The following is a 142,905-nucleotide window of genomic DNA, read 5'->3' on the forward strand; positions in this document are numbered from 1 at the left end:
TCTCTCTCTCTCTCTTCTGTCTCTCTCTATCTCTCTTTCTTTCTCTCTGTTTGATCCCTCCCTCTCTCTTCTCTCTCTCTGTTTGATCCCTCCTTTCTCTTTCTCTTGCCTGTCCCTCTCTATCTTCTATTTCTCTAATCTCTCTCTCTCTCTCTCTGTCTCTCTATCTCTCTTTCTGTTTAATCCCTCCCTCTTTCTCTTGCCTCTCCCTCTCTATCTTCTCTCTCTGTTTGATCCCTCTCTCTCTCTTCTGTCCCTCTCTGTTTGATCCTTTTAATCTCTCTCTCTCTCTCTTGCCTGTCCCTCTCTATCTTCTCTTTCCTTTTAATCTCTCTCTCTCTCTCTCTGTTTGATCCCTTTTAATCTTTCCCAATCTCAAGTTCAAAGATGTCATTTTTGACTTCTCAATTCCTCTGAGTTCTCCATTGAAAAATCTCCATGTGAAGCTCATTAATGATATCACTCTGGAATCTGTCTCTCTCTATCTCTCTGTTTGATCCCTCCCTTCTAAACTTACTCTCTCTCTCTGTTTGATCATTAAACAGGTTCTCCTCTCTAGATCTCTCTCTCTGTTTGATCCCTCCTTCTCTTTCTCTCTCTCTCTGTTTGATCCCTCGGCATTCTCTCTCTCTCTCTCTCTCTCTGTTTGATCCCTCCTCTCTCTCTCTCTCTCTCTCTCTGTTTGATCCCTCTCCTCTCTCTCTCTTTCTCTGTTTGATCCTCTTACTCTCTCTCTCTCTCTCTCTCTCTCTCTCTCTCTCTCTCTCTCTCTCTCTCTCTGTTTGATCCCTCCTCTCTCTCCCTCTCTCTCTGTTCTCTCTCTGTTTCTCCCTCCCTCTCTCTCTCTCTCTCTCCTCTCTCTCTCTCTCTCTGTTCTCTCTCTCTCTCTCTGTTTGATCCCTCCCTCTCTCTCTCTCTCTCTGTTCTCTGTTTGATCCCTCTCCTCTGTTTGATCCCTCTCTCTCTCTCTCTCTGTTTCTCCCTCTCTCTCTCTCTCTCTGTTTGATCCCTCCCTCTCTCTCTCTCTCTCTCTCTGTTTGATCCCTCCCTCTCTCTCTCTCTCTCTCTCTCTGTTTGATCCCTCCCACTCTCTCTCCCTCACTGTGTTTCTCAATCCCCTCTTTCTTTGGACCTCTGTTTAATTTGGCTCATGTATCGATTAGAATCCTGCTGTGAATTATTTTATTACATGAGGCTGCGTGTTTCTTGCTGCTCTCCTCTGCCTTATCCCAGGTGATTGGGCCTATATTTACAGGCAGGTTTATTTGGGTTTAATCTCCCCATTAAGGACTGTCTGTCTCAGCCTCTTACTGAGTGCTTCCGTCATCTTAACTCTGTCTTTATATAAACACTCACAGCTCCTCTATCCACAGACAGACACATACTGCAGACACATTTCTGAGCTCTTTTAACACACTCTCTTCTCCAACCCCCTGCTCTCAACATCCCCTATAGAGTCCTCTCCTCCTCTGCTATTCTCCCGGGATCATCATACGTGTCTCCTCTCACTCTCTCTCTCTCTTTCGTTCTCTTTTATTGTATGACTTGGCTGTCCTCTGTCCCTTCTCCTCCATGACATCTAAAATACATCCAAAGTACACTTAGACATACTCTCTCTACGCTTACACACACACTTGCACACACTTACACACACACACACACACACACACACACACACACACACTTACACACACACACACACACACACACACACACACACACACACACACACACACACACACACACACACACACACACACACACACACACACACACACACACACACACACACACACACACACACACACACACACACACACACACACACACACACACACACACACACACACAAGGTCCGTCCAGTTGAAGAAAAGGTCAGTGTAATCACCAGTCCATTAGGGAACAATGCAGGGAGTTTTCCTGTGGAGGGAGAGCACTGGGACTGTACTCTACTGTAAAGCTTTTCATTCTGTGGGTGTGTGTGTGTGCATTTGTGTGTGTATGTATGTGTTTCTATATGTATCCCACTGGGCACACTGGTTGAATCAACGTCATTTCAATGAACGTGGAATAGACGTTGAATTGACATCTGTGCCCAGTGGGACGTGTGTGTGGGGTGGAGCATGTGGGGACGGGCATAGTAGTTCGAACGGTGGTTTGATGTGCACGAGCATTTTGCGTGCGCGTCGAGGCTGAGGTTTTTGTTTACTCCTTTTCAGTGTCACTGCCTTGCAGACAGCAGTAACCTTTTCAAATGGCACAGTCTGTCTGCCTTTTTTTTGGCAAGCAGGGGGAAAAGGAACGACTCTGACGCCAATACGTTTCTTGGATAAGGGCTCTATTCAATCCGTATCGTGGAAGTTCAGCGTTACAGAGTAATTGACATTTAAAGGCAACGTTCCCGCGTTAGCAGAGACTGCATTCGTGGTAAACGCTGCACATGTCTGCTCATTTGAAAATGACCTTTACATTTCTACCCGGTAATCTGTAACGCTTCATCGAAACAGATTGAATAGAGGCCTTAGTTTGTTTTGTTTTGGTCTATCTCTCTATCCTTTTTTACTTGAGTGCTCAATTTGCTGTGATTGATTCTGCAGCAAGACCAGACCGAGACCAGACTCAATTCAAGACGAGCTTTTGGAGATTGTCAACCATCGATTCTCGATTACTCTTCCAGTAACTAGATTGATAAAGCATCCTGTCTCTCTCTTTATGAGGATGGTGAATGAATGTTTGAATGTTCACACACACACACACACACACACACACACACACACACACACACACACACATACACAGTCATCACACACACACATACGCAGGCAGGCGTCCTATTTAAAATGAGTAGTCCAGATGTGAACTCTTCTGTGTCATTCTAAGGAGAAGACGATGATGAAGCTAGCATAAGGCTCCTTAAAGTTTTCAGACCTTGAACCAAGATCATTCCCAGAGATTATAGAAGTTCTCCAACAGTTTTTTTTCCGTGGTTTAAGTAATTTGTTTGTTTTAATTTGGACATGTAGAAAGTGCCGGCCGTAATTTGCAAACCGAGTGCAAACCGAGTAGATGCGTGTGAAAATGTCGGCGGGCAGACGCCTACCAGCGGGTGGCCCCTTAAAAGAACCGCGAGCGAACGGCAGACCATCATTCGGTGCGATGTGTTTTTTCTTGAACTCTCCTGCCTGCTGCTATGTGACACTCCTTGAGGATGCCTCTCCGCACTCTACTCTATGACAGATGGGTGCTGGAGTGTCTCTGCAACTTCCACAGTTAATATTCCCGCTTTAAAAAGGAGTGCATGCTTCTCTCCACTCCGTGAACATACAGGTAATGGTTCAAATAAAGGGAACACAAGTAAATGAGGGCTAATTAAGGAATCCCATCATGTTTAAGGTCGACTAGGCTAGAAGAAGAGATCTCAGACTGAAAGAGGGGTCTCAAAGGAGCACAGGGGTTTAGAGTGTGTGTGTGTGTGTGTGTGTGTGTGTGTGTGTGTGTGTGTGTGTGTGTGTGTGTGTGTGTCTGTGTGTGTGTGTGTGTGTGCGTGTGTGTGTGTGTGTGTGTGTGTGTGTGTGTGTGTGTGTGTGTGTGTGTGTGTGTGTGTGTTTCAGTCAGCAGATCTCAACTCAATTGGACACTTATGAGAGATTCTGGAGTGGAGCCTGAGACAGCGTTTTCCACCGCCATCAACAAAACCCCAAATGATGGAATATCTTGTGGAAGAATGGCATCTCATCTCTCCAATAGAGTTCCAGACACTTGTAGAGTCTATGCCAAGGCGCATTGAAGCTGTTTTGACGGCTCGTGGTGGCATTTCTAGATGCCATGTTGCCATAAAAAATTCAGTGTATCAGAGAGTATCCACAGTTTAGGATTTTCTTAAAAGCACGCATACAGTGGCAGCTCAATCTGTCTCTCCCTTGTCTCCCTGTCATCTACCTCTCTCTCTTTCTCTCTCTCTCTCTCACACTGTCTTATTCCCCCGTCTTTTTCTCCCTCTATCCTATCCCCTCTCGCTCCCTCTTTTCTCTGTCCCTCTCTCATCCCCATCTGTCTCTCTGTCTGTCTCTCCCTCTCTGTCTGGCCATGGTCCCGATCCTCAATTGGCTTAGTGGAAGTCATTCGCTGACGCCTCTGCTGTCGTCCTCTCCCTGTGGTGATCCTAATCCTGTGATCACTAAATACCCTCCTTTGGCTCACGCTGCTGGTACTCTGCACTGTACTGCACTCACTACCCATTATAGCACTCCACAGCTATAGCTATCAGCTACAGCTCCTCACCCCCAGGGCACAGACAGGGGAGAAGGATACTACATGTCAATCATCGCCTGGCAACCACAGCCAGTAACTCCAACTCTCAGTCCCATGGAGTAGGTTGAAATTGTCCCTTACTGCTGATTTAGGGTCACATTTTTGTTGAATCTTCTTAATGGTTATGGTTAGGTGAAGGAATAGGTTCATCTGATCCTACATCTGTCGTTAAATGCAACTCCTACCTGTAGCGCCCCAGATCTGGGGTGTGGATGTTTCCCCCGCAGCTCTATGATTTAGGATCAGTTTTGGCTCCCCAAATCTCTTCGGGAATGAATGTTAAACTGTCCTTGGATTCGTTTCTAGAGGGCAGCGTCTGTCTGCTCCCACTACTCTCACTCATCACTGAAAGTATTGTGCTGCAGATAATATCCGCCACAACTAAGCTGTCAAAGGCAGACCGCTGTTTTGTCTGTCTGTGTGTGTACGTATGTGTGTGTGTACGTGTGTGTGTACGTGTGTGTGTGTGTGTGTGTGTGTGTGTGTGTGTGTGTGTGTGTGTGTGTGTGTGTGTGTGTGTGTGCATGCTTGCTTCTATGACTGTATGTGTGTGCCCCATAGTGGTCTACGTGTGTGCGTCCGTGCGTGTCTAGGTCTAAATTAGAAGTACATTAGCTGAAGTGTATCTTTCATTTGCCACACAAGGGTTGAGTATAGCTGGAGCACTATGGAGCCTGTGGATGTCTCATAGGTTTAGAGGCATTAATCACCCAGTCTCAGATCTCACTACGTGGCAGTTTCAGCTTAGCAATCTCTTGGTTATTGACTGGATCTCAACCCCCTCCCCTTTAAGTCAATGATGAACAGATACATACACTGAGCATCTTATTTTCTGGCCTGAACGACGTTTAAGGTGGCAGTGGATGAGTGGGCCGACCACCCGGCCCACACAATGTAAAGCGCATTGAGCTGGGTGAATCATTAATCATTACATCCTGTGTCCCAAATGGCATCCTATTCCGTATGCAGTGCAGTACTTTTGACCGGAGGCCCACGGGCCCCTGTCAAAAGTAGCGCGCTATATCTGAAATAGAGTGCCATTTGGGACTCGGGGACAATTTAATGACCACATTATGTGCTGGCTGAGGGCAAACTCTCCTCAAGCCCAGGTCGCTGGGTGGTGTCACCTTCAGATGTGGATAGCCTCCTCAGTGTGTCATCCACTGTGGATCACACCCACAACATCATGTCATGTTGTGACTGTGTTGACTTTGGGACCCAGGGACAGAAATAGGTCCCCCTGTTCATATAATGTTAGGCATCGTGATCTAAAAGGCATCAACTACTCAGAGACTATTTGTGAATAACAGCCCTGAACGTTCTCGTCTGTCATTGTGGCTCCAAACCTTGGGCCAGTTAGTTTAATGGTATTCACCAAGGTCTCAGTACATAGCCATTGGTACATGTCGTGCTGACATGAGTAGGTACACATCGTAATGGGTATGAATATTAACATATGCAGTGCATTGGAAAGTATTCAGACCCCTTGACGTAACATTTTGTTACGTTACAGCCTTATTCTAAAATGGATTAAATGTTATATTTTCCTCACCAATCTACACACAATAACCCAAAATGACAAAGCAAAACCGTTTTTTTAGTTGTTGTTTTTTACAAATTGATTAAAAAAATGAAAAAAATTAAACATGACATTTTCATAAGTATTCAGACACTTTACTCAGAATTTTGATAAAGCACCTTTGGCTGCGACTACAGCCTCAAGTCTTCTTGGGTATGACACTACAAGCTTGGCACACCTGTATTTGGGGAGTTTCTCCCATTCTTCTCTGCAGATCCTCTCAAGCGCTGTCAGGTTGGATGGGGAGCTTCACTACACAGCTATTTTCAGGTCACTTCAGAGATGTTCGATCGGGTTCAAGTCTGGGCTCTGGATGGGCCACTCAAGGACATTCAGAGACTTGTCCCGAAGCTACTCCTGCTTTGTCTTGGCTGTGTGCTTAGGGTCGTAGTCCTGTTGGAAGGTAAACCTTCACCCCAGTCTGAGGTCCTGAGCGCTCTGGCGCAGGTTTTCATCAAGGATCTCTATTTACTTTGCTTCGTTCATCTTTCCCTTGATCCTGATTAGTCTCCCTGTCCCTGCTGCTGAAAAACGTCCTGAGCGCTCTGGCGCAGGTTTTCATCAAGGATCTCTATTTACTTTGTTTCGTTCATCTTTCCCTTGATCCTGATTAGTCTCCCTGTCCCTGCTGCTGAAAAACATCCCCGAAGCATGATCCTGCCACCATCGTGCTCCACGCTATGGATTGTGCCAGGTTTCCTCTAGACATGACGCTTGGCATTAAGGCCAAAGAGTTCAATCTTGGTTTCTTCAGACCTCTTTTATTTTATGACTTGGCTGTCCTCTGTCCCTTCTCCTCCATGACATCTAAAAGACATCCTCTCTACACTCACACACACACACTCCCATGGTCAGAGCTCTTTAGGTGCCTCTTGGCAAACTCTAAGCGGGCTGTCATGTGCCTTTTACTGAGGAATGGCTTCCGTCTGGCCACTCTACCACAAAGGCCTGATTGGTGGAGTACTGCAGAGATGGTTGTCCTTCCGGAAGGTTCCCCCATCTCCACAGAGGAACTCTGGAGCTCTGTCAGAGCGACCATCGGGTTCTTCCTGACCAAGGCCCTTCTCGATTGCTCAGTTTGGCCGGCCTTGCCAGCTCTAGGAAAAGTCTTAGTGGTTCCAAACTTCTTCCACTTAAGAATGATGGAGGCCACTGTGTTCTTGGGACCTTCAATGCTGCAGACATGTTTTGGTACCGTTCCCCAGATCTGTGCTTCGACACAATCCCTGTCTCGAAGCTTTACGAAGAATTCCTTCGAGCTCATGGTTTGGATTTTGCTTTGACATGCACTGTCAACTGTGGGACCTTATATAGACAGGTGTGTGTCTTTCCAAATCAATTGAATTTACCACAGGTGAACTCCAATCAAGTTCTGGAAACATCTCAATGATGACCAATGGAAACAGGATGCACCTAAGCTCAATTTCGAGTCTCTTAGCAAAGGGTCTGAAAACTTACAGTACCATTCAAAAGTTTGGACACACCTACTCATTCCAGGGTTTTTCTTTATTTGTACTATTTTCTACATTGTAGAATAATAGTGATGACGTCAAAACTATGAAATAACACATGGACTCATGTAGTAAGCAAAAAAGTGTTAAACAAATCCAAATACATTTTATATTTGAGATGCTTCAAAGTAGCCACCCTTTGCCTTGATGACAGCTTTGTACACTCTTAGCATTCTCTCAACCAGCTTCACCTGAAATGCTTTTCCATCAGTCTTGAAGGAGTTCCTACATATGCTGAGCACTGCTTTTCCTTCACTCGGCGGTCCAACTCATCCCAAACCATCTCAATTTGGTTGAGGTCGGGTGATTGTAGTGGCCAGGTTATCTGATGCATCACTCTCCTTCTTGGTCAAATAGCCCTTACATAGCCTGGAGGTGTGTTTGGGTCATTGTCCTGTTGAAAAACAAATGATGGTCCCACTAAGCGCAGACAACATGGGATGACGTATTGCTGCTTAGTGCTGTGGTAGCCATGCTTGTTAAGTGTGCCTTGAATTAGAAATAAATCACAGACAGTGTCACCAGCAAAGCTCCCCCACACCTCCTTCTCCATGCTTCATGGTGGGAAACGCACATGCAGAGATCATCCGTTCACCTACTCTCATCCGTTCACCTACTCTCACAAAGACACGGCGATTGGAACCAAAAATCTCAAATATGGACTCATCACACCAAAGGACAGATTTCCACCGGTATAATGTCCATTGCACATTTCTTGGCCTAAGCCAGTCTCTTCTTCTTTTTGGTGTACTTTAATAGTGGTTTCATTGCAGAAATTCAACCATGAAGACCTGATTCACGCAGTCTCCTCTGAAAGGTTGATGTTGAGTTGTCTGTTACTTTAACTCTGGAAAGCATTTACTTGGGCTGCAATTTCTGAGGCTGGTAACTCTGATTATCTTATCCTCTGCAGTAGAGGTAACTCTGGTTCTTCATTTCCTGTGGCGGTCCTCATGAGACCAGTTTCACCATAGCACTCAATGGTTTTTGAGACTGCACTTGAAGATACTTTCAAAGTTCTTTACATTTTCTGGATTGACTGATCTTTATGTCTTGAAGTAATGTAACTGATTGGCTCAAACGCATTAAGAAGGAAAGAAGTTCCACAAGTTAACTTTTAACAAGGCACACCTGTTAATTGAAATGCATTCCATGTAAATACCTCATGAAGCTGGTTGAGAGAATGCTAAGAGTGTGCAAAGCTGTCATCAAGGCAAAGGCTGGCTACTTTGAAGAATCTCAAATATAAAATACATTTTGATTTGTTTAACACTTTTTTGGTTACTACATGATTCCATATGTGTTATTTAATGGTTGATGTCAATGTAGAAAATAGTCAAACAAAATAAAAACCTTGAATGAGTAGGTGTGTCCAAAGTTTTGACAGTACTGTTTGTAAATAAGTTATTTCTTTTTTAAATTTTTCATAAATAAAATAATACAAAATAAAAAAAAAACTGTTTTCACTTTGTCATTATAAAGTATTGTTCGTAGATAGATTAGGATTTTTTTGTATATAATCCATTTTAAAATAAGGCTGTAACGTAACAAAATGTGGAAAAAGTCATGGGGTCTGAATACTTTCCGAAGGCACTGTATGAAAACATTATAAGTAAGGTCACTGATTAAATATGACCATTTTCTGTCATGTCTCCCCGCCCACTGTCATGAACATGTACCTTTCATCCTCTACCGGTAAGACTGTATCAAAGTCTGACCTTGTCTTTACCTCCTAGTTAATGGGTTTAATGGCTAAAGGCTATGAGCTTCCAGTTTAAAGTGGGCATGAACTGGCTACACACACGTGCTCACGTGCACAACACAGACACACACACACACATACACACAAACACACCAAACACACGGCTCTCTAAAATCAGGTCCCGGGGCTATTATTCACTTAGATCTGTGTATCCTCCTCACTGACTGTATCTACTGCTGCAAGAGGGAGTCTGCCTCGCTCTCCGTTACTGTACAGTATGTCTCCGTCTCTCTATCCCCTTCATCCCTCTCTTCTCTACCTCCCATGCTCTCTCCTTCCTGCCACTGCCTCCATCTGTTTGCGCTCCTCTGTTTCTCTTTCCTCTTCCATCTGAGTGTCTTTCCTGTCTCTATTTAAGTCCTCTATTTTTCTCCCTCCTCCTCTCCGCTCCCTCCTCCTCTCCTCTCCCTCCTCCTCTCCTCTCTTGAGCTCTTTCTCAAGGGTCCTGTTCTAATTCGGTCCTCTTCCTCCAACCTAGTTTTCTATTTTCTAATCCCGTTTTACACTTTAACTGCTTGTAGGACATAAGATAGCAGGGACCCTCTCCCCTCCTCTGCCTAGCCGGTTCAAAGGCATTACTGGCTGGAGGGCGGTAAAGGCTTTTGCCAAAACTTTTATAAAAGCAACACATTTTCAGAGAGGAATTATAGAGACAGACGTTTATCCCTCCACCCCCGACACCTTCCAGTCCCTTCCTTCTGCGTCTGCTGGCAAACAACCCCACTCAGTCTGTCTGCCTGTCTGTCGCTATCTGTCAGTGCCCACTCTGATACAGAGACAGGGCTCCGTCTCTCTCGGACACACACTCAGACAAACACACTCAGACATGCTCAAACACAAACACATTCAGACACACACACACACAGTCAGACACACACACACTCCAACCACTTAAACACTCAGTCATGTGTCTGATGGCCTAGCAGGTTCTGTCACTCTTCATCGACAGCCCCCGTCCCCTGACGGTGCCAACCAGCCATGGAGTGTGTGTGAGAGGCAGTTCAGGCATGCATTGTATCCAGCTGAACACACACACACACACACAGAGATATGCGAACAAACACAGCCCACAGAAAATGAATCGGCACATCATGTACCCAGCTACCTACCTACAGGCACTCACTGAAAAACAGACACAAACGCACGCACGCACACTCACTCACGCACACGCACACACACACACTCTTTGTGCCAGGGACGCAGGTGGCCTGACCCTTTGGGTCTCACACACACAGCTTAAATACAGTCTTCCATGGATACGGCACACTGCTCTACAGCGCAACCACAAACCAATGTTCTGAGAATAGACACATCCTACATGCTACATTGGGTAGTGAGCCATGCATAGGATAGCATTCTAGTCAGACAGAGCAGAATCACTAAGTGTTGTCAGTAGAGATAGTCACTGTTTCACTCATGCTCAATAATGTTCAATGAAGAGCCACTATATGCTACAGTAGTGTAGCTGGTTTGTAAACCAGCAATGACATTCTTGACAGAGCAGTATTATTAAGTGTTGTCAGTAGTAATGCATCCTGTTTTACTCCTGTTCAAGTGTCACTGCTCTGTCTTTGTATAGCAACGCCCTGTGGCTCTATCATGTACCCCCATCCCAACAGGTCCATGTTAAGTAGAATGTGACATGATGTCCTCCGTCTCATCTCCCCATGTCTGACTGATCTGAGACAGAGCCAGGCGCAACCTGGCCCCAGCAGAGCGCAGCTTAAGAGCAAGCCTGCCAGGTCCAGTGTGGTTTTAAAGCAGCAAGCTGGAGAGGAGTGAAGAGGGGAGGATCCAGTGATTAAAGAAGTGCCATTGTAATGAGAAGGTTGCCCTTCCAAATCCCTATGGTTGTGGTGGTGGAGGGAAGCCATAATGTGAATGGCCTCAGTGATTACCCAGCCTGCCTCTGCCTGTCAGACAAATGGATGGAGAGCATAGCTATATAACATAACGGGGCTGCCAGAATACATTCTTTTTTTAAAGAAGTTACAGAGGATACAGCCAAGGATATCTGCAAGGCGATATTGTTAGAAGTAACTTGTACTCATTAATTTCTCTGTGTTCATTTGATTTGCCGCAGGCTAGGCTAGACTGGGCTAGCCTGGTCCTAGATCTGACTGTGCTGTTTTGCCAACTCCTATGGTCATTGTTACAGCGTCACAAACCGATCTGAACACTAAAGGAATGCTCCAGACGGTGACTAGGGGATGTGGGAGGGGAATATACTGCTGGACAGCAGCCTGTCCAGATCCAGATCAGACCAGAAGAGAACAGAGTCCCATTCAAGCCTCTTAATCACGGAAAGACAACATCATGGACACAGGAAGTCATTCGATTTTGCATTGAGATTGGTTTGACCTCTCCTGCACTCCCCTCCTCTGCTCTGTCTGTCCAACTGGGCGGACGCTGGACATTGTGAGTGGACACAGCAGATGTTTCTGGAGGCGGAGTTAGGAGTGGGGAGAGGGGGGAAGAAGGGGAGAGGATAAGAGGGTTTTAGCATTTAGTATCCCACAGGGGGCATAGAAGACAGCTGTGCATTGTCTATCCACGCCAACCATTGTCTGGGTCAAAACACAAAGAGGGAGCGGGATGGAGAGAGGCTGAGAGAGAGAGAAAAAGAGAGAGAGGGAGAGAAAAAGAGCGGAGAAAGACAAGGACAGATGGGGCTAGACAGCTCAGAAAAGAGGGCAACTCCGGGATGATATGAGGGATGAGGAGTGGTGGCTGGTGGGATTGTGTCGGTGAGGACAATGGTGCAACTGGTGCCGTGTTTCACCCTCTGGAAACCTGACCCCCCCCTCTTCTATCCTGTAGTCCCCCTTCCCCCCAGACTCCCCTCCCCGGAGCCCTCCGTGGCAAATGTAAAAACAGGAGGACGGCTGGTCATATCGATGCAGTAGAAGTCAGGTTCAGCGGAGCACCAGAGCGCATATGAAAACCCATACACACACACCCAAATGTACAGTGAGAAAGATTCACTCTGCATGCTCCTCTCCTCTATCATGTCTTCCTGTGCCGGTCTGCCGGGCGGTGTCAAGCGCCAAGTCATAATAGCAGGTGTTTATTACTGCTCAGGTCTGATTGAGGAGGGAGCTGATACCACATAAAAATATGCCATTGTTACTAGGACATGCAGTCTCCTCTTTAAATCTTCATATTTCTCCAAAGCTCAGTTGTCCTGAGTCTGCACAACTCTGCCAGGACCTAGGATCAAGAGAGACTCTCAAGTGTTTTAGTGCTATATCTCTTGACACAATGATGAGAATGATCATGGCCTCTAAACCTTCAAGCTGCACACTGGACCCTATTCCAACGAAACTACTTGTCATGCCCTGACCTGAGATATCTCTGTTTTCTTTATATTTTGGTTAGGTCAGGGTGTGACTAGAGTGGGTACACTAGTTTTTGTATTGTCTAGGGTTTTTGTATTGTCTAGGGTTTTGAAGGTCTAGGGGTTTTTGTATATCTTTGTTGGCCTGATATGGTTCCTAATCAGAGACAGCTGTTTATCGTTGTCTCTGATTGGGGATCATATTTAGGTAGCCATTTCCATTTGGTGTTTGTGGGATCTGTTCTATGTTTAGCTGCCTGTCTGCACTAGTCGTATAGCGTTTCGTTCGTTGTTCTTTATTGTTTTTGTTTAAGGGAGTTTCTCTTTATTAAAATGTGGAACTCTATGCACACTGCGCCTTTGTCTCATCTTTATGACGATCGTGACACTACTGAAAGAGCTGCTTCCTGTGCTTGGCCCTCCTATGTTGAACATAATAAACGGCTCTCTATCCACCGGATGTGTACCAAACTCACTAAAAGTGGCAGTAATAAAGCCTCTCTTGAAAAAGCAAAACCTTGACCCAGAAAATATAAAAAACAATCGGCCTGTATCGAATCTTCCATTCCTCTCAAAATGTTTTGTAAAAGCTGTTGCGCAGCAACTCACTGCCTTCCTGAAGACAAACAATGTATACGAAATGCTTCAGTCTGGTTTTAGACCCCATCATAGCACTGAGACTGCACTTGTGAAGGTGGTAAATTACCTTTTAATGGCGTCAGACCGAGGCTCTGCATCTGTCCTCGTGCTCCTAGACCTTAGTGCTGCTTTTGATACCATCGATCACCACATTCTTTTGGAGAGATTGGAAACCCAAATTGGTCTACATGGACATGTTCTGGCCTGGTTTAGATCTTATCTGTCGGAAAGATATCAGTTTGTCTCTGTGAATGGTTTGTCCTCTGACAAATCAACTGTAAATTTCAATGTTACCTCAATGTTCCGTTTTAGGACCACTATTGTTTTCACTATATATTTTACCTCTTGGGGATGTCATTCGAAAACATAATGTTAACTTTCACTGCTATGCGGATGACACACAGCTGTACATTTCAATGAAACATGGTGAAGCCCCAAAACTGCCCTTGCTAGAAGCCTGTTTCAGACATAAGGAAGTGGATGGCTGCAAACTTTCTACTTTTAAACTCAGACAAAACAGAGATGCTTGTTCTAGGTCCCAAGAAACAAAGAGATCTTCTGTTGAATCTGACAATTAATCTTAATGGTTGTACAGTCGTCTCAAATAAAACTGTGAAGGACCTCGGCGTTACTCTGGACCCTGATCTCTCTTTTGACGAACATATCAAGACTGTTTCAAGGACAGCTTTTTCCATCTACATAACATTGCAAAAATCAGAAACTTTCTCTCCAAAAATTTGGCAGAAAAATTAATCCATGCTTTTGTTACTTCTAGGTTAGACTACTGCAATGCTCTACTTTCCGGCTACCCGGATAAAGCACTAAATAAACCTCAGTTAGTGCTAAATACGGCTGCTAGAATCCTGACTAGAACCAAAACCTTTAATCTTATTACTCCAGTGCTAGCCTCCCTACACTGGTTTCCTGTTAAGGCAAGGGCTGATTTCAAGGTTTTACTGCTAACCTACAAAGCATTACATGGGCTTGCTCCTACCTATCTTTCCGATTTGGTCCTGCCGTACATACCTACACGTACGCTATGGTCACAAGACGCAGACCTCCTAATTGTCCCTAGAATTTTTAAGCAAACAGCTGGAGGCAATGCTTTCTCCTATAGAGCTCCATTTTTATGGAATGGTCTGCCTACCCATGTGAGAGACACAGACTCGGTCTCAACCTTTAAGTATTTACTGAAGACTCATCTCTTCAGTAGGTCATATTATTGAGTGTAGTCTGGCCCAGGAGTGTGAAGGTGAATGGAATGGCTCTGGAGCAACGAACCGCCCTTGCTGTTTATGCCTGGCCAGTTCCCATCTCTCCACTGGGATTCTCTGCCTCTAACCCTATTACGGAGGCTGAGTCACTGGCTTACTGGTGCTCTTCCATGCCGTCCCTAGGAGGGGTGTGTCACTTGAGTGGGTTGAGTCACTGACGTGATCTTCCTGTCTGGGTTGGCGCCCCCCCTTTGGTTGTGCCGTGGTGGAGATCTTTGTGGGCTATACTCGGCCTTGTCTCAGGATGGTAAGTTGGTGGTTGAAGATATCACTCTAGTGGTGTGGGGGCTGTGCTTTGGCAAAGTGGGTGGGGTTATATCCTGCCTGTTTGGCCCTGTCCGGGGGTATCATCGGATGGGGCCACTGTGTCTCCTGACCCCTCCTGTCTCAGCCTCCAGTATTTATGCTGTAGTAGTTTATGTGTCGGGAGGCTAGGGTCAGTCTGTCATATCTGGAGTAATTCAACGGTCTTATCCGGTGTCCTGTGTGAATTTAAGTATGCTCCCTCTAATTTTCTCTCTCTCTCTCTCTCTCTCTCTCTCTCTCTCAGGACCTGAGCCCTAGGACCATGCCTCAGGACTACCTGGCATGATGACTCCTTGCTGTCCCCAGTCCACCTGGCCTTGACCTGTTCACCAGACGTGCTACCTGTCCCAGACCTGCCTTTTTCAACTCTCTAGAGACAGCAAGAGCGGTAGAGATACTCTTAATGACTGGCTATGAAAAGCCAGCTGACATTTGCTCCTGAGGTGCTGACTTGTTGCACCCTCAACAACTACTGTGATTATTATTATTTGACCATGCTGGTCATTTATGAACATTTGAACATCTTGGCCATGTTCTGTTATAATCTCCACCCGGCACAGCCAGAAGAGGACTGGCCACCCCTCATAGCCTGGTTCCTCTCTAGGTTTCATCCTAGGTTTTGGCCTTTCTAGAGAGTTTTTCCTAGCCACCGTGCTTCTACACCTGCATTGCTTGCTGATTGGGGTTTTAGGCTGGGTTTCTGTACAGAACTTTGAGATATCAGCTGATGTACGAAGGGCTATATAAATACATTTGATTTGATTTGATTTGAACTCTAAACCCACTTTTTATCCCACATCTACAGTGTCATTGAGAGAGGGAACTCAAGCAGGTAATTTACTGACAATACATAAAAATAGAGGTAATTATTTTCAAGCAGTCACTTGAAATTAAATGGTGGTGAAACATGTGTCAGTGTGTCCACCATTAGTTCCTACCACCACTCCACTACAGTGAGGTAGAGGTTAACGTTTGCTCCAATCAAAATGTGCTGCTGCTGCATGTTGCTTCAGACTGAGTTGGTTGGAGTAGTTAGATAGGCACACATACACACATGCAGGCAACACGCATACGGACACACGCAAACACACACAGGCACACGCATATCCACACACAACCAACACACATGCAGGCACAACCTGATCCTCTTTGAGACATGCATGTCCTCTCATATCACTCTATATGACATACAGTGCCTTCTGAAAGTAATCGTACCCCTTGACTTATTCCACATTTTGTTGTTTTACAGCCTGAACTCAAAATTGTATTGCATTTATATTTTTTCTCACCCATCTACACACATTACACCGTAATGACAAAGTGAAAACATGTTTTTAGAAATTGTGGCAAGTTTATTTATGAATCTAAATATAGAAATATCTCATTCATAAACACTACAGTTCAAAAAGTTTTGGGTCACTTAGAAATGTCGTTGTTTTTTGTCCATTAAATTAACATCAAATTGGTCATAAATACAGCGTAGGCATTGTGAATGTTGTAAATGACTGTTGTAGCTGAAAACGGCTGATTTGTAATGGAACATCTATAGAGGCAGAGTTGCAAAGAAAAATCCATATCTCAGACTGGCCAATAAAAATAAAAGATTAAGATGGGAAAAAGAGCACAGACACTGGACAGAGAAACTCTGCCTAGAAGGCCAGCATCCCAGAGTCGCCTCTTCACTGTTGATGTTGAGACTGGTGTTTTGCAGGCACTATTTAATGAAGCTGCCAGTTGAGGACTTGTGAGGCATCTGTTTCTCAAACTAGACACTCTAATGTACTTGTCTTCTTGTCTTTTGTGCACCGGGGCCTCCCACTCCTCTTTCTATTCTGGTTAGTGCCAGTTTGCACTGTTCTGTGAAGGAAGTAGTACACAGCGTTGTACGAGATCTTCAGTTTCTTGGCAATTTCTCGCATGGAATAGCCTTCATTTCTCAGAACCAGAATAGACTAACGAGTTTCAGAAGAAAGTGCTTTGTTTCTGGGCATTTTGAGCCTGTAATCGAATCCACAAATGCTGATGCTCCAGATACTCAACTAGTCTAAAGAAAGCCAGTTTTATTGCTTCTTTAATCAGCTCAACAGTTTTCAGCTGTGCTAACATGATTGCCAAAGGGTTTTCTAATGATCACTTAGCCTTTTAAAATGATTAACTTGGATTAGGTAACACAGCGTGCCACTGGAACACAGGAATGATGGTTGCTGATAATGGGCCTCTGTACACCTATGTAGATATTCCATAAAAAAATCATCCGTTACCAGTTACAATAGTCATGTACAACATTTGTTGTTATTTGATGTTATTTTAATGGACCAAAAATGTGCCTTTCTTTCAAAAACAAGAACATTTCTAAGTGACCCCAAACTTTTCAACGGTAGTGTTAGTATTCACACCCCAACCTCAATACTTTGTAGAAGCACCTTTGGCAGCGATTGCAGCTGTGAGTTTTTCTCGGTAAGTCTCTAAGAGCTTTCCACACCTGGATTGTGCAAAATGTACCCATTATTCTTTTCAAAATTCTTCAAGTCTGTCAAATTGGCTGTTGATCATTGCTAGACAACCATTTTAGGTTTCAAGTAGATTTAAGTCAAAATTGTAATTCGGCCACTCAGGAACATTCACTGTCTTCTTGGTAAGCAACGCCAGCATAGATTTTTGCCTTGTGTTTGAGGTTATTGTCCTGCTGAAAGGTGAATTCATCTCTCAGTGTCTATCAGGGATCAAGGTAAGACCCAGATGCAGACTGTCGAAGTAACAATGTTTATTGTGGCAACAGGGGCAGGCAAAGACAGGCAAAGACAGTCAAGGCAGGCAGGGGTAGAAAACCCAGGGTAAGGCAAAGGTACAGGATGGCAGGCAGACTCAGGGTCAGGGACAGGTAGAGTACAGTAATCCAGAGGTGGAGCAAAGGTACAGAATGTCAGGCAGGCTCAGGGTCAGGCAGAGAGGTCAGGCAGGCGGGTACAGGGTCAGGACAGGCAAAGGTCAAAACCAGGAGGAAGAGGAAAGAGAGGCTGGGAAACGATAGGAGCTGACAGGAAAAACGCTGGTTAGCTTGAACGAACAAGACGAACTGGCAACAAACAGACAGAGAACACAGGTATAGATACACAGGGGATAATTGGGAAGAGGGGCGACACCTGAAAAGGGGTGGAGCACAAGGACAGGTGAAACAGATCAGGGCGTGACAGTGTGCGGCTGTCCTTTATTTTTTAAGTGTTCCATTCCGCTAGCCAGCACCTCGCCTTAATAGGTGTGCGTTTCTTTCGCCTCTAGATCACAGAGTTCAAGTAACATCAACTGTTCAGAGGATACTGAGGGAATCAGGCCTTCATGGTCTAATTGCTGCAAAGAAATCACTACTAAAGGACACCAATATGAATAAGAGACTTGTTTGGGCCAAGGAACCCGAGCGATGGACATTAGACCGGTGGAAATCTGTCCTTTGGTCTGATGAGTCCAAATTTGAGATTTTTGGTTGAAACCGCCATGTCTTTGTGAGACGCAGAGTTGGTGAACGGATCATCTCTGCATGTGTGGGTCCTACCGTTAAGCATGGAGGAGGAGGTGTGAATGTGTGGGGGGGGGGATCTGCTGGTGACACTGTCTGTGATGTATTTCTAATTCAAGGCACGCTTAACCAGCATGGCTACCACAGCATTCAGCAGCGATATGCCATCCCATCTGGTTTGCGCTTAGTGGGACTATCATTTGTTTTTCAACAGGACAATGACCCAAAACACACCTCCAGGCTGTGTAAGGTCTATTTGACCAAGAAGGAGAATGATTGAGTGCTGCATCAGATGACCTGGCCTCCACAATCATCTGACCTCAATCCAATTGAGATGGTTTGGGATGAGTTGGACCGCAGAGTGAAAGAAAAGCAGCCAACAAGTGCTCAGAATATGTGGGAACTCCTTCAAGACTGTTGGAAAATCATTCCCTATGAAGCTGGTTGAGAGAATGCCAAGAGTGTACAAAGCTGTCATCATGTCAAAGGGTGGCTAATTTGAAGAACATAAAATGTATCTTTTGATTTATTTTTTGTCACGCCCTGGCATTAGTTATCTTTGTTTTCTTTATTATTTTGGTTAGGCCAGGGTGTGACATGGGGGATTTATGTGTTTTCACTTGTCTAGGGGTTTTGTACGTTTATGGGGCTGTTTCCGTTCTAGGTAAATTGTATGTCTATGGTTGCCTAGATTGGTTCTCAATTAGAGGCAGCTGTCTATCGTTGTCTCTGATTGGGAACCATATTTAGGCAGCCATATTCTTTGGGTATTTTGTGGGTGATTGTTTCCTGTGTCAGTGTTTGTGCCACACGGGACTGTTTCGGTTAGTTCACGTTTATTGTTTTTTGTATTCTGTGTTCATGTTTAGTTTTTCTTATTAAAAACCATGGACACCTACCACGCTGCGTATTGGTCCGATCCTTGTTTCACTTCTTCAGAGGAAGAGGAGGAAATCTGCGTGACAGAATCACCCACCAAAACAGGACCAAGCAGCGTGTTGACAGGCAGCGGCAGGAGGAGCAGCGATGTCAGGATTATTGGACTTGGGAGCAGTATCTGGACTATACAACTTGGGAAGAGATAGACAGGTGGGCGGTCGACCCAGGGAGAGCGCCGGAGCCCGCCTGGGATTCTCTGGAGCAGTACGAGGAGGGTTACAGGAGAATGGAGTTGGAGAAACGAGCACGGCGGCGCGGTAGGAAGCCCGAGAGTCAGCCCCTAAAAAGGGCACACAGGGAGTATGGCGAAGCCAGGTAGGAGACCTGCGCCAACTTCCTGTGCTTACCGGAGAGCGAGAGAGACCAGTCAGGCACCGTGTTATGCTGTGGAGCGCACGGTGTCTCCAGTGCGGGTGCATAGCCCGTTGCGGTACATTCCAGCTCCTCGGATCGGCCGGGCTAGAGTGGGCATCGAGCCAGGTAAGGTTGGGCAGGCTCAGAGCTCCAGTGCCACCTACATGCACCAGCCCTCCGGTGGCAGCCCCCCGCACCAGGCTTCCTGTGCGTGTCCAGAGCCCAGTACTCCCTGTTTCTCCTCCCCGCACTCACCCTGAGGTGCGTGTCTTCGGCCCAGTACCACCAGTGCCGGCACCACGCACCAGGCCTACAGTGCGCCTCGTCTGTCCAGAGCTGCTAGAGTCTCCCGTATGTCCAGAGCTGCTAGAGTCTCCCACCTGTCCAGAGCTGCTAGAGTCTCCCGCCTGTCCAGAGCTGCTAGAGTCTCCCACCTGTCCAGAGCTGCTAGAGTCTCCCGCCTGTCCAGAGCTGCTAGAGTCTCCCGCCTGTCCAGAGCTGCTAGAGTCTCCCGCCTGTCCAGAGCTGCTAGAGTCTCCCGCCTGTCCAGAGCTGCTAGAGTCTCCCGCCTGTCCAGAGCTGCTAGAGTCTCCCGCCTGTCCAGAGCTGCTAGAGTCTCCCGCCTGTCCAGAGCTGCTAGAGTCTCCCGCCTGTCCAGAGCTGCTAGAGTCTCCCGCCTGTCCAGAGCTGCTAGAGTCTCCCGCCTGTCCAGAGCTGCCAGTCTGCCTGTCCAGAGCTGCCAGAGCTGCCAGAGCTGCTAGAGTCAGGATCCGCCAGAGCCGCCAGTCAGCCAGGATCCGCCAGAGCCGCCAGTCAGCCAGGATCCGCCAGAGCCGCCAGTCAGCCAGGATCTGCCAGAGCCGCCAGTCATCCAGGATCTGCCAGAGCCGCCAGTCATCCAGGATCTGCCAGAGCTGCCAGTCAGCCAGGATCTGCCAGAGCAGTCAACTAGCCTGAGCTACCTCTCAGTCCTGAGCTACCTCTCAGTCCTAAGCTACCCCTCAGGCCTGAGCTACCCCTCAGTCCAGGGCTACCTCAGTCCCGAGCTGCCCCTCAGTCCAGTGGGGCCCTTTGTTAGAGTTCCTAGGCCAAGGTCGGCGGCGAAGGTCGCCACTCAAGGGACGCTAAGGAGGTGGACAAAAACAATGATGGAGTGGGGTCCACGTCCAGCGCCAGAGCCGCCACCGCGGACAGATGCCCACCCAGACCCTCCCCTATAGGTTTAGGTTGTGCGGTCGGAGTCCGCACCTTGGGGGAAGGGGGGTACTGTCACGTTCTGACCATAGTTATTGTGTGTTTTCCTTGTTTTAATGTTGGTCGGGACGTGAGCTGGCTGGGCATTCTATGTTGTGTGTCTAGTTTGTCTATTTCTATGTTTGGCCTGATATGGTTCTCAATCAAAAAGAGGCAGGTGTTAGTCATTGTCTCTGATTGGGAACCATATTTTGGTAGCCTGTTTTTGTGTTGGGATTTGTGGGTGGTTGTTTCCTGTCTTTGTGTTTTCTGCACTAGTTAGGACTGTTTCGGTTTTGCCACGTTTATTGTTTTGTATTCTGTTCCTGTTTAGTTTCTCTTATTAAAGAACCATGAACTTTAACCACGCTGCATTTTGGTCCTCCTCTCCTTCCCAGGAAGAAAGCCGTTACAATTTTTTACTTTTTTTGTTACCACACGATTCATAGTTTTGATGTCTTCACTATTATTCTACAATATAGAAAATAGTGAAAATAAAGAATGTTTGACTGGTACTCTATGTACATATTGTCACTCCCTGACCTTAGTATTCTTTGTTTTCTTTATTGTTTTGGTTAGGTCAGGGTGTGACATGGGTGATGTATGTGTTTTTGTACTGTCTAGGGGTTTTGTAGGTTTATGGGGTCGTTTACTATCTAGGTGTTTCTGTATGTCTATGGTTGCCTAGCTTGGTTCTCAATTAGAGGCAGCTGTTTATCGTTGTCTCTAATTGGGAACAATATTTAGGCAGCCATCTTCTTTGGGTATTTCGTGGGTTATTGTCTACGTCTAGTTGCCTGTACTAGTATTATATAGCGTAACGGTCGGTTTGTTGTGTTATATAGTTTAAGTGTTCTTCGTCATTCATTAAAAAGTATGTATTCTAATCACGCTGCGTTTTGGTCTCCTCTTTACGACGAGCGTGACAGAATAACCCACCATAAAAGGACCAGGCAGTGTGATAAGGAGGAACAGCGCTTTGTGGAATCAAGGACTCGGGACAAAATACTGGACGGTAAAACCTCCTGGACCTGGGAGGAGGTAATGGCAGGGGACAAGACCCTGCTATGGAAGCAGGTGGAGAGAGCACAGGAGAAACGGCGAAGGTATGAGGAGGCAGCACAGCAGCGCGGCTGGAAGCCCGAGTGGCAGCCCCAAAAATGTATTGGGGGAGGGCACACAGGGAGTGTGGCGAAGTCAGGTAGGAGACCTGCGCCAGCTCCCCGTGCTTACCGTGGAGAGAGAGGGCGTTGTACCGGGCAGGCACCGTGTTATGCGGTGGAGTGCACTGCGTGTGCATAGCCCGGTGCGGTACATTCCATCTCCTCGTATCGGCTGGGCTAGAGTGGGCATCGAGCCAGGTGCCATGAAGTCGGCTCTATGCATCTGGTCTCCAGTGCGTCTCCTCGGGCCGGCATACATGGCACCAGCCTTACCATGGTTTCCCCGGTTCGCCAGCACAGCCCAGTGCGGGCTATTCCACCTCGCCGCACTGGCCTGGCTACGAGGAGCAATCAACCAGGTAAGGTTGGGCAGGCTCGGTGCTCCAGATCTCCAATGCGCCTTCTCGGTCCGGTCTATCCGGTGCCATCTCCATGCACCAGCTCTCCGGTGGCAGCCCCCCCGCATCAGGCTTCCTGTGCGTCTCCAGAGCCCAGTACTCCCTGTTCCTGCTCCTCGCACTCGCCCTGAGGTGCGTGTCTCCAGCCCGGTACCACCAGTGCCGGCACCACGCACCAGCCCACCAGTGCGCTTCCAGGGTCCAGTACTTCCTGCTCCTCGCACTCGCCCTGAGGTGCATGTCCCCAGCCCGGTACCACCAGTGCCGGCACCACGCACCAGGCCTATAGTGCACCTCACCAGTCCAGAGCGTCCGGCTACAGTACCCAGCCCAGAGCGTCCGGCTACAGTACCCAGTCCAGAGCGTCCGGCAACAGTACCCAGTCCAGAGCGTCCAGCAACAGTCCACAGCCCGGAACCTCCTATGACGGGTCGCAGTCCGGAACCTACCACGACGGGTCGCAGTCCGGAACCTACCACGACGGGTCGCAGTCCCAAACCTACCAGTCCAGATCCGCCAGAGTCTCCCTCCAGTCCGGATCCGCCAGAGTCTCCCTCCAATCCAGAGGCGCCACTCACTCCAGACTCGACCATCAGTCCAGTGGCGTCCTCTAGTCCGTGGTCGGCGGTGAGGGTTCCCGCTCCAGAGACATTAAGTAAGGGTGAAGTGGAGCGGGGTCCACGTCCTGAGACAGAACCGTCACCTCGGAGTCATGTCCACCCACACACTCCCATATAGGCTTAGGTGTGCGGCCAGGAGTCCACATCTTTGGGGGGGGTACTGTCACGTCCTGACCTTAGTATTCTTTGTTTTCTTTATTGTTTTGGTTAGGTCAGGGTGTGACATGGGTGATGTGTGTGTTTTTGTACTGTCTAGGGGTTTTGTAGGTTTATGGGGTCGTTTACTATCTAGGTGTTTATGTATGTCTATGGTTGCCTAGATTGGTTCTCAATTAGAGGCAGCTGTTTATCGTTGTCTCTAATTGGGAACCTTATTTAGGCAGCCATCTCCTTTGGGTATTTTGTGGGTTATTGTGTGTCTATGTCTAGTTGCCTGTGTCTGCACTAGTATTATATAGCTTCACGTTCGGTTTGTTGTTTTATATAGTTTGTTAAGTGTTCTTCGTCATTCATTAAAAAGCATGCATTCTAATCCCGCTGCGCTTTGGTCTCCTCTTTACGACGAGCGTGACACATATTTTTACCCATCTACCAATAGGTGCCATTCTTTATGAGGCATTGGAAAAGATCCCTCTTTGCTGTGGTTGAATCTGTGCTTGAAATTCACTGCTCGACTGAGAGACCTTACAGATAATTGTATGTGTGGGGTATAGAGATGAGGTAGTCATTCAAAAATCCTGTTAAACACTTTTATGGCACACAGAGTGAGTCCCTGCAATTTATTATGTGACTTGTTAAGCACATTTTTACTCCTGAACTTATTAAGGCCATAACAAAAGGGTTGAATGCTTATTGACTCAAGACATTTCAGCTTTACATTTTTAATTCATTTGTAAAAATGATGAAAAAAATAATTCCACTTTGACATGAGCAGAAATGTGTTGTTGGCCATTGACAGAAAATGTCAATTTAATCCATTTTAAATTCAGGCTGTAACACAACAAAATGGGGAAATAGTCAAGGGGTGTGAATACTTTCTGAAGGTACTGTAGCTATACTGTACAGTGTAATATATCAGAGATGGGACCAAGTTACGATTATTAGAGTCACAAGCAAGTCTCAAGTCGAGTTCCAAGTGGAACGGGTCGAGTCAAGACCAAGTCACGCATTCTAAGAGCAAGTCACGTCAAGTCACAAGTTTGTCCAAGACTAGTCTCAAGTCAAGTAAAAACAAATCTATACATGCAATGACTCGTTCTACAAATCGAGACCTTGGGACTATAAGGTTCTAGTTGACATTTTTGTAAAAAAATCACATAATAGATCTTTAGATGGTTCTTCATCTGTCTGTAAAGTTTTTTTTTTTTTAAGTACATTTTAATTGAAAAAAATTCTCAACTAGAAGGTTTTATTTGCATAAACCCAGTTGAACTTGGCGCTATAATGTTCGATCTGCATTCCAATCACAAGCCTGAAGAAATACAGACAGACCAATCAGAACACGTCTTTGCCGTCTCCCTCTATGGTCTAGTCTAACCAGCAATAATGGCACACAAGCAACAACAAAAAACAACGCTGTCAGAAATGTTAAGGTAAATGATGTCACATCGTTGTTCAGTGACGACAGTAATTTGTCTATTGATCATAATACATTTCTTAATTTTGGTAAAATAGTGTTATTTTATCCTTATGTATTCATATAGCTAGTATTCTTAAAAACTGAACATGTCTAATTCACAAGTGTCAGACTGGTCTCAGATTGACATTCAAGAGCCATAAGGTTCTATCTAAAAAAACAAAATTATAAATGTGTCAGCACTTCGATACTCTGTACTTAAGGTACCTTTAAGGTGAAGACCTTAATGGATTATGAAAAAATAATTCACTACAAAACAGTTCTGAGATCTGGGATGTGAAAACGGATGCTAAATATCTCAGAACTATGCTTATTGGAGATATAACCTTATTGTCCCAAGGTCACGAAATCTGTGTCTATTTATTGAGGCTACCAGACAGCCCTTTCCATTATGTTATCTACAACCCATTTTGATGTAAAGCTTCAAAACTCAAATATACATTTCAAGCAATTTTGACTTACCAAAAGACCAGTAGGTCTATCCTAGTAATTGTTGCTTGATACCCCATTGGTGGTGAGCATGCAAAATAAATCATAGATCATATACAGTTGGGCAAAAAAGTATTTAGTCAGCCACCAATTGTGCAAGTTCTCCCACTTAAAAAGATAAAGAGGCCTGTAATTTTCATCATACGTACACTTCAACTATGACAGACAAAATGAGAAAAAAAAATCCAGAAATTCACATTGTAGAATTTTTAATGAATTTATTTGCAAATTATGGTGGAAAATAAGTATTTGGTCAATAACAAAAGTCAATACTTTGTTATATACCCTTTGTTGGCAATGACAGAAGTCAAACGTTTTCTGTAAGTCTTCACAAGGTTTTCACACACTGTTGCTGGTATTTTGGCCCATTCCTCCATACAGATCTCCTCTAGAGCAGTGATGTTTTGGGGCTGTTGCTGGGCAACACAGACTTTCAACTCCCTCCAAAGATGTTCTATGGGGTTGAGATCTGGAGACTGGCTAGGCCACTCCAGGACCTTGAAATGCTTCTTACGAAGCCACTCCTTCGTTGCCCGGGCAGTATGTTTGGGATCATTTTCATGCTGAAAGACCCAGCCACATTTCATCTTCAATGCCCTTGCTGATGGAAGGAGGTTTTCACTCAAAATCTCACAATACATGGCCCCATTCATTCATTCTTTCCTTTACACGGATCAGTCGTCCTGGTCCCTTTGCAGAAAAACAGCCCCAAAGCATGATGTTTCCACCCCCATGCTTCACAGTAGGTATGGTGTTCTTTGGATGCAACTCAGCATTCTTTGTCCTCCAAACATGACGAGTTGAGTATTTACCAAAAAGTTATATTTTGGTTTCATTTGATGATATGACATTCTCCCAATCTTCTTCTGGATCATCCAAATGCATTCTAGCAAACTTCAGACGGGCCTGGACATGTACTGGCTTAAGCAGGGGGACACGTCTGGCACTGCAGGATTTGAGTCCCTGGCGGCGTAGTGTGTTACTGATGGTAGGCTTTGTTACTTTGGTCCCAGCTCTCTGCAGGTCATTCACTAGGTCCCCCCGTGTGGTTCTGGGATTTTTGCTCACCGTTCTTGTGATCATTTTGACCCCACGGGATGAGATCTTGCGTGGAGCCCCAGATCGAGGGAGATTATCAGTGGTCTTGTGTGTCTTCCATTTCCTAATAATTGCTCCCACAGTTGATTTCTTCAAACCAAGCTGCTTACCTATTGCAGATTCAGTCTTCCCAGCCTGGTGCAGGTCTACAATTTTGTTTCTGGTGTCCTTTGACAGCTCTTTGGTCTTGGCCATAGTGTAGTGTGACTGTTTGAGGTTGTGGACAGGTGTCTTTTATACTGATAACAAGTTCAAACAGGTGCCAGTAATACAGGTAACGAGTGGAGGAAAGAGGAGCCTCTTAAAGAAGAAGTTACAGGTCTGTGAGAGCCAGAAATCTTGCTTGTTTGTAGGTGACCAAATACTTATTTTCCACCATAATTTGCAAATAAATTCATTAAAAATCCTACAATGTGATTTTCTGGATATTTTTTTCTCATTTTGTCTGTCATGGTTGAAGTGTACCTATGATGAAAATTACAGGCCTCTCTCATCTTTTTAAGTGGGAGAACTTGCACAATTGGTGGCTGACTAAATACTTTTTTGCCCCACTGTACTTGAGCACCCACATTTTTTGGGAGCTGTATATTGATACAAAAATAAACTGCATTTTATTTATTTTCAGCTGAAAGTGATTAATGTTCGAAGTCAATATCAACTACGAATATCATGTCACATTTGAACTTCTCTGGACAGAGCAAGGAGGGGCACACAGCCTACCTGTACGCAGAGGACGTTGCAGGATCGGATAGAAAGCATGATCTGTTTGTAACCTTTTTCTTCCTCATAAATATCAGAATTCATTCGCCGGAATATGTTACATTGTCATCCCATAAGTGTAGAAGGTAGTGAGATGTCACAGCTATCTTTGGACATATAGCCTAAGGTGCCATTAATTGGGGAGGACAGGCTCTTGGTAATGACTGGAGCGGAATCAGAGGAAGGGTATCAAATACATGAAACACAAGGTTTCCTCCCTTCCATTTGCTCCATTCCAGACATTTTTCGAAGCCGTCCTCCCCTCAGCAGCCTCCACTGCCACTGAGGTATATAATTATAACCCACCCAAACTAGGCCTATCCGAAACAGTGAAATGATCAATGAAATCACCCGCTTATTGTTCTGGCCAAGATGAGTCCGTAGCAGATTGCTGAACTGAATTTTAATTGGATAATATTAACCTAGGTAGGCTACTCTGTTTTTGCCAGGGAAAACCGGAGAAATTAAACAATTGCTTTCTGGTCACTAATCTGGATATGTGTGCCCGCCTTTGCGAGTCAATGCTGATGACTGGTTATTGGTCGACAGTCACGAAGCGCAGTTCTTTTTGTTCTGAAGCACAGATTACAAGAATTTGGTGCAATGCCGTAGGCCTATGTTAGTAACCAAATCGAATAAACAAAGGTATGAATATAAAATACAAATGGTAGGCTATATTTGACAGTTTGCTGGTCAGATGGCACAGTGTACGTTTCACTAGACAATTTGTAGTTTTTTTTGCAAGTGTGATGCTGTCTCTGGCTGCGTGGGATGTAGCCTAATCCACGGAGACTCTGTGCCACAAAATGAGTGACGAAACATTACAAAATCTGGCCAGATACTTTCAAGTCGTCAGTCTCAAGTCTAAATTGAGTCCTGAGTCTTGAGTCCTCATGTCGAAGTCAGGTCTCAAGTTGTTTTATTTTCTATCCAGTCAAGTCATCACCTCCGTCATGTATGGTTTTGCTGCCAGGGGGAAATCATTAGAACTGTTGCTACAATGCAATAGCTTTTCTGTTCACATCATTAAAGCAGCAATTTCAACCGATTTCTCTCAATTACCCTCATCGCCATCATAATTGATAAATGTATAGTACATCGCTTTTTTTCGCTCTCTCTCTCACTCCCTCTGTTTTACACACACACACACACACACACACACACACACACACACACACACACACACACGTTCGTTCCCTCTCTCGCATTGTTGAGCAAGATTGGAGTCAGATAGTTGAACATATTAGTGCCTCCCTATGTTCTTGGTGACTCGAGGAACCCTGAAGATTCTCAAGGAATCCCTGGAGTTCCTCAAGGAGCTATTTGTAGTTTTAGTTAGTTGAGGGGTTCTTTGAGGAACCTTCAATGTTTCAATGTAGCAAAGGGTTCCCGGACAAACTCTGGACTGGAGGCGTGGCTTTCAGATAGATATTTCTAGGCCTCCCAGGGGTGTAAATGTCATTCCTGTTCATCTGTTCTGTTGTATTGTCATGCCATGTTAAGGTTGAAAACTGACAGTTTGAAGCTTTAATGAGGCTTACAGAGGTGTATGAGTTCCTCTACAGCACAGCCTACGCAAATTCCAAAGTTGGAATTGTTACTGCTTTATTACTATATGTAATCAGCAATATTAATGCCATTCAGTTTAGATGATGTAATATGCATTAAAAAATAAAGTATTTGCTGTGTACAAACAGGAATTACATTTACTCTAACGGGTGGCCAAAAGGAACTATCTGAAAGCCACGCCTCCATTAAGCCACGCCTCCAATCTTCTGATAGGCTGCCACCTCTACAATATATTATGAAAAAGGTTCACAAAAAGGTTATGGTTTGAACCTTTGCACAAGGATTTCTCAAAGAACGTTTTCAAAGGGGTTCCTCGAAGGTACCTTTTTGAACTGGAAAGGTTCCCCCTGTGTGCCAATTTTTTGAATTCCAAAATGTTCTTCCAGGCTCCTTTACTTCTAAGAGTGTAGGGAATTCAATACCTAGCAGATGAGTGGAATTCTAGTAGCTGGCATGCATTACACAGATATATGCAGCAGAGAAGGTCTCAGTGGACCAGTGGTCCTTCTATTCCACACCAGGGAAGCAGGCAAGGATGTGCTCAAACTACTTAAACAGCACAGGCCTGGCTCCATGCACCACGTTACTGTTACAAGTCACGCTGTTACTCACCACGTTACCGCTACAAGTCACATTGCAGCGTATCACCTCACACTCGTCAGCAGTGACTACACATGATCCTCGGTCCTCAGCTCAACAAAACACCTCTATGGAGAAGAGGAGAGAGAGGCTGCATCCCAAATAGCAGCCTATACCCTAGATAGTTCACTACTTTTTTACCGGGGCCCTATATATGGGATAGGGCGCCATTTAGGAGGCACCCAGAGAGAAGTCAGGACACCTCTAAGAACATAACATCCGAAATAGGCTGACAAACAACAGGGCCTGGTGTTCTCTGTGTGTTCTTGGTTTATTCAGTAGAAAGCAGCAGCACACAGGGGTGGTGATTCAGAAAGGCCTCATGTTTCAGAGGGAACGTTTTCTCCGAAGGGGAGCGGTATAAATAAAAACCCAGGAGTGCCTCTGGTTAGGAGTTAGTTTGGGACTCTGCATGAGCTTTGGTTCACAATGGGCCCAGTGTGTGTGTGTGTGTGTGTGTGTGTGTGTGTGTGTGTGTGTGTGTGTGTGTGTGTGTGTGTGTGTGTGTGTGTGTGTGTGTGTGTGTGTGTGTGTGTGTGTGTGTGTGTGTGTGTGTGTGTGTGTGTGTGTGTGTGTGTGTGTGTGAGTGTTCAAAACATTAGGAACAAAATCCTAATATTGAGTTGCACCCTTTTTTGCCCTCAGAACAGCCTCAATTCATCGAGCAAGGGACACAACAAGGTGTCGAAAGCGTTCCACAGGGGTGCTGGCCCAACTGTTTCCACAGTTGTGCCAAGTTAGCTGGATGTCCTTTGGGTGATGGACCATTTTTGATACACAAGGGGCACTGTTGAACATGAAAAACCAGCAGCTTTGTAGTTCTTTACACACTCAAACCCGTGTGCCTGGTACCTACTACCATACCCCGTTCAAAGGCACTTAAATATTTTGTCTTGCCCATTCACCCTCTGAATGGCACACACACACACAATCCGTGTCGGAATTGTCTCAAGGCTTAAATCCACTTCATTCAGAAGGATTTTTAACAGGTGACATCAGTAAGGGATCATAGCTTTCAACTGCATTCACCTAGTCAGTCTGTCATGGAAAGAGCAGGTGTTCCTAATGTTTTGTTCACTCAGAGTATATGTATGTGTGTGTGTGTGTGTCTGTATGTGTGAGAGAGTGAAATAGTCACATGGGCCTGTTATGTTACATGTCCACACACATGATCCATCCCATATGTGCTGCGTTGAGCCATGTTCACTCTGCTCTGCACTCTGTGGGGACCAGGACCAGGGCCAGTGCTAACTCAAGCATTTCACTTTTAAAAACACAATGCATGTGTCACGTGGGACCCTCTGCATGGGTCGTCACTAGTTACCACAGCCACAAAGTCATCATTATGGCTAAACTCTGCCTATTTCTAAAATTGATCTTCTTAAAATCGGATTTAAACCTATATTTTACCAACATTAACTGTACTGCTAACCTTATGCCTGGGCCAGAGTGGGAGATACTACCCCTGGGAGTGGGGGTGTATAGAATATATCAAATAGGAAGTGGTTAATTTACAGAGTAGGCTAAAAAGTATCCTTCTCAACCCCTCCCTTTAAGGTAATATGCTAGCTTAATAACATCTGTGTGAGGCTGAATCTGAACCTGAATCTCTTTAGCGCAGCACAGCTGGAGGGACTAAAGCCTAGCAGCCTGCCTGGCCACCGTGCCTCAGCCTGCTTCGCAAATGGAAACCTATGTGCTATAGGGCTTTGGTCACAAGTAGTGTGCTATGTATTGGATAGGGTGCTATTTGGTATGCAGCCTAGCTTCCAGCCCGTAGCTCCCCAGCCCACCCCATCCCGGCCTGTTAATGGTACAGGTCGGGCTTAGTGAGGGTAATTACCACAGTGGTACTGTGCTCTGCCCCCTCCCCATGGCCATACTGAAACTGTTTGAGCAGTTGTGTTTTCTTTGTGCGGCCAGGCCTGCTATCACATTACTGCACACATGCTGATGCAGCATCAATCCACCAAATCCCCTCCCCTACCCAGCCCCAGCCCCAGCCCTTGCTGCAGCCCCTGCTCCAGCCCCATCCCCAGCACCAGCACCAGCGCAAGCACCAGCACCAGCGCCATCACCAGCACCAGCACCAACCCCTCCCCCGGCTCTGATCTGCTCCCTCAAGACCGCTATTTTTCACCAGGCAATGAACCAGGCCCTCCCCACATCTACATCTACATCCACCCCAGTGCCGGCCCTCTCTCTATTTCTTTCTGTCTCTCTCTCTCTCTCTCTCTCTCTCTCTCTCTCATCTCTGCTGATCTACAGTGGAGGATTATTCACAGAGCTATCACTACGAACAGATATGTGTCACACCTTGATCCATCAGTGGGGGGTGGTGTCTTTTCTGTGGGGAGGAGGAGACTTAGAGCATGTTTATCGGGGGATGGTGAACCGTCTGTGGGACTTTGTAGTGGTGTGGGGCGTCAGGGGGTTCTATGTGCGGTGGACGGTGGACAGTGTGTGTGGGGGGTTTAACTATCTAGTCTGTTAAAATGAAGTAAAGTTAGTTTGGGCCAAAAACATTTTTTTAAATCAACAGAAATCGCTCGCTCTCTCTCTTTCTCTTTTTGCCTCTCTCTTTCTCTCTCTATTTCTCTCTTTCTCTCCCTTTCCCTTTCTGTTCTCCATCTGCCCTCACTGGCTGAATTGGCGTGGTTACAAACCTCAGCTGCCAGCATGGCTAAAATCACATCAACTTGAGTTTGTGATGGTGGCTCCAAACGTCCAGGACCTGGGATGTAGAGTATATTGCACTAGGAAAGGTCTGGGAAGAAACAGACCTGAAGATGACCTCCACATGAACAAGGAAAGACTCACACAACACAAAGAAAAGAGCCTCAGTGGAGGTAGTATAGTGGGGGCAGGGCTAGCTAGCTGACTCGGAGACAGAAAGACTGTTGCAGAGAAAAAGGGATTGGTCAGTGTGTTTATTTTTCCCTGCCTGCAGAAAGGGGTTAATTGATGGTTTTGGATATGCTTACCTAGAAGGAGGAACAGGGGCTTTGACCCTCTCTCTCTCTCTCTCTCTCTCTCTCTCTCTCTCTCTCTCTCTCTCTCTCCTCTCTCTCTCTCTCTCTCTCTCTCTCTGAGCTCCAGTGAGCTTGTAAAGTCAGCAGCCATACATTATGGTATAATAATAATCCTGGTTTTATTGGGATTGCAGAGGGGGGTGGGGGGTTTAAGTGGTTGTGAAGCACAATTCATGCCCTGTACAAAAGAGGACTGTACTGCTATATACATATACTGTACCGGCTGTTCCTCCACATACTCACAGACAGAGACCTTATTGGAAGTGTGGTTTTCATTGGTACGTAGATAGAGCACAATGCTCCGTGTGTTTGTGAGTGAGTGCGTGCGTGTGTGTATGTGTGTGACCACTATGTGTGAATCAGTGTTGGAGGTATTAACGACATGCTGGTATTTAAACAACTCCTATAACAATGGGGCTTAAGTCTATCATTGTGCCCACACTCTGCATGTTACAGAGACAATGGTACCAGTCTGCTTACTAAACCAGCATGATGCAGTCACTCCATTGACATGACAAGTGTACAGGAAATATGTGATTACCACATACGACCTTATATCAATACATTTCCCCATCAACATTCCTATGACAGTTCAAAAGCGTCCAATAGAGATGTCTTACCTCAGGATTAAATGAAATATTGTCTGGTCAAAAGTGTCCAATATTAGATTTCTAGAACATGACAAGGCCTTTGCATAAGGAGCTAGATGTGTCAGGATAAGCTCGGAAAACCATTCCGTCTGGGTAGGTTTAGGTAAAGGTCAGTGAATAAATGTCAGAGGGAGTTCAAACATCATCCAAGGCTCCTGCCAGAGATCGAACTTCAGCAAGCAGCTCCTCAAAGAGACCTGAAGCACTCTAAAGGCCTTTAAAGGACATAAAATTGACATATTATCTAGAAGGCCAGGCCAAGTCATTTATCTTGCTTTTCCCTATATATCACAAAGCCCTCTACACAGGTGTTTGTAACCAGGTAGTCCGGGTTACAACTGGGACCACGTTTTAGAAGCATGAAGGATTGCTGGTTGTAATGATGGGCATTTATAGGAAGTGGTGTTTAGTATTTACTGTGTTTTTCACAGATGACTGATTTGCCCTTTAGGAGTCTGAAGATGGCTGTGTTCTGCTGTAGCATTCATTCTTATGGCCAAACTGTGGGGAATGTTGACACTGTGCCAGCCTGGAAGCCAGCCTTCATGGCCTTGGCACAGAGAGAGAAGACCTACTGTCTCCCTCAATACATAGAGGGGCTGGGGGGGGACCGGGGGTCATGCCAGCGGAAAATGCCCCTGGTAGGATGGGCACGGGGTGTGGGGCAACGGCTGTCTCCCGAAATCAACTCCTGGCAGGCCTTGATATCTCTTGAGACCTAACAAGATGGACTGGTAAAATTAGCCCTCTTAAATTGGATACTTGTTACATGGAGTGAGGGAGTGGTGTGTCTCAGGTAAATGGATTGAATTTAATCACAGAGAATGCATCTCAGTAACTCCTAACAACCGGAATTAGATGACTTATAATGGAGTGTTCATGGTGGAGTCAGGGGTGATGGGTAAAATGAGACGAGGGCAGATGTGGGCAGAATATGTTGATGTGAGATGGCACACATGTTCAAAACGTGTGTGTGGTAGTTGCACGCTCACACCCCTGGCACAAGGTTGGTTGACGAGGGCATTACCTCCCCACCCCAACATTCCGTTTTTATGCTCACATCAACTGGTTCAGCTGGTTGAGGCTTTCAACGTCAAATTCAACAGCCAGTCACAAAAACAACATTCCTCTCTAGGCAGAGGCAGAGGCTGAGTCCCAAACGGCAACCTATTCCCTATATAGTCCCCTACTTTTGACCAGGGCCCCAGGTCAAACATAGCGCACTATATATGGGAATAGGGTGCCATTTGGGACACATGAAGCCCTTGTACACAAGATCAGCTGGTGGAGGCAAGGAGCCGTGCTCAGGATTCTTGGCAGCTCTTTCAGTGGACAGGACCGTTTACTGGGTTGCTATATCACCACATAGCCCCCGGCAGAAGACTGCTTTTACAGTGAAGTTAATACGGCTACGTCAAACCAAAACATTTCACTTGAAACTTCTAGTCTTATCTGAAAAAGACAGGTCTTCTTGGAAAAGCTCGTTACTGTAAGTTAATGGCAACACGTGAACATAACTCATTGTACAACCCTCCCACCTTCCCTCATGTACAGTACATCCAATCAAACGTATTTATAAAGCCCTTCTTACATCAGCTGACGTCTCAACGTGCTGTACAGAAACCCAGCCTAATGCCCCAAACAGCAAGCAATGCAGGTGTAGAAGCAGTAGATGTCTGTTTCAACCGAACAATTATATATGGTCTCTCATCTACTTGCACATCATCATCTGCTCATCGATCATTCCAGTGTTCATTTGCTAAATTGTAATTACTCCGCTACTATGGCCTATTGTGGTTGTTGTGGTTTGTGTCGCACTGCTTTGCTTTATCTAGGCCAGGTCGCAGTTGTAAATGAGAACTTGTTCTCAACTAGCCTACCTGGTTAAATAAAGGTGAAATAAAAAGAAATACATTTTTAAAACATCTAGTCGTATACTGTACCTGTAGGCTATATATAAATTCCCATGTATGCGCTGTTCGCTTATGTATTATAAAGTGAGGTCTCAAGCAGGCAGGCAGTAAGGCAGGCAGTGTAGCATGCGTACCATAGGGAGAAGAGGGTAGAGGGAGGAGAGGGAGCTGTGGGTTGGGAGGCTGGTGGTGCTGCTCATTATGGTGACTCAATGGCCAGGGGGGGACAGAGTGACTGAGAGGTGTGGGGTCCCCTGGGTCCCAGCTCTGCCTTCCTCAGCAACTTTACCACAGCTCACAGACTGACTGAACACGCACAGGAACAACGCAGCCAGCCGCCTGGGGACCCAAGCCGCAGCAGCCGCGGAGCCCACATTCACTTTTAACAGTTTCCAACAGAATTAAACAGACCCCAAACTTTTCTCTTTACATAAGACAAGAACATTTGCATATTGATATGCCATAAGAGACAAAGCGTGGCAAAGAGGGGTATTGTGTGCCAGACTTTAAAAAGCACTTAAGAAGATTTATAGAATTAGGAACTTACTGAAATTAAGTGGAGGAGAGTTTATGCTTAGAGAATGTTTATTTCTCAATCTCTGATGGGTTTAAAAAAAAAGAGATTTAGCTAAGGGAGTATTTAAAGAGTGAGACGGGGGGGACGTTCGTTACAGATGGATCTGTTCTGCTTTGATGAAGAAATTGCTCCATTTGAGACTTCTAATAACTCAATGTGTTTCGAGGTGATTCTAAAAAGCGTATTCCTCTTCGTAGGTTAGATGAAAAAGATCTATGATTCTTGTGAGTTACGTTAATGAAGGGCATTCGTAAAAATGTTCATTTTCAGTCTAGGAAGTGCTAGGATTAAAAAACGTTTGTGTCAAATCCAATCGTCCTTTAATGAATATGCTACTCAAATAAAATCATGTGGTGCTGTGCTGTAATTTCCTGGCTCGGCCAGAATAGAACGGTGCAACTTATCATATCGGACATGTTTTAACTCTCATCTCAATATAAATGGTTTTCTGCAGTCGATGCCACAGCAGTGAAATATTGGAGAGAAAGAAAATCGAACACGAATTGTTGCCATTTCTCTGTTTCTCTCCTCAAATGTTTACTCGTGAAATTGCAATGTAATGAAATGTGACAGGTCAGCATTTGAGGAGAATGGTGGCTGTCAAGAAGCTAATGTTGCAAAAATGCCTACGAAGCAATTTATGACAGATCCCTTAATCAGTGTTCAGGATCAAAACGTCAATACTGTATGTTACTTTCTTAGGTCGTACCTCAGTAATTCCTATTTGTCATGATTTAAAAATCTGCATTATTAGCTATTCATTACAAATCATTGTGATCTACAGGTTGATTTTAGGCCACAATTACCTGGTAGAATACAACAAATACATAATACTGCAAATATGTATTATGTAAGCTTTGATGAACTGGTACAGTAGCTAAAAGGCCTAACATGCTAAGAAATAGGGTACTGTGTTAAATAAAGCAGAATAGTTACCTTGTTATTTTAAACGCCATAAACCTTCCCTCATAAACCGTAGCCTCTATAAACCAGAGCCTAGCTTGTCGTAATGGAAATTTCAAATGGAGCAAAAACCAGGTAGAGTGAGGATGCGTCTCAAATGGCACCTTTTCCACTTTTAAGTGCACTACTTTTGACCTGAGCCCTTTTCGCCCTGGTCAGAACGGTCAAAAGTAGTGCACCACTTAGGAAATACGGTGTCATTTGAGACACAGCCTGAGTGATTGCAGCCACCACAGCAAAGGCTCATGGGAGTTGACCCCTGACCTTTGTCATAATGAACCTGTACCCTACTTCTCACTCCGTTCTGGCCTGTTTTCTACAGCTGTTTTTCTCACCATGTGCTCAATCATGTTCTAATACTGTTTCTACTGCAGCTCATGATTCATTCAAACTGGGTTGTAATTCACAGCCTTGTCACACGTGATACAAGTCAGTAGTCCACGTCCATCCCTGTCTGAGGGCGTTGGGAGATGACGTTGAAACCGGCAACTACGGGCAACAGTGAGCGCTGTTAACTTCAAGTAGGTTTTGGTTTTGCTGGGGCAATGAGGGTGGGGAAGGCAGAAGGATGTAAGCATCTGCCTTTAGTGCCGAAGGTTGCATGTTTGAATCCAGCGATAGTTGTTTCGGAGATTTTTGTTTTGAAGCCTATCCCAAAACTTAACCCTTACCTTAATCATTCAGAGTTAATGCCCACACTTAACCCTAACCTTAAACATTTGGAGTTAATGCCTAAACGTAACCTTAAACACTTAGAAATGTGACTTTTGGAGCAACTTTGAAATTTGACGTTTGAGGAACATGGATGAATGGCTAATTCTGATGTGAGACTGTGAGAGCTTGTTGCAGCATTCAACCTTGGCAAGACAGGCTTGCTCTACTCTGGGACCAAAATAAGCAGAATTGAACAAAAAAATGATTTAGCATTTCAAGTGTGCTGCTATCTCGCTTATAATACGTCTGGGATATTTTCTCCCCTTGAAGCTGGAGCTCCACAGGGTTTAACTCCCATCAATATAACAGCCCAAGTCTCTCTCTTGTTACCGGGAGCATTGACCTGATTTGTGAATCACCCCTTTGGTAATCTCTGCTACGTTTATGATGTGCAACCCAAGCCCTACATTGGCTTGCCTCGCACGGATCATCCTTCAATCTTTTCACATTGGATTTATTTAGCGACAGTTAGAGGTTTCATGTGTCTGTTTATTATTTGATTGACCTGCCTGGCACAATGTTTTTACATACTGCCACATTACACACTGCCACATTACGGATTCAGCTCAGATCAGCTTGTGTCATGCCTTGGAGATCCTTTTTATGTCTCTATTTTGGTTTGGTCAGGGTGTGAGTTGGGGTGGGCATTTCTATGTGTTGTGTTTCTATGATTTTCCATCTCTATGTCTTGGCCGGGTATGGTTCTCAATCAGGGACAGCTGTCTATCGTTGTCTCTGATTGGGAACCATACTTAGGTACCCTTTTTCCCACCTGTGTTTGTGGGAAGTTAACTTTGTTTGATGGCACATAGCCTTAAGCTTCACGGTTTGTTTGGTATTGTTTATTGTTTTGTCTGCGTCATTTTTCTTAATTAAAGAAAATGTACGCTCACCACGCTGCACCTTGGTCCTCTCCTTTCATCAGCCGTGACAGTTTGCATCATATGTGTTTCCGTTTGAGACCAATTCACCACCACATGAAATCTCTCTCTCTCGCTCTCGTTTATCTATGGTATCTCAGGCCTTGAATCTCTTTCCAGCAGACAACATAACCCTGCTAGCTTATAGATTCCCATTAATTTCATTTACAGCATGAACATGCCAAGGCATTTAGGTCTATGATGGCTTATCAAACCAGTGATTACAAAAAAAAAAGATATTGTAAGTCAGAGGATCTATCCAAGCAAATCTGCATATTTTATCCCTTTAAATTAACCTTTGGAAAAAACAAAACTGTCTGTAGCCTAATTTCTGTAAGCATTTAACTTGACTTGTTATTGTTTTTCCTGACTGTTCCATCACTCTAACAACATATTGGGTAAGTATTACACAACATGCTGAGTGGTGTATTTGGGCTATCTACAGAGCATTGGGAAACTATTCAGGCCCCTTCACTTTTTCCACATTTTGTTACGTTACAGACTTATTATAAAATATATTAAATTGTTTTTCCCCGTCATCAATCTACACACAATACCCCATAATGACAAAGCAAAAACAGGTTTTTAGACATTTTTGCAAAAAAAAACAAAAAACGGTAATACTTTTACATAAGTATTCAGACTCAGTACTTTCTTGAAGCACCTTTGGCAGCGATTACAGCCTTGAGTCTTCTTGGGTATGACTCTACAAGCTTGGCACACATGTATTTGGTTGTATCAGGATAAAGGTAAGACCCAGATGCAGATTATGTCGACGTAACAATGAGAGAGAGAGTTGTCTCCAGGTCCTGGTTGGCTCGCTCCGACTGGCCATTGGACTGGAACTCAGAGGATAGGCTGGCCGACAACCCAATGAGGGTGCAGACCGCCTTCCAGAACTGGGACGAGAACTGAGGACCCCAGTCGGAGACCATGTCCACGGGCAGTCCATGGATCCGGACGACGTGCTGCACCATGAGCTGGGCCGTCTCCTTTGCCGAGGGTAGTTTGGGGAGAGGAATGAAGTTGGCGGCCTTGGAAAACCGGTCAACCACAGTCAGGATGGCAGTGTTGCCCTCAGACTGGGGGAGAACCTTGACGAAATCCAACCACGTCAGGCACGATCATCCGGGGTTTAGGCTGGGAACGCTGTGCCTCCCGGACCTGTTTCCCTATACCCCAACTGAGTACCGTTGCCAGACACGAGGTGGGAAGGATGGTCTTGGACTCTGGGGTAATAGCCATGGGGCTATAACGGTGAGACAGTGCCTCCGGCTTGACATTCTTGGATCCCGGCCGATATGAGAGGGAGAAGTTGAACCATGTGAACAGCAGGGCCCATCTAGCTTGCCTGGAGTTGAGGCGTTTGGTGGTGCAGAGATGCTGCAGGATTTTGTGGTCGGTCCAATGGTTTGAATGGATGATCATCCCCTTCCAGCCTGTGCCTCCATTCCTCCAATGCCATATTCACTGCGAGAAGCTCACGATTTCCCACATCGTAGTTTTTCTCTGTGGAGTTGAGGCAATGGGAGAAGAAGGCGCAGGGATGTAGCTTCAGGTCCAGGGCAGAACGCTAGGATAGGACCGCACCCACTCCTACATCCGACGCATCAGCCTCCACCACGAACTGAAGGGAAGGGTCAGAATAAACCAGGATGGGAGCAGTGGTGAAGCGGTGTTTGAGTTCCAGGGAACGCCCTGTCAGCAGCAGGGGACCACGTGAAGGGAACCTTGGGAGAAGTGAGTGCTGACAGGGGGGAAGCCAGGGTGCTGTAACCCCAGATAAAGCGGCGATAGAAGTTGGCGAATCCAGGAAGCGTTGCAGCTGCACTCTGGAAGAAGGCTGGGGCCAATCCACCACCACTATCACCTTCCCGGGATCCATCTGGACACTCCCAGCAGAGATGATGTACCCCAGAAAGGGGATGGTGGAGCGATGGAACTCACACTTCTCTGCCTTGACAAACAGCTGGTTCTCCAGGAGGCGTTGAAGGACCTGTCGGACGTGGAGCACATGTTCTTGGGGGGAGTGAGAGAAGATGAGAATGTCATCAATGTAGACGAAGATGAACCGGTTCAACATGTCACGGAGAACATAATTTACCAGAACCTGGAAAACGGCAGGGTTGTTGGTGAGGCCAAATGGCATGACCAAATACTCATAGTGGCCACTGGCCGTGTTGAATGCGGTCTTCCACTCCACCCCTCCCATAGCCGCACCAGGCGGTAGGCGTTTCGTATATCCAGCTTAGAAAACACAGTGACTTCCTGGAGCAGCTCGAAGGCCGAGGAGATGAGTGGTAGCGGGTAGCATTTCTTCACCGTTATCTCATTGAGTCCCCGGGGGTCGATGCACGGGCACAGGGTCTTGTCCTTCTTCTCCACAAAGAAGAACCCTGCGCCAGCAGGAGACTATGAAGGATGTATAAATCCTGCAGCTATGAAGTCCCCAATGTAGGTGAGAATGGCGGAGAGGTCCCGGGCACCATCTGAGCAAGCAGGAAGATGTCCCGGGGAAGGTTGTGCTGACTTCAGATACTAGGCGTGGCAGAATGGACTCCAGCCCGTGATGGAACCAGTAGACCAGTTGATGAGGGGATTGTGTTGCTGGAGCCAGGAGAATCCCAATACCATGGGAATCTGAGGAGACTTGATGAGTAGGAATGAAATAGTCTCACTGTGATTCCCTGACACCCGTAGGTTGATGGGAGTGGTAATATGAGTGACACAGGCCTGTAGCGCACACGTCCAGAGCTCTACTATCCATGGAAGTGGAGAGGGGCTGAGTGGGCATATTCAGCTCGGAAGCCAGGGTAGTGTCCAAAAAACCTCTCATCTGCCCCAGAGTCAATGAGGACCTGGAGAGATTTAGACTGGCTAAACAGCAGAATAGCATGAACAGGGGTGCGAGTAAGGGAGGCAGGAAAGTTCTCCATATGACCCAGCAGAGAACTCGCTCCTACCAGTGAGCCTGATCTCTTTAGAGGACAAGAGGACACAAAATGACCAAGAGTCCCGCAATACAGACAACTCTTCGTGTTGATCCTGTATTGCCGTTCCGCTGGCGTTAGCCCAGCTCTAGATAGTTGCATAGGCTCGGGAAGCGGTTACTCAGCAGTCTCTGGCGACTCTCGTGAAGGGTCGGGAGTCCTCGGGTTCTCACAGCAACGGGATCATTGGGGACTTCCATGATGACTCGGAGTCAAGCTGGAATCCCTGGACGTGCGAGTGAAGTCAAATTTCCTCTCCCTCTTTCGTTCCCGTAGTCACCCATCGATTCGGATGGTCAAAGCAATGAGGGAATCGAGATCCGTAGGTAACTCCCGAGCAGCAAGCTTGTCCTTGACCTCCTCCGGGATGCCGTGCCGGAACATATTGAACAGTGCTTCCTGGTTCCAAGCACTCTCCTATGCCAACGTGCCGGAATTCCACTGCATAGTCAGCCACACTACAGGAGTCCTGCCGAAGCTGGATTATCTCCCAGGCAGCTTCTCTCCCGGAGAATGGGGAGTAAAAAACCTTATTCACCTCTCCCACGAACCCCTCCAGACTAACGCATATGGCCGGCTGCTGTTCCCATACAACAGTAGCCAGGTGAGAGCCCTCCCGGACATCAGCGTGATAAGATAGGAGCGATCTTGGAGCGATCCGAGGGGAAGGAGGAGGGCTGTACCCCAAAATTAGGGCACACTGAGCTAGAAACCCCCGACAGGTGCTTGACTCTCCATTGAAGCGTTCCGGGGGGGGGGTTGGTAATCCAGAGACGGGACAAAGGTACAGGACAGCAGGCAGGCTCATTGTCAGGGGCAGGAAGAGTGGTCAGGCGGACGGGGTCAGGACAGGCAAGGTTAAAACCAGGAGGACGAGAAAAGAGAGACTGGAGAAAAGCAGGAGCTGATACAAAAAAACGCTGGTTGACTTAACAAACAAGACAAACTGGCAACCGACAAACAGAGAACACCGTTATAAATACACAGGGGATAATGGGGAAAATGGGCAACACCTGGAGGGGGGTGGAAACAATCACAAAGACAAGTGAAACAGATAAGGGTGTGACAGGTTGAGTTTCTCCCATTTTTCTCTGCAGATCCTCTCAAGCTCTGTCAGGTTGGATGGGGAGCATAGGTACACAGCTATTTTCAGGTCTCTACAGAGATGTTCGATTGGGTTCAAGTCCGAGCTCTGGCTGGGCCACTCAAGGACATTCAGAGACTTCTCCCGAAGCCTCTCCTCTGTTGTCTTGGCTGTGTACTTAAAGTCGTTGTCCTGTTGGAAGGTGAACCTTCGCCCCAGTCTGAGGTCCTGAGCACTCTGGAGCAGGTTTTCATCAAGGATCTCGCTGTACTTTGCTCCGTTCATCTTTCCCTCGATCCTGACTAGTCCCCCAGTCCCTCCAGATGTGACGCTTGGCATTCAGACCAAAGAATCTTGGTTTCATCAGACCAGAGTATCTTGTTTCTCATGGTCTGACTCATTTATGTGTCTTTTGGCAAACTCCAAGCTGGCTGTCATGTGCCTTTTACTGAGGAGTGGCTTCCGTCTGGCCACTCTACCTTAAAGACCTAATTGTTGGAGTGCTGCAGAGATGGTTGTCCTTCTGGAAGGTTCTCCCATCTCCTAGAGGAACTCTGGAGCTTTGTCAGAGTGACCATCAGTTTCTTGTTCACCTCCCTGACCAAGGCCCTTCTCCCCCGATTGCTCAGTTTGGCCGGGCGGCCAGCTCTAGGAAGAGTTGGTGGTTCCAAACTTCTTCCGTTTATGAATGATGGAGGCCACTGTGTTCTTGGGGACCTTCAATAATGCAGACATTTTTTGGTACCCTTCCTCAGATCTGTGCCTCGACACAATCCTGTCTCCAAGCTGTACAGACAATTCCTTTGACCTCATGGATTGTTTTTTTGCTCTGTCATGCACTGTCAACTGTGGGACCTTATATAGGCAGGTGTGTTCCTTTCCAAATCATGTCCAATCATTTGAATTTACCACAGGTGGACTCCATTCAATTTATAGAAACAGCTCAAGGACGGTCAATAGAAACAGGATGCACCTGAGCTCAATTTCGAGTCTCATAGCAAAAGGGCCTGAATACTTATGTACATTTCTAAAAACTTGTTTTTGCTTTGTCATTATGGGGTATTGTGTGTAGATTGATTTAAGGAAAATCATTTCTTTCATCAATTTTAGAATAAGGGTGTAACGTAACAGAATGTGGAAAGGAGGAAGGGGTCAGAATACTTTCCGAAGGCACTGTGTCTTGCACTCTTTGTCAGCAGCTCTAATTTATGCTTTTAGGGTTGTTTCAAGGCTTCATGTGCAAACTGCAAAGGCCTCTACATTAAATCTGACAGGAATGAATGATGCCACTTGAACTAAAACAAATGTAGCTCCACCCTCTAGCTCACAGATGTTTGATTTCAGCAAAAACACGCAATGGATTGGAGTGCTTATACCTGTTTACCGTTCCTATTGGTAGGCATAGTACATCAACATTACACAACTAAAGTAACAGAAGTAACACAATTGACTTAGTGATTGAAGTTGAATGGGCCTCTTCACTATTTCACCTTTACATACCTTCTATCTATGCCATACACGCTTGGAGCTACACATCTCCACTGTCTGGAGATTTATGTCTGAGACTTAGTCAATTCACTTTGACATTTCTGTAACTGCTATGGGCCAATTTTCAAACACGAGCCAACTATTTCCTCTGAGCCTGTCAGAAACGCAACACTTTATTACAATATCTAACCCACTGTGATAACATAGGCTACTGGATTTATAGTCTTAATGCAAATCACTTCTTCAGAGTCTATTAGAATAACAACCCATAATATTGACATATTATAATGCCTATAGCTCACTGTGGTAACAGTTTACTGTACATATAATACACATGCATTCACACAGGACTTTTAATCATCCATTCCCATACCAAGAGACAAAGAAGATCAAACTTCTGTCTGAATCTATTAGTATGAAATCTCTTGGGTATTTGAGATGATCGGATTCTTTACTATACTATACCTCCTAATCCCGCCACCTAATCTGCCAATCATAATCCCATGTTTTGTATGTTTCCTCTTTCAGATCTGTTGTTCTCTTCCCCTCCATCATACCATTGTAGTATCTTCATTTAATCACCCTGTTGCAGGAAGTTTCCTGCACCGTTTCAAAATAATTCAAAAATGTGTCATTTAAAAAAAATGTCCGTCTTGATTGCCCCTAACTAAATATATATCAAACCCTACAAAAATGTCCATCCATTATAATCCACACAATAATTCACATTCCCTTTTGCTGAAGGATTATTTTCCTGCTTTGAGAAACTGGTCAAATTAAGATCCGACACCTGTACAATATCATCATACAATATTTTACTTTCTCGTCATCACTAGACAGACAGATAGACATATATTTTATTCCTCACAGAAGTCCACTTCCTAAAACAAATCACAAAAATGGTCTAGAAATCTGATATTCATTTACCTAATCAAACTCATATTCATATCTATACAGTGTGTTATATATGCCTAAATTACCATAACTCATTAAAAGGGCTATTCCTCTGTAACCTGACTTTTGGGACTATCAAATAGCCCAGTCTGGGAATTGCACAGGGGGAATGGGCGGGGACCTGTTTGTGCCTTTGTGTCATCCTTGGTCCCCACTGTGATACGTAATACAGAAGTATGGCACACGCTGCAGCGTAACGGTATAGGCACACTTAACCGGTATTCCACCGGAATATCTGTTCATTAATGCGACGACCAACCGATGTCCCTCTCTCTCTATCTACTGACTGTTTTTATTTCTGCAGAAACTTCTTCATATCGAGAGTTGTGCAGTTCTGCGTCGGAGAGCGCCGAGGAGAGGTTTTATATGCTTTGGAAGTGGATCTTATTTGCGTATTGTTTCTTTCTTGGTTTCCTATTACAGAGCCTGGCGATTGAGGGAGTGAGCGGAGCAGAGAGCGAGTTCCGCTATGTAAACTGACAGCATCATATGTCTTGATTTCCAGATGCTTCGCAAGAAATGTAAAGGAAAAACGCAAACAAATACCAAGTGACATTAGTTGGGAATGTGGAATAATTTATGACTAACTGAATCGTCCAAAAACAAAGCCGAGATAACGGAAAGGAAAAGGATACGGAATCTGTCGTCAGTTTACGCGACTGCGGAGAGAACTGACAAGAGAGAGTAGGCCTATTGCATTATTATCATCACAACTGCTGAACAGAGAAGCTTACAGAAGCGAACGAATACTACGGTAAGTTTTTTTTGCAATCATTGCAACATTATTCAAATCCTTTGAGCGTTATCCTGTAGGTTGGATACATCGTGAGACTGCCTAATGTTGAATATTTAAAGTAGCCAAAAATAAGAGGGGAAAAAATGAGAAAAACATCTGATCCGTTCGTTGGCTTAGTCAGCAGGGCTCCAACTGTTGCCACAAGCTTTAAAAGTGGGCTACACTGTTCTTACCGGGTTTTATGTATACTGGACACTGTTTTTTACCTAACGTAATTGTATTCTTGCTGCAACTTTATCTCTACTAGTCCACTGTAAACAGCGCACTGCGGTTGGGAAGCAGTTGGAAGCGAATCAAATGTTTTTTTTCTTAGCCTACAAAACCACATTTAAATCCTGATTCAGACCATATTTATTCGATGCTGTTCGAAATCATCTGGGTAGACAGTTTCCTTATTTTCTCGACATACATGTTCTATGTATGTGTGCCACGTTTGTAGTGAGTGAAATAGAGTATGTATGCTGTCTAAAATCGGGCACAGCGTAGCTTAACTGTTAAAGCCATTTGGATACATTGGATTGCGAAACAGCCACTGTAATTAGATCAGATTCGAAAGAAAATCACGTGTCTGATATGTGTACATTGTTATCACACTATAGATCTTTTGGAGAGGACTATTTTACCGTTATTAAACATTATACAATTATCCAGTTCACAGTGGCTTAACGCATTAATTCGACCAGTTCTTTTTTGTTGCTTTCTTTTTAACGGTAATGAAGTAAATGTTAGCTTCAGCTGACTGATTATAGTAATTGGCTAGAGCGTGTGAGCAGAACAGTTGAACTGCTTTGCTGGGTGACTGACTGACTGACTGGACAACAGGGTTTGCGCACGTTGGATTGTGTGGTGCTGACTTTATTCCTAAGGACTGGTCCACGATCAGTTTTTAAAGTGTGTGTGTGCGTGCGAGCGAGTGTGCGCGCACGCGCACAACGAATAATACTGCCACAGTGAAATTACAATGCCAATGGTGTCGGTGGTGTGTTGACATTTCCAGGGTGTGTGCCCATGTGTGTCTAGGGATATTCACCACACTTCTCCAGGGCCTGTGTGTGTCCATTTGGCAGGCAGGGGAAATGGTGGTGGAAGCATGCACACTCAGCGCCCTCCCTCCCCCCAGATGCTAAAGCGTCTATTGAGAGTCCGATTTGGCTCCTGCCGGGTTGATCTCTTCATTGTTGCCACACAATGGGCCCCACATCCTGCTGCCTGCCCCTCCTCCTAGTCCCCAGAATCCCCACTGCTCCTCAGCCCCCTTGCAGGCAGCCTCATGGTTGGCCTATAAAGAGCTTTTAATACTGTGATGCCGTCGTTCTTTAGGTTAAGTGGCGAAAGATGGATTTGTAACCACTTGGCTCTCTTTATCTCCATTATCCTGTGTGTGTGTGTGTGTGTGTGTGTGTGTGCGTGTGTGTGTGCGTGCGTGAAGCTGAAGCTTGCTGTCCTGTGTGCAGTGTGGTGGTTGCATCATGCCTGGGACATGGAGCACCAACACATGTCCTGCGTCTGGCTGCTACAGTGCATTCGGTCATAACTGTGCCTCTTGTGAAATGTAAACGCAGCAGATATTGGAGTGAGTGACCACGCGTGGCAGACAGCCATCCAAACATGTGAATTACACGGTTACATCAATCTCTTTTCTCTTTGCTGGTGATTCCGTAACGCCTGCATATATATTCACAACTGATTTCAACCTGTTTTGTTCGCAAGCAATAATCTCTTTGAATGCATGCGGTTCACTGCACAGCTCAGTGAGCAACAGTTTGATTTTACCCTTGTGTTGCTGCAGCAATCTGGGGACGAGATTAAAAAAGAGCCCCTCTTTTCACGATTCATTGCTCTCCTTTGGAATTTGGATCCTTCTCCATCTTCAAATGTTAATTCCTCTCCGATCCTTCTCTCTCTCTCAGCCTCCATTTCTCCTCAATTTGACCCTGTCTCTCTCCTCCACCCTCCTTTCATCCTCTCTCTATCCTCTCACTATTCTCCCACCCTCTCTCTATTCTCCCATCCTCTCTCTATTCTCCCACCCTCTCTCTATCCTGGTGTGTAATGAGGGTGATAGTCTTGTATCAGCACTATAGCAGGCCTGTCGGTCGGCAGCAGTGGAGAGTAAAGAAGTGCAGAGTCCGTGCCAGTGGCTGGGGCTGTGATGGTGTGATGCAGGCAGGCCAGCTGAGAGGGCTTCGGAACAGGAGCAGATGGGTCATCTGGCTTTGTGTCTGTCTGTCTGTGCGTGTGCATGTGCGCGTGTGTGTGTGTGTGTGTTAGGCCTGAAGGGAAACGGTGGGGGGTTGGGCTGGACACAGCATGATGTTTAGAGAAGCGGGGTGCAGGGGGGGTATAGTGTTTTAAGTGCATCATGGGGAGGATGAGGGGATCAGGGATAGGGGTGGGGGTAGTTTGGGTTGTTATAGGCCTGTGTTTTGATGGTGCTCCCAAAGCCCTCTGTGTGCTGGAGAGAGGCTGCTGTGTGTGCAGCTGTGGGCCAGAGAGAGAAACACTCATCGACGCAGGACTGTGAAGTGTAGCTGCCTGGGTTCCCTCTGCAGCACACACTCTGCAGCACACACACACACACGAACACACACGGTTACTTTTTAAAACACACCATTTTGTATGCAGTCGAAAACACACACACACAGTTTTGTATTGCTATCCTTGTGGGGACCAAATCATTGATTCCCATCTAAAATCCTATTTTCCCTAACCCTAAATCTAACCCAACCTTAACCTAACCATAACCATAACTCTAACCTTAACCCCAAACCTCTAACCCTAAAACTATACCTAACCCAAATTCCTAACCTGAATTTTCCTTGTTTGACTTCTCTTTGTGAGGACTTATGGTACCCACAAGGAGGGTTAAACAAACTCACAAACACACACATAGGAGCGGTCCTGTGAATAGATCACACTGGTGATTTCTGTCCCCGGTTCTGGTTCTACAGTAACATTCTAGCTCTACATAAGATGAGACACTTTGGCCTGTCTTCTGGGTCAAAATCCCTAGAGGACGTGCACTGTAGTTTGAGATATTGAGCTTCAGAGAAACCTCTCCTTCTCTCTCTGCACGGTTCATAAGAAGTCCAGTGTTCCGACCAAAGCGTTGCGTTATGTATGAGAGAGAGAGTGGCGCTGGATAGAGCAAAGAGCTGCTTGTGTTTCTTTTCACTAGCTGACCAGTATTGACCAGTATTTCACTGTCCTCCCTCAAGGCTCCCATGCTGATTTTCAAAAACTCGCTCTGTTGGGAGAGGGGGGTGGCATCTACTTGCATATGTTTCTGTCATTTTATGTGTGTGTTGCCTGGCATAATGATATTTGTTCAATGTAGATTCTGTGTTATTCCATCTCATAACAGCTTCTTAGAACAGCCTGAAGTGGGGTCATCTTTTCTTTCCTCCATTTGTCTCATCTCAGCATTTGGTTGTGGGCTCCCCTGAAGCAGGTGGAAGCTGGATTGTATTAGAGACAGTTGGACAGTGATTTCCTTTGTGCCAAAGGCTTGCCAACAAGCTCGGGCTGTATAAGGCCTACGTACTGTATGAGTCCGTCCCAAATGACACCCAACTCCCTATATAGTGCACTACTTCTAACCAGGGACCTACGGGCCTTGGTCAAAAAGTAGTGCACTTGTATTAATAGTGCCATTTGGGACGGCACCTACAAGAGGTTATTTACGGAAATGTCGCTCAGAGAGGAGATTGATGTGTGTTAGTTGGTTGGAAGTTGGAACTCATGTTGTTTTCGCTCTCCTTGAACAGATGTTTTCAGCAGCCTTTCTCTTTCTACTGTCCATTCTGTTTCCTTAGCATCAATGTCACTGTTATCCTTTGTGCTCTAGTTAATGAGCCAGGGCTGTTTGGGTCCATTGTGTCTGTAGTTGTGTGTTCGGTGTGTATTATGCAGTGTGTGCGTGTGCGTGCGTGCTTGTGTGTAATAAACATGGTGGTCCATGGGGTAGGAGTGTGTGTGAGTGTATTGTGTGTAGTAGCAGAATGAGAATAAAGCTTTTCCCGGTGTTACCTAGCCTTCCCTGACTGTGGGCCTGTGGGCACTGCATTGTGTTTGCAGACTGTGGTCCATCCATGCAGATGAACAGCAGGAGACGAGCCTATTTCCCCCAGTTGAGCATTGCAGTTTGTTTTTATTAGAGCTTTTTTTGGCATTGTTCTGTTCCGATACAGCTCGCCTTGTGTTCCCGTGTGACTGCGCCACCGAACCGTTAGTGGCAGGAAGTGCCCGGAGCGCAGGCCTGTTACACACACGCACGCACACTAAAACACACACACACACACACACACACACACAAACACATAAACTGTGGCTGGACAAAAATAACAATAAAAAGTAGCCCTGCAGCTGGTATGGAGCAGGAGCTTAGCCAGGAAGGAGTGAGGCTGAGCTGAGTTGATGGCCTTTTCAGACAGGAGAGAGCAGGGGCAGAGGCACAGAGCCACGGCTTATCACTGGGTCTCGCCCTTTAGAGACCCAGCCAAGCTCCCGCCAGACCCCAGCTGAGCTCAGCCCCCGTGGTTGGACTGAGACAGCTTTTCTCCCAGGGTGTGGTGAGTTGGCGAGTGGGGTTAGCCTAGCCTAGCGCCTCCTGTTGGCAGCTCAATGCCAGTCCAGTCCAATGTCAATGCCTCCTTTCCCAGCTGCGTAAACTGCAGACAGAGCCAGAGCTAGGTCCAATAATGGGGCTGTTGTGAGGGGTGTTGGGGCGGCTTGTGGCTGTGGCGAGGGGGCCCCACAGGGGTGTGGTGTGTGCATGTGAGGGGTGTCTGTGTTTCCCCCCTTGTCCTCCCAGCCTGCAGTAGTCAGACCTCTGACCCCGAGCTTGCTGCACTTTGCAGACCCCCTGCTGATCTCTTCCAGCCCGCTACACCCTCTCTGGCTCACTGAGATGGAGGGAGGGAGGGAGGGGGGGGTATAGAAAAAGGAAAGAGAGAGAGAGATATGGTGAGATGGGGAGATATGGTGAGAAGGAGGGAAAGCAAGAGAGATAGGGATAGAGAGAGGAAGAGAGGTAGGGAGGGGGAAGATGGACTCAGAGACCCCGAAGAGGGTGAGGCGGCAACACAAGGAAGTCGGAAGAGAGAAATGGAGCGAGAGAGAAAAGAGGAGTTGGAGGATTTGAGGGAGATAGAGGAGAGGGTGACCCAGACCTAGAGAGGAGAGGAGAGGGTGACACAGACCTGGAGAAGAGAAGAGAGGGTGACACAGACCTGGAGAAGAGAGGAGAGGGTGACAAAGACCTAGAGAGGAGAGGAGAGGGTGACACAGACCTAGAGAAGAGAGGAGAGGGTGACACAGACCTGGAGAAGAGAGGGTGACACAGACCTGGAGAAGAGAGGAGAGGGTGACACAAACCTAGAGAGGAGAGGAGAGGGTGACACAGACCTAGAGAAGAGAGGAGAGGGTGACACAGACCTAAGAAAGAAAGGAGAGGGTGACACAGACCTAGAGAGGAGAGGGTGACACAGACCTAGAGAAGAGAGGAGAGGGTGACACAGACCTAGAGAAGAGAGGAGAGGGTGACACAGACCTAGAGAAGAGAGGGGATGGTGACACAGACCTGGAGAAGAGAGGAGATGGTGACACAGACCTAGAGAGGAGAGGGTGACACAAACCTAGAGAGGAGAGGAGAGGGTGACACAGACCTAGAGAAGAGAGGAGAGGGTGACACAGACCTGGAGAAGAGAGGAGAGGGTGACACAGACCTAGAAGGAGAGGGTGACACAGACTTACGAAAGAGAGGAGGAGGTGACACAGAACTGGAGAAGAGAGGGTGACACAGACCTGGAGAAGAGAGGAGAGGGTGACACAGACCTGGAGAAGAGAGGAGAGGGTGACACAGACCTAGAGAGGAGAGGGTGACACAGACCTAGAGAAGAGAGGAGAGGGTGACACAGACCTAGAGAGAGAGGAGAGGGTGACACAGACCTGAGAAGAGAGGAGAGGGTGACACAGACCTAGAGAGGAGAGTGTGACACAGACCTAGAGAAGAGAGGAGAGGGTGACACAGACCTAGAGAAGAGAGGAGAGGGTGACACAGACCTAGAGAAGAGAGGAGAGGGTGACACAGACCTAGAGAAGAGAGGAGAGGGTGACACAGACCTAGAGAAGAGAGGAGAGTGTGACACAGACCTGGAGAAGAGAGGAGATGGTGACACAGACCTAGAGAGGAGAGGGTGACACAAACCTAGAGAGGAGAGAGGGTGACACAGACCTAGAGAAGAGAGGAGAGGGTGACACAGACCTGGAGAAGAGAGGAGAGGGTGACACAGACCTAGAGAGGAGAGGAGAGGGTGACACAGACCTACGAAAGAGAGGAGGAGGTGACACAGAACTGGAGAAGAGAGGGTGACACAGACCTGGAGAAGAGAGGAGAGGGTGACACAGACCTGGAGAAGAGAGGAGAGGGTGACACAGACCTGGAGAAGAGAGGAGAGGGTGACACAGACCTAGAGAGGAGAGGAGAGGGTGACACAGACCTGGAGAAGAGAGGAGAGGGTGACACAGACCTAGAGAGGAGAGGGTGACACAGACCTAGAGAAGAGAGGAGAGGGTGACACAGACCTAGAGAGGAGAGGGTGACACAGACCTGGAGAAGAGAGGAGAGGGAGACACAGACCTAGAGAGGAGAGGAGAGGGTGACACAGACCTAGAGAGGAGAGGGTGACACAGACCTAGAGAAGAGAGGAGAAGGTGCCACAGAACTGGAGAAGAGAGGGTGACACAGACCTGGAGAAGAGAGGAGAGGGTGACACAGACCTAGAGAGGAGAGGGTGACACAGACCTGGAGAAGAGAGGAGAGGGTGACACAGACCTAGAGAGGAGAGGAGAGGGTGACACAGACCTAGAGAAGAGAGGAGAGGGTGATACAGACCTAGAGAGGAGAGGAGAGGGTGACACAGACCTAGAGAGGAGAGGAGAGGGTGACACAGACCTGGAGAAGAGAGGAGAGGGTGACACAGACCTAGAGAGAGAGGAGAGGGTGACACAGACCTAGAGAGGAGAGGAGAGGGTGACACAGACCTAGAGAAGAGAGGAGAGGGTGACACAGACCTAGAGAGAGAGAGGAGAGGGTGACACAGACCTAGAGAGGAGAGGAGAGGGTGACACAGACCTGGAGAAGAGAGGAGAGGGTGACACAGACCTAGAGAGGAGAGGAGAGGGTGACACAGACCTGGAGAAGAGAGGAGAGGGTGACACAGACCTAGAGAGGAGAGGAGAGGGTGACACAGACCTAGAGAGGAGAGGGTGACACAGACCTAGAGAGGAGAGGGTGACACAGACCTAGAGAGGAGAGGAGAGGGTGACACAGACCTAGAGAAGAGAGGAGAAGGTGCCACAGAACTGGAGAAAGAGAGGGTGACACAGACCTGGAGAAGAGAGGAGAAGGTGCCACAGAACTGGAGAAGAGAGGGTGACACAGACCTAGAGAAGAGAGAGAAGGTGCCACAGAACTGGAGAAGAGAGGGTGACACAGACCTAGAGAGGAGAGGAGAGGGTGACACAGACCTAGAGAGGAGAGGAGAGGGTGACACAGACCTAGAGAGGAGAGGAGAGGGTGACACAGACCTGGAGAAGAGAGGAGAGGGTGACACAGACCTAGAGAGGAGAGGGTGACACAGACCTAGAGAGAGAGGAGAGGGTGACACAGACCTAGAGAGGAGAGGGTGACACAGACCTGGAGAAGAGAGGAGAGGACACAGACCTAGAGAGGAGAGGAGAGGGTGACACAGACCTAGAGAGAGGAGAGAGGGTGACACAGACCTAGAGAAGAGAGGAGAGGTGCCACAGAACTGGAGAAGAGAGGGTGACACAGACCTGGAGAAGAGAGGAGAGGGTGACACAGACCTAGAGAGGAGAGGGTGACACAGACCTGGAGAAGAGAGGAGAGGGTGACACAGACCTAGAGAGGAGAGGAGAGGGTGACACAGACCTAGAGAAGAGAGGAGAGGGTGACACAGACCTAGAGAGGAGAGGAGAGGGTGACACAGACCTAGAGAGGAGAGGAGAGGGTGACACAGACCTGGAGAAGAGAGGAGAGGGTGACACAGACCTAGAGAGGAGAGGAGAGGGTGACACAGACCTAGAGAGGAGAGGAGAGGGTGACACAGACCTAGAGAAGAGAGGAGAGGGTGACACAGACCTAGAGAGGAGAGGAGAGGGTGACACAGACCTAGAGAGGAGAGGAGAGGGTGACACAGACCTGGAGAAGAGAGGAGAGGGTGACACAGACCTAGAGAGGAGAGGAGAGGGTGACACAGACCTGGAGAAGAGAGGGAGGGTGACACAGACCTAGAGAGGAGAGGAGAGGGTGACACAGACCTAGAGAGGAGAGGGTGACACAGAGAGAGAGGAGAGGGTGACACAGACCTAGAGAGGAGAGGAGAGGGTGACACAGACCTAGAGAAGAGAGGAGAAGGTGCCACAGAACTGGAGAAGAGAGGGTGACACAGACCTGGAGAAGAGAGGAGAAGGTGCCACAGAACTGGAGAAGAGAGGGTGACACAGACCTAGAGAAGAGAGGAGAAGGTGCCACAGAACTGGAGAAGAGAGGGTGACACAGACCTAGAGAGGAGAGGAGAGGGTGACACAGACCTAGAGAGGAGAGGAGAGGGTGACACAGACCTAGAGAGGAGAGGAGAGGGTGACACAGACCTAGCTCTCTCATTCTGCTTTCCTCTCTTGTTTCTCTCTCTCTCCCACAATCCCCTAGCTGTGTGCCCTGTGTATTTGTATAGACGGTCTCCATGTGCCGCTTTCTTTTTCTCTCGCTCTCTCTTCCCCCCTCTCTCCCTCACCTTTCTCTTCCCCCTTCCTCTCTCCCTCACCTTTCTCTTCCCCCTCTCTCCCTCACCTCTCTCTTCCCTCTCCCCCATCTCTCCTCCCTCTCTCCCTCACCTTTCTCTTCCCCCTTCCTCTCTCCCTCACCTTTCTCTTCCCCCTCTCTCCCTCACCTCTCTCTTCCCTCTCCCCCATCTCTCCTCCCTCACCTTTCTCTTCCCCCTCTCTCCCTCACCTCTCTCTTCCCTCTCCCCCATCTCTCCTCCCTCTCTCCCTCACCTTTCTCTTCCCCCTCTCTCCCTCACCTCTCTCTTCCCTCTCCCCCATCTCTCCTCCCTCTCTCCCTCACCTTTCTCTTCCCCCTTCCTCTCTCCCTCACCACTCTCCTCCCTCTCCCCCATCTCTCCTCCCTCTCTCCCTCACCTTTCTCTTCCCCCTTCCTCTCTCCCTCACCACTCTCCTCCCTCTCTCCCTCACCTCTCTCTCTAACACACTGACTCGTGGCATATGGAACAGTTTATCAAGGAGCTGATTTTTTTTGCCTATTAAGCACCGTTTATTTTTCCTGAAAAAGGGGAGAGAAAGGCAAACTCTGTTTTATTCTGATATTTAACCAGTGTTGAACCCAGCCCCATAGTGGCAGCAGACATAGCCCAGTGGTAGCTGGGTGCAGCGAGTTCTTTTGTGTGCGCCCTCTCTCTCTCTCTTAAACTCGCTGCTTCTACGCATCAAAAAATCTTTAAAGCGTCCCTTTAAAAGCGGCCTGAGAAATAATGGAATGAGACGCGCTGGAGAGAGGCAGAGATGCAGATGGATACCTCCAATCGCCTACCTTTCCACCTCTGTTTTACTACCGCTTTTTATCTCTCTCTCTCTCTTTCCTCCTCCACCTCTCCTCCTTCCTTCTCTACTCCTCCCTCCCTCTCTATTTCCTCCTCCCCCTCTCCCTCCCTCCTCGTCTTCCCCCCTCCTTTCCTCCCTCTGTCTCTCTCTGGCTGATAAGGGAGCCAACCTGTAAAGTAAATGAATTCCGTTTTTTCCCCGCTCTTAAAATTCACAGTGTTCCGGCCTCCCCTGTGCTGAGGCCTATCGACTGATGTACCGTGAATTGTGTGCCAGGATTAAATTTCTTAAATTTGTCTTTCGCTCCCTGTGGGAGAGGGACCCCTTTTTAAATAAATGTTGCAGTGTGTGTGTGGCAGTCGCCCACACAGCGGGGCACCACGGGTGCGTCCTGTGTGTGTGTGCACGCGTTGTCTGTGTGCGTGAGATGCTGTGCGGACGTTTACTTTGTTCTGCTGTGTGTGTGTGTGTGTGTGTGTGTGTGTGTGTGTGTGTGTGTGTGTGTGTGTGTGGCTTGTTGACTGCTGCTCCTCCTGGATTCTACACTACTATTGTCTGACGCACAAAGTAGCAAGTCATCAGGAAGAGAGAGAGAGCTGCGTACAGCCATATGACCATGCCACACATAGTGTGTAACGGTTTTCTTCTGGTGAAAGAGAGGAGGACCAACATGCGGCGTGGTTATCTTTATACATATTTAATGAAAGATGAAAATAGAACAATATACAAAACAAGAAACGTGAAAAACCGAAACAGCCCTATCTGGTGCAACAAACACAAAGACAGGAACAATCACCCACAAAACCCAACACAAAACAGGCTACCAAAATATGGTTCCCAATCAGAGACAATGACTAACACCTGCCTCTGATTGAGAACCATATCAGGCCCAAACACAGAAACAGACAAACTAGACACACAACATAGAATGCCCACTCAGATCACACCCTGACCAAACAAAACATAGAAACATACAAAGCAAACTATGGTCAGGGTGTGACATAGTGTCTGTTGCCCATCACTCTCTGGCTTGGTGCTCCGTCAGCTGATGGGGAACCGCTGCATGTTGTCAGAAACCAGTCCGCTAGTATTTCCCCTGCAACCTCCTATGGTGTTGCATACTGAGCGTGTGACTCGCTCTGTGGTTCATCTACGTTGAGATTTCTTTGTGTGTATGTGACACGCGGGAGCAACCAATGTCTTAGACCATCAGACCAAGAGGAAATTACCTTTTGGGCTGTGGGCAGACACTGATTTGGAAGTTCGCAGGCGGGGCTACCTCACCGCGTGACCATGACCGACTCATGTCCGCTACGTGTGCGTGCGTGTGAGTGTGTGTGTGTGTGCATGTGTGTGTGTGTGTGCGTGTGTGTGTGAAGTTCGCAGGCGGGGCTACCTCACCGCGTGACCATGACCGACTCATGTCCGCTACGTGTGTGTGCGTGTGAGTGTGTGTGTGTGTGCATGTGTGTGTGTGTGTGCGTGTGTGTGCGTGTGTGTGTGCGTGTGTGTGTGTGCGTGCGTGTGTGTGTGCGTGTGTGTGTGTTTCGTGACTGCAGCAGGGAGTCCACAGTGCCTTACTAACCGGTTTATGAGTCTGTGTCTGTGTGCTTTTTTCAGGAGGCGAATTAAGATGCAGTCACTGACTGACTGAGTCATGGCGACAGCAGCAGGGCGGGAGGGTGCTGACCGACCGTACACTCACACACACCCCTATATCTAACGCTCTTTACATCGTCGCCTTCGCTAATTCTCTCTCTTTCTCTCTCCTATCTCACTCTCTGTGAGTCGCGTACACACACACACTTACACCACATTGGCATGCTGTCCTCTAGGTCACCTGGCCCATGCACAGTGAGACCATGATCAGAGGAGAGTGGTCGTGGTGATGGTTTTCAGTGTATTGGCCCAGCCCAGCAGCTGTATATAGTAGCAGCAGTAACAGCAGCAGTAGCAGATGCAGTAATTGGAAGTGGTCTATTGATTTATTGGCAAGCAGGAGAATGTGGCGTTAGTGCTCTGTCTCATCGCTCATTCAATCAATGGACCGCACAGGTGGACAGTACTTAGCTTCCTACAGGACGCTAGCTCTGAACTCTCTCTCTCTCTCTCCCTCCATCTAGCTCTTCATCTCTGTCGCTATCTCATTCTCCTCACCATGGCCACTACAGGTACATTACTAGTACCTTTGTGTTTTTGTGTCTGAAGTCCTGGCGCTGCCTATAACTGACTTTAGGCCGGATTAGGACTTTTTTTCCATTGTCTGTCTGTTTATTCGATTTCTTTATGTCTGTTTCATTTCCCCCCTGTTTGCCTCTAGTAAGCCACCCTACAGTTTTTGTTTTTCCGTTGCGGCAATAACAAAATGTCCTCCGTTTTTTTCTTCACTTAAAGGGCCAGCCAATGTTTTCTTTCTTCTCGTTTGATCCATGCCACAAAGTCCTCCTCCTCCTGTCTCCTATATCCTAGGCTGCAGACTTTTGAAAGAGGAGATCATTCCCCTACCATTATTGAGGGTATTACATGGCATCTTTCGATCTCTTCGCAACTTAAACACCATTTAATAGCTGCCGTTACACTTTAACATCATTTCACATGGTGCATTATCAGGGCCCTGGTTCTCTAAGCCCTCCACCAATATAAATGGATGAGAGAGGGAGGGGGAGAGGGAGAGAGAGAGAGAGGGACAGAGAGAGAGAGAGAGAGGGAGAGAGAGAGACAGAGAGACTAAGAGAAAGAGAGAGGGAGAAGAGACAGAGGGAGAGAGACAGAGAGAGAGAGAGAGAAGGAGAGAGACAGAGAGAGAGGGAGAGAGAGAGAGAGAGACAGAGAGAGGAGAGAGAGAGAGAGAGAGAGAGAGAGACAGAGAGAGAGGGAGAGAGAGAGAGAGAGACAGAGAGAGAGAGAGAGAGAGAGAGAGAGAGAGAGAGAGAGACAGAGAGAGAGAGGAGAGAGAGCTAAGAGAGAGAGACAGAATTGAAGAGAGAGAGAGAGAGAGAGGGAGAGAGAGAGACAGAGAGAGAGAGACAGAGAGAGAGAGACTAAGAGAGAGAGACTTGAGAGAGAGAGAGATTGAATTGAGAGAGAGAGAGAGAGAGAGAGGGAGAGAGACAGAGAGAGAGAGAGAGAGAGAGAGAGAGACAGAGAGAGGGAGAGAGAGAGCAGAGAGAGAGACAGAGAGAGAGAGAGGAGAGAGAGAGAGAGAGAGAGAGAGACAGAGAGACAGAGAGAGGGAGAGAGCTAGAGAGAGAGGAGAGAGAGAGAGAGAGAGAGAGAGAGAGAGAGACAGAGAGACAGAGAGAGAGAGACTAAGAGAGAGAGACTAAGAGAGAGAGACAGAATTGAATTGAGAGAGAGAGAGAGAGAGAGGGAGAGAGACAGAGAGAGAGAGAGAGAGACAGAGAGAGAGAGACAGAGAGAGACAGGAGAGAGAGAGCGAGAGAGAGACAGAGAGAGAGAGAGACAGAGAGAGAGAGAGACGAGAGAGAGACAGAGAGAGAGAGAGAGACAGAGAGAGGGAGACAGAGAGAGACTAAGAGAGAGAGAGAGACAGAGAGAGAGAGAGAGAGAGAGAGAGAGAGAGACAGAGAGAGAGAGACAGAGAGAGAGAGAGACTAAGAGAGAGAGAGAGAGAGGGAGAGAGACAGAATTGAATTGAGAGAGAGACAGAGAGAGAGAGGGAGAGGGAGAGAGACAGAGAGAGAGGGAGAGGGAGAGGGAGAGGGAGAGAGAGATCCATTTTCAGGAATTGCAAAAAAACAAACATTGTATCCAAAGGCTGAAAGTGCATACAATTTATTTTCCTTTTGGACATTTAAGCAACTTTTGAAATATTTTTTTGTTTCTTAAGATAAATCAAGGGAATCTTTTTTTAGTTTGATTATATAAACTTTAGGGGAGGATTTAAGGAATAATAAGGGCATGGAAAGTCTGTTGCGATTAATTTGCCAGTCAAGGATGGATTGATTCTTATTGTGGAAGTGACACAGCCTGCTGTTTTCAGCCTCATTATTTTTGCAGCTAGTAGTCTATTATTGTTCTCTGTCGCTGGATCTTGGCTCTCTACTTTTCATGAGCTTGTTCAGAAAGTTTCCTCTTTTGGCCAACAGGAACAGATATCACAGGCTTCAAACAGTCAAAGGGATCCATAACCAAAAAGCTCCATAACACTCAAAAGCTCAAATCGTAACGCTAGTTAGCCAGCATGTGAACAGCTGAAGGAGACAGATGCCTATCACTGTATCTGGCTGAGCCAGGGGGTAGCCTAAATTAATAAGATAAGATTCTGATTGCGTTCCTAAGTGTGGAGAAAAAAATATTTAGAAAAATCTAACTTATGACTGAAGAGACAAATATAATGGAAATGATTCGCTAAATGACTCCCTTTTGGGCCAGCTGCAAAAACCTTCTGGGACGTTCCAGCTACCTGGACTACGCATAATAGCGCATCTTGGAAAACAATAAGTGTGTTGGATACCTCGTTTAAAAAAATGTTTCAAAAGTGAATAACAGTCATACACATTGAAAGAAACCCATGAGCATTCATTTCAGACGAAAAATTGCAAATGTGAAAAATTGTAAATAAACTCTTGAGAATAGTGGTGCCATTTGGGACTCAGCCATTGAAATCCACTCACGATGTAGGTGCACTTGGGCTGGAAGGCGTAGGTTCCACAGGTGTAGAGGTGGGTGTAGCTCTGCAGGAAGCGGATGTAGTTGAAGCACTCCGTCCAGGGGAGAAGAGGAGAATGAAGCCATCCGAAGACAAGGGAACAGGGTTCCATTTGGGACACGACCCTGAACTAAGAGGTTTGATCCGTGATATAAATCAAGGCCTCAAGGTGCACAGTGTTACTGATTTTTTCTCGTCCCCCTGATTAATGAATTCATTTAATGAATCTAATTGAATTGATTCATTCATTTCATTGATTGGCCAGAGAAACCACTCTGTTGCCCCAGGTCTGAATCAATCCCCGATTAGAGGAGCAAGGATGAAAATATCATTGCTGCTGACCTCTAGACACTTATTGTAAATTGCACCAGACAGATTTGAGGCCCCTGTTTAGATGGACGTTTGTCCCAAATGGCACCCTATAAAGGGAATGTGGTGCCATATGGACATGTTAGATGGTGGCTGCTTGTTTCTATTGGCTGGGGGCCCATAAGAGAGAGAGTGAGACAGAGAGCGCCAGAGGCCTGGTTGTTAGGCTTTATCATGCTGTGTTCTAGGCTGTTTGTCAGACTCTTAACTGTTCATCATCAGGCAGGAGATGTGACCTAGACGTGCATGGAGGACAACACACACACTATACACACACTATACACACACACTATACACACACACACACTATACACACATACACACACACTATACACACTATACACACACACTATACACACACACACACACGACTACCTGTTCGCCTCCTCCCTGCAGCGAGGCTAGAAGGGAACCATCCTTCCCCTCTCCTGTCAGAAGGAACAAATCTGTCCGTGTGTCTGCAGCCCCCGCCTTGTCTGTCCTCATGCTCTACCACCATACCCCCCACCGCTCCGCACCGTTACCCTCTGACAGATCACCTCCACACAGCTCCCGGCTGGGCTGGCTGCTCGCTCTGCAGCACTCTCTGCCCGTGTTTTTGTCTGTGTGCGTGTGTGTGTATGTGTGTGTGTGTGTGTGTGTGTTTGCCCGCAGCCCTGTACTCAACCAGGCCTCCCATTGCGTCAGAGAAGGCCTCACCATCTCTCAAGGGGCTCAAGGAGCAGCCGGAGAGGGGAGGATGAGGGAGGGAGGGAGAGAGAGAGAGAGTAAGAGAGAGAGGGATGGATGGAGAGTTGGGATGTTTGTTGTTATTGGGGATATTAATAAAGATGACCTCATCCAGGGCCCTTTGAGTGTGTGCAGCCCTGCCTCTCCATCTCCCGTCCCTTCTCCTCTCCTCCGTTCTCTCGCTCCTTTCATTTCCCTGTGTGCCTTTCTCCTTTGTTCCCGCTGGCTTTTTTCTCTCTCAAGTGTGCCCTCCTCTCAGCCTCTCCCTGCCTGGCAAACTCTCTCAGCTTCTGTCATATTTTATCCCCTTTTTTAGTCATAGATGTGTACTCGAGGAGGTGTGAGATTGTGTGTGCGTGCGTACCCGCATACACACGTGTGCAGCAATGCCTAGGTGACGGCTCTGTGTGTGTTGTCATCCCCTCACTACTTCCCCCATCAATGCGATAAAGTGATATTCCAGCTGAGGAGAGCCGAGACCGAGACATAGGTAGCTGTGAGACTGGCCCTGTAGCCGTGTGAGCAGTATTCAGTCATTAGCCTGCTGTGCTGCTGCAGCCAGTTGTCCTGAACTCTCTATAGTATTCTCTGTCACTTTACCAGCTGTCCAGGGGGACGCACTGGGAGGCAGAAAACACATGACATCAACACAACACCCTGCCCTGCCCCGGAGTCCCCCCTGCTGAGGTGTACACACACACACACACAAGCACACACACACAATATGCCTGTTTGTTAGATCAAATGTCTCACAAAACAATTCAAGTCTATGTGCAGTGTGCGCTCGAGCTGACTGTATTCTTTGTCTCCACGGCGAGAGGAGAGAGGGACTCAAAGGAAACAGGATCTCCCTGTATCTCTGTCCGTCTGTGTGAGGCAGGAAGGGAACACAAGCTATCTCTGTCCGTCTGTGTGAGGCAGGAAGGAACACGAACTATCTCTGTCCCTCTGTGTGAGGCAGGAAGGGAACACAAGCTATCTCTATCCCTCTGTGTGAGGCAGGAAGGGAACACAAGCTATCTCTGACCCTCTGTGTGAGGCAGGAAGGAACACGAGCTATCTCTGACCCTCTGTGTGAGGCAGGAAGGAACACAAGCTATCTCTGACCCTCTGTGTGAGGCAGGAAGGGAACACGAGCTATCTCTGACCCTCTGTGTGAGGCAGGAAGGGAACACGAGCTATCTCTGACCCTCTGTGTGAGGCAGGAAGGGGATCTCTGACCCTCTGTGTGAGGCAGGAAGGAACACGAGCTATCTCTGACCCTCTGTGTGAGGCAGGAAGGAACACAAGCTATCTCTGACCCTCTGTGTGAGGCAGGAAGGGAACACGAGCTATCTCTGTCCCTCTGAGTGAGGCAGGAAGGGAACACAAGCTATCTCTGACCTTCGAGGAGTCCTGATTACTGCTCCCTAGACACTTAACAGCAGCATGGCTGTGTCCCTGGTCAAAAGTAGTGCACTATTAAGGAACCTTTGGACCGCAGGTGTCCTCGCCAGTACAAATCCTCTACTCGGACACCTGTTTACTCTGGATAAAGTCTGGAGGGAGACGTGTTGTTTTGTGTTTCTCGTTCATTGTTCATCGCCTTGTAGCGTGTACCATCCTAAACCTCTATCATCTGTATTTCACTGTTCTCTCCCTTATTATTTAGTCATATATCCTTTTTTATTGATTTTTTATCTCAGCAGGTTATTCCTCTAAATATAAAAGGCTGAGGAGAGGGGCTGAGGAGCGAGATGGAGAGCGAGAGCAATAGAACGCCAGGGACACAGAAATGGAGAGGACAGGGGGGGCTTAGAGGTAGTGAGAGGGAGCTAGAACGACGGAGCGAGAGACGGGGGAATGGGGGGACAAAATAGGGACGGAGAGAGTCATTAAGAGATGCAATGGAGGGACTGATAGAACGGAGAGTGAGAGAGAACGGCAGAGGGATGGAGCGAGTGTATGACCTGAGTTGACTGGGTCCAGTGTAGTGTTCAGTAACTAAACCAGGAGAAAGGAGCTGTTTATCAGTGGGCGTCTCTCCACCGGGGATTTGTTAAGCTCGACTTTTGTTTTTAATGCGGGAAATATTCAGATAAATCTCCCACAGCCTTGGGCTTGTTGTGAATAGACTAGCTCCCAAGCCAAGGCATTAGCATGAGATCCTCCCACTTATGTCAACATTCTCTCTCACACACAAATGTCTCTGATACACACACTCACGCACACTTGAGTGCATATACTTAGAAACATAGATATCACATATGCACCGATTAACCCATTCACACATAGGCACTGCCCCAGATGTACATGGTTCACTTACATTCACATTGATTCTCTCTTTCTCATTCTCAAATCCATCACACACACACTCACACACACACACACACACACACACACACACACACACACACACACACACTCACACACTCACTCACTCACTCACTCACACACACACTCACACTCACACACTCACTCACTCACTCACTCACTCACTCACTCACTCACACACTCACTCACTCACTCACTCACTCACTCACCACTCACTCACCACTCACTCACTCACTCACCACCACTCACTCACTCACTCACACACACACACACACACTCACTCACTCACTCACTCACTCACACCACTCACCACTCACTCACTCACTCACTCACTCACTCACTCACTCACTCACTCACACACACACAATCTCAGACCTGCTCAGTGCTGAGTGTGTGTGTGCATGCGTTGATATGTGTGTGTGTGTCTGTCCTAGACTTGGCCCATTTGCTACTTGCTGAGCCCGTGCCAACAGTGACACCAGGTGCTGGTTATTTCATGCCTATGTCTTCTGAGCACGTTGGCATAGTTAGAGGAGTAATGAGCAGCGCCGCTAGCGAGCCGCGTCACCCCGCGCATCTCGCTTCACTAGCCAAGCTAATATCAATTCATGAAACGCTGTCGCTAACTAGGCCGCCAGTGCAGCCGACTTCCCAAATGAATGGACGCTAGTTGCAATGAAAGGAGCCACTTGTGCGCAAACTGCACATTCATAGAAGGAGCCGTGTAATCACTAAGACTCTTTCCCCTCGATCCTTTATCTGAGCCAGAGCAGCCAGAGGGTCAGCGGTGGTCATTTCTGGGGCAGAGAGGCAGAGGGTGCGTCGCAAATGGCACCCTATTCCCCGGGGGCCCTGGTCAAAGGTAGTGCACTAGATAGGGAACAGGGTATCATTTGAGGCACAGCCCCAGAGTGCTAATCTTAGCACATAAATCACGACCCTGTGAATAATTGAGGCCCTCCGAGAGGTGAGAGGTCAGCGCTGAAGGATACTTTAGTACAAAGGAGGTACACATCGTTGTCTTCCGGGCTCGTTTAACAGCTCTTTTCTGGGCCCATTTATAGTCTAGGGGTTTTGACCTTGTCCAGATGGGCCCAGTTCGGACCCCTTCCGTTGTCACTGACCCTTTTAGGAGGAGATGAGGAGAACGCCGAGCGACTGGCTGGAAGACATCTTGGATGGTTTATTGCCACATGTCGCTTTCAATACAGGCCCTCACACTCACAACCACAGCACTGATTACAGCTCTCATTACTGTTACATTACACCCACCCACACACACACACACACACACACACACACACACACACACACACACATGTCCATAGTGCTTTTGATTTGCATCTGATTTCTTCATACTCCGGACTCTTTCTCCAGTGATAAAAGAGGCACAGCTGTTCTGCATTATACGGTTGTCTACGTTCATTTGGGGATGTGACGGATGTCATTATTTCACTATTCACTCAGCCTGTCTGTATGGCCTCGGCAGGTGAGGGAGGGTGTCAAATTGGTGCAAATTGATTCGCGGCCCGGTTCCTCAGATTGGGCTCGATAGAAAAATTCCTTTATCACAGTTCCATGGGCAATTTCCTATAAAACTACAGGTTTAAACAGCATTGTGTGTGTGTGTGTGTGTGTGTGTGTGTGTGCGTGTGTGTGTGTGTATTACACATAGCTAATTCATACGAGTCTGGCTCAGTTTCATGTTGCTGCTCAGTCAGCCTGTCAGAATAAGCAGGGCAACAGCTGGAGGCAGAGAGAGTAGGGTTTTGTGTACAGGTGTTTTATAAATTCTCCTCTTAAACTACCATCTCCCTCACGCTCTCCTATTTAATCCTACTGAAACCCCTCTCTCGCTCTCTCCTACTTAAATCGAAAGAGGTGTGTGTGTGTGTGTGTTCGTGCGTGCGTGTGTGTGGATGTGTTTTGGTCTTCTGGTCCCAACAAGAATAGTAAACTAACAAACATTTGACCAACTGGGGATATTTTGTTGGTCCCCATGAGGTCAAATGCTAATTCTCGAGGGTTTAGGGTTAGGGTTAGAATTAGTGTTAGGGTTAGAATTAGGTTTAGGGTTAGGAGCTAGGGTTAGGTTTTAGGGTTAAGGTCAGGTTTTTGGGTTAGGGTTAAGGTTAGGGTTAAGGTAAGAATGGGGGGGGCACATTTTACTATCTTGTGAGTACCAAAAGTTCTCACAATAATAGTAAATCAACAAAAAATCTCAGTTTGCCAGTCCTCACTTGCACAATGCTATTTTAGGCTTAGGGGATAGGTTTAGAGTTAGGGTTAGGGGTTAGTGGTTAGGTTTAGGCTTAGGAGTAAGGGTTAGGATTAGGTTTAGGGTTAAGATTAGGGTTAACGGAAAATAGGATTTTGAATGGTCCTCACAAGTATAGAAAGACATGTGTGTGTGTGTGTGTGTGTGTGTGTGTGTGTGTGTGTGTGTGTGTGTGTGTGTGTGTGTGTGTGTGTGTGTGTGTGTGTGTGTGTGTGTGTGTGTGTGTGTGTGTGTGTGTGTGTGTGTGTGTGTGTGTAATTATGCAGTGTGCAGTGCAGCATAGTTGGAGTTGCCTCTCCTTACTTCTAAAGAGAGGGGGAATGGAATGGTTTTGATGACCTGCTTATTTAGGAAAATCCACTAGCCAATGTACTGTGTGTGTGTGCGTGTGCGTGAGTGCGCGTGCGTGCCTCCCTCTAACTGTGTTTTGTAAATGCTCCAGTAGGTAGGACAGACAGTAGCGTTACACCTTCGTACCATGAGAAAATGTCTATTTGTTCACATACGCAGCAGAGATTTTCCCAGCAGATCGTAAAGCCATTGCACTGGTTTTAGTTAGCGGCAGCGCCCCAGCTTCGGGTGGGTTAAATGCTTTAGCAGAAACACCATGCGTACGGTTCCCAGAAGGAGAACAGCACAGATTCAGTCATTGAATTGAGTTTACAGGTCATTTGATTAAAGTAACTCGATCAGCAACAGCCTACCTTTTCCATAATGTCTATTTGCGGGTGTATTTTTCGTGCGTTTGCCTGTTTTTGTGATGTAGAATCGAGATTGATATTTATTTCAGTGGCTCCCTGGGCTCCCATTTTCCATTCCCATTAGCCATTGTTCTGCAGTTATTGAGGATTGCAGTGTCAAAGGTTTAGTACTCTTTCGTAGCACACTTCACTGTAATTGTAGACGGACTGTGCAATATTGAACCGTCACCCAGCCGTATAGAGTTCTCAAAATGATTATGAAGCCATTGATGTTGACATGTGAATCCCGCCTGTAGCACTGGGCTCAGTGGCGGTTGGGAGCTACATGACATGCGGTGTGAGTCTGAGCTAAGCTCTTGAAGCCGGAGCCATGCGAGACCTAGCAGTGCTCTGCTTTCATCCGGAATCCCTTTTGTGTGTGTGTGTGTGTGTGTGTGTGTGTGTGTGTGTGTGTGTGTGTGTGTGTGTGTGTGTGTGTGTGTGTGTGTGTGTGTGTGTGTGTGTGTGTGTGTGTGTGTGTGTGTGTGTGTGTGTGTGTGTGTGTGTGTGGTGTCTACGGGGGTAAAAAGGTGGGTGAGCGTGTCTGTGTGCCTACCTGTGACTGATTTTTACCATGTGAAAATGTGTGCACTTCGAGTGTGTTTGTTGCGTGTGTGCCTATGCATATGTGCCTGTGTATGTGTGTGTGTGCACGCATGAGTGTGTTTGTGTCTGCTGCTCTCTGCTCTGGCTCCTCTGAGAGGGACATTAACCTGATTGAAAGCAGAACCCCCCACCCACCCACCCACCCACCCCTCTGCCAGCCCAAAGTGACCTTCAGTGAGCAGAGCTGGCTCTAACTGACACTCCCACAGGAAGTCTTAAAGCACAGAGAAGAAGGAAAATACTGAGCCTGAGTCTTTTCCAGCCATGGCCACTGCTGGTCTGCTGCTTTCTCTACAGAAACAACCTTTACAGACACACGTCCGAGATGGAGAGGGAGAATCAGAGATGGAGAGGGAGAATCAGAGATGGAGAGGGAGAATCAGAGATGGAGAGGGAGAATCAGAGATGGAGAGGGAGAATCAGAGATGGAGAGGGAGAATCAGAGATGGAGAGGGAGAATCAGAGATGGAGAGGGAGAATCAGAGACGGAGAGGGAGAATCAGAGATGGAGAGGGAGAATCAGAGATGAAGAGGGAGAATCAGAGACGGAGAGGGAGAATCAGAGATGGAGAGGGAGAATCAGAGATGAGAGGGAGAATCAGAGATGTAGAGGGAGAATCAGAGATGTAGAGGGAGAATCAGAGATGTAGAGGGAGAATCAGAGATGTAGAGGGAGAATCAGAGATGGAGAGGGAGAATCAGAGATGGAGAGGGAGAATCAGAGATGGAGAGGGAGAATCAGAGATGGAGATGGAGAATCAGAGATGGAGAATCAGAGATGGAGATGGAGAATCAGAGATGGAGATGGAGAATCAGAGATGGAGAATCAGAGATGGAGATGGAGAATCAGAGATGGAGAATCAGAGATGGAGAATCAGAGATGGAGATGGAGAATCAGAGATGGAGAATCAGAGATGGAGAATCAGAGATGGAGAATCAGAGATGGAGAATCAGAGATGGAGATGGAGAATCAGAGATGGAGATGGAGAATCAGAGATGGAGAATCAGAGATGGAGATGGAGAATCAGAGATGGAGATGGAGAATCAGAGATGGAGAATCAGAGATGGAGAGGGAGAATGAAAGGAGGAGAACAGAATGGTGAGCAGACAGAAAGAGAGAAACAGAGAAGCAGACAAAGAAGAGGAAAACAGAGATGGAAGCAGACAGAGAGGGAGAATCAGAGAGGAAGAGTCAGAGAGGGAGAATCAGAGAGGGAGAATCAGAGAGAAAGAGTCAGAGAGGGAGAGTCAGAGAGGAAGAGTCAGAGAGGAAGAGTCAGAGAGAAAGAGTCAGAGAGAAAGAGTCAGAGAGGAAGAGTCAGAGAGGAAGAGGGAGAATCAGAGAGGGAGAATCAGAGAGGAAGAGGGAGAATCAGAGAGGAAGAGTCAGAGAGGGAGAATCAGAGAGGGAGAGTCAGAGAGGGAGAATCAGAGAGGGAGAGTCAGAGAGGAAGAGTCAGAGAGAAAGAGTCAGAGAGAAAGAGTCAGAGAGAAAGAGTCAGAGAGGAAGAGGGAGAATCAGAGAGGGAGAATCAGAGAGGAAGAGGGAGAATCAGAGAGGGAGAGTCAGAGAGAAAGAGTCAGAGAGGAAGAGTCAGAGAGGAAGAGGGAGAATCAGAGAGGAAGAGGGAGAATCAGAGAGGAAGAGAGAGAATCAGAGAGGAAGAGGGAGAATCAGAGAGGGAGAATCAGAGAGGAAGAGGGAGAATCAGAGAGGGAGAGTCAGAGAGAAAGAGTCAGAGAGGAAGAGGAGAATCAGAGAGGAAGAGGGAGAATCAGAGAGGAAGAGGGAGAATCAGAGAGGAAGAGAGAGAATCAGAGAGGGGGAATCAGAGAGGAAGAGGGAGAATCAGAGAGGGAGAATCAGAGAGGAAGAGGGAGAATCAGAGATGGAGAATCGGAGAGGAAGAGGGAGAATCAGAGAGGAAGAGGGAGAATCAGAGAGGAAGAGGGAGAATCAGAGAGGGAGAATCAGAGAGGAAGAGGGAGAATCAGAGAGGGAGAATCAGAGAGGAAGAGGGAGAATCAGAGATGGAGAATCAGAGAGGAAGAGGGAGAATCAGAGAGGAAGAGGGAGAATCAGAGAGAGAGGAAGAGGGAGAATCAGAGAGGAAGAGGGAGAATCAGAGAGGCAGCATCAGATAGGGAGAATCAGAGAGGGAGCATCAGGAGAGGGAGAATCAGAGAGGGAGAATCAGAGAGGGAGAATCAGAGAGGGAGAATCAGAGAGGGAGAATCAGAGAGGAAGAGGGAGAATCAGAGAGGAAGAGAGAGAATCAGAGAGGGAGAATCAGAGAGGGAGAATCAGAGAGGAAGAGGGAGAATCAGAGAAGGAGAATCAGAGAGGAAGAGGGAGAATCAGAGAGGGAGAATCAGAGAGGGAGAATCAGAGAGGAAGAGGGAGAATCAGAGAGGAAGAGGGAGAATCAGAGAGGGAGAATCAGAGAGGGAGAATCAGAGAGGAAGAGGGAGAATCAGAGAGGAAGAGGGAGAATCAGAGAAGGAGAATCAGAGAGGAAGAGGGAGAATCAGAGAGGAAAGAGGGAGAATCAGAGAAGGAGAATCAGAGAGGAAGAGGGAGAATCAGGAAGAGGGAGAATCAGAGAGGGAGAATCAGAGAGGAAGAGGGAGAATCAGAGAGAAAGGAGAATCAGAGAGGAAGAGGGAGAATCAGAGAGGGAGAATCAGAGAGGGAGAATCAGAGAGGAAGAGGGAGAATCAGAGAGGGAGAATCAGAGAGGAAGAGGGAGAATCAGAGAGGAAGAGGGAGAATCAGAGAGGGAGAATCAGAGAGGAAGAGGGAGAATCAGAGAGGGAGAATCAGAGAGGAAGAGGGAGAATCAGAGAGGGAGAATCAGAGAGGGAGAATCAGAGAGGGAGCAGGGGAAGAAAGAAAAGAAGAACAGAAGCAGGGAGCGGGCGTGGAAAATAAGAGAAATTAAAAGAAAGAAAGGGGAGAGGAGAAGGGAAATAAAATAGAGTGGGGGAGGGGGTTGTCAAAATTGGACATGGAAATTACATTTTAGGGACTGCTGGAAAGAAATGATCTTTCAACAAGATAGCCTTCAGTAGCCAGACTATGAGGAGGGAGAGGGGGGAGAAAGAAAGAAATTGAGAGCGAGAGGGAGAGCCTGGGGAGAACATTCGTGTGTTTGATGAGACCGCTGTGTGGAGCTACGTGTTTGGAGTTCGGGTCTGAGTGTGAGACAGTGTGGATGGAAGCCCACTCAATTACTTCCTTGTGCAGCGTCTCATTGTCGCTTTGAAAGAACACACAAGTGCTCAGATAGATTCTACAGCCCAGGCTTTTGCAAATTGCTGGGGATAAGAGTGTCAGGCAAACAAGCCAAGTCATTTGTATCCAGCACCACCTACAGAATACAGAGACACCAAAGGAGAAGTGGCAGCGCTCATACTCATACACAACATAAGCTGGGGAAAAATAGCCTTGGGCAACGTCTCTCTCTTTTATTCCCTTTCTTTCTCTCTCTCTCTCTCTCTCTCTCTCTCTCTCCCTCTCTCTCCCTCTCTCTCTGTCTCTCTCTGTCTCAGTTGGGGGATATTGGTTGCTGATCATAAATAGCTATTCGCTGACAGGATGCCTTTTGCATGCCGAGAGGGCTGGGGGAGGGAAGGAAGAGGAGGAGATGACAGGAGAGAGGTAAAGCGCAGAGATAAGGAGCAGAGGCATAGGGGTAGGAGGAGAGGAACAGGGAAAGATGAGGGGTGTATGGATGCATAGGGGCTTCGAGAGAGAGAGAGGAATACATTAGGGAGAGAGGCAGCAGCCTTTGATCACTGACACACACACACACACACACTCTGCCCATCATCCTGGTAATAAGAGTAACCCGGAACTGTATTCCTCCCTACTCCATGGTGGGTCTGAGCCAGCAGCAGAAACCCTTATCGATCACTCTTATCTTCCTGTAAGGCCGCTTCGCCTCACCTCCCCCTGTCTCCTCATCACCCCTCCTCCCCCTCTCAGCTCATTGATCGGGGGAACGTGTTAGACAGAGCAGGCCAGGTTCACTTAATGTAAAGCAAAGTAATGGCAGAGTGAAACCGAGCACTGATGCAGCCGCACGGCCCAGAGCACCATTTCCCCTTAATAGATCCAATAAGGAGCTACAATTTTAGGATAGCATCACTCAGTCTCCACACTCTCTACCTTCTCTGTTCTCTTTATTTCATGTTTTCCTTTTTCTCTCTCTCCTTTTCCATTATCACTCCCTCTCTCTTTTATAATTATCTCTTCTCTCACACTCTCTTTCTCCTCCTCCTCCTCCTCCTCCTCCTCTGTGTACCCTTACATCCTTGCCCTCCTCTTCTCTCTTCTCTCTCTGTCTCTCTCTCACTCTCTCTCTCTCTCTCTCTATATATATATATATATATCTGTATATATATATATATCACTCTATATATATATATATGTATATATATATATATATATATATATCTGTATATATATATATATATATATATATATATATATATATATATACAGTGGGGCAAAAAGTATTTAGGCAGCCACCAATTGTGCAAGTTCTCCCACTTAAAAAGATGAGAGAGGCCTGTAATTTTCATCATACGTACACTTCAACTATGACAGACAAAATGAGGGGAAAAAATCCTGAAAATCACATTGTAGGATTTTTTATGAATTTATTTGCAAATTATGGTAGAAAATTAGTATTTGGTCACCTACAAACAAGCAAGATTTCTGGCTCTCACAGACCTGTAACTTCTTCTTTAAGAGGCTCCTCTGTCCTCCACTCGTTACCTGCATTAATGGCACCTGTTTGAACTTGTTATCAGTATAAAATACACCTGTCCACAACCTCGAACAGTCACACTCCAAACTCCACTATGGCCAAGACCAAAGAGCTGTCAAAGGACACCAGAAACAAAATTGTAGACCTGCACCAGGCTGGGAAGACTGAATCCTCAATAGGTAAGCAGCTTGGTTTGAAGAAATCACCTATGGGAGCAATTATTAGGAAATGGAAGACATACAAGACCACTGATAATCTCCCTCGATCTGGGGCTCCACGCAAGACCTCACCCCGTGGGGTCAAAATGATCACAAGAACGGTGAGCAAAAATCCCAGAACCACACAGGGGGACCTAGTGAATGACCTGCAGAGAGCTGGGACCAAAGTAACAAAGCCTACCATCAGTAACACACTACGCCACCAGGGACTCAAATCCTGCAGTGCCAGACGTGTCCCCCTGCTTAAGCCAGTACATGTCCAGGCTAGAGAGCATTTGGATGATCCAGAAGAAGATTGGGAGAATGTCATATGGTCAGATAAAACCAAAATATAACTTTGTTTGGAGGACAAAGAATGCTGAGTTGCATCCAAAGAACACCATACCTACTGTGAAGCATGGGGGTGGAAACATCATGCTTTGGGGCTGTTTTTCTGCAAAGGGACCAGGACGACTGATCCGTGTAAAGGAAAGAATGAATGGGGCCATGTATCGTGAGATTTTGAGTGAAAACCTCCTTCCATCAGCAAGGGCATTGAAGATGAAACGTGGCTGGGTCTTTCAGCATGACAATGATCCCAAACACACTGCCCGGGCAACGAAGGAGTGGCTTCGTAAGAAACATTTCAAGGTCCTGGAGTGGCTTAGCCAGTCTCCAGATCTCAAACCCATAGAAAATATTTGGAGGGAGTTGAAAGTCCATGTTGCCCAGCAACAGCCCCAAAACATCACTGCTCTAGAGGAGATCTGCATGGAGGAATGGGCCAAAATACCAGCAACAGTGTGTGAAAACCTTGTGAAGACCTACAGAAAACGTTTGACCTCTGTCATTGCCAACAAAGGGTATATAACAAAGTATTGAGATAAACCTTTGTTATTGACCAAATACTTATTTTCCACCATAATTTGCAAATAAATTCATTAAAAATCCTACAATGTGATTTTCTGGATTTCTTTTCTCATTTTGTCTGTCATAGTTGAAGTGTACCTATGATGGAAATTACAGGCCTCTCTCATCTTTTTAAGTGGGAGAACTTGCACAATTGGTGGCTGACTAAATACTTTTTTGCCCCACTGTATATATATCTCTGTATGTATATATATATATAATATATATATATATATATCTTTCTTAGTGTAAAGAAAGAAAGAAAGAGCTGAAGTCAGCTTGTCTTGACCTTTTCCCAGGGCCCTGGCTGTGAAAGAGAGGGCTCTGCTCAGGGCTCTGTACAAGCTGACCTGGGCCTAGCGGTCAGGAGGAGGGAAGGATACGAAGGGAGGGAAGGATATGAAGGGGGGGAGGATGAGTAGGGGACTAAAGGACAATTAGACCCCTATAGGAGCTAGGTAGGCGGTCTCTCTCCTATTGAGCCAAAGAACAGAGCAGAGCACATCAACAGTTTCATCTAGTCTCCACTCCCTCCACTCTCTCCATTAAATGACGCGATGTTCAAATGCCTCCTGGCGTGGAGACAGTCATTTATATTAGGTAGGACATGTGTATTCTGTTTTGGTGCGGCCCTGAAATGCAAAATGGGAAAACAACTTTTATTGAACTGAAAAGACTGGGTGGGAAGAATTGTGTTGCTTTGAGTGTAATTTGCTAAAAAAAAAATGTTCCCGAGTCCTACGAGTCAGATGTCGGTGCGTACATATACTGTATTGGTTTGTCTCATAATGAGGGGTTAGTGATTGTGAGGGTTGCTAACACGTGAGAAATCCAGACAGTATTGTGTGCGTGTGTATGTGTAGCTTAGTCTCACATGCGGCTGTACTGGCTTGTGTTAATGATGCCTGCAGCAAAGACGATCGAGCGGCAAAATCACACATGAACACACACACACACACACAGAGCGCATAAACGACAGGTCAGGGAGCTATCCCAGCAGCCCCTGGGCAGGGCAGGGTGCAAAGTGAACATTGAGCCTCCGCAGGTTTCTCCACGCTTGTGCGTGCTCATCACCAACAACATGTGTCAGGAAAGGGCTGAGAGCACAAGGTCAGAGAGAGAGGGTGAGGGGAGAGAGAGAGAGAGAGAGAGATAGATATGAGGAGAGAGAGAGAGAGAGAGTTCAACCTGTACTGTACATATACCCCAGAGGCAGCAAGCATACAGATGTAGGATCTTAATTGGACCATTCTTTCTGAGAATTTTCCAGAGTGTATTATATGTTAATGTATTATAATCCACATAATAATTCACATTTGCTGTTGCTGCGTGATTCTTTTTGTGCTGTAGCAGCCTGGCTTAAATGAAGATCCTACATCTGTAGGTGGAGAGAAACAGAGACAGACGGAGTCCTACAGAGAAACAGTGTGTGTGCGTGGGAGAAGCCAAATACAGCCATAGAAATAGTGTGTGAGGGATAGAAAGATGTCCTGACACAGACTCAGATAGAGTCAAAACGTTTAGAGCATTTACCAGAGTGCAACCTTGTTTTGTTCTCTGTGGGAGACGGAAAGATCCCGTGTGTGAAAGACAGGCAGAGGCATAAGGATAATGTGTGTGAAAGACAGGCAGAGGCATAAGGATAATGTGTGTGAAAGACAGGCAGATGCATAAGGATAATGTGTGTGAAAGACAGGCAGAGGCATAAGGATAATGTGTGTGAAAGACAGGCAGAGGCATAAGGATAATGTGTGTGAAAGACAGGCAGAGGCATAAGGATAATGTGTGTGAAAGACAGGCATAGGCATAAGCATAATGTGTGTGAAAGACAGGCAGAGGCATAAGGATCATGTGTGTGAAAGACAGGCAGAGGCATAAGGATAATGTGTGTGAAAGACAGGCAGAGGCATAAGGATAATGTGTGTGAAAGACAGGCAGAGGCATAAGGATCATGTGTGTGAAAGACAGGCAGAGGCATAAGGATAATGTGTGTGAAAGACAGGCAGAGGCATAAGGATAATGTGTGTGAAAGACAGGCAGATGCATAAGGATAATGTGTGTGAAAGACTGGCAGAGGCATAAGGATAATGTGTGTGAAAGACAGGCAGAGGCATAAGGATAATGTGTGTGAAAGACAGGCAGATGCATAAGGATAATGTGTGTGAAAGACAGGCAGAGGCATAAGGATAATGTGTGTGAAAGACAGGCAGAGGCATAAGGATAATATGTGTGAAAGACAGGCAGAGGCATAAGGATCATGTGTGTGAAAGACAGGCAGAGGCATAAGGATAATGTGTGTGAAAGACAGGCAGAGGCATAAGGATCATGAAAGACAGGCAGAGGCATAAGGTGTGTGAAAGACAGGCAGAGGCATAAGGATAATGTGTGTGAAAGACAGGCAGAGGCATAAGGATCATGTGTGTGAAAGACAGGCAGAGGCATAAGGATAATGTGTGTGAAAGACAGGCATAGGCATAAGCATAATGTGTGTGAAAGACAGGCAGAGGCATAAGCATAATGTGTGTGAAAGACAGGCAGAGGCATAAGGATAATGTGTGTGTGAAAGACAGGCAGAGGCATAAGGATAATGTGCGTGAAAGACAGGCAGAGGCATACGGATAATGTGTGTGAAAGACAGGCATAGGAATAATGCGTGTGTGAAAGACGGGCAGAGGCAGAGGGATAATGTGTGTGCGAAAGACAGGCAGAGGCATAAGGATAATGTGTGTGAAAGACAGGCAGAGGCATAAGCATAATGTGTGTGAAAGACAGGCAGAGGGATAATGTGTGTGTGAAAGACAGGCAGAGGCATAATGTGTGTGTAAAAGACAGGCAGAGGGATAATGTGTGTGAAAGACAGGCAGAGGCAGAGAGATAATGTGTGTGAAAGACTGGCAGAGGCAGAGAGATAATGTGTGTGAAAGACAGGCAGAGGCATAATGTGTGTGTGAAAGACAGGCAGAGGTAGAGGGATAATGTGTATGAAAGAGGCAGAGGCAGAGGGATAATGTGTGTGAAAGACATCCAGAGGCATAAGGATAATGTGTGTGAAAGACAGGCGGAGGCAGAGGGATAATGTGTGTGAAAGACAGGCGGAGGCAGAGGGATAATGTGTGTGAAAGACAGGCGGAGGCAGAGGGATAATGTGTGTGAAAGACAGGCAGAGGAAGAGGGATAATTTGTGTGAAAGACAGGCAGCCAGAGAAATGGTGCGTGAGTTAGACAGACAAAGACAGAGATTGTGTGTGTGTTTGTGTATCAGAGAGCGAGTGACTCCGAGCCAGATGGATTTCCAGTAGTCTGGTTGACTCCTGTGTGATTGAAATGAGTTGAGCTCTGCTGTGCTGTGGTGTGGTGTGGTCACAGGGCAGTTTGATCAATTTCAGCTCTAACTACAGCCAGCCGCTGGCCTGATGGAACTGATAAGGCCTTGATGAAGGCAGTATTATCATGGCTGAGTACTGAGGCATGGAGGGGCTGGAGGCCTGAGTAATGGTGGTTCTCTCAGGGGACTGTCTGCTGCAGTAAAGGACCCCCCCCCCCCACCACCACCATCCCTAGGGGAGGGAGATGATGGGGGGAGAGGATTCAAAGGATGAGGGCCTGGGGACACTGATCTGAAATACAGTGGCTTTCTATCTGTAGTGAGGTACTTTATGTCTGGCTGGAGACAGGATTGTGCTTTCATATATGGTTTTCTCAGATTGTTGACTGATCGGTAGGGTTGGGTTCCTTTGAAGTCAATCAATTCTAAAAGTGAATTAAGATTTATTTAATGAATAAAACATCTGCATTGATAATAATAGAGGGAAATTATGGGCAATGTTCAGGTAATAGATTGCATTTCAATTCATCCCCTGAACTGACTGTCTGAATAAGAAATAGTCTTGTCCCCAGCCCTGGTCAGTTAACTACGTATATACTATACATGATGTAGTAGTGTACAGGTACTATAGAGAGATAGACTGAGACCGCTTGTTGGCAGGCCAGTGGATTGGCAGGAAGTGTGTGTGTATCTGTCTCTGGTAGGGATGGATGCTGTAGAGCTCCCTCACTGCCTCCCATGAGACAGACACACGCACACACGCACGCACGCACACACACTGCAGCTGATCAAACCCACTTTGATTATCACTCTTTCATCTAGGCCTGCTCTTACACAAACACTACACAATCTGCCAGTATGTCACGCACACACACATCCGCATCCACACACACGCACCCAGTATTTTGGGCTCTCTGGTAGATCTAGCTCTTGAACACCCACCCTCACTATATCTTGAACACTCACGCACAAGTACACTCAGCCGTCAGCTGCTGCTTTGTGCAGGACAACAGGACAAACAGTGTCAGAACTGGGTCAAGGAGGCCTGTCCATATGGCAGCCTAGCAGGTCAAACCAGTGTCAGAACTGGGTCAAGGAGGCCTGTCCATATGGCAGCCTAGCAGGTCAAACCAGTGTCAGAACTGGGTCAAGGAGGCATGTCCATATGGCAGCCTAGCAGGTCAAACCAGTGTCAGAACTGGGTCAAGGAGGCCTGTCCATATGGCAGCCTAGCAGGTCAAACAAGTGTCAGAACTGGGTCAAGGAGGCCTGTCCATATGGCAGCCTAGCAGGTCAAACAAGTGTCAGAACTGGGTCAAGGAGGCATGTCCATATGGCAGCCTAGCAGGTCAAACCAGTGTCAGAACTGGGTCAAGGAGGCATGTCCATATGGCAGCCTAGCAGGTCAAACCAGTGTCAGAACTGGGTCAAGGAGGCATGTCCATATGGCAGCCTAGCAGGTCAAACCAGTGTCAGAACTGGGTCAAGGAGGCCTGTCCATATGGCAGCCTAGCAGGTCAAACCAGTGTCAGAACTGGGTCAAGGAGGCCTGTCCATATGGCAGCCTAGCAGGTCAAACCAGTGTCAGAACTGGGTCAAGGAGGCCTGTCCATATGGCAGCCTAGCAGGTCAAACCAGTGTCAGAACTGGGTCAAGGAGGCATGTCCATAGCAGCCTGTCAAACCAGTGTCAGAACTGGGTCAAGGAGGCCTGTCCATATGGCAGCCTAGCAGGTCAAACCAGTGTCAGAACTGGGTCAAGGAGGCCTGTCCAAATGGCAGCCTAGCAGGTCAAACCAGTGTCAGAACTGGGTCAAGGAGGCCTGTCCATATGGCAGCCTAGCAGGTCAAACCAGTGTCAGAACTGGGTCAAGGAGGCCTGTCCATATGGCAGCCTAGCAGGTCAAACCAGTGTCAGAACTGGGTCAAGGAGGCATGTCCATATGGCAGCCTAGCAGGTCAAACCAGTGTCACTGGGAACTGGGTCAAGGAGGTCAAACCAGTGTCCATATGGCAGCCTATGGCAGCCTAGCAGGTCAAACCAGTGTCAGAACTGGGTCAAGGAGGCCTGTCCATATGGCAGCCTAGCAGGTCAAACCAGTGTCAGAACTGGGTCAAGGAGGCCTGTCCATATGGCAGCCTAGCAGGTCAAACCAGTGTCAGAACTGGGTCAAGGAGGCCTGTCCTTATGGCAGCCTAGCAGGTCAAACCAGTGTCAGAACTGGGTCAAGGAGGCCTGTCCATATGGCAGCCTAGCAGGTCAAACCAGTGTCAGAACTGGGTCAAGGAGGCCTGTCCATATGGCAGCCTAGCAGGTCAAACCAGTGTCAGAACTGGGTCAAGGAGGCCTGTCCTTATGGCAGCCTAGCAGGTCCGAATGGAGCAGTTGTATTGTCCCATACACCGGATAGATGCAGTAAAATGAGTTGTTTTACAGGGTCAGCCATAGTAGTACGGCGCCCCAGCAGCAAATTAGGGTTAAGAGCTTATCCCTCTGAGTGTGTGTGTGTGTGTGTGTGTGTGTGTGTGTGTGTGTGTGTGTGTGTGTGTGTTAGTAGATTGTAGTTGTGCTCAGTTAGATACACCACTGCTTCCACTAGACAGTCTTTTCACTTACTTTTAAAGTGAGTGGAAATGTTCCATAAAAAATGTCTCCAGCTGTTTTGTACATAGCATAGAGGGTGTGAGTGAGGGGGTTTGATCCTGCCCTCTCAGCGCTGAGGTGAAATAGGTTATGTTCAAATACAGCCGCTGCAATAAAGGGGGCGGGGGGGGGATGTGAGAAGGGCAGGGAGGGAAGGAGCGAGAGGAAGGAAGGAAGAGCCTTGTATAAATGTATTTGTTTCGGGGTAGGAGAGGAGAGGTAGTTGTGGTGTGGTTCTGGCCTCCTCCACTCTAGTGTAGTGGTACGACACTGTCAGTGAACTCTCTCTGCCTGGACACCTGTGACCTCTGGAAAGATCATGGGTTCAAAGGTCACAAGGGCTCGTTATCAGTTGATGAGAAGGGAGGAAAGAGGAAGCGATGGACAGGAAGCGAGGGAAGGAAACAGGAGGGCATGAGGAGGGCAGAGGTTGAACAGAGAGATGGACAACACTCGAGAACGGATATTCCGCTTAACTCACTTCCTATCCTAGGCCCCCCTCTTTCCTAATCCTAACCTGCTTTCCCGACATCCATCCCCATCGGAAGAAACATCCGTGTGTTTTCTCCCCTGGGGGACTTAGCTGGATCCAAACACACAAACGAAGCAGCATAATCGGAACACGTGCTTTATTTCTCTCTCAACGTCAGGCTAATTAGCTTGTGTTTGTGGGGAACACTGACTGATATTATTAGTCTGCCACGTCGTTTCTAATTTGTTGAACGTCATTAGCGGCCCAGTGAAAACAAGTCCCCTCCACCAATCATTATAAGGTGATTCAATATAGCCGGGAGGGATACTTGATTGGCTGTCTGCCTGCCTAACCGCCTGTTAGACCTGCTGAATCTCCCCCCCCACCCCCACACACACACACACACAAGCCCCCCGCCTCCTCCCCCCACCCCCCACCCCCCCCCCCACACACACAAGCCCCCCGCCTCCTCCCCCACCCCCACCCCACACACACACACACACACACACAAGCCCCCCCGCCTCCTCCTCCTCTCTTCACCTCACCTTCCCCTGCTACAGTATGTTTACACAGGCTAGTCCTCTTAATCCTACCTCCAGGACGCTGACTCACTCCATTTCTTAACTGTAGGCAGAAAGAGAATAAGAAGATAGAATGCCGTTATTGAGGACTGGAGGATTCTCAGCAGCTTGGAAGATAACGTGAAGCCTGTCGCTACTGGTTTCAGACGCCCTCCATGTTTCTAAACACACCTTTCTGTCCATGTCCCTCCTTCTCTCTCTCTATCTCTCCTTCACTCTCCCCCCTCTCTACACTCAAGGCGATAGCCAAAGGCCTCCTCATTGATCCAATAAAACCTGGAGTCAGAGCTGTGAGCTGTGAGCCATCAGATATTCTTATCCCGGCCCTCCATTTAAGCCTACTCATTTAGAGCACATTTCGATGATCTTGGACTTTTTCAGTCAGTGCGGCTGCTCTTACTTTCCAAAAAGAGAAATCAATAGGAGTCAGATTGGGTTCAGAACGTGCAGTACAGGCTCCGCATCTCAATTCACACCCCCGTCTCCTAAATGCCAAACAGGACAGAAAGTCTGCCTGTTGAAACGGACATTTCAAATTCACATGACATTGAGCAATAAACATGCAACAGCTCAGACGGATATTTTTCATTTCATCTCCGAGAGTAAACACAATTTGACATTTAATGCATGTTTAGAAGTCAACAGCTTTCTTCTCAAATAGGTAAACAGCATCAAAGTGTTGATTTGGCTTCCCGATAGACGCCAGCAGGTGTGGAATGATGATTCCACAGGAGGGAAAGCAGAATGTCTTTGATAGTCTATTCCTGTAGCATTTATTTGTGTATTTTTAAGCCGTGTCTACGGTGATGTTTGTACCATTTACCTCCATTAGTTGAACAGGCTACCGGTAGCTTCACCTGTCAAAGACAAAACAAGTCTGACGTTTGACATATTCATTTAGGAGAATTATCATAAACCAGATTGTGTGTTGAATTGTCCTTGCTTCGACATTAATTTCCAGAGTCTGGTTGATGTGCTGCCAACATACATTAACTTTGATAGCGCTGCATTTCAATTGAATAGCTTGTCATTGGATTGGCTTGACAGAGCTCTGATAAGTTGTTTGCGGATGTTGCACGGCTGTTACGCTAACGAGGTATTGTGGTAGTCGGTTCTGATGCTTTAACTGATTCTGCTTTATCCTTCTCTGTCAGGCTGCCAGAGGCTGGGCCCACACTGTCTATCTCCCCTGTCACTCATCCGTCCACCAGCGAATCAACGGCCTTGCTGAGACTGGGCAGGTCCCATCGGAGCCATGGGTGAGGCTAAGGTCCTGCTGTTGGTTCTTCTGATTGGTTGGGAGAAGTCGTTATGTCTCAACTGGAACCCAGTCCCACGCAAGACGGTCAGATACCGCGGTGAGTAGATACCGGCCGTACCATGTCTGCGCCTGAAATGGCACCCTGTTGACCAGGGCCAATCAGGACGAGGGGTGCTATTTCAGATGTAGCCTATATTAACTGTTCCCAGTCACTCTGTTTCCTGTTCTTCTGTTCTTCTGTTGTCCAGCGGTCAGTGAAAAACCAGTTTATCATTTCAATAGAGGAAGCAACGTACTTCCGCCTCTGTGTCACACATATACCACATAACCACCTCACACCTTTATTCTGTCCTTACTTTCCCTCCACGTCCTTCTCTTCCTTCTCCTTTTTATCCCACACGTCCCTCCTTTCTTTGCTCTCAGCCCCGCTAAGAACCAAACAGCCTGTACTATTTTCACAAAGAGATCACGTTTCGGCTACACTTAGCAAGACTGCTATTACGTAAAAGCAGCCCCTTTTCTGTCTTCTTTTCTGATTCCCATCTTCCCCACGCTCCTTTTCCTGTCCCCGACTCGCACTCAACCGCCATTGTTGGTGGTGAGGGGTGTGGCTGGGGGATACAATGAAAAAAAAACAGTGGACAAGCAGTCAATAGCAGCCTGAGGGACACGGCTAGCGGTGACACACAACTCCTGCTCACTCAACTCTAGTCAATCCACAGGCTCATCCCAGACCAATAAACAGACTCGGTAAACATTCAGCAGGCAATGCAAACAGCCATGCAGCTCGCTCACACAATCACTATCTCAACGAGACAGAGAGACAGAGAGACAGAGAGACAGAGAGACAGAGAGACAGAGAGACAGAGAGAAATGGAGTTGAAGAAAGCGGGACAGAGCAGAGAGAGAGAGAAAGAGAGAGCAGAAGGAGAGGAGCAGGGAGCAGACTGCCTTAAAAGGACAGGAAATATTTTCACAGTAGCGAGAGGAGCAACGGAGTGGGGAAGAGATGGAAAAGACAAATACACACACAGCGCGGAACGTCTACAAAGTCTTTTATGCCGCGTGGAGCTGTCTCTCTGCACACGCAGATCACATAAACAGGAACTCTGTGTGTGGCGTGTTGTTTTACCATCCTAAAAACAAACATTTTTGTTTGAGGGTGAAGGTTAAGTTTAGGTTTAGGGTTAGGGGTTATGGAAAATAGGATTTTGAATGGGAATCAAGTGTTTGGTCCCCACAAGGATAATAAAACAAATGTGTTTTTGTATGCAGTTAGGTGTCAGCAAACGTGAGACAATAAAAAAAGAGAGAGAGAGAGGGAGAGGCTCAGAGTGTGTGTATGAATAATGCTTAGCCTGGCTGTCTGAGGGATTTAGTACTCCCGGGCAGTTTGGGGGGGGGTCGGAGCAGAGATAATGTTTACTCCCTCTCTCTGCCCACCCAGGCCCCGCCTCTATAATTATGTGTGGCTTAAAGTCATTTAGGTTATGAAGGGGGAAAAACACAAACACTTTTAACTGCTTCTTCTCTCTCTACTTCTACTTCTCTCACTCTCTCTCTCTCCTTCTCCATCTTTCCATCATCTTTCCATCTCTCTTCTTCTCTGTCATTTGCTCTCTCTTTCCACTCTCCTCTCTTTCTCATTTCTCACACACCCTCGTTGCGCCCTGATTTGGGCACGCCTGATTGGAGTATCCATTGGCAGGTTATTTTCAAACACTTGGCGGACACAGTCGGGAGCAGATAAAATGCAGTTTGGGGGGTGGTTGTCTCCCCTCACCCCGGCACACCCCTCTCCCCTTTCCCAGCCCAACCCCAATGACAGAGCCCTGTAAACCATCTCCACACAAAGCACAGCAGCTGTGGTCAGAGAGAGAAAGAGGGACGGGAGACGGGCAGTTTGTTTGAAATGCCAGCAGGATGCTTTGATGCAGAGAAGGAGACTAGAACTTAAAAGGAAAAACCAAAGCAAATGAGTGGTGCTGATTGAACGAGAGAGATAGAATGAGGATGTGAAGTGAGATCCACCCAGAACAGAGATGGGGGATGGACTTTTTCATTTTCTCTCTCTCTCTCTCTCTCTCTCTCTCTCTCTCTCTCTCTCTCTCTCTCTCTCTCTCTCTCTGCCCACCAATTACAGTAATGAGTGGTTGGGAGGGATTGAGGGATAGATAGACAAAGTTGTGGTGGGTGTGTTTGTGTGATTGGGGGAGGACAGACAGAGAGAGATAAATCATCCATCCATCCACACACTATCTGACATGTCACTCACCCACCAGCTTCCATCTCTCCATCCTCCATCTTCCACTATGTCTCTGATTGAATGGGATTAATAGCATGGCACAGATGTGACCTAGAGTGGAGTAGAGGGGCTTTAAGTCATATTGTTCAGTAAACAGCTGGGGGTCTGTCACAGAACGGCTATGATTGTCATAAATGCATCCCCGCTCCATTCTCTCTCTCTAGCCAGGTTGAAGTAGTGCAGTCTTAACTGTGGCACCCTTCTTCAGAAAGGTCATTTGTGGAATAAATCAACAACTCCTCCACTTGTCCTGTTGTTGTGTTAATCCACTTTTAACATTTCCTTTCCATGTTTGCCCTCCCACTCCTCCGCCCCCGTCTCTCCCAGTTCCCTTCATTCCTCTCTCACCACTCCCTTTGCTAATCTACAGCAATTACACAGTGCTTCCCATCTCTCTCTCTCTCTGCTCTCATTCTGTCTCATGCCTTGACATTCAATACAATCCACTCTGAAGTTTCCCTAGTCTCCTGATACAACAACTGGCTGTGTGTGTGTTTGTGTGTGTGTGTGTGTGTGTGTGTGTGTGTGTGTGTGTGTGTGTGTGTGTGTGTGTGTGTGTGTGTGTGTGTGTGTGTGTGTGTGTGTGTGTGTGTGTGTGATGCTAATGTTTGTGTGTGCCTTTATCCCCATGTGGGTACCTGACTTGAGTGATTGAGTGTGTGTGTGTGTGTCTTTTTGTAGTGGGCGGTGGGCTACACAGTGTATATGTCTCCTTGTTTCTTAGTCTGTGTTGCTGCTTCAAAGGTCCTAAAATAGCCCTTTAATTATAGTGCAGTGTGTGAGCTCCTCCATGGTTAGCAGCGTAACGCAGACCGTGGCAGTATTTATAGTGAAGCACTCAACGAAAAGAAGGAGCGTTAGCTTGCTGGAGAAGAGAGGGGAGGCGCGAGGGGCAGCGTACACGGAGGCACATCAGAGGAGATCTAAACTAGCCTTGAATCAGTCTTGACTGAGCCCTACTCTCTGCTCCCTGGACCGCCTCGCCTGGCCAGCCGCTCTGGTCTCCCTCCCTCCTTCCACTAGACTGACCCTGAGCTCTCCCAAAACGGACGCACACACCGAAACACACACACAGCTAGAGTGGGGAATCACAGAGATGGAAGTATAGAACTCCTTCAGTGTAGTGGCTAGTTTAACATCACAGAGATGGAAGTATAGAACTCCTTCAGTGTAGTGGCTAGTTTAACATCACAGAGATGGAAGTATAGGACTCCTTCAGTTTAGTGGCTAGTTTAACATCACAGAGATGGAAGTATAGAACTCCTTCAGTTTAGTGGCTAGTTTAACATCACAGAGATGGGAGTATAGAACTCCTTCAGTGTAGTGGCTAGTTTAACATCACAGAGATGGGAGTATAGAACTCCTTCAGTGTAGTGGCTAGTTTAACATCACAGAGATGGAAGTATAGGACTCCTTCAGTGTAGTGGCTAGTTTAACATCACAGAGATGGGAGTATAGAACTCCTTCAGTTTAGTGGCTAGTTTAACATCACAGAGATGGAAGTATAGAACTCCTTCAGTGTAGTGGCTAGTTTAACATCACAGAGATGGGAGTATAGAACTCCTTCAGTGTAGTGGCTAGTTTAACATCACAGAGATGGGAGTATAGAACTCCTTCAGTTTAGTGGCTAGTTTAACATCACAGAGATGGAAGTATAGAACTCCTTCAGTGTAGTGGCTAGTTTAACATCACAGAGATGGGAGTATAGAACTCCTTCAGTGTAGTGGCTAGTTTAACATCACAGAGATGGGAGTATAGAACTCCTTCAGTTTAGTGGCTAGTTTAACATCACAGAGATGGAAGTATAGAACTCCTTCAGTGTAGTGGCTAGTTTAACATCACAGAGATGGGAGTATAGAACTCCTTCAGTGTAGTGGCTAGTTTAACATCACAGAGATGGGAGTATAGAACTCCTTCAGTGTAGTGGCTAGTTTAACATCACAGAGATGGGAGTATAGAACTCCTTCAGTTTAGTGGCTAGTTTAACATCACAGAGATGGGAGTATAGAACTCCTTCAGTGTAGTGGCTAGTTTAACATCACAGAGATGGGAGTATAGAACTCCTTCAGTGTAGTGGCTAGTTTAACATCACAGAGATGGAAGTATAGAACTCCTTCAGTGTAGTGGCTAGTTTAACATCACAGAGATGGGAGTATAGAACTCCTTCAGTTTAGTGGCTAGTTTAACATCACAGAGATGGGAGTATAGAACTCCTTCAGTTTAGTGGCTAGTTTAACATCACAGAGATGGGAGTATAGAACTCCTTCAGTGTAGTGGCTAGTTTAACATCACAGAGATGGGAGTATAGAACTCCTTCAGTGTAGTGGCTAGTTTAACATCACAGAGATGGAAGTATAGAACTCCTTCAGTGTAGTGGCTAGTTTAACATCACAGAGATGGGAGTATAGAACTCCTTCAGTGTAGTGGCTAGTTTAACATCACAGAGATGGGAGTATAGAACTCCTTCAGTGTAGTGGCTAGTTTAACATCACAGAGATGGGAGTATAGAACTCCTTCAGTGTAGTGGCTAGTTTAACATCACAGAGATGGGAGTATAGAACTCCTTCAGTGTAGTGGCTAGTTTAACATCACAGAGATGGGAGTATAGAACTCCTTCAGTGTAGTGGCTAGTTTAACATCACAGAGATGGAAGTATAGAACTCCTTCAGTTTAGTGGCTAGTTTAACATCACAGAGATGGAAGTATAGAACTCCTTCAGTTTAGTGGCTAGTTTAACATCACAGAGATGGAAGTATAGAACTCCTTCAGTTTAGTGGCTAGTTTAACATCACAGAGATGGGAGTATAGAACTCCTTCAGTTTAGTGGCTAGTTTAACATCACAGAGATGGGAGTATAGAACTCCTTCAGTTTAGTGGCTAGTTTAACATCACAGAGATGGGAGTATAGAACTCCTTCAGTTTAGTGGCTAGTTTAACATCACAGAGATGGGAGTATAGAACTCCTTCAGTTTAGTGGCTAGTTTAACATCACAGAGATGGAGTATAGAACTCCTTCAGTTTAGTGGCTAGTTTAACATCACAGAGATGGGAGTATAGAACTCCTTCAGTTTAGTGGCTAGTTTAACATCACAGAGATGGGAGTATAGAACTCCTTCAGTGTAGTGGCTAGTTTAACATCACAGAGATGGGAGTATAGAACTCCTTCAGTGTAGTGGCTAGTTTAACATCACAGAGATGGAAGTATAGAACTCCTTCAGTGTAGTGGCTAGTTTAACATCACAGAGATGGGAGTATAGAACTCCTTCAGTTTAGTGGCTATCTTAACATCACAGGGTGACAGCTCTTGTTACCATAGAACCCATCAAACTGACCTTGGCACATCTCAAGAGTTCAGCTGTGGAGAGACACAGACCTCTGCTGCCTCACCAACAACCAACATTTTATGGGCTTGCAGTTTTCCCTTTGGTCTGTGTGTGTGTGTGGGTGGGTGGGTGGGGGTGGGTGGTGTGTGTGTGTGGTGGGTGGGTGTGTGTGTGTGTGTGTGTGTGTGTGTGTGTGTGTGTGTGTGTGTGTGTGTGTGTGTGTGTGTGTGTGTGTGTGTGTGTGTATGTGTGCGCGTGTGTCTCATCTGTTGGAGTCATTAGATCTTCTCTTTGCTCTCATTTCTGTGGCATGTTCCTCTTTCCCCTTTCATTATATTTTCCCTTACTAGTAAAGTCTGTCCTCTTATGTTGTTACTTTAATGTCTGGTGTCTGTTCATAACAACTGCTAGATCAGACAAAGACCCCTCCGTCCACTGTATTAACACCAAAAGATTTTTGAGTGGATTTTTCCTTTAAGGCACCCTACCACGCAGACAGGCCTCAGGGCTGCCCCTGTGTGGTGACAGGTGGGAAGTGCAGCCTCCCATAACAACTAGCAATGACACTGCCACTAATAATTGTACACAACCCCCTTCAAGCTCTGCGAAACTTTCTGTGATTGTGGACAAACATTATTGTCACTATGCAGGTACCCAGGAGGGTTGTTTGCCAGTATGTGTGGCGGGAGGAAGGTTCGCGTGTGTGTATGTGAGCGAGTGTGTTGGAGTACACAACCGTTTATGTCAGCACACGTGTCTATGTGTGTTTACATGTGTGCAAGTGTGTGTGTTTATGTGCGTGGGTATGTGTGCGTGTGTGCGTGGGTATGTGTGCGTGTGTGTGTGGGTATGTGTGTGTGTGTGTGTGTGTGTGTGTGCGTGTCAACGCCAGACATTTTCTGGCTGTGTAGAACCTAGCAGATGTGCTCTGGGCTCCCTTGAGGATGTCTCGTCTCCTCTTCTCATCTCGTCTCTCCTCATCCAGCACACGCGCCAATACCCTCCAATGTTTACACGCTGCTGCTCTCTAGATAATAACTCTAGTTCCACGTGTATTACCTTCTCCCACCGCCTGTCCTCTCGAGTTTCCTCTCCTCCTTATACTGTCTCTCTATACCTCCATTCTCTCTCTCTCTCTCTCTCTCTCTCTCTGACTTGCTGTCCTGCACCCCACCACCTCTATTGTTCTGGTTCGTTGCTATACCCTTAAACTAGGCCAGGAAGGAAGTCACACACCATAAATCAGAAGTGAAGTCTCTTCCCCCTGCTGTAGGATCTCAGGTTTTATTTTTTACAGGAGCAGCAATATTATTATTCAATTCATGACATCACTTTACTGAGGCTTGCCTGACGTTTCGCACATGACTTCCCTTTGCTAAGAGCGAGACGCAAAGACACGACAGGAAACACAGGCGTGGATAATGGAAACTAAACTGCATTTGTGCTCTGTCAGTTTCTCCCTGTGTGTTTGTCTTTTACTGCATTGTGTGTGTGTGGCTGGGTGTGTGTTGGGTGGGGTGTGTGTGTGTGTGTGTTGGGTGGGGTGTGTGTGTGTGGCATGCTGGCTGGGTGTGTGTGTGTGGCTGGGTGTGTGTGTTGGGTGGGGTGTGTGTGTTGGTGGGGTGTGTGTGTGGCTGGGGTGTGTGTGTGGCTGGGTGTGTGTGTGTGGCTGGGTGTGTGTGTGTGTTGGGTAGGGTGTGTGTGTGGGTGGGTGTGTGTGTGGCTGGGTGTGTGTGTGTGTGTGGTGTGGTGTGTGTGTGTGTGTGTGTGTGTGTGTGTGTGTGTGGCTGGGTGTGTGTGTGGCTGGGTGTGTGTGTGTGTGTTGGGTGTGTGTATGTGTGGCTGGGTGTGTGTGGCTGTGTGTGTGTGTTGGGTGGTGTGTGTGTGTGGCTGGGTATGTTTGCTGGGTGGGGTGTGTGTGTGTTTGTGTGTTTGATCGGGTGTATGTGTGGCAGTGTGTGTGTGTTGGGTGTGTGTGTATGTGTGGCTGGGTGTGTGTGTTGGGTGGGGGGTGTGTGTGGCTGGTGTGTGTGTTGTGGGGTGTGTGTGTGGCTGGGTGTGTGTGCGGGCTGGGTGTGTGTGGCTGGGTTGTGTGTTGGGTGGGTGGGGTGTGTGTGTGTGTGTGTTGGGTGGGGGTGTGTGTGTGTCTGGGTGTGTGTGTGTTTGGTGGGGTGTATGTGTGGCTGTGTGTGTGTGTGTGTGTGTGTGTTGGTGTGTGTGTGTGGCTGGGTGTGTGTGTGTGTGTTGGGTGTATGTGTGGCTGGGTGTGTGTGTGAGGTTGGGTGTGTGTGTTGGGTGTGTGTGTGTGTGTGTGTGGCTGGGTGTGTGTGTGTTGGGTGGGGGTGTGTGTGGGGGTGGGGTGTGTGTGGCTGGGTGGGGTTTGTGTGGCTGGGTGTTTGTGTTTGGTGGGGTGTATGTGTGGCAGTGTGTGTGTGTGTTGGGTGTGTGTGTATGTGTGTGGCTGGGTGTGTGTGTGTGTGTTGGGTGTATGTGTGGCTGGGTGTGTATGTGTGGCTGGGTGTGTGTGTGTGGCTGGGTGTGTGTGTGGCTGGTGTGTGTGTGTGTGTGTGTATGGGTGTGTATTGGGTGGGGTGTGTGTGGCTGGGTGTGTGTGTGGCTGGGTGTTTGTGTTGGGTGAGGTGTGTGTGTGGCTGTGTGTGTGTTGGGTGTATGTGTGGCTGGGTGTGTGTGTTTGGTGGGGTGTGTGTGTGGCTGGGTGTGTGTGTTGGGTGGGGTGTGTGTGTGGCTGGGTGTATGTGTTGGGTGGGGTCTGTGTGTGTGTGGCTGGGTGTGTGTGCTGGGTGGGGTGTGTGGCTAGGTGTTTGTGTTGGGTGGGGTGTGTGTGTGGCTGGGTGTGTGTGTGTGTGGCTGGGTGTGTATTGGGTGGGGTGTGTGTGGCTGGGTGTGTGTGTGTGTTGGGTGGGGTGTGTGGCTAGGTGTTTGTGTTGGGTGGGGGGGGTGTGTGGCTGGGGGTGTGTGTGTTGGGTGGGGTGTGTGTGTGGCTGGGTGTGTGTGTGTGGCTGGGTGTGTATGTGTGGCTGGGTGTGTGTGTGTTGGGTGGGGTGTGTGTGTGGCTGGGTGTGTGTGTTGGGTGGGGTGTGTGTGTGGCTGGGTGTGTGTGTTGGGTGGGGTGTGTGTGTGGCTGGGTGTGTGTGTGGTGGGGGTGTGGTGTGTGTGTGGCTGGGTGTGTGTGTGTGTGTGGCTGGTGTGTGTGTGTGTGGCTGGTGTGTGGTGGGTGTGTGTGTTGGGTGTGTGTGTGTGTGGCTGGGTGTGTGTGTGTTTGGCTGTGTGTGTGTGTTGGGTGGGGTGTGTGTGTGTGTGGCTGGGTATGTTTGTGGGTGGGTGTGTGTGTGTTTGTGTGTTTGGTGGGTGTGTGTGTGGCAGTGTGTGTGTGTTGGTGTGTGTGTATGTATGACTGGGTGTGTGTGTGTTGGGTGGTGTGTGTGTGTTGGGTGGGGTGTGTAGCTGGGTGTGTGTGTGTGTTTGTTGGGTGGGGTGTGGGTGTGTTTGTGGTTGGGTCGGGTGTGTGTGTTGGCAGGGTGTGTGTGTGGCTGTGGTGTGTGTGTGTGTGTGTGTGACTGGGTGTGTGTGTGTGTGTGTGTGTGTGTGTGTGTGGCTGGGGTGTGTGGCTGGTGTGTGTGTGTGTTGGCTGTGTGTGTGTGTTGGCTGGGTGTGTGTGTGTTTGGCTGTGTGTGTGTGTTGGGTGGGGGTGTGTGTGTGTGGCTGGGTGTTTGTTGTGTGGGTGTGTGTGTGTGTGTGTGTTTGGTCGGGTGTATGTGTGGTGTGTGTGTGTGTTGGGTGTGTGTGTGTGTATGACTGGGTGTGTGTGTTGGGTGGGTGTGTGTGTTGGGTATGTGTGGCTGGGTGTGTGTGTGTTTGGCTGTGTGTGTGTGTTGGGTGGGTGTGTATGTGTGACTGGATGAGTGTGTTGAATAGGATGTGTGTGGTGGGTGTGTGTGTTGGTGGGGTGTATGTGTGACTGGGTGTGTGTGTTGGTTAGGGTGTGTAGCTGGGTGTGTGTGTTGGTTAGGGTGTATGTGTGACTGGGCCTTCCGTGTGTCTCTCTGTGTTTGTTGGTTAGGGTGTATGTGTGACTGCGTGTGTGTGTTGGGTGGGGTGTGTAGCTGGGTGTGTGTGTTGGTTAGGGTGTATGTGTGACTGTGTGTGTGTGTGTTGAGTGGGGTGTATGTGTGACTGGGTGAGTGTGTTGGTTAGGGTGTGTAGGTGGGTTTGTGTGTTGGTGGTGTGTATATGTGACTGGGTGTGTGTGTTGGTTAGGGTGTGTAGCTGGGTGTGTGTGTTGGTTAGGGTGTATGTGTGACTGGGTGTGTGTGTTGGGTGGGGTGTGTAGCTGGGTGTGTATGTTAGTAAGGGTGTATGTGTGACTGGGTGTGTGTGTTGGGTGGGGTGTGTAGCTGGGTGTGTGTGTTGGTTAGGGTGTATGTGTGACTGGCTGTGTGTGTTGGGTAGGGTGTGTAGCTGGGTGTGTGTGTTGGTTAGGGTGTATGTGTGACTGGGGTGTGTGTGTGTGTTGGGTGGGGTGTGTGTGTGGCTGGGTGTGTGTGTTGGGTGGGGTGGTGTGTGTGACTGGGCCTTTCATTGTGTCTCTCTGTGTGTGTTGGTTAGGGTGTATGTGTGACTGGGCCTTTCCCTGTGTCTCTCTGTGTGTGTTGGTTAGGGTGTATGTGTGACTGGGCCTTTCCCTGTGTCTCTCTGTGTGTGTTGGTTAGGGTGTATGTGTGACTGGGCCTTTCCCTGTGTCTCTCTGTGTGTGTTGGTTAGGGTGTATGTGTGACTGGCTGTGTGTGTTGGGTAGGGTGTGTGTGCTGGGCCTTTCCCTGTGTTGGTCTGTGTGTGTTGGTTGGGTGTATGTGTGACTGGGTGGGGTGTGTGTGTGGCTGGGTCTGTGTGTTGGGTTGGGGTGTGTGTGTGACTGGGCCTTTCCCTGTGTCTCTCTGTGTGTGTTGGTTAGGGTGTATGTGTGACTGGGCCTTTCCCTGTGTCTCTCTGTGTGTGTTGGTTAGGGTGTATGTGTGACTGGGCCTTTCCCTGTGTCTCTCTGTGTGTGTTGGTTAGGGTGTATTTGTGACTGGGCCTTTCCCTGTGTCTCTCTGTGTGTGTTGGTTAGGGTGTATGTGTGACTGGGCCTTTCCCTGTGTCTCTCTGTGTGTGTTGGTTAGGGTGTATGTGTGACTGGGCCTTTCCCTGTGTCTCTCTGTGTGTGTTGGTTAGGGTGTCTCTCTGTGTGTGTTAGTTAGGGTGTATGTGTGACCGGGCCTTTCCCTGTGTCTCTCTGTGTGTGTTGGTTAGGGTGTATGTGTGACTGGGCCTTTCCCTGTGTCTCTCTGTGTGTGTTGGTTAGGGTGTATGTGTGACTGGGCCTTTCCCTGTGTCTCTCTGTGTGTGTTGGTTAGGGTGTATGTGTGACTGGGCCTTTCCCTGTGTCTCTCTGTGTGTGTTGGTTAGGGTGTATGTGTGACTGGGCCTTTCCCTGTGTCTCTCTGTGTGTGTTGGTTATGGTGTATGTGTGACTGGGCCTTTCCCTGTGTCTCTCTGTGTGTGTTGGTTAGGGTGTATGTGTGACTGGGCCTTTCCCTGTGTCTCTCTGTGTGTGTTGGTTAGGGTGTATGTGTGACTGGGCCTTTCCCTGTGTCTCTCTGTGTGTGCCCCTTTGACGAAACAGAAAGTCGTCACCATCCCACCAGTGCTGAGCTCCCATGTAGTTCCAAAGGCGCTTGATTTGTGACAAAAAAGATGGGCAACACTTCGATCTGCTTTGCCTTCAGGTCAAGTGAGATGCGTGCGTGTTTCTAACAGTATTGTCTATGTTTGCGTGTTCCTCTACAGAGGTACTGGACAGTATGGCCAGGTTCCGGGCTCTAGGTGTGTGGAACTACACCATGGCGACTCTAGCGGAACACGAGAGGGTTCTGTATGTAGGAGCTAGAGAGGCCCTGTTCGCCCTGGACCCTAACGACATCAGCAGACAGCTACGACCTCAGGTAACTACACACAAACACCTCAGCGCAGCAGACACCAACGACAGCTGGGACCTTAACCCCACAGACAGCTTCTTGTGCAACGTTCCTTCACTTTGTTGCATGGCAGTAAAGTTTCCTGATTCCGATGCCTTCTGTTCAGGGGTGGAGGGGGAACAAGGCTATTACATGATTAATCAGTGTAATTAGCCTTGTGCAATAAAGGCTTGATAAAATGTCTTAAGATGCCTCTGTCCCCTCTCATCTCGTATCCCACTCAGACATATACCAGCGCTATGGGGATTGTTATCTGATTAAACTTTCTAATTAGCATGAATTGGACCATTGTGTGACTGATGATGAACATGCAACAGTTCTGTGTTGTGAGCAGCCCACCTGTTCGCTGCTGCTCTGTCTACCAAGTGTAGAGGAATGATCGGGCCACTGGATGCCACCTGCCCCACTGTCTTCACTCTGCACCTATCTCAACATCTGCCTTCTCATTCTGTTATCCATCTCTCTCTCTCTCCTCCCGCTGTCTCTAAATCCTTCTCCCTCTATCTGTCTCTCTCTCCTCCCGCTGTCTCTAAATCCTTCTCCCTCTATCTGTCTCTCTCTCCTCCCGCTGTCTCTAAATCCTTCTCCCTCTATCTGTCTCTCTCTCCTCCCGCTGTCTCTAAATCCTTCTCCCTCTATCTGTCTCTCTCTCCTCCCGCTGTCTCTAAATCCTTCTCCCTCTATCTGTCTCTCTCTCCTCCCGCTGTCTCTAAATCCTTCTCCCTCTATGTCTCTCTCTCCTCCTGCTGTCTCTAAATCCTTCTCTCTCTATTTGTCTCTCTTTCTCTCTCATCCAACTCTCTTTCAATCTGTTACTGTTGCCGTCTCTCTCGTCCACTCATCTCTCTCTCACACACATCCCTCCCTCTAATTCTCTCTCTCTCCCTTTCTCTCTCTCTCTCTCTCTCTCTCTCTCTCTCTCTCTCTCTCTCTCTCTCTCTATATATATATATATATATATATATATATATATATATATATATATATATATATTTATATTTATCTCTCTCCCTCTCTATCTCACTCTCTATTTCTCTCACTTTCTCTCGCTCTCTATTTCTCTCTCTCTCAGATTGAGTGGCCAGCACCACAGGAGAAGAAGAAAGAGTGTGCCACCAAGGGCAAGAACAACCAGGTACATATCCTAAAAGTTTCTGTTTACATTAGAGTACCATCGTAGACTGAGTACCCCTTTAGACTGAGTACCCCCTTAGACGGAATACCCCTTTAGACTGAGTACCACCTTAAACTGAGTACCACCTTAAACTGAGTACCACCTTAGACTGAGTACCACCTTAGACTGAGTACCACCTTAGACTGAGTACCACCTTAGACTGAGTACCACCTTAGACTGAGTACCCCTTTAGACTGAGTACCATCTTAGACTGAGTACCACTTTAGACTGAGTACCACCTTAGACTGAGTACCACCTTAGACTGAGTAAAATCAAATCAAATCAAATGTATTTATATAGCCCTACGTACATCAGCTGATATCTCAAAGTGCTGTACAGAAACCCAGCCTAAAACCCCAAACAGCAAGCAATGCAGGTTTAGAAGCACGGTGGCTAGGAAAAACTCCCTAGAAAGGCCAAAACCTAGGAAGAAACCTAGAGAGGAACCAGGCTATGTGGGGTGGCCAGTCCTCTTCTGGCTGTGCCGGGTGGAGATTATAACAGAACATGGCCAAGATGTTCAAATGTTCATAAATGACCAGCATGGTCGTATAATAATAAGGCAGAACAGTTGAAACTGGAGCAGCAGCACGGTCAGGTGGACTGGGGACAGCAAGGAGTCATCATGTCAGGTAGTCCTGGGGCATGGTCCTAGGGCTCAGGTCCTCCGAGAGAGAGAAAGAAAGAGAGAATTAGAGAGAGCATATGTGGGGTGGCCAGTCCTCTTCTGGCTGTGCCGGGTGGAGATTATAACAGAACATGGCCAAGATGTTCAAATGTTCATAAATGACCAGCATGGTCGAATAATAATAAGGCAGAACAGTTGAAACTGGAGCAGCAGCACGGCCAGGTGGACTGGGGACAGCAAGGAGTCATCATGTCAGGTAGTCCTGGGGCATGGTCCTAGGGCTCAGGTCCTCCGAGAGAGAGAGAGAGAGAGAGAGAGAGAGAGAGAGAGAGAGAAAGAGAGAATTAGAGAACGCACACTTAGATTCACACAGGACACCGAATAGGACAGGAGAGGTACTCCAGATATAACAAACTGACCCTAGCCCCCCGACACATTAACTACTGCAGCATAAATACTGGAGGCTGAGACAGGAGGGGTCAGGAGACACTGTGGCCCCATCCGAGGACACCCCCAGACAGGGCCAAACAGGAAGGATATAACCCCACCCACTTTGCCAAAGCACAGCCCCCACACCACTAGAGGGATATCTTCAACCACCAACTTACCATCCTGAGACAAGGCTGAGTATAGCCCAGACTATGAGTACCACCTTAGACTGAGTACCACCTTAAACTGAGTACCACTTTAAACTGAGTACCACCTTAAACTGAGTACCCCTTTAGACCGAGTACCCCTTTAGACGGAGTACCCCTTTCGACTGAGTACCACCTTAAACTGAGTACCACCTTAGATTGAGTACCCCTTTAGACTGAGTACACCTTTAGACTGAGTACCATATTATACTGAGTACCCCTTTAGACTGAGTACCACCTTAGACTGAGTACCACCTTAAACTGAGTACCACCTTAAACTGAGTACCACCTTAAACTGAGTACTCCTTGAGACGGAGTACCCCTTTCGACTGAGTACCACCTTAGACTGAGTACCACCTTATTGTTATAAATGGTTGAATATTATGCTTCAGTCTCAGCCCCATCTTTCCCCCTCCCACAGACGGAGTGCTTCAACTACATCCGCTTCCTGCAGAGCTACAACCACACCCACCTCTACACCTGTGGAACCTACGCCTTCCAGCCCAAGTGCACCTACATCGTGAGTGGCTTTCAATGGCTGAGTCCCAAATGACAGGCTGTTCCCTACTTAGTGGTCTACTTTTGACCCGGGCCCTGGTCAAATGTAGTTTACTATAGGGGGAAAAGGGTGCCATTAGGGAAAAATAGGGCCAACTTCATCCCACTCCCTCTGTCAGGGGGTTGTATTAGAGTTGTATTATAGTTGTTTTAAGGTTGTATTAGAGTTGTATTTGGGTTGTATTATAGTTGTATTATAGTTGTATTAGAGTTGTATTAGAGTTGTATTAGAGTTGTATTTGGGTTGTATTAGGGTTGTATTAGAGTTGTATTAGAGTTGTATTAGAGTTGTATTGGGGTTGTATTTTAGTTGTATTAGAGTTGTATTAGGGTTGTATTAGAGTTGTATTCGGGTTGTTTTAGAGTTGTATAAGGATTGTATTAGAGTTGTATTAGAGTTGTATAAGGGTTGTATTAGAATTGTATTAGAGTTGTATTAGGGTTGTATTAGAGTTGTATTAGGGTTGTATTAGAGTTGTATTAGGGTTGTATTAGAGTTGTATTAGAGTTGTATGAGGGTTGTATTAGAGTTGTATTAGAGTTGTATTAGGGTTGTATTAGAGTTATATTAGAGTTGTATTAGAATTGAGCTGTCCTTGTGGTGGCTTCACAGCTAGCAGCACCACTGACATGTGTCATGTCTCATATCTTCTATCTCCACGCCTCCACACCACATCCTCCCTAAGGCTGAATCCTCTGTGTCAAAGGAAAGAGTATTCAATGCCAACGAGGCCGTGGTATCTGGCTCTACGTGTGTTTGTAACGGTGATATGATAAGACAGTGTGGTGGATGCAGGGAGCGAGGACTGTGGCTCCTGTTACAAATGTTGTCACGGACAGACAGAGCCCGGAGCTGTGTTAGTCGACACAGACCACTGACCACCTCTATCTCTCCATAGAATGCAGACCACTTTAGTCTCAACCCTGGCTCCCTTGAGGATGGGAAGGGCAAGTGTCCCTATGACCCAGCCAAGGGCCATACAGGCCTTATAGTGGGTAGGTCATGTATCCTGTTTTATTCTATTCTGTTTTATTCTATTTATTCTGTTCTATTATATTCTATGTGCAACTGTTCCCTAATTGTGCCTATCCTGCCTGTCTCTGTGTCTCTCAGACAAGGAGCTGTATTCAGCCACACTGAACAACTTCCTGGGTACTGAGCCTGTCATCCTGAGGAACCTGGGACAGCAACACTACAGCATGAAGAGTGAATACCTGCCGGCCTGGCTCAACGGTGAGAGAGAGAGAGAGAGAGAGAGAGAGAGAGAGAGTTTCCCATGCCAATAATGCAATTGAGAGAGAGAGAGAGAAGTGATGGAGAGAGGGGGAGATGGAGGAAGTTAGGGAGAGGAAAAGTGGAGAGGAAGAGGGGTTAGATGGAAAAAGAAAGGGAAAAAGGATAGTCTATGTATGGGGAAAGAGTTGGAGACGAGACACGAGAGATAAGAAAAGGACTGGGTTAGAGGCTAGCTAATAGGAGCAGAGAAGCAGTGAGATGGAAAAAGCAGGCGAGACTGTGAAAGAGTCTGGTGGAGGGGTGAGAGGTGAGAGGTGGAGAGATGAGGTTAGAGAAGTGGACAGGAGGGATACGTGAGGGAAGAGGGGTGAGAGAGATGAGGGATAGTGAGAGGGTATAAAATTGAGACGAGGTTAGAGGGTTAAATAGCAGAGCATGTGAGAGGGTGGGAGATTAGGGGGAGTGGAGGTGGTAGTGTGTGTGACTGTGCAGTCATACGTGCGTGTTCATATATCGTGTGTGTGTGTTGTCCCATCAGAACCTGACTTTGTGGGCTCGGCCCTGGTGAGGGAGAGCAGTGGCAGCAAGGAGGGGGACGATGACAAGATCTACTTCTTCTTTAGTGAGAGAGCTGTTGAGCTGGACTGTGACACGGAGCTCACTGTGGCCAGGGTGGCCCGCGTCTGTAAGGTAGGCTACACGCATATATGGCTACACACACACACACACACACACTGCCAACGGAACACACACACTGCCAACGGAACACACACACAAGCAAACCACTCAATCCTACTCTGCTCACAGACTTTTTACAGTGAGACTCAAACACTTCCAACCCTCTTTTCACTCTTTCTTTCCAGTTACTCTTCTCACCCAGTCCTGTCCTCATTAGGTGTCAATAGTTATCAGGAGACGTTGCGAGTTATGAGCTCAGAGTTTGCCATCCACTCTCATTACATCATACAACCTGTTGTTTTTCCTGGTGAGGTCAAAGGATAAACCCTTGCCCTTAGACTACGTCTCCTAACTTTTCCTCCGTCCCCTCCCAAGTCTATCAGACCACTCTTCTCACCCAATTCAATCCTAAAATGGTATCAGAAGCCATCAGCAAATCATAATGCAAGCGAACTGACTTTCCCCTCCACATTGGCAATATGCCACCTCTCCTGACTCCTGACCCCTGACTGACTCTTGTGTGTCTCTCCCCTCAGGGTGATCTGGGGGGCACTAGGACCCTGCAGAAGAAGTGGACCACCTTCCAGAAGGCCAGGCTGGTGTGTTCTCTCCCCGAGCGACACGTCACCTTCAACAACCTGCGGGCAGTCTTCACCCTGCCAGGCACCGACTGGCGCACCACTACCTTCTATGGCATCTTCCACGCCCAGTGGTGAGTCACAATAACACTACCGCCAGGGGGTCCGATGTGCCAAAGAGAAGAGGCTCTCTCTCTCCAACTTAACTTAGCACTTTTACTAACTCTGGGTTGGTGTGACTTCTGAGTCTACAGTATCTAAACTTTTCCAATTCTTTTGAAAATATGATCTTATGCCCAAAATTACAGTTTTAACGGCCTTCAGTCAGCTAACAGTGTCTTCTCTGTTTACAGACCTTTTGAATTCTCTTATTATCTCCTAGTGGAGCACAACCATCGTTCTATTTCTCATACAAACAGACAATGTAAAAATGACCACAGAAACAACCCATCTAGGTAATAACCTTAAGCCCGTCGTTTTGTTGTTCTCTCCTGTCCCAGGGGCGATGTGGATGTGTCAGCAGTGTGTCAGTACCAGATAGGGGAGGTGAAGAAGGTGTTTGATGGCCCTTATAAGGAGTACAGAGACGCGTCGCAGAGATGGGGGCGATACACTGGCACTGTCCCCAGCCCACGGCCCGGAGCGGTGAGTGATGGAGGGAGGGAGGGAGGGGCGGAGGAATAGAGTGACTTGGACAGGGAGAGTTTGGAGAGTGATCAGAGCCAACAAGCAATGCCAGCCTGTCCCGCAACTAACAATGTTCCTTGTTTCTCCCTCTCTCTCACATCTCTCTCTGTTCTCTCTCTCTCTCTCACGTCTCTCTGTTCTCTCCTCTCTGTCTCTTCTCGCCTTTCTTCTTCACGGCACAGTGTATTACGAGCTGGCATAGGGAGAACGGCTACAACAGCTCTCTTCAGCTGCCAGACGCCACCCTCAACTTTGCCAAGAAGCACCCTCTGATGGAGGAGAAGGCTCAGGCTCGCCCCCTACTGCTCACCAAGGGCATCAACTTCACCCGCCTGGCAGTGGACCGGGTCAGCGCCCTGGACACGCGGGCATACAACATGCTCTTCTTAGGCACAGGTAGCTACTGACAGTGCGTACAGCGTGGGCTAAGAATCTACCCACTGAAGATGGTCGAGTTTGAAGTTGTATTTTTGACCTTACCACCTCAGCTTAACCACAATGGAGGAAACACAAAACTGACTGAGATCAGTGTACTGTGTAAGAACTTCCTATTCGCAACATAACAGTATAGGACCAAGACAGGTCCCAGATTAACCCATTTGCCCACTAAAGATGCCCTTAACCACAGCTGTAGGATCAGTTTACTTTAACCCCCAACCCTCCTAAGAAAACCCTCAAGACCCACAGTTTGCCTGAGATCAGTGTTCAGGTGGATTCAGGACAACTTCATCCTACTTCCATAAGATTGTCTTACGTCAGATAGCAGGACGACTCCAGCTGCGTGGCCGTTTGAAGACGGTTGAAGACTGTTGAAGACCGTTGAAGACTGCATGTGGCCTAGGAAGGACACTGCCTGTCGGGAGACAATGCCTTTCATCAATAACATACAGTACATCCAACTGCAGTATCTACTACCCATTAAGTAGCCTACTACTTAGAATTCCACTCACTGCAGTGCAGTGTAGAGTGAATCCCTGACTGTGCCTGCGGTGTGTTGGAGGCCCATGACTGTCAGACTGACGATGGGCTCAGTAGCTTGGCAGGCCCCCTGCTGCCTTGCTTCACAGCACAAACTCAACGGGGCCCTTGGCACACGTACACACTGCCAATTGGGCTGCGGGCTTGATTAGCTATTAACTGCAGCAGGATGACAGCTGATGCGGAGAGAACAAGTCTGGCGAGGACAGTTAGAAACGGAGGATGGGATTGGGGGATTAGCCGAAATGCTCTCGACACAGCGAGCGAGGAGCATGATACGTCATGCATGATACAGCATTTACGTGTGTGAGTGTTTGTGTGTGTGTGTGTGTGTGTGTGTGTGTGTTGCTGCTCTGCTCTGTGCCAGGCTCCCGTAGGGTCCAGGGTCAGTCCCTCACATTATCCATGACAGTCCCACTGTGGTGAGGGCAGGAGGCAGGGCAGGTTCAGCACACACAGCAGATCTCTGCTCATAAAAGCGCCATCCACCCAGACAGACACACAAGGTCACACCGCCGGCAGCAGCAGCTCAATTGCCTTTCAATGCAGGGGATGTAACCTTGCTCCCAATATTACCCAAAGAGTAAACTACAGTACAACATTCTGAAATGATGTACCTCTCTTCTCATCCTACCTGCTCTCCTCTTTATCCCCTCTTCTCTTTTCTCTCCTCTCCTCCTCTAGCGGACGGCTGGTTACAGAGGGTAGTGATCCTCGGCTCGGAGGCCCATGTGATTGAAGAGATACAGCTGTTTGATTCTCCCCAGCCAGTGGACAGCCTGACCATCTCTCACACCAAGGTAACACTCAGGCCAAGGGATTTCCCCATCTGTACATATAGTCCATATAACTAGGCCCAGAAGTTTTCCCTGGCCCTACACCATCATGGACCATCACTAGGGTCTGGAGTTTTCCCCAGCTCTACACATAGACCATCAAGTTGTACTTGTACATCCAGCTGCCTCACACTACAGAAGCAGGAGGCTGGGCCATTCTGAGTTTACTTACACATAGACCATCACTGGACCAGGAGTATTCCCTGATCATGTGACGCAACTAGGAAAGACTCCGGGCCCTACTCAACACCATTATGCCCTCACATGTCTGAGTGTCACCACTCTGTTTCACTGGCATTACACTCACGTGCTGATCCTTATCTAATTAGACCAGGCTTTTCCTGGCCAGCTATTTCATAACAAGCTTTGCTCACTAGCCAAACAGAGAAAGAAGAGGGGAGGGAAAACAAAATGTTATTGTAATTGAGAGCGATTATGCCATTATCTCCACTGCCCTCTGTCTGACTTGTTCTTCTTCTGTTCCATCCTCCTCAACTATCTCTATCTCCTCCCTCTCTCTTTTTCCCCTCTTGTCTCTCTCTCAACCCCCCCCCCTCTCTCTCCCTCTGTCTCTGTCTGAATATGTCTGCAGAAGTACTTGTACATTGGCTCACGTTCAGAAGTGCTCCAGCTTCCCTTGGCTAACTGCAGCCGCTATCAGTCGCAGCCAGACTGCCTTCTGTCCCGGGACCCCTACTGTGCCTGGGACAGTGAGGGTCGCGCCTGTGTCCGCATCGACCTCCACCGCGGGTGAGCATGCCTGCCTCTCCCCTCCACTCCCCCTCTGCCCCTGCTCAGTGGTTCTGCCTTCCCCTCTTCTACTTGGCCCCTCCTCTGCTTTGCCCCTGCTCAGTGGGCTGGGTCCACCTGTGCTAGCAGCAGCTCAGTAGGCTGGGTCCACCTGTGCTAGCAGCAGCTCAGTGGAGGCCAGTAGCAGAAAGTGGAGGCCAGTAGCAGAAAGTGGAGGCCAGTAGCAGAAAGTGGAGGCCAGTAGCAGAAAAACATGTCATTAATGCCTGTTCTCTGTGCTCTCTGTTCCACAGGTCTACCTCCTCCCTATCCCAGGATCTGATGCTGGAGAGATTCAGCAGGGGCAAAGCCAAGTTTGACAAGCCTGTGGCCATCCCCAGCCCTGGTGAGTAGGAGAGGAACTGGACTGGTGGCCCCTTGTGGCAATAACTGGTCACTACAGTTGTAGTTTTTTGATAGTTATTGAATGGATTTGAGCTTAGAATTTAGTTATTGAATCAAGTTTAATTCAGTTGAGTTGAACTAAGCGAATTGAACTGAATTGAGATGAATTGAACTTAGAGTTCAGGAATTAAACATCTTGGCTAACACATACCCTCTCTCTCTCCCAGACAACTCTCGACTGAGGAATGTGACAGTAGTGGTGGAATCAGACATGGTGCTGCCCTGCCAGCTGGTGTCCAACCTGGCCCAGCCCTCCTGGCTCCTCAATGACCGGGAGCTGCAGCTAGGAGACGAGGAGGCCGGGGGGGCACGCTTCGACCGGACTCTGAAGGCTCTGGTGGTCCCCAACGTGATGCCGGTGCACGCGGGACGCTACGTGTGCTACTCCGAGGAGCAGGGGGTCAAGTTTCAGATGGAGCGCTACCAGGTGTCGGTGGTGGCCAGCTCCCCTGTGGTCATGGCAGCCCGGGCCCCTGACGGCAGCATGGGTCTGTTCTGGGTGCTGGTTATCACCCTGGGGGCCGCTTGTCTACTACTACTGGTGGCAGCTCTGTATCTGAGGAGGCGTCTGAAGCTGGCCATAGGTAAAGGAACGGAGATGAAGCCCCTGGAAAGCACCTTGGTCTACCCCATCACCCTGCCCAAGGAGCCACCTACCTTCGTGCCCAGCAAGATGCCCAGCGACGAGGACCGCTTCTGGGAGACGGGCGCCAACTACTACTACTCAGACGGCTCGCTGAAGATCGTTCCCGGCCACGCCCTGTGCCCCAGCAGCCAGTCTCACCACCACGCCCCCACGGCGTCTCCCAGCGCCATCCCCGGCCAGCCCATCCACTCCCCCAGCCGGCTCAGCCTCACCAACATCAGGGGCTCCGGCAGCAACGGCTACATCCGCCTCAACCTGAGCTCGGCCGGGGAGGAGAGGGTTAGCGGGGGTGGTTCTGGTGGAGGAGGGCTGGGGCTGAGCGGGGGCGGGAACGACTACTCCAGCCCCTTCAAGGAGGAGCTGCGTCGGACCCTGCAGCAGAGGAGCGTGCTGCCCGACGCCAACCCTGAAGAGTCGTCTGTGTAGCAGCAGTCGTCTTTCTCCACGCCCGTTGCAATGAAGAAAAAAATGAAAAAAATAGAGAACGAATGGCAACTAACCTACCTCCCTCCTTTAGAGGACGCCTCTCTCTCTCTCTCTCTCTCTCTCTCGACACCACTCTCACTCAATGCTCTCTCTCTCTCTCTTTTTTTCTGCCAGTGCTCGTTTGGCTGACTCTGTGACTGGTGGTAGATGTTTCTTTTGCACACAGCATGTGAGGTGACACACACCGACCCGTTCCTCAGCATCCTCTCCTGTCATTGTGTTCCATACGTCACACTTTACCTTCTTCACCAGTTTCACTTGCTTTCACTGTGCAAATCCCAAGCTGTGTAAATTCGGTATTTAAAGACAATTGAACTCAGCCTTCACCTCAAACAAATGGAGAGATTTCCTGAGAGAACTCCTTCAGGATAAGAGACGACCAACAACTCATGACAAGGTTGTAGCTTCAGGGCTAAACCAATAAAGCAAGCAGCACGAGTTGACTGACTGAAAGATGGAGGAGCTGGCTTGCTGTTTTTATGTTCTGTTGAGGACTTTTTCGCTTGCTGCACTTAACACGGGAGTAAGTAAGTCGATTTTGTATTTGTGAGCAAAGAGAGTGAGAGCCACATAAAAGACAAATTAATCCCAAAAGCATGACGACAATCACGTTCCCCTCTCAGGGGGTAAAACCTGGGAAGGAACGAGTGGGATAAAGAGAGAGAAAATGAAGTGAGTTTTGTTTGAAAGACATGGGGGGTTTACATGAAGGACAAACTCTTAATTAGACTTTCTCGGCTCAATTTGTACTTTTTTCACGTTGTCAGTCTTTCCTCTGAGAAGGTCTTCAACCCCTGCCACATTGATATATTGTGACAATTTAAACGAAGACATTTCTATGTGTTCTTTTTCTATGCCTTGCGGACTACGGAAGCGACAAATAGAGACCAATGGCTTTAAAGCGCCTCTCTGTGAATGAGAATGTGATGGAAACACGTACAAACTTCTCAGATCCCTGCACAAAGTAGATATCTCCCCGAATAACCTCCACACTAGTAAATGCATTTTAGAACTACTTTTACAATAACTACACTACACATTTACACAAGTGGTTGATGCTTGTACACTTCCTTGGGATATGGTTATGGACATGTCTGTTTGACATAATCCCACAGCAGAACCTACAATAGCACACTCGCTTATTATTCTGAATTTCAGATGAGACAAAGGCATTGTTTTCAGTAAAGTAGCAGGGATGGCATGGGGGAATGTAGGTCAACTCTCACTAAACTGTTGCGACTGCAGTGGATGTCTCAACAAGTGCTTTACATAGTATGTTTGTGTCTGGGCGGGGGTGGTGGCGAGTTGAACTGCCAAAAGGACCTCCCTCCCTGCACCGCCCTGAATGCCAAACGTGGTGGATGTACTAGTGTGTCCTGGAGGGGACGGAGCAGCACTGTACCTGGACACACCCTTTAACCACTTATTTCCCCAAACCCCGCCCACTTACCTAATGACGTCCAGAGAATGACCTGGCACCACTGTGGAAATCCTGAACACAGAGAGAAGGATGGACACTCAACTGTAAACACACACTGCCCTGTGCTGTTGGAGGGACAAGCGGAGAACAGATGGAAGATAGATGAATGGCCTGTGACAAACCAACAGGTCCAGAGAGCAATCAGAGGCACATCAATCAGAGGTATGGCTCTCTCTCTCTCTCTCTCTCTCTCTCTCTCTAAAAGCCTACAGACACACAAAGATTCTAGCCAGGCCCAAGATCTGTTTGTGCTGTCTTGCCGACTCCTATGTCACTGTTATGGCTTGGCGTGAACAATTCTGGAACTAGCCTAAAGAGACACCCAAAGACCGAGCCAGAAAAACAAGTGTCACAATCAAGAGTTTTACAGCCTTTGAGATGAAACATAGTTGTTTTATTATGCCGCATCATCTCTACTCTCATGGAAGTGGCCTTGTATGTACAATTATCACTATGTGTGCCCACTCTAACATGTTAGTTTTACCCTTCCTGTGCTTTGTCTTCCAGGGGTGGCTGTGTGACACATCTGCAGGGACCAGAGAACAACACAAGACAAAGAAAGGAACAAGAGGGTGACGACGTTTCTTTCTTTCTGTCCCCAATGTAGACTAGAGACAGCTGAAGGGGATGTAGAATATTGCAACGATCCCTGAGTTGAAGAGGTACTTACTTACTTGGCCATCAGTGGTTAGTTCATCCTAGTGTTGCATGACCTTCTCTGCAAATGTACTGTACACATCTCCGATAACATGCTCATAATTGTAAAAGAAGTGTATCATGGTTCAAACGTTTGCCTACACTGATGTTCTCTAGAGAAAAAAAAAGAAAGAATATATGGTTAGAGTTGTTAAGGACTTCTTCATGAATACATCTTCTAAACATGTTTTCTATTGCCGTGCCTCTTCACCTTCGGATAAGCCAAAGTAGACTGCAGTTGCTTTTATTTTCTCTCAACATTATTATTTAATATTATTTCATTATTCCACTTTGATATTTAAGTTTCAACAGTCCGTCCAACTTCACTTCAAAGAACTCTCGTGTCTAGAACTTTCCTGCATATTTTATTTAGAGCTTAATTTTTTTCAGAAGGCAAAATGTTCGCGGCTGGTCAACATCCTGTTTACATGTCAGTAGTAATCTACTGAAGCGTATCCCTGATTCCCTAGCTCATGAAAAGGTAAACAAATCACCAAAACCTTTGAACGTCATAGAACCAGCCAAGCACAGCAACCTCCTTAAAACCAAATGATAACTCATAATTTGATGATCTAAGGTTTGATACTAAATCTTAAATATTTATAGATGCCTTTCATTTGAAAATATGTACGTTTTAATATGTTACCAAGCACTGGTTCTGACACTTAACCATGTATTATGCATCAACAGCTACAGGAGCTGTTAAGATTGGTATAGATATTTATCTGATTTGTCTACCAATGGACATTATGTCTGATAAGTCATGAAACTGTCTTAAAAGAAAGTTATCCATCAAACTCACAAAAGGGATGGTAGGCTAAGGGATGTTGGGCGGCAGGTAGCCTACTGGTTAGAGCGTTGGACTAGTAACCAAAAGGTTGCAAGATCAAATCCCCAAGCCGACAAGGTAAAATCTGTTGTTCTACCCCTGAACACTGTTCACTAAGGCTGTCATTGAAAATAAGAATTTGTTCTTAACTGACTAGCCTAGTTAAATACAATGCTAAAGCTACCAAAATAAATATTTACCTGTGTGTTACAAATCTGGATATAGATAGGCTAGTTATTACAATATACCTGTCAAAAACAATGCCTTCCACAGTCTTCTCAAGGCTTTTGATTCTGCTGTTATTCAATATTATTATTGTTATATTATCATTATTATTCATTTCTTCCTTTTTGGCTTTAAGTTACAAAGGTTCCCCTGCCTGTTTGTTCACAATTTTTTGTTTGTTTTTTAAAGGATGTTCAGTAACTTATTTTGCTTGTACAAACATGTCGATATTTATTATCATTGTACATATGTCCTTATTTTTTATATGTGTATATATACATGAATAAAAGTAGAGATCTACCCAAATTGTGTACATGTGTGCTGGTGGTTCATGGTTATAATCAAACCAAGAGTATGGGTGTAAGCATAAACATCTCTGTTATCCAACATTCAAGGGTACAACATTATACATGCTGCAAATGAAAATCGGAGTGTGCTTCAGCTCATTAGTGCGACAGCAGCCTGAGCATTCCGTGCATTAGAGGCAGCATGTGAAAAGGATGTAGTCGTATAGTCTCACTAATTGAAACAAGTAGCTATGGGAAGAGCTTTACCAGCTGTAAAATATAATTAACAGGAAACAAACATCACAAACATATTATGTAAGAACTCAAGTAAGATACCTCATGAAATGTTCTTTATCGCACAGGGGAATTATAATGATGATATAAGGTGTTCATAAAGAAGGGGAGACCATTTGTAACATCTCAAAGGAGGATGACTGGCCCTGTCCTTTTGGAGTTCTTTAAAAAAAGAAGATTATATTAGGCCTGATATTAGGCCCAAGCTTATTATTATAATATTTCACTTAGCCTCTGTCACAGACTTGAACCTCACCTTGAGCGAAGCCTGGGAGCCAAGGCTATATTCTATTAGGCCTGATTCTATTTTATTAGGCCCGACATATGTCCTATTAATCTATTGTATTAGGCCTATTCTTTCTCCTGTTTCAAGGCCTGCATTACCATGTCTAGCGCTCAGTCTCCTCTTCCCTGTTCACGTTGTGCCTGCTGCTTGCCTGTATGCCTGGTGCTAGCGAGGCCACATGCTCTCAGTGTGCCAGACAGACGGACCCAACTGTGGGGAGGGAGGGAGGGAGGAGTGGGAGTGTGACGTCACGGTGTACACAGCTGGGTCACAGAGAACTGCTTTAATCCCCTCTTTATAGGTCACCAACCATGGCTATGTCATCTCATCATACTCACATGCGCACACGGACACACGCACACGGACATGCCCACACGCACGCACCCACACACACACACACAGGCAACAGAGAGAGTGAAAGAGAGAGGGAGAAGGAGGAATAGGAAGAAGGTGGACCGTGGGTATACTGTATAGGGAGCGTCAGAGGGACAGAAAGTGATGTAAAGTACCAAACTAAAAATACTTTAAAGTACTACTTAAGTAGTTTTTTTGGGGGTATCTGTACTTTACTTCACTATTCATATTTTTGATTAATTTTACTTCACTACGTTCCTTGTGAAAATACATTTTCCTTGACACCCAAAAAGACTTGTTACATTTTGAATGCTTAGCAGGACAGGAAAATAATCAAATTCACGCAGCAACAGAACATCCCTGGTCATCCCTACTGCTTCTGATCTGGCATCACTAAACACATGATTTGTTTGTAAAGGATATCTGAATGTTGGATAAGGAATTTGAAATTATTTATACTTTTACCTTTGGTACATAAGTATAGTTTATCAATTACATTTAGTTTTGATACTGAAGTACATTTTAAACCAAATACTTTTAGACTTTTACTCAAGTGGATTTTTTCTGGGTGACTTTTACTTTTGACTCTTGAGTCATTTTCTATTAGGTATCTTTACTTTTACTCAAGTATGACAGTTTGGTACTTTTTCCACCATTGGGGACAGACAGTAATGAGAGGAAGGACACAGTAGGCCTACATTGTTTTGTCTGAAGAGATTTTCTTCAACCCTGTATCAACATCCTTGGTCTTGCATTCAGACTAATATTACAAAGCTACACTTAGGGGGGGAAATGGTTCCATGGGGACAACCAAAGAACATTTTTAGGTTCTAGATAGCACCTTTTTTTCTAAAGCTTAGGCACACTAACTCCCCTCCCTGTTTGGAGGTAAATAAAGATGCTTGTGAGGTGACTGCAACCTGTCTGTCTGACAGATTGGATGTTGGCAATAATCAGGTGAATTGTCAACGAGGGGGAACAACTGTATTTGTATGAGTAGCAGCAGTAGAGACTGAGTAGGGGCCCACCAGAGTATCCCAAAGGCCGTCTGACGGACTACTACCAGAGGGTCCAATTCATCTTACCAAATGTATAGGCAATGTAAGACAAGGTTTTAACACAAAGAAGAGCTTTGATTTGTTTTTGGGAAGAAGTTTGGAAACTTGGAAATGGATGAGCTGTTCCTACACCAGTGCGCAAGGAAAAATATGATCTACAAAGATAATTTAAATGGAAAATAATGTTCTGCTCGCCGCTTCCTCTTTGCTAGCGTAGGAACTAATTTTGGAGCACTAAAACGGATGTGATTCATTGGGTATTCTAGAGACACGTGACATATACGTTCACATTCATTGGCCAGTTCGTATGAAACTAGATCGTTTTGTAGACATACGAAATAGTGCCCAAATGTCCATAACTAACTAACTATTTATATCCGTATTTTGACAAGTTTTAACGAAAATGTTTTTTGAATTTAGTTTTGAGTTTGTTTAACATACATGTAATGATTTCGTTGGACATTTTAACGTTAACCAACATTTGTTTAGGTCGCGGAAGGATCTTCGTGCCACAGCTACTGTGAGTGGTACGAAATTTGAAAATTACACTAGTATGGACTAGCTAGCAAGCATGTTAGCTAGCTGAAAAACGTTTGATTCTTGTAGTCATTTAGCTGGTATGTTTAGCTAAGTCTAGTTGGATTCATAAGGGTGGATATTGTAGCGTTTCTAAAAAAAAACATTATTTTTAAGGTAAGATGCTGTCGATTGAGTGTTAACTCTAGCTAGTGTTAGCTAACGACGTTAACTGGCCAACAAGCTAACGTTAGCCAGTTTGTAACGTAGCAAACAGTTAAATGTGAACTTGTAGCTAACTTCAGAGTTTGTTTTATAAAAGTTGTAAGTGGCTTTGTAAGATGTGTGTAATGTTTGTTTGATGCATAGTGGCAATAACGTGCAAGCCACAAATGCCTGTCGCATAATAAACCACTTGTTTTAGTGTGTGATCATCAGTCGTTGCTTGTTTTGTCAGCCTTGCCTTCCTTGAATGCGTCATTGATCCAATTTGATCGACTGTTAACAGCAGTTGGGTGATCTCTAATTCAGGTGAAAGACCCCACTGAAGTCGCTTGGATTCCTTTCTGTTGTAGCTAGGTAAGTTAGATCATGGCCAGTTCAGAGCTGAAAATGGACAACGTTGAGGGAACTGAAACCTTGAATGAACTGGAGGCCTCGTGTCCTCCTCTGAGCAACATCACAACACCTTTGGAATTATCCCAGCTCACACCCTCCCAACTGGATTTCTCCCCTCAGAGCTTCACGCCGTCTTCTAACGCCAAAGGTAATTCAGACAATGAAGAAGTTAGCTGCTTATCATTCCAATGGGTCCACTGCTCTCTCTGACGTTACCCTGTATCTAATCAACTCGTTATTGTAAACGGAAACACACATTTTCCATGGCAATGTGACGTTATGTTATAGGGTCTACACAGTGCTTTGATGCAATACAATCTTAGTTTTTCTGAACTAAGAATGTCCCTATAAATGGTGCATCTATTGCCTTTCTCCAGAAAAATCTTGCCTGGCTCAGCTGAAGGTTAAGCGGAGGTCTAATGTTGGGGTACGGGGCTCACCAGAGACCAACTCCCTTATCCGCTACATAGCCCAACAGAGGATGAAAACTCCCCCCACAACCACACAGGTGAGATGTTTGCTCATGCATGATCATACTCAAAGATTGTGTAATAAAAATACTGTAGGTAGTGCACTGCAGATACAGGTTGCTCTAGGACTGCTTGTGTTAATCTGAATTGGACCTAGCAATGCTCCTAGCCAGAGTCAATTCAATTTATGACATAGGCCTATAAGCTGTCTCTTGCTACAATGTCTCTGTAATTTGTCAAACAGCTTGGTTTGAAACCAATAATTTGAAATGGTGTGTTTACCATGTCTTTATCTTCATAGCCTACCCAAGCCAGATCCTTCTCTCCCAGATTCCCCTCTACTCTAAAGCAGAAGATGGCTATTTTCCAGAGCATAATGGCTGTGGAGGAGAATGAGAATGAAATGGTACCACAACAGGACAATCACACCGGGGGATGCATCAAGACAAGAGATTTTCTGTCTGGTGGTTAGTCTGCTTCAGTGACTAATTTATTAATCTGTTATTACATGAACTGAAATTGGTGCTTTGAGTATACCATTTCAGTTTTCAACTAGTTAGAATTTAGTGTCTTCTATAAGGGTGTTCTATTCTGGGCTGTGGTTGTTTATGGGTGTTGTCTTAACTCTCAGATGGGTGGAGCTGTGATGATGGCAATGGTGGGAAGGAGAACAAGACCCCAGTGAGCCAGCCTCCCTTTCTAACTCCACCACCCAGTAAGAGGCGCTGCACAGCAGTCTCCCAGGGGAACTGTGTGGGGGAAATTGGCGAGGCCAACACTCCTGTCCTCAAACGCACCGGCACCATACTGAAGAAGCAACAAAACAATGAGGTAACCTCACCAAGCACTTCTCTGTCCGTTGAATGACAAATATAACTTGGCCAACCATTCAGCATCTGTTGGTGTGTTGATGTTTTTTGCGACTTTGGCTTGTACATGTTGATCAACTGGTAATAAATATTGAAAAGTGCTTATTTAAACTAAATGTATTTTACTATTAACTATTCTACTGTGGCCACAATGTTCTGACGTCCACTAAACCTACCATGGTTGTCCAGAACAAGGACCATCATCCAGCTCTCACTGTAACACCCGGCGTACAGCCCCAGAATGACACTGAGCGCTCTGGTGAGCTAGAACACGCTAGTGTGTCCCTGCCACCAGCCCTGCATACTAATACTGTGTCCCAGGTCACACGGAGGGAGCCCCAGTCCTCTCCTCTAAAGCAGATTTGTACTCCCACCAAGGAGGAGCAGGAGCAAGTAAGAGGCCACCAGGCTTTATCTACACACACACCAAATATGTGTCCCAACTGGCACCTTATTCCCTATATAGAGTGTCATTTGGGACACAACCCAACACCCCAGCTTCCTCTCTTCTGTCTGTGAAGTCCTCACAGCTCTACAGAGCACACAACTGCTATTCTCACCCCATGTTCCTGCCTGGCTCTCAAAAATTCTGTTTGGTTCCCTCTCACTCAACAGGAATGCTCCTTTGAAGTCCACAGCTCCAACCAACCTCTGGTTGTGCATTCAGGACCAGACAGGACAACTCTGTCCCCTCTGTTTGCCATTCCATCTCTTCTGGAGATGAACCCCACAGGTAAATACGCTATATGCTGCTCCCCTGTCTGTGCTTTGAAGCCCAGTGCAAGCTTAGCATAGTACAGATAGGCCTGGCATGGCAATTATATAATTGGGTAACCTAGTGATGGAGGGGGCTTGATGCGGTTGCATTTCGGTATATTATTTTTGACGATATATCGTTTTGGCTATTGCTGTATATATTTATTTGCCCTAGTTGGCTGTACCTGCACCAAAACTTCCTTCATAGCTTGTTCTCCATCTTTTTAAATAAAGAGCTAATTCGTTTTTCAGCACTTATTTCCATGACTGATCTAAACTAGTTCTCACGTTCTCTTGTCCCTCTGCAGCAGACATATGGTAAGCAATATGTTTGGAATATGGAATCGCAATAAAATCCCAGTGTAAAATCACAATACTTTGATATTCGCAATTCATATCTTAACGGCACCTTCGTATCATGGTGATAATATATCGTGAGGTCCCTAGCAATTCCCAGCCTTAGCGTAACTGACGATTTATGGATGAATACAGTCATGATAATAAAATAACTGTTTATACAGTACCAATCAAAAGTTTGGACATTTATTCATTCAAGGGTTTTTCTTTATCTTTACTATTTTCTACATTGTAGAATAATAGTGAGGACAAACTATGAAATAACACATGGAATCATGTAGTAACCCAAAAATGTTCAACAAATCAAAATATATTTGAGTTTCTTCAAAGTAGCCACCCTTTGCCTTGATGACAGCTTTGTACACTTGGCATTCTCTCAACCAGCTTCATGAGGTAATCACCTGGAATGCATTTAAATTAACAGGTGTGTCTTAGTTGATTTGTGGAATTTCTTTGCTTATTAATGTGTTTCAGCCAATCAGTTGTGTTGTGACAAGGTAGTGGTGGTATATTGTGACAAGGTAGGGGTGATAGCCCTATTTGGTAAAATACCAAGTCCATATTATGCAAGAACAACTCAAATAAACATTTCCATGTGTTATTTCATAGTTTTGATGTCTTCGCTATTCTACAATATAGTAAAAATAAATAAACTCTTGAATAAGTAGGTGTGTCCAAACTGTTGACTATTTTATTTTAAACCTTTTTATTTAACTAGGCAAGTCAACTAAGAACAAATTCTTATTTACAAATGACGGCCAAACCCGGACGACGCTGGGCCAATTGTGCGCCGCCCGATGGGACTCCCAATCACGGCCGGTTGTGATACAGACTGGTGCTGTGTATATACATACATGCATACATAAACGCAACATGTAAAGTGTTGGATTCATGAGCTGAGATAAAAGATCCCAGAAATATTGTGCACAAATTTGTTTACATTCATCTTAATGAGCATTTCTCTTTCGCCAAGATAATTCATCCACCTTACAGGTGTGGCATATCAAGAAGCTGATTAAACAGCATGATCATTACATAGTCACCTTGTGCTGGGGACAAAAAAAAGGCCACTCTAAAATGTGCAGTTTTGTCACAACACAATGCCACAGATGTCCCAAGTTTTCAAGGAGTCGACTGCAGGAATGTCCATCAGAGCTGTTGCCAGAGAATTAGTTAATTTTTTTCACCATAAGCTGCCTCAGCTGTCGTTTTTAGAGAATTTTGCGGTGCGTTCAACCAGCCTCACAACCACATGTAACCATGCCAGCCCAGGACCTCCACATCTGGCTTCTTCACCTGCGTGATCATCTGAGACCAGTCACCCTGATGAAACTGGGTTTGCACAACCAAATAAACCTTCTCAGGGAAGCTCATCTACGTTCTCGTCGTCCTGACTGCAGTTTGGCGTCGTAACCGACATCATCAGTGGGCTCTCCTTCGTTGGTCGCTAGCACGGTGGCGATGTGTGCTGTTCAGGGATGAATCTCGGTTTCAATTTTACCAGGCAGATGGCAGACCGTGTCGTGTGGCGGAGTGGTTTGCTGATGTCAACATTCTGAACAGTGCCCCACGGTGGGATTATGGTATGGGCATACATAAGCTATGGACAATGATTGCATTTTATCAATGGCAATTTGAATGCATAGAGATACCGTGATGAGATCCGCAGCTTCCACTACATGTCACCCATTGAGCATGTTTGGGATGCTCTGGATTGACGTATACGACAACGTGTTCCTGTTCCCGCCAATATCCAGCAACTTCACACAGCCATTGACGACTGGGACAACATTCCACAGGCCACAATCAACAGCCTCATCAACTCAATGTGAAGGAGATGTCACGCTGCATGAGGCAAATGGTGATCTCACCAGATACTGACTGGTTTTCTGATCCACACCCCTACTTTTTTTTAGGCATATCTGTGACCAATCGATGCATATCAGTATTCCCAGTCATATGAAATCCATAGATTAGGGCCTAATGAATTTATTTCAATTGACTGATTTCCTTTTATATGAACTGAAATTATTTGGAAATTATTGCATTTATTTTTTGTTTCGTCTATAGACCGTGCCTTCAAAGTATTCACACCCCTTGACTTTCATTGGCCTACACACAATACTCCATTAATGTCAAAGTGGAATTATGTTTTCCAAAATTTGTATAAATTCATTACAAATGAGAAGCTGAAATGTCTTGAGTCAATAAGTACTCAACCCCTTTTTGTTATGGCAAGCCTAAATAAATTCAGGAACAACTCTTATAATAAGTTGCATGGACTCTGTCTGCAATAATAGTGTTTTGAATGACTGCCCCACCCACAATTATCTGTACGGTCTCTCAGTTGAGCAGTGAATTTCAAACACAGATTCAACCACATAGATCAGGGAGGTTTTCCAATGCCTTGCAAAGAAGGGCGCCTATTGGTAGATGGGTAAAAAATAAATCAAGCAGCAGACATTGAATGTGCCTTTGAGCATGGTGAAGTTATTACACTTTGGATGCTGTATCAATACTCCCAGTCACTACAAAGATACAGGTGTCCTTCCTAACTCAGTTGCCAGATAGGAAGGAAACCGCTCAGGGATTTCACCATGAGGCCAATGGTGACTTTTAAAACAGTCACACAATTTAATGGCTGTGATAGGGAAAAACTGAGGATGGCTCAACAACATTGTAATTACTCCACAATACTAACATAATTGACAGAGTGAAAAGGAAGCCTGTACAGAATACAAATATTCCAAAACACGCATCCTGTTTGCAACAAGGCACTAAAGTAAAACTGCAACAAAAAAAAATGGCAAAGGAATTACCTTTTTGTCATGATTACAAAGTGTTATGTTCGGGGAAAATCCAATACAACAGATTACTGAGTACACTGTAGTTCCTCACCTAGAAGACAGTGAATGTTCCTGAGTGGCAAAGTATGTTTTTACTGTAATATGCTTGGAAATCTATGGTAAGACTTGAAAATTGTGCAAAACTCTTAAACTTACCCAGAGCGCCGTAATCACTGCCAAATGTGATTCTAACATGTATTGACTCTGGGGTGTGTGTATATGTATGTAAATGAGAATTTTCTGTATTTCATTTTCAATGAATAAATCACTATCATTATGGGGTATTTGTGTGTAGATGGATGAGAATTATTAATTCGAATCCATCTTGAAATCTGTCCAACAGCGTGTAATAAGTCTCTAGGGGTATAAATACTTTCTGAAGGCACTGTCAAATGTTTTGGGGCAGTGACTCTAAGTGACTGCTTATGCCTGGAGCTGGCCCTGCTTGAGCGTGTTTCCACCCCGGGCAAACAGGATTATCTTTCATTTTCATTGTAAAACCATATGCCATGGACTAGAGTATGGTTGATGGTTCAAAACCAAAGTGGTAGGCTTTTAGCAAACACTAAGAAGCATTCCACATTTCTTCCCAAATAGGAAGCATTGTCCTATTTGGCTCAGTTGGTAGAACATGGAGCTTGTAATGCCAGGATAGTGGCTTCAATTCCCGGGACCATCCATACATGAAATGTATGCACTCAGTTTCTTTGGATAAAAGCGTCTGCTAAATGGCATATTATAAGACTTGGAGCTACACAAGCAGAGCAGAAAGTAGTTAGCTTTTAGCAAACACCAAGACCCAAAGCTAGCAACGTCTAGGGGGATGAGTACTCTCTCCACAGACACCTAAGTTGGAGCCGAATCCACTAGTCTTTGTGTGCTTGGAAGTTGTTTGGCAAATTCACCTTCAGTCAAGCTGAATTGAGGAAGTGAATCCGAGCCCAGGTGTTAAAGCTAGGAAGGCTGCGCTTCCGAGGGTGGGCTCTGCATTTCATTGGCGTGTTTTTAGTTCAGGTGAATGTCATACCGAACGACCGACTAAAATGGAACCACATTTTTCTGTAAGAGAAGCAGTTGTTTGAATAGAGCTGTTTTGAGTAGGGTCAAGTGATGATAAATATTTATTTTTCCTTTAGATGAAGCTGATTCCTCTGGTGGTAACATTACCTCAACTGTGAAGAGGAAGAAGCAGGTGCGTTTCGGGATCCTGCTGCCCCCCGAGCTCTTTGACAAGAAGCTGCCCCCCAGCACCCCTCTACGGAAGGGGGGCACCCCGGGCAGGGTCCCAACATCTGCCGGGGTGTCCCAGCTGAGGTCACTGCTGAAGACCCCCCAGAGGACCCCTTTAAACCTGCCCCAGCCAGACTTCAGCAGCCCCTCTCTGACTGGAGCATCCCCACCCCTCACTAGTGGGCCCTGCTGTGGGGAACAGAGTGCTGACACTCAGGGAAAGGTACAAGTCACTCACTAACACAGTGATTGACCTGTTGCAAAAATTATGAAGTAAGGGTTGTATTCATTAGGCACCAAACAGAAGAACATGTAATGAAACAGGAAGGGACTACCTGATCGTCCAATAAGGAACTCTTGTTTTACGTTGCCAAAACATTTAGCTACAGTGTTCCTCATGAGAATGGACAATGATTGAATTGTTATTCTTGGTAATTCAGCATGTGGGTTAGTTGTTTTTCACCATGGAAATAATGCAGTAATTCTCTGTCCTCAGATCACTTTCCCTTCAATGGAAGATGATGTTGACAGTTCCTTGGACAATGCAGGTTGGTTGTTGAACAGTGATCATGGCTGAGAGGATGCTATATTTCTAGTCAAGCTCTGTAAAACATAACATTGTTACTTGCTGTACATATTTACAGAGCTGGAGACTCAACCTCTGGATTTGAACTCCGCTTTCCAAAAAGAGGACTCCATTTGTGAGGCACTGCCAGGTGAGAGTGTCACTTCAGTTGACTCCCACTTCAGATGGATTATATTTCATCCGCCCACACCCTCTCTCTCTCCTTAAGTAACAGCACATCTCCTCATCAGCCTCAAGTCATTGATTTTACAGTGGTGCCAAATGAGAGTCTGAAACTGAGGTGTTTGCTGTAGATGCTGCCCCAGTGCCTGACCCCGCCCCAGTGCCTGATCCTGCCCTGGACCGTGAACCAGAATCAGACGCCCCTGGCACAGCCCGCTCTCGCAGTAGAAAGAGAAAGGTCAGTTAACACACCACTCATTCACAGAACAGGATATCCTCATTTCCTCCACTTACACACCAATGAGAAGATCATCTCAGGACTAATGTTACCATAGTTTTAATATTATATCCATCTGATGATTTAGGGTTAATCTCAATGGAAGATCTTGCGAGTATAATGAAATAGATCCTATCCTAATGCAACCTGTCTTTCACTACCTATTTCTCCCTCTCTACCTCTATTTCTCTCTTTCTCCATATCCCTCACTTTTCTCTGCTCTTTCAGCAACCAGAGGAAGAAAGTAAGCCTGTGAAGAAGAGGTCGACGCGTACGGCTGCCAAGTCTGCCTGTGGGAGGATGAAGGTCAGTCTGGGCTCTGCTCATCACTTTACTTTTTTCTCTAGCGACTTATGATATTACACGCTGAGGCTGTGGATAGTAGTGAGCTAAGCCTCGGGGAGGTATTACATACACCAAGCTACTTGCCTCGTTCTAACTTCCTTTTATTTAGCCACAGTCAATCTGCCTTCCTCGCACTCAAGGGATTTAGGTGATTCAAATTGAGCAAGAACCAAACTATATTTAGAAGGTGGTGTTTTGAGTACTTGTGGGATTTACTTTAGTTCTGAACATGAAAGGAATGAGCGTTTTCAAGGGACCAAAGAAGGAAGTCTACTGTGATTGATGTAATTACCGTATCCCTCAGAGGTGACAGTAAAACAATATCAAAACATAAATCAGGAGAGGTGCACGGTTGTAAGGCTGGGGCAAACCACCTTGGGTATTCAGTTTGTTTGTGTTTCTCCAGAACTTAGCAAAGCGTGGCTTTGGGAAGAAGGAGGTAAATCACTCTCTGTACGGGAAGAGAGCCTATGCATCCAAGAACCCCAACCTCAGCCCAATCACGGAGAACCTGACCTCCCTCAGCTGCTCCCCCACCCCTCAACACCCCCACACCTCCAGACACACAGGTAAGCGCGCCGCTGTTAGGCTGTCTTTTGATTGCCCAGGAAGAAACATTCCTTCCTTGAACTAATCATTGATTAAATATGATTGGATTGGCGAGAGCAAGGCTTCCACTCTGCTGATTTCACTGTATACCTACTAGAGGTCGACCGATTATGATTTTAATGCCGATACCGATTATTGGAGGCTCAGAAAAAAGACGATACCGATTAATCGTCCGATTTTTATTTATATATGTATCTATAATTTTTGTAATAATGACAATTACAACAATACTGAATGAACACTTATTTGATTTATAAAAATCAATTTAGTCTCAAATAATGAAACATGTTCAATTTGGTTTAAATAATGCGAAAACTCTGGAGAAGTAAAAGTGCAATATGTGCCATGTAAATAAGCTAACGTTTCAGTTCCTTGCTCAGAACATGAGAACATATGAAAGCTGATGGTTCCTTTTAACATGAGTCTTATTCCCAGGTAAGAAGTTTTAGGTTAGGTTATTATAGGAATTATAGGACTATTTCTTTCTATACCATTTGTATTTCATATACCTTTTGACTATTGGATGTTCTTGTAGGCACTATAGTATTGCCAGCCTAATCTCGGGAGTTGATAGGCTTGAAGTCATAAACAGCGCAGTGCTTGAAGCATTGCGAAGAGCTGCTGGCAAACGCAGGAAAGTGTGTTTACGGGCCTGCTGCTGCCTACCACCGCTCAGTCAGGCTGCGCTATCAAATCAGACTTAATTATAATGTAATAAACACACAGAAATACGAGCCGTAGTTTCTGGATTTGACCATATTAATGACCTATCATTTCGAAATCAAAATATTTATTATTTCGGTGAAATACGGAACCGTTCCGTATTTTATCAAACGGGTGGCATCCATAAGTCTAAATATTGCTGTTACATTGCACAACCTTCAATGTTATGTCATAATTATGTAAAATTCTGGCAAATTAATTACGGTCTTTGTTAGGAAGAAATGGTCTTCACATAGTTCGCAACGAGCCAGGCGGCCCAAACTGCTGCATATACCCTGACTCTGCTTGCAATGAACGCAAGAGAAGTGACACAATTTCCCTAGTTAATATTGCCTGCTAACATGAATTTCTTTTAACTAAATATGCAGGTTTAAAAATATATACTTGATATATACTTGTGTATTGATTTTAAGAAAGGCATTGATATGGTTAGGTTAGATACGTTTGGTGCAACGACAGTGCTTTTTTTCGCGAATGCTCTTGTTAAATCACCCGTTTGGCGAAGTAGGCTGTGATTCGATGATAAATGAACATGCATCGCATTGATTATATGCAACGCAGGGCACGCTAGTTAAACTAGTAATATCATCAACCATGTGTAGTTATGTTAAGATTGTTTTTTGTAAGATAAGTTTAATGCTAGCTAGCAACTTGGCTCCTTCCTGCACTCGCGTAACAGGTGGTCAGCCTACCACGCAGTGTCCTTGTCGAGTGCAATATAATCGGCATCCAAAAATGACGATTACCGATTGTTATGAGAACTTGAAATCGGCCCCAATTAATCAGTCGACCTCTAATACCTATACCCACACTCACTCATGAAGACACTGAAGATACACCGCTCAAGGCACTCTCCTCTCACTGACTGACACTTGATACAGTACTAAGTACAGTCAATAATAGAATGCTGCTACTGTGTATTGTGTAAACATTCTCACATAGGCCATTCAGTCTGACTCGGGGCATGTCCATGTACAGCCATTCAACTGTCTGTTGTAGTAGTATCTGTAGTCTAGACAGTGTTATAAACTGGGTGGTTCAAGCCCTAAATGCTGATTGACTGAAAGCTGTGGTATAGCACACCGTGTACCATGGCTATGACAAAACATTTATTTGTACTGCTCGAATTACGTTGGTAACCAGTTTATAATGGCAATAAGGCCCCTCGGGGGTTTGTGATATATGGCCAATATACCATGGCTAAGGGCTGTATCCAGGCACTCCACTTTGCGTCGTGCCGAAGAACAGCTCTTAGCCGTGGTATATTGGCCCTATACCACACCCCTGGGCCTTATTGCTTAAGTCATCCATGCTGTGTGTCCTCCCTCTACAGCCAAAGGAGACTCCAGCCTATTGGAAGATGTCATTAACAGCGACCCAATCACTGGAGTGGTCATGGCTGCAGCCCTGTGGCAAAGCCGCCTGTACCCCGCTGCCGGTGGGGTCTCACCAGAAGACACCATCCCAGCTGCAGAGCCATCTGTTGGGCCTTCAGAAGCCCCTGTAGGCTTTACCACAGGCTGCTCTGGGACTGGGAGGGCAGCACGGGCTGGGAGACGGTGGTCAGGTCCAACAAATACCTTCAGAACCAAAGAGCAGAAAGAACCGAGTGTTATTAGAGGAGGTAGAGGGAAAGGCAGGAAGGTGAGTGTTCCTGTTGATGACTGTCTCAGTGAAGAGCAGGTAGAGAACACTGATCAAGACCCAACAGAAACAAGCCAGGCAGAGGTTTCAGAGTCCAGTCCAGCCAAGCACACTGTACCTGGTGACCGAGAGGGTGAACCTAATGCTCAGTGTACCTCAGACCCTGTAGATATAGATCAATGCACTTGCACACTACCAGATGCAGGTAAGAGTGGGGAAAGTCCAGTTAGGGCAGACACTACATGCTGCCCTCCTACACATGAGGTTAGCGCCACAGTGGCTTCATTAGAGCAGGAGGCAGTGAGCCATGTAGAACAGAGACCAAACAAAGGCAAGCAGAGAGGAGAAGCCCGGGGCCCAGGCCGCTCCAGGGGTAGAAGGAGCTCTATATACGCCAGCTCAGTCGTAGAGGAGAGTGAAGAGGCGCAGGCACCTCAGTCAAATGGTCCAGAGGCAGTGGAGGAGAGCAGGCAAGATGTGGAGAATGACATCCACAGGTCAGAGATGGAGCAGGGTAGCATTACAGAACAGACCTCCTTCCGAGACTCCCTCCTTCCCCCCTGGGCACAGGAAGAGTTCAGTATCGACGATGTGCTGCGGCCTCTTCCCAGCAGGGGGCGTCGGTCTGTCCGCCGCAGCCTGAGGAACCAGAGCCAGAGCAGCACCCTAGAGGCCAGAGGCTCCGGCCTGGCCTGGCTGCCCCAAACCTCCCCAGACTCCATCAGGGCTATCCGCAGGAAGACCAGGGGCCGCCGCAGCTCAATCCAGGCTCTACTGCCCCCTCCCCTGGAGTAAGTGGACCACGTGGACCATTGAGCTGTTCACGCTGCCCCTAGCCTGTCGGTGTCTGAAATGGCACCCTATTCACTATGTAGTACATATTATATTGAATAGGGTAGCATTTGATACACACCTGCCTTTTTGATACTTTTAGAGAAGCTAAATGGATGTGGTTCTGAGCTAATTGTTTGTTGGGAGTTTTATAAACCTTTTTGTTTTTTAGTCGTTAACAAGTTGTGTAAATAGAATAAGGTCTTCCGTTAATGTGATTGCGCTGTCTGGCAGTTATTTAGTCATTTTTTAAAATGTTTACCTCCTGTATCCATTAAATAAAATGGGTATCTTCCAAACCATTCATCGTCTGAACATTGTACAGGCCTCTCTTGAAATACACATGCCTAAAGTTGAAAATATACAGTATGTCATAGGAATTTGTTGGCAACTTAATTGGGGAGGACAGGCTCATGGTAATGGCTGGAGGTAATTGGTGGAATGGTATCAAACGTGTTTTTCATGAGTTTGATGCCATTCCATTTGCGCCGTTACAGACATTTATGAGCTGCCCTCCCCTCAGCAGCCTCCTGTGACGACTATATGTTCTAGTAAAAACAATGGCAATTTCGTATAATAGATCAGACTGTACCGATCTGTAGCTGGTTTCATGAGCCAAGCTTGTCAATACACAGAGAGGAGCACAGTTATCTACTGGTAATCAGTGCATCTATGTCACCATTGTAGTAAGTCATACTGTTCTACATTTCCCCTTCGAGCAGGATGTCTCCTTGGCTCTTTTGACCATTACAGTCTGAGCTGAACCAGGCCTCCTCCCTATTTTATAGACATGAAGTGGATGTTTTCGCTAATGGAAAGGAAAATAACGTGCTCTGCATATGGATACACGCTCTGGTAAATGCAGAAATAAATAAAATAGCAGGGGACTAAAGTATGCAATAAAAACAATCTGCAAGGATCATGTACTTTGATATGCCATTTCATTCTGGGTGCTGGTAGTTGACCAGTAGAGGTCACTGTCCCCTCTGAACTAAGGCCCAAAGACCGTACAGCAGCACAAAATGACAACCAAGATGTAGACCAATATATATTATCAAACCTTTGGCGAAATCTATCTTTTCACTATATGGTAAGAGAATATAATTTAGTGGGTTGGAACTGACTATACCTAACACATCCAATACAGGACAGTGTAAACTAAGGGTAAAGCAGTGATTTGTCTTATTTCAAGATCCCTCTTGTTTTTCTCTGTAGAAGATGGATGGTTGAGCTGATAAACATACTGGCCAGGTGGGGACATGTAGGACAACACGCATATCAAACAATTTATCAGGCCTAATCAACCACTTGATATTCAATCCCATCATTGGCTATTGTGCCCTTGTACTATTATGTGGAGTCTTTGTTCTTTTAAAGACTTCAAGAAATACTACAACATGCATTCTGTTCAGTTTTCTTGTAAGTTTGTCTTTCTTACGTGAACTCGTTAATAGAATCTGATTCATTTACCAATTTGTCTTTGTTCCGTCCTTGTAGTTGGACTAATATATATGCCTTCATTCCTCCTCGCTGTCTATAAAGGTGATTTGTGCTGTAATTGCAGTGTTTGTCTGAATGTGCCGCCTCCTACTACTTAATGGGTTCATTGGGCCAGTGTGTGTCGGGGTGTGAAGCCCCTGTCCCTGAGCCTGGCAGACAGTCATAGAGAAGACGGCTTAACACAAGAACAATGGAGTCCTTTGACCAAAATGACGCCCCCAAGACGTGGCCTCCTGTCACCGTGGCAACCCCCCCCCCATGGGATAGCGAACAGGCTGACAGCTGGAGAGGGAGAGTTACAAAAATGTAGTCTTGAACCTCTCTCAATCATCACTCTGTGCAGGAGGTCTATATGTTACACTGCACTTTCCAGCTGTTGCAATGAAAATGCATGTGGCTCCACTTTATGACCTATCTCCAGTTTTGATATACTGTGTAGGCCTGACTGCCCTACCTATAAATAAAGTGTGTGTGACGCCAAGTGATGAATCACGCAAATGTTACTTCCTGTTCATGGAATAATGACATTTATTTACCGATGGGGTCATTGATACTTTGAGTAATTTACAAGATCTTACAGTAAATCAGTTTTTACACATTCTGCAAAAAGCTACTCCAACAAAAGACAACCATTCCTTAATAACAAGGTCACACTTGATTTATATAACGTTACATACATTATACACATCCCTACTCTTCGAAAGTCAATGGGGATGACAGTTTTGTTCCGACATGCTCCTCAGGACCTTAGTGTTGTAGGATGAGGATCTGAGCTCTCTATTATTCATGCTCTGTGGTGTCACTCTCCCTCCGCTCTGCATGGGTTTCCTATAGAGCTAAGGACAGCAGGAGGATGAGAGCAACAAAGAGTGGAATGGACTACTGCAGCACCAAGGGCTCCTAAGGGCCCCAGCCTCGTTTTTCTCCTGGTCTGTCCAGCTGCTATGTCTGTAGCGGTGTTAGCTGGTTGCTACCTCTTTTCCTTTGACAGGTGACTTGTCCCAGGGCTCTAATATGAGTAGATAAATACAAGCCTAATTCGAATAGAAGCTTAAGTGGGATAGAACTGTTCTGGTCACTTGATTGACAAGTGACTTGAGGTATGATAATTAGCCAACCAACATACAACATGTTCTGAGTGAGGGACAAACATCAAACTGAAGAACAGTATTGCGAGTAGCAGTAACACTCCTACAGTTGAAGTCGGAAGTTTACTTACGCTTTAGCCAAATACATTTAAACTCAGTTTTTCACAATTCCTGACATTTAATCCTAGTAAAAATTCCCTGTTTTAGGTCAGTTAGGATCACCACTTTATTTTAAGAATGTGAAATGTCAGAATAATAGTAGAGAGAATGATTTATATGAGCTTTTATTTCTTTCATCACATTCTCAGTGGGTCAGAAGTTTACATGCACTCAATTAGTATTTGGTAGCATTGCTTTAAATTGTTTAATTTGGGTCAAATATTTCAGGTAGCGTTCCACATGCTTCCCACAATAAGTTGGGTGAATTATGGCCCATTCCTCCTGACAGAGCTGGTGTAACGGAGTCAGGTTTGTAAGCCTCCTTGCTCGCACACGCTTTCTCAGTTCTGCCCACACATTTTCAAAAGGATTGAGGTCAGGGCTTTGTGATGGCCACTCCAATACCTTGACTTGTTGTCATTAAGCCATTTTGCCACAACTTTGGAAGTATGCTTGGGGTCATTGTCCATTTGGAAGACCCATTTGCGACCAAGCTTTAACTTCCTGATTGATGTCTTGAGATGTTGCTTCAATTTATCCACATAATTTTCCTTTCTCATGATGCCATGTACTTTGTGAAGTGTACCAGTCCCTCCTGCAGCAAAGCACCCCCACAAAATGATGCTGCCACCCCCATGCTTCACGGTTGGGATGGTGTTCTTCGGCTTGCAAACCTCCCCCGTTTTGCTCCAAACATAACGATGGTCATTACGGCCAAACAGTTCTATTTTTGTTTCATCAGACCAGAGGACATTTCTCCAAAAAGTACGTTCTTTGTCCCCCATGTGCAGTTGCAAACCGAAGTCTGGCTTGTTTATGGCGGTTTTGGAGTAGCGGCTTCTTCCTTGCTGAGCAGCCTTTCAGGTTATGTCTATATAGGACTTGTTTTACTGTGGATATAAATATTTTTGCACCTGTTTCATCCAGCATCTTCACATGGTCCTTTGCTGTTGTTCTGGGATTGAGTTGCACTTTTCACACCAAAGTACGTTCATCTCTAGGAGACAGAACACATCTCCTTCCTGAGCGGTATTATGGCTGGGTGGTTCCATGGTGTTTATACTTGCGTAGTATTGTTTGTACAGATGAACGTGCTAGCTTCAGGCTAAATTTGTACATTTGTAAATTTGTCCCAAGGATGAACCAAACTTGTGGAGGTCTCCAATTTTTTTTTTTGAGGTCTTTGCTGATTTCGCTTGATTTTCCTATGATGTCAAGCAAAAAGGCACTGAGTTTAAAAGTAGGCCTTTAAATACATCCACAGGTATACCTCCAATTCTAAACCATGACATTTTCTGGAATTTTCCAAGCTGTTTAAAGGCACAGTCAACTTAGTGTATGTAAACTTCTGACCCACTGGAATTGTGATACAGTGAATTATAAGTGAAATAATCTGTCTGTAAACAAAATTACTTGTCATGCACAAGTAGATGTCCTAACCGACTTGCCAAAACTATAGTTTGTTGACAAGAAATTTGTGGAGTGGTTGAAAAATGAGTTTTAATGACTCCAACCTAAGTGTATGTCAACTTCTGACTTCAACTATATAAGGAAAGATAGTTTCTTCCTGGGCATGTCTGGACTAGATGAGACACAATCTGACAAGATGTGTCTTTGGGATATGCTGAGGTACATAGTACCCCTGTGTGTGTCTGTGTTTCTGAGGGAAGCTCATTCCAGTCACCCTGAGAGAGAGAATCTGCCCAGTGGAGCCATTAAAGCAGGGATTGGCATCTAGATTCAGCTGTGGGACAATTTTTGTTTGAATGTATTGTCCGGGGGCCGGAACATAGTTATGGTCAATTTGCATTTTACAAATTAAGGCCAAAAAGAGAGAGCATTTGAAAATAACAGTAATTTCATATGATTTACTGAATTCCTGGTGATTTTCCCGTATTTAAAAACATTTTTTAATATGATTTATTTATCCTATTAACTTTTGGTGCCCCTAAAAAAATATAGCTTGCGGTCTGATTTTGTCCTGCGGGCGCCTGTTGCCGACCCCTGCTTTAAAGGATTTAGTTTTAGATGTGGAGAAACAAAACGTGAACATAATCATGGTTCAGAACCATATGACACTGGACAAGGCTTCATATCGGAGACGACTAGCCCACCACAGGGATGATACTAACTAGGCACTGTGTGATCTTAGTAGAAGTAATAGTAGAAGTAAGCATATTAGGTTCATTTTAGGCTTAAGGATTTGGTTAAGGTAAGAGTCCGTTTTAGATCTTGTTTTTTTTATAGGTCAGGAGTGGTCTTATAGCAGGGGCAGTGTTATGGGTGGGCCTTAAGGGGCCTGGCCAGCCTGTACCTCCTTGCCCATCCAAATAAAATATTTAATTTCAGTGGTTTCCAGCCCGAGGGTACTTGGCCTATCCACAGGTGGTACTTGAGAAGACTCATGAGACCATAGACTTACTGGTAAAATGCACACAAGGTGGTACTACAGAGGTACTCCAATGGTGGTTCACTAACCCGAAAAGGTTGGGAAACACTTATTTATTTATCTGAGACTCGCGCCGAAAGAAAGACGCATCAATCTCAGTTAAAGCATCCAGCCGAGTGAAACGGCGCCCCCCTGTTTTAGTAAGCGTAGTAGACCATGTATCTAATGCTGTCTGGACCAAATGAGTATGGTATGTCATACTATGTATGTCCAGACATCATTAGATACATGGGCTACATATAGAGGGGCTATGTTTCGCTCGCACAGATGCTTTCTCCGGTTTTATAGCTTCAGGAGAAAGGAAGAGGTGAAGCAAGAGGGCTAACTCAAATCTGTCCAGTATAAACCCAATGCGTTTCTATTGGAAGGATATGCAGACCTACGCTTGTCGCCTGCCTTCCCGCCTTTGGGACAAAAGACTCCCATTGTTAGGCCGGAGACATGAGCATCTCGTCATTATATCCAGATCTCTGGTTTCAGCCTCTTGCGAATTGGAAAGGAAAGTTGGCGAGTGTAGTTAGGATGCCTAATTGATGTTTCGCCAAAATGATAAATGTCTCAATAAAATCATTCAAAATACTTCACCAGGAAGCATAACTTAGCCACATTTTTTGTTGTTGCTGTAGATTGTTTTAAATCACAAGTGTGTTTGGGAAACTCGCCATTTGGGTAGTGCGGGTGACAATATGTCTAACTATGTCTAAAATGTTTGTGAATATATGTATTCTTGAGTATAATTTCAAATATTGCAACAAGAAGAAGAAAATAAGGTGATGATTTGATCAAATGTTGAACTTCACTAGCAATAGTTCATGTCAAGAAAGATAGAAAGGGAGTCAGACAGGTGGAGAAGAGAGGTGAATGTGATTGAAAGTACAGAAAGTACCGGAATTTATCAGAATATTTTCTACTGTTTTTAGTTGTCGGCTTTAGGCCTATATATTTTACTTAGTTGATGATGGACGTTATAAGCGTACTGCTGCATTGGCCTATAGGCTATCTCTGAGCTGAACTCTCATTTATTTAGCCGCCAATGGATCAGTGTATCAATGTGTCCATATGACAGAGGCTAGAGCTCTTGCCATAGTTGATTTTAAACTTTTTGATTTTTATAATTTTACTTTAGATTGATATGATTAACAACGTGACAATAATTGAGAAACGAAAACGTTATTATTGAAATGAAACTGTTCCATGAAAATGTGCATATATAAATATTCATAAATGGCATGCAGATCGGTAGAAATGGTAGGATAAATTGTAATCTCCCCAAACTTTAAACTCATGAGCTGCCTATGGTTTTTACTATTACACCCATTTTTTATTTTTACGGCGCCTATGGAAATCAAATGCCCTCCAACTGATTCCTTCTGGCTCATAGCCTCTCCCCACTGGTCTTCTATGGCCGTCTGGCAGTGGACAGAGAGCCTGTAGATTAGCTGTGACATGCCAATTTCATGTCTATTTGTACAATTATACTATCTATGACATGATTGTAGTAGCATTATGGAAGACGTTAATGCATTTCATGGGAAAGCTACGCTATAAACATCACAGGAGGTTGGTGGCACCTTAAATGGGGAGAACAGCTAGTGCTAATGTCTGGAGCGGTTAAATGGAATGGTATCAAATACATCAAACACGGTTTCCATGTGTTTGATACCATTCCGTTTGCTCTGTTCCAGCCATTATTATGAGCCGTCCTCCCCTCAGCAGCCTCCCCTGCAAACACACTGTATTTCTCCCACATCTTTCTCGTTTCCCCTGGTCGGCACAGGGGGGAGACAAACATACAGATCTTTACACAAACCTGATCGTAATTATGTGCTATCTTGGATGGATGACTGGATCACTGAATAATGAGGATCATACAATACTTACCAAGGACTTAGATTAGGTGTTTAATGCAATTTATGTCATAAGGAAGTGCATAACACTTCAAAAGGAACCCAGTAGACGGACTTGTCGATTTCATATGGGTCTTGAATATGTATCAATGACATATTAACAGGGACTATTCAAGGACAAAGGCATATCCACAGAACACTTAAGATGTTAAAGAACTCTCCACTACCTATATGTTAAATTCAGAGACAAACCCACATGCCCCAGTAGTCATGAATCCTGACTCATAATGAAGCTACTAAAGCAGAAGCAGTAACACTAGTTGAGAAGGAGATTATTGAGAAAGTAAATGTTGCGGGAATGAGAAAATGGGGGTATACTATGGGAGTCTGCAGAGACAGCGGGGGGGGCAGTGCAGACAATGAGTGTTGAGCTCCAGAGGTTAAGTCCCCAGCCCGCCAATAGGGCCCACAGGAATGTGAAAGGCTCTTGGAGGGGGCATTGTTGTCTGAGGGGCATCCTGCTCTGTAAATATTAGACCACACATTACAACTCAAGGTCTATGGACTGACTAGTCTATGGAAATACTCACACTTATTTTTTTTAGGAACAAGGCTACGGTAGAAGACATACACCACATGGTATCTTCACAATCTTTCAACTTCTATGTGTGTAATGTTTGGTTTGTCTTCTGAAATAATCTATATGGGTATGTAAATGAGCACAGAAACACTGATCATCCAGGATATTGAAGCATTCTTCTCTGTATGCAGAACCTTCCAGATAAAGACAACTTGGGTCATTGATATCCCTTGACTGAGCCCTCTGTGGTATCATACCACTGTGTATCAGTGACTATAGCCCCAGGGGAGGGTCCTAGCCCTAACCAAGCTTGTGTCTGGGATAGACAAAGGGGTTCCCACAACACACTGAATAGACTGGGGGCTGCTGACCCACCTAGGAAGATGTCTATGGCAGAAATGGATCTAAGCCAGAGTTAAACCATCAATTGAGTTTTAACACCAATAATGTTCCTCTCTTAACACGTAAAATCAGAGGCACTACATTATGACATGCATCCTGCTGTAAGACTGCTGTGAGAATCGTGGTTTTGGAGGAATGGAAAACTGGCATTGGTTTGGAATGGTGCCTTGGCCAATGGATTCTCTCCAACAGGGTTTAGCTATGGTATCAGAAGGACCCAAATTGCCCGTATAGCAATTAGCAAATGGTATCTCAAAGTAATGCCTCGTATTATGACAGAGTAAAATTCACGTTTTGAACCAACAGGTTCCTTCATGGACCTACGGATTTGTTACAGTGTGTCAGTAGCTCCATTGCAGAGGAGGTACATTTCTGTCATCGTTACTGAATACAGAACTCCTCCACTTAGGATGAATTATATTAGTCAGAATTAGTTGTTCATGTTAATGACCTTGTCAGCGACACAGCTGTAAATGTACTCACGCTGAAAGGATTGCAAAGTACAGTCAGCAAGACAATTGATTTGTCAAACAGAGTTGTCCACACAACCTCCTCCTTTGTCTTTCAATTGGGCACTGTCTGACAGAGAAGTGTACTTCAAGGCACTTTAAAGGTACTTTAAGGTACTAGTGGAGGAGTTTGTGTTTTCAGGGGATTTCAGAAAAAGGAAAGCGTGAAAAGAGTTCTCCACCACTTTGTGAGTGAGCGAGAGGTGTCTGGCTTGACTTTAAGTTCCATCCTCAATTCCTGGAGTGTGTCCCTAGTCAGGGAGGGCCCTGCTCTGGGTTTCCAACATGATGCACTTCACCTTCCAGCTGCTCTCTGTCCCCTTTGGATTGAGGGAGGGGAGGGAATAGGGGCCATGTGGGTGGGGATGCAGTGGGGGCATGTTCTTGGGCGGACAGGCCTGGAAATTTCCGTTGTGTTTCAGCAGCCCATTCCAGGATGGGAGGGGTGTGAGCAGTGGGGTTGGGGTTTTGGAACTTGGCTAGAAGCCAGCCACAGCAGGAAGCTTTCTAGTTAACACAGACAAAAGCAGTCCTGGCCGCTGCCTAGCTATCTGTGCAGGACTCAAAACGGGATCTCTGCACAGTGATATGAGTCTGGCTGCACCACTTTAAAGATTGACTGCAGTCACTCACTCACAGCTACACCGACTCTTCAACACTCTAGTATATATGTAATATCAGCCGTGTTTGTCTTCATTGTGGAAATGTTCATTTCAAGTTCCATTATGTTCCATTTATGTTTTCATTTGTTATCTTTCTCTACTGCTCAAAATCCAGTTTGTATTTTAAAGGCCTGGTGCAGTAAAAAACGTGATTTAAGATTGGAATAATACTGTGAAAAGTATGATAATGCCTCTCCTTCTGTCTGCACTCTGCCTGGTGGTAATATTGCCTATCAGGACCCCTCAATGGGCCAGTGTGTAAACAGCAGCAAGGACAAAAACAAAAAAGTAATCTGCTCCCACTGTTGATCAGTCCGGATAGAAAACCAATCATCTGCTTTCCCAATATCCAGGGTGATATACAGTGCATCATTCAGACCCCTTCCCCTTTTTCACATTTTGTTACGTTGCAGCCGTAATCTACACACTACACAATAATATGTAGAACGATGACAAAGCGAAAACAGGTTTTCAGATTTTCTTTGCAAAATTATTAAAAATAAAAGAAATACCATATTTCAGACCCTTTGCTATGAGACTTACATTTGAGCTCAGGTGCATCCTGTTTCCATGGATCTTCCTTGAGATATTTCTACCACTTTATTGGGGTCCACCCTGTGGTAAATTCAATTGATTGGACATGATTTGGAAAGGCACACACCTGTCTATTTAAGGTCTCACAGATGACAGTGCAAAAAACAAGCCATGAGGTCGAAGGAAATGTCTGTAGAGCTGAGAGACAGGATTGTGTCGAGTCACAGATCTGGGGAAGGGTACCAAAACATTTCTGGAGCATTGAAGTTCCCCAAGAACACAGTAGCCTCTAGCATTCTTAAATGGAAGAAGATTGGAACCACTAAGACTCTTCCTAGAACTGGCCTCCCGGTCAAACTGAGCAATCGGGGGAGAGAAGTGCCTTGGTCAGGGAGGTGACCAAGAGACCCTGATTGTCACTCTGACAGAGCTCCAGAGTTCCTCTGTGGAGATGGAAGAACCTTTCAGAAGGACAACCATCTCTGCAGCACTCCATTAATCAGGCCTTTATGGTAGAGTGGCCAGACGTAAGCCACTCATCACCAAAAGGTACATGACAGCCCGCTTGGAGTTTGCCAAAAGGCACCTGAAGAACTCTCAGACCATGAGAAATAAGATTCTCTCGTCTGATGAAATCAAGAAGTCTTTGGCCTGAATGCTATGCGTTACGTCTGGAGGAAACCTGGCACCATCCCTATGGTGAAGCATTGTGGTGGCAGCATCATGTTGTAGGGATGTTTTTCAGTGGCAGGGACTGGGAGACTAATCAGGATCAAGGGAAAGATGAACAGAGCAAAGTACAGAGAGATCCTTGATGAAAACCTGCTCCAGAGAGCTCAAGACCTCAGATTGGGGTGAAGATTCACCTTTCAACAAGGCAACGACCCTAAGTACACAGCCAAGACAACGCTGGAGTGGCTTCGGGACAAGTCTCTGAATGTCCTTGAGTTGCCCAGTCAGAGCCCGGACTTGAACCCGATCGAACATCTCTGGAGAGACCTGAAAATAGCTGTGCAGCGATGCTCCCCTCCAACCCGACAGCGCTTGAGAGGATCTGCAGAGAAGAACGGAGTAACTTCCCAAATACAGGTGTGCCTCGCTTGTAGCGTCATACCCAAGAAGACTTGAGGCTGTAACCGCTGCCAAAGGTGTTTCAATAAAGTACTGAGTAAAGGGTCTTAATACTTGTGTAAATGTGATATCTTAAAAATAAAAATAAAACATTTTCAGAAATTTCAAAGACCAGCTTTTGCTTTCTAATTCTGGGGTAGTGTGTGGAGATTGATGAGTGGAAAAAATACAATTTAATACATTTTAGAATAAGGCTGTAATGTTACAAAATGTTGAAAAAGTCAAGGTGTCTGAATACTTTCCGAATGCACTGTATATTCAGTGAGTACTCCCATACCCAGGAGGGTGTTCCCACTCTTTTTGTTAAACCAGACTCAATTGATATAATCTCAGTAATAGATAGTACATGACATTATTAATTGATGTTGATTGCGATGGTAGATCTGAGTCAAGGGGGGAATGCCATGAGCATTCCCCATCTTCTATCTGTGCTTTCTATTTCTTGCTCAGTTTAAATTTATGATTACTATAGCACTGAAATATTTGAAAAATGTCATTTTTAAATATTTTGAGATGTATGCTTGTGATGATGGTTTCATGTATGCTAAGAATATTTTTTTTGCACACATATTTGATATTTCTCTTTTGTCAAAATCTGCTACAGGTAACACAGCCTGCATGTCTACCTGCCTACCTACTGTACCTACCTACCTATGTACCTACCTTGCCTACAGGTAGCTACTTCAATGTGCATATGTGATGTATATATTTTGTCTCATATGTTTTTTCTAAACAGGGAAAACCTCTTCTGATCTAATTGCTCCCTTTATAACTTGATAATCCCACTCCGAGGACTGCAGGGGGCTAATCATTTTAAACAAAGCTTCAGATAATTACATTTTGCATCCATGAATAGGGAGTTCTAATAAGGAGGGCTGGTCTTTGCCTGGTTGATAGACAGGCAGATATTGTTGTTTTCTATTCAGCAAAGAGGAAACTAAAGAATTAAGGACATTTTAAAATCCATGTGGTTGACAGATTTAAATGCATTATAGGCTACATTGTTGATAGTGTAATTTCTAACAGCCCAATTCTAATATTTTCCCCAGTTGTTAGCAAAAGATATGATCTGATCAGTCAAAAGATCAATTATTGGTAAAAGATCAGAATTGGGCTGCCTGTGTAAATGTAGCCATAGGGTCATTCACTAATGTGACACTAAACTGATCCATGCATGATGTAAGGTCAGTGCAATCCTAGGATCTGTGGGACTTCCTTACCCTAAACCCTAACCTTACCCTAACCGTAACCATTTAAAATGTCAACTTCAATTGGGTAGGTACTCCCCAAGGATTCCGATTAGCATGGACCCATGATGTAGCCTTGCTCTGGAGAACCCAAGGCATTGACAAGGCATTTTGCCTTATCCCAAGGGTTTTCAGCTGTAAGCACCACTGACAGGTGGGACCATGTGAACTACAATCCCGATGCTCTGTTTTCACTTTTAGAAACATAAATAATCATTGCTTGCCATAAGGTTGTCGAAACATGGAATTATCTTTCATAACAGCGAAATATAATCTTCTTAAAAAAAAGATAGAATCAGAAAGAGAGCTGGGGCTCTTATCTCCCCCAGCCAGAAGATAACTTCATGAATAGACTCTAAATGTAGTTAGCGCCAATGAATGGGCTAGATGTAGCCCGAAGAGACAACGAATGGGCTAGATGTAGCCCAAAGAGACAACGAATGGGCTAGATGTAGCCCAAAGAGACAACGAATGGGCTAGATGTAGCCCAAAGAGACAACGAATGGGCTAGATGTAGCCCAAAGAGACAACGAATGGGCTAGATGTAGCCCAAAGAGACAATGCACTTGTGCACAGTGGCAATTTTATCACGTAAATCTAGGTGTAGCAAACAAAAAAGTGTTTTAAATGCATGCCAGCAAAGCCACTACACAACACTAAACAATACATTAATTGCACTATAAAACGGTGACTAACTGCCCACAAACTGTTGCTCACACCGACAGTGTTTTTGTGCAAAATAATACACAGCATCATCTGGATGTGTGGAACCAAAGTTCAAAATTCATCTTCTGCTACCATTTCTGTCAAGCAGTCTATGCATACAGTTTGACGCATACGTTCGATAAATCCAACGTATGTACCACACAGAACGCACTGCCTCTGCAAGGCAAACACAGTTTTCCATTTGAAATTAATGTACTTCTGGTGTACCAAAATGCAATGATGCTGTCGGTGTGATCAAGGAGGTGTTAGGGCCTACACAAAGCTGTCCCAACAGCAGAGCTTTCTTTTCAGCACCATGGAGTGAATTCTTACCACCGCTACACCTGGCTATCAGCGGAGCCTTGTCTGGCAGCGAAACAGCTAATTCAGCCTCATTTAGTGCCATTTAAAAAAAACATAGCTGATATGGCTGACTTGCTTAAACAAATGTGGTTTCTACTGACAATTGAGATGTACAAACTATAGCATAAGGGAACGACGAGAGCATAAGAGGCCATCTTTAATTTTGATTAAGACATTAATGAGCTAGGACAGACGTAATCAATATAACTATTTGTTCGGCACCTTTGAAATGTACAGCGACAGAATTCAGAACATGGATCGTTCTTACAGTAGTCTCCCTGTACACCAAGTCAGAACCGTAGGATAAATAAAAGGGGCATTTAAGCAGACAATCAAAGCTCTTACAATGTTCAATGATACAATTTCTATAAAACAGGCTACAGGCTACATGTGTACCACCAAGTCAGAACAGTAGGCTAAGTTAAGAGGGGGAAAGGGACCAAAATTATTAGGGTGAGGCACATGGGCTACTAACAGCTTACGTCACAACATAAACTTAAAGTAATACTAAGAAAAAGTAAAAGTCTGAAAAGCTGTCAAGGCAAAGGGTGGCTACTTTGAAGAATCTCAAATATAAAATAGATTTGTTCAACACTTTTTTGCTTATTACATGATTCCATATGTGTTATTTCATAATTTTGATGTCTTCACTATTATTCAACAATGTAGAATAATAGTAAAAAAAAAGAAAAACCCTAGAATGAGTAGGTGTGTCCAAACTTTTGACTGGTACTGTATATATACAGTATATACAGTGGCAGGTAGCCTAGTGGTTAGAGCATTGGGCCAATAACCAGAAGGTTGCTGGATCGAATCCCCGGGCTGACAAGGTAAAAATATGTTGTTCTGCCCCTGAACAAGGCACTTAACACACTGTTCCCTGGGAGCCAAAGACGTGGATGTCGATTAAGGTAGCCCCCTGCACCTCTCTGATTCAGAGTGGTTGGGTTAAATGCGGAAGACACATTTCAGTTGAATACATTCAGTTGGATAACTGACTAGGAATTCTGATTCCCCTATATATACAGTTGAAGTCGTAAGTTTACATACACTTAGGTTGGAGTCATTAAAACTTGTTTTTCAACCACTCCACACATTTCTTGTTAACAAACTGTAGTTTTGGCAAGTCGGTTAGGACATCTACTTTGTGCATGACACAAGTAATTTTTCCAACAATTATTTACAGACAGATTATTTCACTTATAATTCACTGTATCACAATTCCAGTGGGTCAGAAGTAGACATACACTAAGTTGACTGTGTGTTTAAACAGCTTGGGAAATTCCAGAAAATGATGTCATGGCTTTAGAATCTTCTGACATCATTTGAGTCAATTGGAGGTGTACCTATGGATGTATTTCAAGGCCTACCTTCAAACTCAGTGTCTCTTTGCTTGACATCATGGGAAAATCAAAAGAAATCAGCCAAGACCTCAGGAAAAAAATTGTAGACCTCCAAACGTCTGGTTCATCCTTGGGAGCAATTTACAAAACACCTGAATGTACCACGTGCATCTGTGCAAACAATAGTACGCAAGCATAAACCCCATGGGGCCACGCAGCAGTCATACCGCTCAGGAAGGAGATGTGTTCTGTCTCCTAGAGATGAACGTACTTTGGTACGAAAAGTGCAAATCAATCCCAGAACAACAGTAAAGGACCTTGTGAAGATGCTGGAGGAAACAGGTACAAAAGTATCTATATCCACAGTAAAACGAGTCCTATATCGTCATAACCTGAAAGACCGCTCAGCAAGGAAGAAGCCACTGCTTCAGAACCGCCATAAAAAAAGACAGACTACGGTTTGCAACTGCACATCGGGACAAAGATCATACTTTTTGGAGAAAAAAGTCCTCTGTCCTCTGGTCTGATGAAACAAAAATTGAACTGTTTGGCCATAACGACCATCGTTATGTTTGGACGAAAAAGGGGGATGCTTGCAAGGAAAAAGGAAAAAAACACCATCCCAACTGTGAAGCACGGGGGTGGAAGCATCATGTTGTGGGGGTGCTTTGCTGCAAGAGGGACTGGTGCACTTCACAAAATAGATGGCATCATGAGGAAGGAAAAGTTATGTGGATATATTTAAGCAACAGCAAGACAACAGTCAGGAAGTTAAAGCTTGGTCACAAATGGGTCTTCCAAATGGACAATAACCCCAAGCATATTTCCAAAGTTGTGGCAAAATGGCTTAAGGACAACAAAGTCAAGGTATTGGAGTGGCCATCACAAAGCCCTGACATCAATCCCATAGAACATTTGTGGGCATAACTGAAAAGCGTGGGCGAGCAAGGAGGCCTACAAACCTGACTTAGTTACACCAGCTCTGTCAGGAGGAATGGGCCAAAATTCACCCAACTTATTGTGGGAAGCTTGTGGAAGGCTACCCGAAACGTTTGACCCAAGTTAAACAATTTAAAGGCAACGCTACCAAATACTAATTTAGTGTGTGTAAACTTCTGACCCAATGGGAATGTGATGAAAGAAATAAAAGCTGAAATATCACTCTACTATTATTCTGACATTTCACATTCTTAAAATAAAGTGGTGATCCTAACTGACCTAAGAATTGTTACGAGGATTAAACGTCAGGAATTGTGAAAAACTGAGTTTAAATGTATTTGGCTAAGGTGTATGTAAACTTCCGACTTCAACTGTATATATAAACTCAGCAAAAAAAGAAATGTCCCTTTTTCAGGACCCTGTCTTTCAAAGATAATTTGTTAAAAAAACAAATAACTTCACAGATCTTCACTGTAAAGGGTTTAAACACTGTTTCCCATTAAACAATTAATGAACAGGCACCTATGGAACGGTCGTTAAGAAACTAACAGCTTACAGGCGGTAGGCAATTAAGGTCACAGTTATGAAAACTTAGGACACTAAAGAGGCCTGTCTACTTACTCTCAAAAACACTGAGGGGTCCCTGCTCATCTGCGTGAATGTGCCTTAGGCATGCTGCAAGGAGGCATGAGGACTGCAGATGTGGCCAGGGCAATAAATGGCAATGTCTGTACTGTGAGAGGCCTAAGACAGCGCTACAGGGAGACAGGACGGACAGCTTGCAGTGGCAGACTGTGTGTAACAACACCTCCACAGGGTCGGTACACCCGAACATCACACCTGCGGGACAGGTAAAGAATGGCAACAACAACTGCCCGAGTTACACCAGGAACGCACAATCCCCCCATCAGCGCTCAGACTGTCCGCAATAGGCTGAGAGAGGCTGGACTGAGGGCTTGTAGGCCTGTTGTAAGGTAGGTCCTCACCAGACGTCACAACAGCGTCGCCTATGTGAACAACCCTACCTTCGCTGAACAAGACAGGACTGGCAAAAAGTGCTCTTCACTGACGAGTCACGGTTTTGTCTCACCGGAGGTAATGGTCGGATTCGCATTTATCGTCGAAGGAATGAGCGTTACACCGAGGCCTGTACTCTGGAGCGGGATCAATCAATCAATTTGGAGGTGGAGGGTCCGTCGTGGCCTGAGGCGATGTGTCACAGCATCATCGGACTGAGCTTGTTGTCATTGCAGGCAATCTCAACGCTGTGCGTTACAGGGAAGACATCCTACTCCCTCATGTGGTTCCCTTCCTGCAGGCTCATCCTGACATGACCCTCCACCATGACAATGCCACCAGCCATACTGCTCGTTCTGTGCGTGATTTCCTGCAAGACAGGAATGTCAGTGTTCTGCCAAGAGCCCGGATCTCAATCCCATTGAGCACGTTTGGGACCTGTTGGATCGGAGGTTGAGGGCTAGGGCCATTCCCCCCAGAAATGTCCGAGAACTTGCAGGTGCCTTGGTGGAAGAGTCGGGTAACATCTCACAGCAGGAACTGGCAAATCTGGTGCATTAAATAGTACCCGCAAAGCACCAGTCTCAACGTCAACAGTAAAGAGGTGACTCCGGGATGCTGGCCTTCTAGGCAGAGTTCCTCTGTCCAGTGTCTGTGTTCTTTTGCCAATCTTAATCTTTTATTTTTATTGGCCAGTCTGAGATACGGCTTTTTCTTTGCAACTATGCCTAGAAGGCCAGCATCCAGGAGTCGCCTCTTCACGGATGACATTGAGACAGGTGTTTTGCGGGTACTATTTAATGAAGCTGCCAGTTGAGGACTTGTGAAGCATCTCTTTCCCAAACTAGACACTAATGTACTTGTCTTCTTGCTCAGTTGTGCACCGGGGCCTCCCACTCCTCTTTCTATTCTGGTTAGAGCCTATTTACGCTGTTCTGTGAAGGGAGTAGTACACAGCGTTGTACAAGATTTCAGTTTCTTGGCAATTTCTCGCATGGAATAGCCTTCATTTCTCAGAACCAGAATAGACTGACGAGTTTCAGAAGAAAGTTCTTTGTTTCTGGCCATTTTGAGCCTGTAATCGAACCCAAATACTGATGTGTTATTTCTTATATTGGTACCCCAGGTAATCTTGGGTTTCATTTACATACAGTCGGGAGGAACTACTGAATATAAGAGCAACGTCAACTCACCATCATTACGACCAGGAATTTGACTTTCCCGAAGCGGATCCTGTGTTCTGCCTTACACCCAGGACAATGGATCGGATCCCAGCCGGCGACAACGACGTCGTTGTTTTGGGTTGCCGGCTGGGATCCGATCCATTGTCCTGGGTGGAAGGCAGAACACAGGACCCGCCTGGGGAAAGTCATATTCCTGGTCGTAATGATGATTTGACGTTGCTCTTATATTCAGTAGTTCCTCCCGACTGTATGTAATGAAACCTATGATTACCTGGGGTACCAATGTAAGAAATAACACGTAAAACAACAAAATACTGCATAGTTTCCTAGGAGCGCAAAGTGAGGCGGCCATCTCTGTCGGTGCTGGAAGTCTCTCAGAGACCGAGACTGTAACGTTCTTTGCTTCACGGAAACATGGCTCACTCGAGAGACTCTATCGGAGTCAGTGCAGCCAGCTGGTTTCTTCACACATCGCACAGACAGAAACAACCATCTTTCTGGTAAGAAGAGGGGCTGGTGTCACGATCGTCGTAAGAAGCGGACCAAAGCGCAGCGTGGTGTGAATGCATAATTTAATAGATGACAAAAAACACGAAGTAAACTATACAAAAACAATAAACAAATAACGACCGTGACGCTATCATAAGAACTGTGCTGACACAAGCAACTAACATAGACAATCACCTACAAACAAACAGTGAAACCCAGGCTACCTAAGTATGATTCTCAATCAGAGACAACTAATGACACCTGCCTCTGATTGAGAACCATACTAGGCCGAAACATAGAAATCCCCAAAATCATAGAAAAACAAATATAGACTGCCCACCCCAACTCACACCCTAACCACTAACATTGAGTGGCTGCTGCCACACACTGACTCAACTCCAGCCACTTTAATAATGGAAATTGATGTAAAAATATATCACTAGCCACTTTAAACCATGCTACTTAATATAATGTTTACATACCCTACATTACTCATCTCATATGCATATAATGTACTTGATACCATCTACTGCATCTTCCCTATGCCGTTCTGTACCATCACTCATTCATATATCTTTATGTATATATTCTTTATCCCTTTACACTTGTGTGTATAGAGTAGTAGTTTTGGAATTGTTAGATTAGATTACTCGTTGGTTATTCCTGCATTGTCGGAACTAGAAGCACAAGCATTTCGCTACACTGGCATTAACATCTGCTAACCATGTGTATGTGACAAATAAAATTTGACTTGATGCTCCAGATACTCAACTAGTCTAAAGAAGGACATTTTTATTGCTTCTTTTATCAGCTCAACTGTTTTCAGCTGTACTAACATAATTGCAAAAGGGTTTTCTCAATTAGCCTTGTAAAATTATAAACTGGGATTAGATAACACAACGTGCCATTGGAACACAGGAGCGATGGTTGCTGATAATGGGCCTCTGTACGCCTATGTAGATATTCTATGTAGATGTTTCCAGCTACAATAGTCATTTACAACATGAACAATATCTACACTGTAGACTGATCAATTTGATGTTATTTTAATGGACAAAAAAAGTGCTTTTCTTTCAAAAACAAGGACATTTCTAAGTGACCCCAAACTTTTGAACAGTGTTTTTTTGTGTTTTCTTTTGCAAAACAGGTGGGGCTCTACCCCACATGCCCTGAATAATGGGTCGCTACTGCTTATGTACATACACTTAGCAAAAATAAAAACACAACATGCAACAATTTCTAAGATTTTACCATAATTTGCAAATAAATTCATTAAAAATCCTACAATGTGATTTTCAGGATTTTTTCCCCTCATTTTGTCTGTCATAGTTGAAGTGTACCTATGATGAAAATTACAGGCCTCTCTCATCTTTTTAAGTGGGAGAACTTGCACAATTGGTGGCTGACTAAATACTTTTTTTGCCCCACTGTATAAGCCCTTAACCAACAATGCAGTTAAGAATTTTTTTTTTTAAAAGGTAAGAAATAAAAGTAACAAATAATTAAAAAGCAGAAGTAAAATAACAATAGCGAGGCTATATACAGGAAGTACCGGTACAGAGTCAATGTGCGAGGGCACCAGTTAGTTGAGGTAATTAAGGTAATATGTACATGTAGGTAGAGTTATTAAAATGACTATGCATAGATAATAACAGAGTTGCACGACTGCCTTGGTGTGCTTGGACCATGTTCGTTTATTGATGATGTGGACACCAAGGAACTTGAAGCTCTCATACTGCTCCACATCAGCCACGTCGATGAGAATGGGGGTGTGCTAGGTCCTCCTTTTCCTGTAGTCCACAATCATGAAATTGTTATTGACAAAATGCAGATGTGTTCGCTGTCTGTAGCTTATGCCTGCCCATATCATAACCCCACTGCCACCATGGGGCAGTCTGTTCACAATGTTGACACCAGCAAACCACTCGCCCATCTGCCCGGTACAATTGAAACCGGGATTCACCAGTAAAGAGCATGCTTCTCCAGACTGCCAGTGGCCATCGAAGGTGAGCATTTGCCCACTGAAGTCAGTTACAATGCAGAACTGTAGTCTGGTTAAGATCCTCGTGAGGAAGATTAGCATGCAGATGAGCTTCCCTGAGACGATTTCTGACAGTTTGTGCATACATTCTTAGATTGAAATTGTGGGTTTGCACATCAGCTGTCCAAGTGGCTCATCTAAGACCACATTATAGGTGAAGAAGCCGGATGTGGAGGTCCTAGGCTGGTGTGGATACACATGGTCTGCGGTTGTGAAGCCGGTTAGCCATATTGCCAAATTCTCTAAAATGACATTGGAGGTGGCTTATGGTAGATAAATTAACATTAAATTATCTGGCAACAGCTCTGGTTGACAATCTTTTAGTCAGCATTCCAAGTGCACACTCCCTCAAAACTTGAGACATCTGTGGCATTGTTGTGTGACAAAACTGCACATTTTAGTGGGCTTTTATTGTCCCCAACACAAGGTGCACCTGTGTAATGATCATGCTGTTTAATCAGCATCTTGATATGCCTAAATGACTTACCTTTCAGACTAATATGCAAATAAAAAACATGATATTGTTTCAAGCAGGGTTGAAAGCAGCCCCTTTTCTGAAATGCAGAACATTCATAGGTGGTGTTGATATGGTACCGAGGTGAAATTAGTTTTGTATTGGATATTTGGGTTTCTCTCGTCAACAGCTTTTGAACTACGCTTGCGATGACTATGAAGAAGGTATATTCTGAATCGGGTGGATGGAGAATAATCCACACCTAGAAAAATGTTTTTATAATATATTTTGTATTTCAATCTTCAGTACAAAGCATTTCATGAATCTGATAATGATGTATTCTGAATCAGGGGGATGGACAAAAATCCACCGCTTTTGTTTTTGGGGGTACCGTTTTAAAAATCTTCTGGCTTTCAATCTTGAATAACTGTTACACATAGCTTGCCAGGACAATGACCATTCTTTTTTGTTGTTGGTGAAAGTAAAACATTTTTTAGAAGAATTACATTTTTTAAATTTTACTTTCAATATTCAATAGCTCTTACACAAAGTGTGCAATGACTATGAAAGTATATATTCTGAGTCAGTGGAGGATGGACAAAATATATATATAAAAAAAGCTTGCCATTTGTGTAAGAGCTTTATGCAATAAATATTAAAGATTGAAAGCCTGAAGAAAAACATGTATAATATTTATATTTTTGTCCATCCTCCCCTGACTCAGAATATATAATTTCATAGTCTTGGACGTTTGTGTAGGAGCTATCGATGATTGTAAATAAGGAAAAAAATGAAATTCCAACAAAAAAAAGCAGTGTATTTTTGTCCACCCTACCCTGATTCAGAATATATAATTTACATAGTCATGGCAAGCTTTGTGTAAGAGCTATTGAAGGTTGAAATCCGAAATTCTATTATTATGTTGTGGTTTACTGTTGCTTGGTATTGCGGGCAATTTACATAATCGTTTTTTTTGTGGGAGGATAATAGCTGCCCACGTATCATAATCTGACTGGCGGGGAATAAGCGCTCAACATAAACAGATAGGCTTTGTCAAGTGATAGCCTACTAAGCATGGTCGGATATATAGTAACAAGCTCTCAACATTTAGGCCTATTTCGAGCACTGTATAAATTGCTGGTTCATTCTCCTGCTCTAATAAATAACAGAGCTGCTGCAATAGATTGCAGAACCTACCTGGCTGTGTGGA

At 45.9% G+C, this 142,905-nt stretch overlaps 2 protein-coding genes across 7 annotated transcripts; both read left to right on the top strand.

Annotated features, from left to right (window-relative positions):
• Nucleotides 1-44,585: 44,585 nt before the first annotated feature.
• On the top strand, nt 44,586-106,240 carry sema4c (sema domain, immunoglobulin domain (Ig), transmembrane domain (TM) and short cytoplasmic domain, (semaphorin) 4C). The gene is made up of 16 exons (XM_042320688.1): nt 44,586-45,169; nt 80,620-80,823; nt 92,202-92,356; nt 93,462-93,524; nt 95,248-95,346; nt 96,284-96,380; nt 96,499-96,618; nt 97,160-97,311; nt 97,836-98,011; nt 98,378-98,522; nt 98,747-98,960; nt 100,227-100,342; nt 100,971-101,128; nt 101,422-101,513; nt 101,740-104,346; nt 104,692-106,240. Exons 2-15 carry the CDS (start codon nt 80,721-80,723, stop codon nt 102,642-102,644), a joined length of 2,595 nt encoding a protein of 864 aa, XP_042176622.1. The 5' UTR covers nt 44,586-45,169; nt 80,620-80,720; the 3' UTR covers nt 102,645-104,346; nt 104,692-106,240.
• A 2,299-nt stretch (nt 106,241-108,539) lies between these two features.
• Nucleotides 108,540-121,356, top strand: cdca2 (cell division cycle associated 2). 6 transcript variants are annotated; one of them, XM_024417843.2, is made up of 14 exons: nt 108,540-108,733; nt 109,261-109,495; nt 109,725-109,855; nt 110,119-110,284; nt 110,449-110,648; nt 110,876-111,079; nt 111,302-111,419; nt 115,782-116,098; nt 116,372-116,423; nt 116,520-116,591; nt 116,755-116,861; nt 117,129-117,206; nt 117,652-117,814; nt 119,911-121,356. In XM_024417843.2, the coding sequence occupies exons 2-14, from the start codon at nt 109,321-109,323 to the stop codon at nt 121,014-121,016; spliced, it is 2,889 nt and encodes a 962-aa protein (XP_024273611.1). In that variant the 5' UTR covers nt 108,540-108,733; nt 109,261-109,320; the 3' UTR covers nt 121,017-121,356. The 6 variants fall into 6 exon arrangements, with proteins under 6 accessions (XP_024273611.1, XP_024273612.1, XP_024273614.1 ...); XM_024417844.1 differs by lacking the exon at nt 108,540-108,733 and adding an exon at nt 108,748-108,906 and having other exon boundaries at nt 109,238-109,495; XM_024417846.1 differs by lacking the exon at nt 108,540-108,733 and adding an exon at nt 108,748-108,906 and having other exon boundaries at nt 109,241-109,495.
• The last annotated feature ends 21,549 nt before the right edge of the window (nt 121,357-142,905 follow it).

Source organism: Oncorhynchus tshawytscha, linkage group LG04 (assembly GCF_018296145.1).
Source record: "Oncorhynchus tshawytscha isolate Ot180627B linkage group LG04, Otsh_v2.0, whole genome shotgun sequence".
In the NCBI taxonomy this organism is placed as follows: Eukaryota; Metazoa; Chordata; class Actinopteri; order Salmoniformes; family Salmonidae; genus Oncorhynchus; species Oncorhynchus tshawytscha.

Bases quoted from the DNA above. Each gene is read 5' to 3' on its own strand.
- sema4c (XM_042320688.1), top strand. From the start codon at position 80,721: ATGGGTGAGGCTAAGGTCCTGCTGTTGGTTCTTCTGATTGGTTGGGAG. The intron at 92,357-93,461 runs GTAACTACACAC...TCTCTCTCTCAG, and splicing joins GCAGACAGCTACGACCTCAG to ATTGAGTGGCCAGCACCACA. The intron at 96,381-96,498 runs GTAGGTCATGTA...TGTGTCTCTCAG, and splicing joins CCATACAGGCCTTATAGTGG to ACAAGGAGCTGTATTCAGCC.
- cdca2 (XM_024417843.2), top strand. From the start codon at position 109,321: ATGGCCAGTTCAGAGCTGAAAATGGACAACGTTGAGGGAACTGAAACC. The intron at 111,080-111,301 runs GTAAGAGGCCAC...CTCACTCAACAG, and splicing joins CCAAGGAGGAGCAGGAGCAA to GAATGCTCCTTTGAAGTCCA. The intron at 116,424-116,519 runs GTTGGTTGTTGA...ACATATTTACAG, and splicing joins CAGTTCCTTGGACAATGCAG to AGCTGGAGACTCAACCTCTG.